Source organism: Lynx canadensis, chromosome B1 (assembly GCF_007474595.2).
Source record: "Lynx canadensis isolate LIC74 chromosome B1, mLynCan4.pri.v2, whole genome shotgun sequence".
Lineage (NCBI taxonomy): Eukaryota > Metazoa > Chordata > Mammalia > Carnivora > Felidae > Lynx > Lynx canadensis.
In genome coordinates, this window is record NC_044306.2 from 67531426 (window position 1) to 67675604 (window position 144179).

At 34.7% G+C, this 144179-nt stretch overlaps 1 pseudogene; it reads right to left on the reverse strand.

The window, feature by feature from the left end:
- Nucleotides 1-50972: 50972 nt before the first annotated feature.
- LOC115512980 lies at nt 50973-104728 on the reverse strand (annotated as a pseudogene).
- Between the last annotated feature and the right edge of the window lie 39451 nt (nt 104729-144179).

The following is a 144179-nucleotide window of genomic DNA, read 5'->3' on the forward strand; positions in this document are numbered from 1 at the left end:
AGTCTGCTAGAACTGATACAGGAATTCAGCAAAGTTGCAGGATACAAAATCAATGTACAGAAATCAGTTGCATTCTTATACACTAACAATGAAGCAACAGAAAGACAAATAAAGAAAATGATCCCATTCACAATTGCACCAAGAAGCATAAAATACCTAGGAATAAATCTAACCAAAGATGTAAAGGATCTGTATGCTGAAAACTATAGAAAGCTTATGAAGGTAATTGAAGAAGACTTAAAGAAATGGAAAGACATTCCCTGCTCATGGATTGGAAAAATAAATATTGTCAAAATGTCAATACTACCCAAAGCTATCTACACATTCAATGCAATCCCAATCAAAATTGCACCAGCATTCTTCTCGAAATTAGAACAAGCAATCCTAAAATTCATATGGAACCACAAAAGGCCCCGAATAGCCAAAGGAATTTTGAAGAAGAAGACCAAAGCAGGAGGCATCACAATCCCAGACTTTAGCCTCTATTACAAAGCTGTCATCATCAAGACAGCATGGTATTGGCACAAAAACAGACACACAGACCAATGGAATAGAATAGAAACCCAGAACTAGACCCACAAACGTATGGCCAACTCATCTTTGACAAAGCAGGAAAGAACATCCAATGGAAAAAAGACAGCCTCTTTAACAAATGGTGCTGGGAGAACTGGACAGCAACATGCAGAAGGTTGAAACTAGACCACTTTCTCACACCATTTACAAAAATAAACTCAAAATGGATAAAGGACCTAAATGTGAGACAGGAAACCATCAGAACCTGAGAGGAGAAAGCAGGAAAAGACCTCTCTGACCTCAGCCGTAGCAATCTCTTACTCGACACATCCCCAAAGGCAAGGGAATTAAAAGCAAAAGTGAATTACTGGGACCTTATGAAGATAAAAAGCTTCTGCACAGCAAAGGAAACAACCAACAAAACTAAAAGGCAACCAACGGAATGGGAAAAGATATTTGCAAATGACATATCGGACAAAGGGCTAGTATCTAAAATCTATAAAGAGCTCACCAAACTCCACACCCGAAAAACAAATAACCCAGTGAAGAAATGGGCAAAAAACATGAATAGACACTTCTCCAAAGAAGACATCCAGATGGCCAACAGGCACATGAAAAGATGCTCAGCGTCGCTCCTTATCAGGGAAATACAAATCAAAACCACACTCAGGTATCACCTCACGCCAGTCAGAGTGGCCAAAATGAACAAATCAGGAGACTATAGATGCTGGAGAGGATGTGGAGAAACGGGAACCCTCTTGCACTGTTGGTGGGAATGCAAATTGGTGCAGCCGCTCTGGAAAGCAGTGTGGAGGTTCCTCAGAAAATTAAAAATAGACCTACCCTATGATCCAGCAATAGCACTGCTAGGAATTTATCCAAGGGATACAGGAGTGCTGATGCATAGGGGCACTTGTACCCCAATGTTCATAGCAGCACTCTCAACAATAGCCAAATTATGGAAAGAGCCTAAATGTCCATCAAGTGATGAATGGATAAAGAAATTGTGGTATATATACACAATGGAATACTATGTGGCAATGAGAAAAAATGAAATATGGCCTTTTTTAGCAACGTGGATGGAACTGGAGAGTGTAATGCTAAGTGAAATAAGCCATACAGAGAAAGACAGATACCATATGGTTTCACTCTTATGTGGATCCTGAGAGACTTAACGGGAACCCATGGGGAAGGGGAAGGAAAAAAAAAAAAAAAGAGGTTAGAGTGGGAGAGAGCCAAAGCATAAGAGACTGTTAAAAACTGAGAACAAACTGAGGGTTGATGGGGGGTGGGAGGGAGGGGAGGGTGGGTGATGGGTATTGAAGAGGGCACCTTTTGGGATGAGCACTGGGTGTTGTATGGAAACCAATTTGTCAATAAATTTCATATATAAAAAAATAAATAAATAAATAAATAGCTGAAAAAAAAATTAAAAAAAATAAATAAATAAATTTCCAGTCTTAGGCGATGACCTGATTTGTTTATTCACACTTTCAAAAATTATTTTTATGTGCCATACAATAAAATAATAAAATAAGTTCTGGGGTTGAAGAAAATACTAACATATGCATAAAAATTAGTTCCATAATTGGGTTCACAATGTAATGGAAAAACAAACAAATGGAAAAACAATGTGGCAAACAAACAAACAAATAAGTGTATGAAGAAAATAAAATAGTATTATGAGAAAGAGAGTTTAAAGAAGTAATGAGACTTCAATGGAGGGGTCAGGAATTGCCTCCCAAAGAAGTGGCCACTTCCACTTGTTAATAAACTACCCTAAAAAAATCCTTGATTTATAAATCAGGGAGTATAATCAGTTAGACACTCAGAGGGAGCCTCCTGACCGAAGAACTTAGCACATAAAATATTTGACATAAAATGAAAATATAAAACAACAAAATGTTGCAGTAAATCATTACGCTGGTATATGTAATATATATGTTATACATAATACATATTATATACAATATATATACATATATATACCTCATATATTTGTTAAATATATAACATATAGATAAAATATGCATGCAGATATCACATATATATCACATATGCATATATATGTGTGTGTGTGTATATGTGTGTGTGTGTGTATATGTGTGTGTGTGTGTATATATATATATATATATGTATATATATGAACCATTCTTCAAAATAGAAGGAAACACTAGGAAGTATGCAAATATCAGAGTTAACTTTGATATAAACAATTCCATCTGAAACTTGGAAAATATACTTCCATGTTCTGTGGAATTCAGAGGATCAAATGATAAAGAACAAGCCATAACCAAATAGAAATCTAGTGATATAAACTTTCTAAATCTAGATCCTCATGGAGCTACACCTTTCTTGTAAGGACTAATGGGAAAAGAACTCCCCCACCCCCCCCCAGAATGAAGTTTCAACAGAACTGTTTCAAACTTGGCACTGGAAAGAGGGGAAAAATAAAAGAGCAGCCCCTGTCCCTCATAATTCATAGTCATGAACTGCCTCATGCTTAGATTTTAAGGATTCATTCATGGTCTCTGTGTGATTTGAAAAAGACAAAAAGAGAATCTAACCGAAAGTAGCCTCAGTATGATAATATTTTTTTTTTAATTTTTTTAACGTTTATTTATTTTTGAGGCAGAGAGAGACAGAGCATGAACAGGGGAGGGTCAGAGAGAGAGGGAGACACAGAATCTGAAACAGGCTCCAGGCTCTGAGCGGTCAGCACAGAACCCGAAGCGGGGCTTGAACTCACAGACCGTGAGATCATGACCTGAGCCGAAGTCGGGCGCTTAACCAACTGAGCCACCCAGGTGCCCCAGTATGATAATATTTAATAAATGTTTTATGAGCAAACTCTAGAAAATGGTTTGGCAGTACAAATGTGTGTATACATTCTTCAAACCACATACACAAGGATCTTCATTATCAGTGATATTCATAACAGTAACTAAAAAGATCGGTTCAAATATTCATCAAAAGCTGAATAGATAATTAAATTGCGGTAAATTAATGCATTGTCATATGGCATTGAGAATTTAGAAATCAAAATTTTAATAATACCCTGAATGAAGCTCACAAACAAAATGTTAACTAAAAGAAGCCAGATATTAAAACGTTCTGTCTGGGGGTGCCTGGGTGGCTCAGTTGGTTAAGCATTCTACTTTGGCTCAGGTCAGTATCTTGTGGTTCCTGGGTTCGACCCCTGCCTTGGGCTCTGTGCTGACAGCTCAGAGCCTGGAGCACACATCAGATTCTTTTTCTCCCTCTCTCTCTGTCCCTCCCCTTCTCGCTCTCTCTCAAAAATAAATAAACATTTAAAAATAAAATAAAATAAAATGTCCTGTCTGTATGATTTCTTTGTATATTCTTTTCAGGAGACAAAGATAATGCATCATTTTAGACACTAGGAAGGTGGTCACGTATACATAGGTGGTGATTAAGTAGAGGTAGGAGAGGGAGTTTGGAATGTGGGCAATGTTCTCATTCATGATCTAAGTGCTCATTACATGAATGTGTTCACTCTCAAAATGCACTATGTTGTATACACAATTATAATTTACGCACTTTAGTCTGTATGTGATAATTCAATAAAACGAAAAGGAATAGCTTTGCGTATTGTCATCTTCCTTCCTTTTAAAACTTTCTTAAGATGAAAATATTATTGATTATTGACTGTATATAAAGAACACTTATTCCAGTAATATTTCTAGATCTTTCTGTTAGATTACTGACAATATTTTATGAAACTTGGTAAAATGAATAGAGATTGTCAAATTGTGCTTAATTTTGTGTGTAAGTTTAGTAATGACAACTTTACAAAAACTCAAGGATTAATACTTTTTCATGTATTTCTAGAAAGATGTACATTAGAGAAAACCAGGCTTTCCCAAGTATACAGAAAATAATACTCATTTTTCATTGCTAACAGATGGAGAACATTTAAAAGTAAAATAGCAAAATATAGAGAATTACCATGAATAGCAGTTAAGCAGTTAAAATTTTTCAAAGTCCAGCAAAATATGAGACTGATTTCAAATGTATTAAAATGTTTTTCTTCGAATTTGAACAAAATTTTTTCAGAGATTCTGTACTTGGGTTATAGAGTTTACTAATAATACTTAAAGTCAAATGCTACATATGTATTTTTTCACAACCACTGAAACACTTTCATGAATGTAACTTAATTTTATAATCACAAGTATCTATAAATATATTCAGTAAATAGATATTTTATTCCTATTTTACTTTTGAGTAAATTAAGTCTTTTAAAACTAAAATGACTGAGACAAATGTAATTCTTTTGACTTTCTTCTTTGTGCCTCATTACAGAAACTGTTTCAAGTATTATTTTAGAAGCTGAATCTCTAATGAATCTGGATAAAATGCAGCACATTTTTATTGGTGTACCCTTACTATATTATCATGTTAATATAATACCATTTTAAATGTTTTTTTCTTTTAACGTATACTTATTTCTGACAGAGAAAGAGAGTGCAAGTGGGGCAGGAGCAGAGAGAGAGGGGGACAGAGGATCCAAAGCAGGCTCTGTGCTGAAGGCAGAGAGCCCGATGTGAGGCTCAAACTCATGAACCACAAGATCATGACCTGAGCCTAAACCAAGAATCAGATGTTTAACTGACTGAGCCCCTCAGGCACCCCACCTTTTCCATGCTTTTAATCTTTCACTTTTAATAACTGATATGAGTGAAATGAACAGGTTAAAGTAAATATAGGTATAATTTTTACTTAATTAATCAAAGAAGAGAAGTTTACATTGTTGAGTTGGTTTGCTTTTTTCCCCTCTCAATACTAATAATTGTATATGTATGGATAGAATCTAGTTTTACTAATATATTACATTAAAGAAATCATTTTATAGAGTATTTCATGTTACAACACTGGCGATAGGAGTTAATTTATAACATTCTTTTATCTTATCTTGGAGATGACCCAAGGAATAATTTCAAAAAAGGAGCCAGCATTGGAGCCTCAACTCAAATTTCTAATAAGGAGAATAAGAATTTTTATATGCAACATTTTTCTCACTTAGTAATTGCCATAAAAGTAGAATTGTCATGTTCAATTTTCTTTTCTGTTATCTCTTTCATGAAAAAATGTAGCATGAAACATCATTCCACACTATTAAAAAGAGTAATTGAACTGGATTCATCCTCGAATTTGATTTGCTAATTGTCCCATGTTTTTTTTTCTTTTTTTCTTTCCTGGAAGAGGTGCAGGAGAAAAGTACTGAATGAAATTTGCCTTTCATATTCCATCAAATTTAATGCTGAAATCTGATGACAATAATCTTCTAGGAATAGAGAATTTCACATGGTTATGTTGAGGATTGAAAATACAATGATTGGCGCAAATATATATATACTTTTTGTATATATATATATAAAGTAGATGTTGGGAGTTTATATATGGTCTCCTATGAAGCAAAAATTCTTTGACTGATTCCACTATAATGCTATGACAATTTAAAATTTTCATATATAATTATCAATATATTTTATGTGTGTGCCTGTATTTAAGGTACATAGATCATGAAGCAGGGGTTGCTTTCGACTAGGCAAGCTTGCAGTCAAGGCCAGATTTAACGATGTATGGTTACTCTTGATTTTCACTTTCATATATTTACCATATACATTAAGTACTTACTGTGTGTTAGACATTTATATATGAACTGATTATTCGTAGCAGGCAACGAATAATCTTCTAGGAATAGAGAATTTCACATGGTTATGTTGAGGATTGAAAATACAATGATTGGCGCAAATATATATATACTTTATATATATATATATATAAAGTAGATGTTGGGAGTTTATATATGGTCTCCTATGAAGCAAAAATTCTTTGACTGATTCCACTATAATGCTATGACAATTTAAAATTTTCATATATAATTATCAATATATTTTATGTGTGTGCCTGTATTTAAGGTACATAGATCATGAAGCAGGGGTTGCTTTCGACTAGGCAAGCTTGCAGTCAAGGCCAGATTTAACGATGTATGGTTACTCTTGATTTTCACTTTCATATATTTACCATATACATTAAGTACTTACTGTGTGTTAGACATTTGTATATGAACTGATTATTCGTAGCAGGCAACATTAACAAAAATTTACAAAAGGCCTTTATAGAACTTCTCTTCTAGCATTATAAATACTCAAGGAAACTAATACACCATTGAAGGTTAACATAACATTTACATTTTTTTGGAAATAAAATACATTTTGTTTTCAAGTAGCTGAAGACATATTCTGCTGTTGTACAGGTAATACAGATAACCTAGACTGTCCTTGTTATACAGGAAGCTGAATTCAGAGCCTTCCTCAGTGGTTGTCCTAGGACCTACATGAGTGTGTACGGTGATTACCAAGAGCACTCTTTTGTTGGGCTACATGCCTTCCTGCTTTTCCATGAACATCATTAAAAGCTGTTCTTCATGTAAGACATAGTACCCAGGCAATACACAGAATGCTAAACAGTAATACATTTTCCTTTTGGAATTTAAGAATTGCATTACCTCCATAAATTTAGTATTTATCAATATGTATTATTAAGTTACCTTTCAACTTTCTGCTAACTTTATCACTGTAGCTAAAAACAGCCATCATGAAGTTTCACTTCTGTTCATAGTGATATAAGAAATGGAATTAACCATTCACCGTCAACAATTATAAAACTGGACTAGTATATAAATGTATGTTTTTAGAATTTAGAAGAGAATCAGTGCAGGAATGTGATCCCTGGAAGGATAACAACCTAGGAGATCCCTACACTTACTATCACTATTTGCTAGAAGGCAACTTCTAAATCAAAGATGCAGGGAGGGGAACCGAAATAAGGCATGGGGGCCTCACTGAGTTTAGAAGATGGATACCAAGGGTTCCAAGAGAAAGGTTTGAATCACAGTCCAGAAAAGAAGAGAATAAGTAGAAAAGAACTTTAGAAACATGAAATATAATTGCTTAACACAAACATTAGAAACCAACAACAAAGTATTATGCAGTATATAACATTTGTACACTTGAATTGCATTCTATAACAGTGGCACAAAGAAAGGAAGGTATGTGAAAATATACTGCTATAAGAATTCATATCAGAGGTAATGGGATATAATATTACTTGTGGTAGACTGTGATACATTAAAGATGAATATTATATATCATAGAAAAAGGAGTAACTTTAAATTAGGTATAGTTAATGGTTAATAGTAGGGATTAAATAGAATCATAAGAATTTATAATAAAAATGGAGAAGAAAATTAGAAAAATATCTTGGACATGCAAAGAAACAAAAGGTAAAATGTTAGATTTAAATAAAGCTGTATTCAATATTATACTAAAATTAAGTTAACCAAAAATTCCAACTAAAAAAACAGAATTTGCCAGACTGGAAAAATAAAACATCTATCCACTTCATGCTCTCTATAAGAAGCCCACTTTAAATATAAAGATATAAATTGCTTAAAAATAAAGCAAAAATAATATGTATTACAGAGGGGGTAAACACAGGATGAAAAAGCTACAGTGGTATTAGATAATATGTATTCAGGAAAAAAAATATTACCAGAGATAAATAACGATATTTATAACAATAAACATTAATTCATTAGTAATAAACAGCAATTCTAAAAGTATTGCTCTAAATAAAGAGCTCAAAACACATGAAGCAAAGCCCACAAATTTGGAAAAAAAATAGACAAATTGGCAATTATGGTTGAGTATTGCAATACTCCTCTCCTCTCTCATTAATCCCTAGGACAAGTAGATAGAAAATCAGTAAGTATATAGAAGATTTAAACAAATTTATCAATTGACTTGAAATAATAGGTATTTAATGAACATTTCACACAACAGAACAGAACACACATTTTTATATAGCATATGGTATATCCGCCCTCATAGAAGGTATGTTTGGCCATTATGTGATATAAGTCTCAATTAATTAAAAGCATAGAGAATATGTCTTCTAAACACAATGGAATTAAATTAGAAATCAGCAACATAAATTTACCTGAAAATTCTCATAGATTTGGACATTAAACCACATACTTCTCATGGAACAAAGGAAATCCACAGCAAAAACTAGGAAATATTTTTAATTGAATGACAATAAGAACATAATATATCAAAATTTCTGGGATACAGCTATATGTGATCAGAGGAAAATTGATAGTTTTAAACTCTTGTGTTAGAGGAGAAGAGAGGCCTATCAATAGTCATATCATCTACTTTAGACAGTAGAAAAAGAAGAGCAAGGGGCGCCTGGGTGGCTTAGTTGGTTGAGTGTCTAGTTTCGGCTCAGGTCATGATCTTGGGGCTTATGGGTTCAAGCCCTGCATTGGGCTCTGTGCTGACAGCTCAGAGCCTGGAAGCTGTTTTGGATTCTGTGTCACCTGTCTCTCTCTGCCCCTCCCTCACTGTGCCCCCCTCTCTCTGTCTCAAAAGATAAACATTAAAAAAAAAAAAGAGAACAGTGAAATGTCCTTTCATTATGGAAAAAAGAAAAGTAAAAGAAGAGCAAAATTAAATTATCTCTAAGGATTTTTGAAAAAAATAGGTAATAAAACGATAATAAAACCAATAAGTGATATAGAAAATGAACAGCTAAAGAAAAATATCAATAATCTGAAGTTATTTTTCATAATTAATAAAATTTATAAACTATTAGCTAGTCTGATAAAGATAAAAAGAAACAAGATACAAATAAGCAATACCAATAATGAGAGTGACAATGTCACAATGGACTGGTATACTTTAATAGGATCATAAAAAACTATTATGAACAATTTTATTTCAATAAATCTGACAATTTATTTAGATAGGTTCCTTGAAATACACACTCAAAAAACCCAAACTGACTTAAAAAGAAATAAGAACTTTGAATAGCTGTTTTAAAAGAAATTATTCCTAATAAAATCTTTCCATGAAGAAAATTCTAGGCCGGGGTGCCTGGTTGGCTCAGTCGGCTAAGTGTCCGACTTTGGCTTAGGTCATGATCTCATGGTTCGTAGGTTCAAGCCCGTGTCAGGCTCTGTGCTGACAGCTCAGAGCTTGGAGCCTACTTCCGATTCTGTGTCTCCCTCTCTCTCTGTCCCTACCCGGCTCGCACTCTGCCTCTCTCTCTCTCAAAAATAAATAAACATTAAAAAAAAATTAAAAAAAAAAAAGAAAACACTAGGCCAAGATGGCTATGGCAGTAAATTCTATAAAAAAACTGAGGAAGAAAAAGTAATGTCATTCCTATGCAAACACTTTTAGAATAATCGAGAAAAAGGAAGTATTCTCTAAGTAATTTTATAAAGCTCATTACCATTATACCAAATGAAGATATTCCAAGAAATGAAAAAGATGTAGATGCAAATATCACCAAGAAAATATAAAAAAGAAAATAAGTTAAGATTTAACATTTGAAAATCCATTAATATAATCCATAATAATTACAGAATAAAAGAAAATAAAGACATATGACTACCTCAATGCATTCAGAAATACTATTTAAAAGTTTAACACCATTTTTTCATAAAATAAATGAAAAAAATAAACTCAAACACAAGAATAGAAGGAAACTTCCTTAAACAGGTTAAGTTCTTGTAGCTAGCATTACACATATTGGTGAAATACAGACATAAATAATATGCCTGATCCAGAATATAAAACAGGAAGAAATAGAAAACTTGAACAGAACGATAATCAGCAAAGAAATGGAATCAGTACTCCAAAATCTCCCCCCAAAAAACCCCACAAAAGTCTAGGACTAGATAGCTTCACTGGGGAATTCTACTAAACATTTAAAGAAGAGTTAATACCCATTCTCAAACTGTTCCAAAAAGTAGAAAGGGAAGAAAAACTTCTAAACTCATCTCTAAGCCAGCGTTACCTTGGTTCCAAAACCAGACAAAGACTCCACTAAACAAACAGAATTACAGGAAAAATTTCCCTAATGAACATGGATGCAAAAATTCTGAACAACATACTAGCAAATTGAAGCCAACAGTATATTAAAAAAATCATTCACCATGATCCAGTAGGATTTATTCTTGGGCTGCAAGGGTGGTTCAATATTCACAAATCAATCAGTGTGCTATCCCACATTAATAAAAGAAATGATAAGAACCATATGGTCCTCTCAACAGATGCAGAAAAATCATTTGACAGAGTACAACATCCATTCTTAATAAATACCTTCAACAAAGTAGGGATAGAGGTACATACCTCAACATCATAAAGGCCATATACGAACAACCCACAGCTCATGTCATCCTCAATGGGGAAAAACTGAGATCTTTTCCTCTACAATCAAGAACAAGGCAGGGATATCCACTCTCACCACCGAATAATACGGCACTTTTTTGTGTGATATCATCCTAAATATGACATGATCATATTCATTCCCATCAAGATAAGAGTCAAAAATAACTATATTATCACTTCTTTTTCACTTCCTATTGAAAGACCTATAAAGTAACTTTTTTTTTTTGAAAAAGCAAAACATTGGTTAGGAGGACATTAAAATACTTTTCAAAAAAACTGATACTATACAATTTTATGCTAAACAAAATTTAAAATATTATGGAAATTTTGGAATATGGCTAAATATATGTCAATTGTAAGGCACCTGGGTGGCTCAGTTGGTTAAGTGTCTGAGTCTTGATTTTGGCTCCGGTCATGATCTCACAATTTGTGAGTTTGAGCCCCACAGTCGGGATCCACGCTGATGGTGCGGAGCCTGCTTGAGATTGTCCTTCCCTCCCTCTCTGTCTGCCTCTTTAGCATTCTCTCTCTCTCTCTCAAAATAAATAAATAAACTTAAAAAAAAGAAATGTCAGTTGCAATTTTATACCTCTAAAATAAACTAATAAAAATACCATTTACAATAACACTAAATAGTATAAATTATTTCAATATATATAGAATAAAAATTTTTTAATGATTCTATTTAGAGAATTTTTAACATTTGGGGGGAAATTTAAAAAATAAAGAAGAGAAATTCTACATATATGAATAAGAAAATAAATATTGCAATGCAGTCAATTTATTTACAAGTTTTCTGTTAATTCAATGCAGTTGAAATTAAAATACTAACAGTTTGGGGGTGCCTGGGTGTCTCAGTAAGTTAAGCATATGACTTCGGCTCACAGTTCATGAGTTCAAGCCCTGACAGCACAGAACCTGGAGCCTACTTTGGATTCTCTGTCTCCCCCTCTCTCTGCCTTTCCCCCTTTCACATTCTGTCTCTCTTTCTCTCTCAAAATCTAAACATCAAAAACCATTTTTTTAAAATACTAACATTTTTTATATTTATATTTTATTTTTATATTTATAAATATTTATAAATATATAAATATTTATAAATATTTATAAGAGAGAGGAATAGGACAACAATAAGACACACCCCAGAAGTAAGGAGCAAGAAATTGCATTATGGGATATTTACATTTCTAAAACTACAATAATTAATATAGTTTGTAATTTGAAGATATTAATATACATGACTGAATAATTATACTTAACAGAGGAGAACAGAGAGCCAAACAGAGACAAGTTTCATATCTCTTTGAAATATGATGAATTAGCTTGGAAAATCAGGGAGGAAGGTAGGATTTTTTTTGAAATTGGGAAATTTTTAAAAAACTAAATAAAGCAGGAAAATAATTATTTATATGAAATAAATTAAGTTGGTTTCCTTTCTCACACCATTACCAAAGTAAAATGCATATGAAATAAAAACTTGAATATCAAAAATATTAATTTAAAAAATTGATATAAAATCAATTGGTTCTATTTCTGAGTTTGGAGTGGTGAAGTATGTCTTAAGTAAGGCAAAAATTGCCATTTATAAAGCAAAAGATTGACAAATGAGATTGCATTAAAATGAAAAAGTCTCTAAATCAAAAGCCACTTTGTAGAAATTGAAAATACAAGTTTCAAACTAGAGGAAGATATTTGCAATACATACAACCAATAAAGAAACATAAAGAACTCCTACAAATCAGTGTGAAAATGAAAAAACAACCCAATATAAAAAATAAAAAATACATGAGAAAGTACTTTACAGAATAGGTAATATATATGGTTAGTGAAGATGTGAAGGGGTATTCAATCACATTTATGATCAGATAAATGTAAATTGAAAACAGAGTGAGATTCAATTATACACATTTTCAAATAGCAAAAATCAAGTATGTCAATACCATGTACTTGAAAAAGTATGATTCATCACAATCTTTTATAAATTGTTGTTGGAACTTCTCAGGTATTGTGTATGGCTATTTTGTACATTAAAAAATAATCTGACATTATCCTGTAAATTTTAACATTTACCAACCTCTTTTATTATCCATGAATTTCACTTCTAAGTACATACAAAAGAAAAACAATACAAACATATTCTAGGATACAAGAATGTTAATAGTGCCACTGTTTAGAATAGCAAAAATGTGCCCATCAACAAGAGAATGGATAAAAAATGTATGGGATATTCAAACAATGGTGTTAACAGTAAATGATCTTCAGCTAATCTTGGTAATATAGGTGAATTCTATTAATGCATTTGGTCAAAAATCCCAAAAGACTGCATAAAGTCTGATACTATTTTTTATAAAGTCAATATATCTAAGACTATTACCAAGACAATATATATTAAGGCAATATATCTAAGGCAAGAAATGCCTTGAATGTGATCAAACCACATTTTTAACAAAGATAATGATAAAGATAAGATTAAGAGAATGACTATCTTAGGTGGTGGGAGATAGGAAAATTGAATAAGGTAGTATTACACAGGAGGAAATGAATTCTTGTCATTATTTTATTTTTAATGTAGGAGGAGCAGTTTATAGATATTTATATTCTTTTTTTTTTTTAATTTTTTTTTCAACGTTTATTTATTTTTGGGACAGAGAGAGACAGAGCATGAATGGGGGGGGGGGGCAGAGAGAGAGGGAGACACAGAATCGGAAACAGGCTCCAGGCTCTGAGCCATCAGCCCAGAGCCCGACGCGGGGCTCGAACTCACGGACCGCGAGATCGTGACCTGGCTGAAGTCGGACGCTTAACCGACTGCGCCACCCAGGCGCCCCTAGATATTTATATTCTTAAAAACAAGTATACACACACATACACACATTCACGCATGCAAGTGAACCATGTATTGGCTAATGATAAAATAATGTCCTGAATTAGATAAAGAGTAATTCAGTTCTGTGCACCTGAGATAGAGATTAAAAATCAACACACACACACACACACACACACACACACACAGCAAATTCTTGGATAGGTTTGAAGCTTCTCTTTGTATGGTGATAGCTGTCTTTTGCGGCCTTAATTTTTTTGCCATTTGGTGGATAATATTACATAACACAGAGCCATTTCTATTGTTTAGCTGAATAGTCTGATAGTCAACTGATATCTTCATGTCACATCTTCAGCACCTATGCATGTTATTTCCTTCTCTTAAGCTAGCTCATTTAATTTTTTCTTCATAGTTCACTTCAGCTTCTCCTTTTTTTTTAATGAAGGCTCTCCAATTCTTCCAATGCCCACAAAAGATACCCAACTCTGTGCTTCCATACCATATGTAGCTGTTACATGTGGAGAGTAGACCTGGAAATTTAAAGTCTAGAAACAAATTTGGTTAATCCACATGTTCCCAGACTAGGTACTATACCTGGAGCATAAGCAGATAATAAATATCTAATTAAATCAAGTGAACCAGCTAATTGAAATGTGTTGGATTATATCCATTCTAATTACTGCTCCACTAAAGGTGTACAATTAGAATACAGTTTTCAAAATTATAGGAATTATTTTTTCTCTGCATATTTATATAAATTTGATATAAAGTGGGTATAAAGTCGGGATAGCATTTATTTGTATCCAAGTTCAGCATTTACTTTTGGGGGACACATTTTGGCTTTTTAAAAATCATTATCTTATTATTTCTCTGTAATAAAATTATTGTATGGTGTATTGTTTTAATACATTTTAAGCAAATCAAATGTTCTTTTTGAGAACTGAATTATCATTAATCTTGGATATTTTGACATTTTTCTTAAAACTCTCCATTTATATTTCTATGAGTCTCTGTCTTGATATTTACTCTTCCTTTATTGGTCTGCATAATGTGTTTAAGTTTTCAATTGGCTGACTTTTTTTTCTTTAATTGTACGAAATTCCAATATGCATTTGAATTTGAAATGAAAAATAATGTGACTCAAGAAATTTAAGTTCCACCCTAATATTGAATACAATCTTCCTTAATAATATGTTTATGTGAATATACACATATGTAATATACATATGTATGTACACATACATGTATGTACATTTTTATGTGTACGTATTTATGTATAATACAAATATATATATGTATGTATATATATATATATATAACTTTATGCTTAGCTCTGTTTTGAGCTAAATATTTTACTTTTGAAGGTACTTATGACATTTAAGTTTGTGGTTTTGTTTTTCTTTTTAATCCTATAGTTAAAAGTAAAATGTTATTTTAATGATTTTATGAGACACAAATTACAAACACTTTGAGCATTTTCAAAACATTCATTTGCTTTTTTTTGTTCTGTTTTTTGCAACTAACTTGTCTATCTGAAATACCATATTCTTAATTCATTGTTGACAGTGAAATACCAATATTCTCTCCCAAGGCCTCAAATTGCCTATTGAAAAAAAAATAATGATTTTCTTTATTTTCTGAATGATAAAATTGTGTAAAATGGATGTCTTTCAGATTGATGTGAAAATTCACCCCATATATTTCTTTTGTTACTTTAGTCTTAAAGATCTGTATTGACTTATTAAAGTAGCATGTTACAAGACTGAAATATATCCAAAAACTACCACAGCATTTTTCAGGGAGTAAAAAGGCACTGGTGTGTTATTAGGAGTATGGTTTGGGCCACAATATTTACTTAATCTTACAGTTGTTTTACTTTGCCCCCTACCTTTCCCAAGAGGAGATTCTTTTTATGTGCGAAAGCCTCATTGTTTGGCAGGTTAACAGAAATAAGACTTTTTATTGCAATATCATCTGAAAGCCAGTATAATTGCTAGACAATGTACTTGAAGTAACATCATTAGAACATTTTGAAAAAAGAACAATCAGAAGAAGTAATGGACTTGATTTATAAAATCTAATTTTATGATGAAACAACTAGAGTCCAGTTTCTATTGGAGGCGTGGACAGTTTATTCTTTTATTCATTCAGTTAATAGTGTTAAGGACTCTATTACATTCTTGGTGCCTGGAAGGAAGGCAAAAAGGAGCTGAAGCAGTGAGGAGAAAATAACACCGTAGGATAACCTTAAGTTGTATGAGATAAATTTCAAGAAACTTATAAAGTGGTATTTCTATAGAAAAGCAAAATGCTATACATGAGGGGAAAAAATTACCATAACGTCTGGTTGTGTTGCCAAAAATCACAGACCCTAGATCTGGTCCTACTACAGAATTTGGGGTCCCTGGTTACTACTTTAATTGCTGATTTTTCAAATGGACTCTTGATGGAGAATTAAAATCCTTGCCAGATTTTGAAGTGCAACCATAGATCGAAAGGAGAATTATCAGATAAATGTATTATCTATACTAATCTTTTGGGAAAGTGACAGGAGTCTTCTAAAGAGAAGGGAAAGAGAAGAGCAACAGAGTTTAGGCAGTACAGTGTATCCATGATCCCTATCCTTCGTCTCCTACTCTGGAACTCCAGGATAGGTAAAGAGAGCCCCACAGAGGTACCACACCAACAGGAGAGAACTGTAAAGTGGTGTTGTAGTTGGTTAGGAAAAGCCCTAAGAAGACCACTCACCATTCACAACTTGATCCTCTGGCTTTCTTACCTACTTACTACAAGACATGGTGAACATCCATTAAGTTTACACATGTCTGAGTGGGGAAGCAACGGTATCTGAACTTGACAATCAGTATTCATGGTAGTAACTCCTTATGAAAATATAGAGAGATCTCATAGAAAAGAAAATGAGCTATAGCATAAATTGAAGTCTGATAGAGAAATTCACTTTGGAAATAGTGGTTTCAAAAAGGACTAAACTACATGCAAAATTTCCTAAGAAATACGGTTGATATATATTTTAGTAATACTGAGTAAATATAATCAGCATGGAAACACTGAGGAAGAATTGTTGAGTGAGAGTGGAAAATAATGATCAGAAAAATGACAAGATGAGAAGAGGAGAGAATGTTGTTGAAAACAGAAGAATGTTAATTCAACTTTTAAATATTACCAAATTATATAGTATCGCATTTGGGAAGAAAGCGTGGTCTAATTAGATTGATGGATTAAAAGAAATGCCCACAGGAGAATGTTGATTACCATTTTAATTGTCTTCAACTGGTAGAAATTACAAATACCATGTATTGGACTATACAAGAAAAGGATCAGTGAGGCAACCAGAAATTATAGTGACTGAGGCCGATGGAGACACAAGTAAAAAATTTACTGATAGTATTCTCACTTTGGGTTTTGATGGATGAGAGAATCAGAAATCAAGGATTTAGTCAAAACAGCTCCACATTGAATTTATCAAATCCATGAGTTGCTGTTTGAATTTGTAAAGATGATGAATCACTGAAAAACCCTCCTTTCTAGGAGGACGCTTCGAGGAATCATTGATTTGGATGCTACACATGTAGTAATAGGTTGGGAGTAGGAAAAGGTAAAGATAGGAAGCCTATTCCCCTGAAGCCAGATCTCCCTAGAATTCCTTAGCCTTGTCATCCTGCTGAGCCAGAGAGTCACCCAGGAGATCTGACCCACAGAGGCCCTGTGTACTTTACCAGTGAAGGGCCTTAAGGGAACTGGCTCCAATGACCTTTCCCACCTCACATTAGGAGTGCTGGAAGCCAGACTTCTGGTGGAGTCAGGGAGGGGTGCTATTCACACAGGCTGGGAAGTCTTGGATGCCTGACGCCATGTGCAGTGGGATGAGCCTTGGCAATCAGGCTCCATGAAATTGGCCCATATCTGGGCCTTGTAGACATACAATGGCCCCCAGAGGGAGGGAACTTCCAGGAACACACTGAGCTGTCAAGGTCTATCCTGCTGCTCCAAAACAGAGTTGCCAATCCCCCTGAAGGAAGATTTTGTGGGGTATCAGAAGCCATTCAGGACATGACCAGGGCTACAGAAGATGAAAGAGAGCTGAGAATCATAACTGCCAGACAGATCCCAAGTCTAGAGGGGACAAATGGGGTCTGACAGTAACAACCTTTCCAGGCAACTTGTCAATGGCACAGTGTGTGAAATTACTGGCTCCCAAGAATGAACCCAATTTGGTGTTGTACTTACCCTTCTCTGAGGAACAGCCACAGCCTCGTACTCTATCTTTATCCACACAAAGGAGAAGATAGGTTTATTTGAAATATAATATCAGCAGGACCACTAAATTTGGTGCACATCATCTACACAGACACACACATAGAGTTCCAGATTGTTGAGTACTCCCTTATAAGAGGAAACAGCCATCATCCCTCCCTCTGGATCCCCTTTTTCTTTAGTAATTCAGAAAAGAAGAGAAATAAAAACAAGGTTACCACCAGCTAATTCTGCTCCACACAATGTCACTTTGTAGATGGTGCCCACTGTCAAAGTTGAGCACCAACTTTTTACCATCTCCAAAGCATCCAAAGTGGTTTTTGTTTGTTTTTTTTTTTTTTCAATGGTGTGCTATAATTTCTCCTTCCAAAGTTAGATTTCTACAAACTCTTGTCCATGGGTTTTGGACCAAGTTAACACTCTCCAGGTCTTCTCTGACCAGGGCTGGGATGAGATGAGGCATGTTTTGCAGCCCATAACAAGGTCTATCTGCCTATTACCAAATGCATAGGTATCAAGACTCCTCCTGGGTTGCTTGATATATGGCACTGGGTCTCACAACTCCCTCATAGGCACTTTAGTTATGGATAGATGCCTAAGAGGCTAGTAATAAAGGCAGACAAAAAGAGGGACATCTTACACTGTAGTTATACTGATATCCCTTCTACCCATTTCATATTATTTATCTTTATCTCAGGTTTTCTGAAAGGAAAGCTAAGCTAAGCTACAAGGAGCTGCATATTCTCAAAACAGTATAATTTATTAAATACAGCTTTTCTTTTCTTTCATTTGTCTATGTATCTTTTTTTAATGTTTATTTTTGAGAGAAAGAGAGGCAGTGTGAGCAGCGGATGGGCGGAGAGAGAGGGAGACACAAAATCCAAAGTAGGCTCCAGGCTCTGAGCTGTCAGTACAGAGCCCGATGTGGGGCTCGAGCCCACAAACCGTGAGATCATGCCCTGAGCTGAAGTCAGAGGCTCAACCGACTGAGCCACCCAGGTGCCCCATTTGTCTGTGTGTCTTAAATACTAGATCTACTGCTATGAGACTCCCAGCACTTTTATAAGAATTTAGACATACATTTATTTACTCTTCTTATAATTGTTGCCTCTAAGGAAATATTACCTGCCTTAACAGGATATGCAAGTTTTTCAGACCCATTCCTTCTAAAGGATATCTTCTTACAAATGTAGAGTATATGAATAGTCAGCATTGTAATAATCAAGTGCACAGGATTAGTAAGGTATTCCAAACTCACCATTATTTGTGTCTCTTCAGCTGCACGATGCAGCAAAAATCAGAGACCCACATATATCATGATTCGGAAATAGTGATGGTAGTGAGGGCAAAACATAAACTGACTGGAATACATTTATGCTGAACCCCCAATTTCTTCTTGAGTGGTATGTAGCTATTCCACCTGATTTTATGCAAATACAAGAAACTGACTCGATAATCACACTTCAAATGGCATCCAATGTGCTCTGTATCTTGCTGAGCTATCCCAATAATGTTGCACTTGTAGTTTTCCAAACCATATTTTACCCAGTCAGACTTGAAATATTGCTCTAGTCTGCCTTTATTTCTCTGAAGTGACACCTTGAAAGTGATGCCTTGTGTGTTATAGAAGATGGACTAAAAGCAGATTCAATAAACTGTCTGTCTAATTTATACCACACACAACATCATCCTGGGGACAGTGTGCAATAAGGCAAAAAGGGAAGAAATAAATAGTGCTTCTGGCATTTCAGAGACTGTGCAAGGTTTTGAAGCCATAGGGACTGCATTTTGTTTGCTGTTTGTACCTCGATCCCAAGAACGTGTCAAATTTTAAGTCTCCCCCATCTCCTACAATGCGCACAACATCACAAACTCATCTAAGAAATATCAGCTATCAAATTTTAGTTTGTTTTATTTCCAATGATACAGAGGGGGTATTTTTTAAATACTTGATGCATTTGCAAAACAACATACAATCTTCTTTTAACATAAGCACTACCATTATGAAATCTCCTTTTTTTCCCCCAAGAAAAAACCCCACCCATTTGTCAATCCTTTCTCCCCATTGAAAGCATGTGCTTGATTCTAAATCAAAGGAAAATAATGGATTGGGAGGCCGTGATGAGCCAAGGTATATTACAATGCATTTTCATAAATAGCCAAAATGTGTTTTTTTTTTTAATGCATGTGTAAAACACATTGGAAAGCAATTATAGACATTCTGTTGGTTAATTAAGATAAAAATATGGTCAAGCATTGGCCTGATATTGGTGTTATTAAGTTTGTAATGCTAACCATACCTCATAATGCATTATCTCTGTTAGATACTCAATTACTGCTTATATTATCAAAGTAAAACTATTTTGATATACAAAATAATGTCTACATTAATTTCATAATATTTAGAGAAATAACTCAATACTATTCTGATATATTACACATCCAAATGCAACTTAAGGAGGTAGTGGTTTAGTATTTAGTAAACTTAAGTGGTTTAGTATTTAGTAAATACTAAATGATTTAGTATTTAGTAAAATTAAGTGGTTTAGTATTTCAGTCATTTGAAACCTTGAAAATGATTAATTACAACAGCATGCACAATAAAAATAATTAATAAAATTGAGTAATAAACTGATTCCAAAAATTTAAAAATGTTATTGATCACATGTGCTCTAAATAAACTCAAAAGTTATATTTTAAAGTTCACATAACCTCACCAAATGCTTTTGATCTTTTACTGTGTCTTGTTTTTCTATCTAGGTTAAAAAAAATGGCCCATGCGTAAGGAGTGTATTTCTTGGTATTTCCAATTGATTGAGGATTTACATTGGATCATAAATTTGACCTTTCTTTTTTGGATGAGAAATGCTTTATGATTCTCATATTCACCTTCTGACATGTAAGCTGTAGCTGTAAAATGGAATAGAACTATTGCCCTCAGGTAAATGTCACATTCTGTGACCACATTTTCAGAAAGTTATAAAGATGCTACAGGGGAACATTGCAGAAAGTTAAGGTATACATTTATTTATAGAATAAGCTTAAATAATGATATAATATAATATATTTTGTAATAGATATAACAATGAAGATAAACATACTCATATTTTATGTATTGTAAATTTTTAAATTTCTTAAATGTTGATCACCATCTTTGGAGAGAGGAAATGAATATTCTACAAGCATTCTCCAAATGAAATTCCTGTAGAAATTGTTTTGCTAAGTGTGAATTATAACTCATATTTATTCATTCTTTTTTAAGTTTAACAAATATTTGAAAGGTTTTTTTTTGAGGTTTATTTATTTTTGAGAGAGACAGAAACAGAATGCGAGTGGGTTGGGGCAGAGAGAGATGGAGGCACAGAATCTGAAGCAGGCTGCAGGCTCCGAGATGTCAGCACAGAGCCTGACTCGGGGCTTGAACTAAGGAGCTATGAGAACATGACCTGAGCTGAAGTTGGACGCTCAACTGACTGAGCAACCCAGGCGCCCCTATTTGAAAGTTTTTTATGGTTAGAAAGTTAAGAACTTATTACATTTCACAAATAATAACAAACTACTAACCTATTATTTTTAATAAACTACTTATGGTCAGAAGGAAGATTGATTTCTGAAACTATCAAAACTTTTTTTATAAGACTTTGTGCCCTATGGCAGTTTTATATATAGCAATTTGAAGGGAAGGTACAGAGATTTCCCATGTAGCCCTGCTCCCATACATATACAGCCCCCTCCATTTTCAACATCCACCATCAGTGGGGTACATTTGCTACGATTGATGAAGCTACATTAGCATATCATTATCATTCAAAGACCATAGTTTATATTAGGGTTCACTCTTGGTGCTATGCAATCTATTGGTTTGGGCAATGTATAATAATATGTACCTATCATTATAGTACATATAGAGTATTTTCACTACTCTAAAATTTATTTATAAATCTTCTAAAAGTTATTACTTGATAAATCTAAATATTTAAGTAAAAATTTGAGCAAGTTCTTAATCAATAGACATATGGCATTCGCTTATTTTTACAATATAATATTTGTACACCCTGATACAAATAAACCAGCTTTCCCTGAGTTTGCTGGTAAATCTGGACGCCAAGAATGTTCAACTAGAATAATTGATTGCTACAGAAGCCAGCATAAAAGCCTACCGAAACTTTTTGGCTCTTCATAGTTAGTTCTTCTTTGTGTTCTGGGGATCTGTCTCTCACCACCTCCAACCAAAAAAGCATAGTTGTTGCTGCTTCACTTTATCCCTTAAATCTACCTCATCTTTCTCTAACCTAGGAATATATGCAGAAGGTAATTCTGAGAAATTCTCAGTGTAACCAAAACGAAATAGAACAATCTGGCACAAATATATTAAGATATGAAAGTCACCATGGCACAAATACATTAAGATATGAAACTCACCAGTTAATACTCTCTTTGCCCTCAGTTTCTATTACTGGACAAGTTCCCTCTTCATGAAACAGAGCAAATCTTTCTACCCAGAAGCTCTGAACTTAGTGTCCAAGATTCCTTTAAAGAAGCAATGTGGGGCTATGAATCACCCACTAGCACTTTGAATCAGAACCCAAGAACGTGAAGAACTAAGAACGTGTTGAGTAATTTACTTATAGTTGAAGTTGGTAGGGGGGAGTATTGGGTATAACGGGCAACTGCATTAATTTTCTGGATGCAGCAATAGCAGTGATTGTATCAGCAGCTTTTATTGTCAACAGCGACTTATCTGTGGCAGTAGAAATACAATTTCTACTGGTAGTGTCTGTATATGGTGCATACTCTGCTCTCATTGAAAGATTAAAGTCCCGTTCTATGGACTTCGCATAGATAACAAGGGCAATACAGTATCTTTTCTTCTGTGATTATTTCTAACTTATTTATTTTTAAATTCTTTAACAAAATTTTTTAATGTTCATTTATTTTTGAGAGAGGGAGAGAGCACGCACAAGCGATGGAGGGACAGAGAGAAAGGGAGACAGAATCTGAATGAGGTTCCAGGGTCTGAGCTGTCAGCACAGAGCCCAACATGGGGCTCAAACTCAAAACCGTGAGATCATGACCTGAGCTGAAGTCGGACACTTTACTGACTGAGCCACTTAGGTGCCCCTTAAAGTTTTTAAATCCTGAACTCTAACATTGCTATTTTTAAATTTTTGATTAAAGTATAACAAGATCTCAAATTTTTTCCTCATTTGTCACTTGTACACAGATCCAGAAGATCAGAGGCCCATACAATGTTCCCTTTCGCGTCTCCCACTAAAGGATAATTGGTATCCAGTTTTTTCATAGCAGAGATTAGTTCTTCCAGTTTTTGTTATCTTTATGTCAATTAAATCATACAGTATATGAGCTTCAGTATCTGACTTATTTTGCTTAACATCATATTTGTAAGTTCTCCAAATTGTTGAGTGGCTGTAGTTAATTTATTTTCTTTACTGAGTCATAATTGATTAGGTAAACATATATTACAATCATTTATCCATACTCCTCTTGGTGAGCATTGGACAATTTCCAGGTTCTTGTATATTAACAAACATCTAGTTCATGTCTTTGGTGAAACAAGTTACATATTCTATATAGTATTTTCTTAGGAGTGGAATAGTGAGGTCTTGGGTGATTTGGCACTAATAACTACAGCATGTATATGCACTGAGCTGTAGGTATTAGTGCCAAATCACTTTCAAAATTGATTTGTAGTGTGTTTCATTTATGCAAGTTAGGTAAAGTTGGTTAATTATATTCTTCAAATGCACTGTACCCTTACTGATGTTTTGTCTTGTTCTATTAGCTATTAAGAAAGGTAGGTGGGTGGCAACCACTGTCTTTTAAGTTCTGTCAATTTTTGCTGTACATAGATTATATGCTTAAAGATGTAGAATAGTGATTTCTTCATAGAGAATTGGTTCTTTTATCATTATGACATTCCTTCATTATCTCTAGGATACCTCTCTTCTTAATGTATACTGTCATACAAGCTTAGCAAAATTCAAGACAGCTCAGCTACCAGATATTAGAGTGTCCCATTAAGACAACAAGCCAATATGAAAATAACCATCAAGCCTTTAATCATTTGCTTTGATAGTATGTATAAGCAAGAGGCTCAACCAAAGAAAGCAATGATTTCCTGTCCTTTCCATTCTCTTTCCACACTGAATGACACAGGTAGGGAATGTCTCATTTCAAGGAAAGTCCTGAACAGAAGGCTTCTGCAGTTTTATGAACCTGTGGACTGGGGGAAGGAGGAAGGTCTAGGAGAGAAAAAGTTCTGAGGTAGAGAAGTATCTTCAAGGTCACCGCTTCTCCAATAAAAATACCTCAGCAGAGGAACCTCATGTAAGCCCCAGCCAAAGGCCCCAAAGAGGCCCCCAAATGAAGACATTTGGCCTAGGAATGCAGCTATCTGTAAGAGCATGGCTGACCAGGGGAACTCAGTCTTGATTACAACTCACTTCAGAGATGGAGATGCACTCCCTATGCACCAAATTTGGTGTGGGGAGGGCAGGCTCCCGGGGGAGTCCTGCCAGGTAAAACCTTTGTAATTGCCTACCTAAAAACATCACATGTGGGGCTGAACTCCTCATGTACCCTTTGAGTCAATACAGGTCCACAATGTTTGCTTTTTTTTTTTTAGTTTATATTGCCATGTTATCTTTTTCCTTCCATTTACCTTTAAATTTTCTGTGTCCTTATACTTGAAATGTATCTCCTTTTCCATATTTTGCTTTATGAACCCAATCTGACATTATCATTCTATTACTTGTAGTATTTAATTGACTTATGCTTTCTATTATGTATATACACACATATGCATTTATGATTTGACTACCATCTCACAGTTAATTCTGTCTCTTATTTTATGCTCTCTTTTCTGTATAACTTTTTATTGTTACATATGCTATGTAACAATCTATAATTTAGCATTGTTCCATTTTTATCTCTCTATTAAATTGTAGGTTATACAATATGTTTAGTCTTCTTTTGAAATTATTCTAGAAATTATAGCATGCATCATTGACATATTATAACCTAATACAATAATTTGTATTAGTGATTATCTTCTGAAGAAAATGTATCTTTCCACACTTATTGCTTTTATTATTAGTTCCTTAGTATTTAACACTCTCACTGTGGTGTGTCTACGCATGGTATTTTTTGTACTTATTCTGTGAGGCATGTAGTATGCTTCTTGAATCTGTTTATATTGTACCCGTTAAAAAATGATTGATCATTATTGCTTTAAGTATTGTTTTTACAATTGTCGTACTTTCTTCTTTTATGTGGCTCCAATTCCAATATACAATAGTGTTTGAATTTTCCACTCTCTGATGCATCTTCTGTCCCCCTCTCTCTTCTCAGGAGGGGGCACTCTTTATCCCCACATCACAGTAATATTGATCTGTTCTCCAATACAGTTACGTATCTTCTGTGCCTAATGTGGTTTTAAACTGTTCAAAGAGGTTAGAGTGGGAGAGAGCCAAAGCATAAGAGACTGTTAAAAACTGAGAACAAACTGAGGGTTGATGGGGGGTGGGAGGGAGGGGAGGGTGGGTGATGGGTATTGAGGAGGGCACCTTTTGGGATGAGCACTGGGTGTTGTATGGAAACCAATTTGTCAATAAATTTCATAAAAAAAAAAACTGTTTCAATGGGACCCAATTTCAGATATTATAATTATAATATCTAGAACTTTTATTTTTGTTGGTTCCAATTTGTAGTGACTTCCTTCAATTTTTCTTGTATTTTTCTCTTTCTCTATACATTTTGAATGTTATTCACAGTTCTCTTAGAGTCCTGCCAGCTATCATCAATGTCTCAAACACCTGTGAATTCCTTTATATTGTCTGTTTAGACTCTTGATTAAAAAAAAAATCATACTCCACTGTTTTTTGATTTGTCTAGTGATTTTATTAGATGGAAATCATGTGTATAAAATTATATTCTTCAACTAGGTATTTAGTGTGATAAATATTGATTAAATTATGGATTTTGCTAAATTAAATCTATGCTGCATTCTTTGCTGAAATTCAGAAACTATCCTGAGATAAACATTAGTTAATCCTAGAAGCTTCCAAAATTTTTGTTCCAAACTCTGGTTTCTCTGTCCTCCCGCTTTGTTTATCTGTAGCTTTTTGCTCAGCCTCTCAGTCTCCTTCCCACACCCAAATTAGTATGTACCTCCAGGGTAAAATGGCTAGAAAAATCAGATTACCTCTGTGAGGTTCTCCCCTAGTTAGTTTTACAGCAACTTCTGTCCTCAGTGACAGCACTTTCAGATGACTCCAAGAAAATGAATTCTCTATTTTATTCAGCATTCCCAGACGGGACATTTGAAAGCCACAAACTTTGTCATCATCCCTGAAACTGAGGTTTTCAAGTAGGGAACTTCTGATGTCAAAGTTTGGAGGCTGACCTGCCCCCCACCCCCTCCAATTACAACCCACAATTTAAATGGCTGGTTCAAAGAAAAATGAAAATTATTACATTAAAAATAATAATCCCCATGGTCTCATCTCAGATGCAGTTGGTTGATAGACCACATTTTGATTTGCCATTAAAATCTACCTAAACTTTGAGTAGAACACATTAGATTTAGAAATCTTAAGGTAAGTTTTGTAGCAAGCAGTGAGATGAGATTAAAATAGAATGTAATTTTCAATCTCTTGTACCCATCTTGCCTCCCAGATCACAGTAAGTAAAATATATGACTGAGGAGCCAAAATTCAACTAAAATCTTTGCTTTTAAAAGATAAATTAATCTCATTATGTTTTATTTTCAAGCAGCAGCAACATGACTTTTAGTCTTATTTTCTGGGAAGATATTAGAGTATGAAAGGATGTTTCATTTCTCAATATATATATATATATATATATATGTTTTTGTTTTATTTTATGTTTGTAACTTCCTGATAAATCCACATGTTCTCATATATTTCTGCTTAAATAAACTTCTAAATCTATGTTTCAGCCTGAAAATTAAGAACCAAATCTATATTGGTTATAATAATAACAATATCTGAGAGCTATCCTTCCACAAACACACAAAAAAATGTTAATCTATAGGCTTTCATATCCATTATTGCAATATACCTGATCAGAGAATATACTACAATTCTAGGCTGTGATCTACCAGGGAAGGACTTGCTCTTAGTCTCCCTGTCTTAAGTTTAAAATATGACATTCTTTGAAACACACAATGTGTTTATGGTCATAAATAAAAATATTACTTTCTGCCAACTTAATGGGGTCATAGTGAGCCCTGCAGCTATTCTCTGGAATTAAAACCTGCCTGATTTCCAACCAGCTGGCATAGATACTGAAAGAATTCTGCATTGCTTTACCAGATTTTCTCTCTCCCTCTCTCTTTTCCTCTCTTTTGCACATAGTTACAGATGCAAGCTGCATTTTCCTCCAAACTGTATTAACCACTATATATATTCATATATATGCATATTATATATACATATATAGTGATATATATATATCACGATATATATCGTGATATATATAGTGATAGATATATAATGATAGATATATAGTGAGATATATAGTGAGATATGTAGTGATATATATGTGTGTATATATATATATATACATATATATAAACATATATATATATATATATAAAATGCAAAATCTGAGTGAATAATAGTCATTAATTGGAGATTATATCAGAGAGATGGTGGAATAGGAAGCCCAGACCCTCCTTCAACCACAAAGACACTGATTCAACAAACCAAGGATTGATGCCCTTTGTGGGGAATCCAGAAACCAGTTAAGAGGATCTTTCTTGCCAGGCAAGCATGAAATCAACTTCATCAAAGACAGTAGGACATTTGTGACAGTCTCTTGCCAGAGCCCCTCTTCTGGCTCGACACCTATAGAATTGAAAGGTACTATACCTTAGAATTTCTGCTATAAAAAGTGAACTAAAACAGGACAAAGGAAGGTCTGAGGTTTGCATAGATCCATATGATACGACAGTGAAAAAAATAAAAATGCATGCTACAGCTTTTGATATAAATTAAGTCCATAAACTGCCAGCAACATTCTTTGGAATCTTGAGTTTGAGAAGTTTTTGGAATATTGTAATCGCTTGACCTGGTCATACCTCTGCTTAGAAATATGATTAATGAAAAGTCTTTCAGAAATCTAATCAAGTAAATAAAATAAATGAATAAAATGAATCACTCGGTTAAGCATCTGACTCTTGATTTTGATTCAGATCATGGTCTCATGATTCATGGTTCATGAGATTGAGCCCCGTGTTGAGCTCAGCACTAGGCATGGAGCCTGCTTAAGATACTCTCTCTCCCTCTCCCTCTACCCCTCCTCTGCTCTCTCTCTCCAAAAATAAATGAATAAATAAATTAGAAAATATATATAAAAGAGTGAGAAATAGTATATAATTGACAATTATTTATGCTGTTTAATAATTAGTTATGCTGTTTTGATATATCAAAACAATAATTATATTAAATAATTTATATCAAAACAAATAATTTATATCAAAACAATAATTATTTATGCTGTTTAAAATTTTAATGAAATATTAATATTATAGCTACATAAAATAAATACAGACAAACCTCTGTTACTGACATATTCTGTGAATTTCCTAAGACTTTTTCTAAGTTTCATGGCCTTTGCAAATGTAAACCCTTCTGCTTTGAACTCTCTTCCTGCTACATTATCTGGCTAACTCCTTAATATCCTTATTGCCTCAGCTTACTTGTTTCTCATTCAATGAGATCTTCCAAGATTCCACCAAACAAGATTAGATTTTCCCTTCCTTATAAATATATAACTGAAATTACATGGTGTTTTTTTTGTTAATATCTCCCCCCACCCCAACCAAACTTGTGCTCTGTGGCTCTTGCTTACAGCATTTTCTCAGGGTCTTAAGAGAGTGGCTGGAATATAATTGGTAGTCACTCCATAATTGTCAAATTATTTTTTGTATGAATTGATTAATATTGAGATCAGTGGCAAATGTTAGTAAGTCATACTCAAGAATATATTGATCCCCAAACTCTCTCCTGTCATTACCAGAAAACCAATATAATGACAAGAATATTATTACATAGATAAATGATACATCATAGGTAGATAGTTGATGATTGATAGAGAAATGATAGATACAAAGATAGTTGATAGATGATATAAGAAAAAGAAGCAGAAAATAACTAACAAATTTTCATAAGACGGTGGTGGCATTTTATCCAATGATAATTTATAATTATGTAGGCGAAAAACAATGTTTGTTACATTTAGAACTACATATATTCAAAAGTACTATTAATCATAATATTGCAAATGTTCCTTAGGCTCTGTGTAAAACTCTTCAATATTATGTTAATTTTGAGTTCCTTCAGAACCACAAACAAAACATGAAGAGTTTTGCTTCATGGATGCAAATGGATGAAATGGATGTTTGCTACTGACAGAAAATATTACTTCTTTGCATTTCAATATCTGAGAGGAAGAGCTTTGAGAGTGGATTAATTTGTTTCTGCTCTTACTTACACACTTCTGCCATTCAAATGTCTCCTCACTCCAAAGCAGTGTTTGACTTTAATGTTGGCAGTTTCACAAACCACAAACTTTTATAGTGTTCAGAAATAGTCGTCTTTTGTTTGAAGCACTAATCTCTTTTAGTCATTATGGCTGATGTTTAGGGTTATGGGTTATGCTGTGCCATGAGTAAACACTAGGTTCTAAGTAACAAAGTTGTTATAGACTTTTCCAAAATATCATAATTTTTTTCTTGTGTTGGGGCTTTTAATATGTGGTGTTAGCTGCTTCTGCCTGGAAACAAGAGAGATACTCAGTGGAACAGCTTCCAAATCTCAGTGCACTACAACAATTGAGCATTTCTTTCTCTTTTTCCTGCTTTATGTGGCCTCTGCAGTCCAGCCTTTAAAGAACAGGCCCTATCTCAGATATTTACTTTCATAGCAATGGGGAAAAAAATAAAAGAACCATATGTCTCATGAAACTTTGATGGCACATGTCTGTTTCCCTTTCCATTCCCAAACAACTCACACATCCATGCCTGAGTTCAAGTGTGGAGTGCATGTGCTTTTCCCTCATAGAAAGGGTCAGTAGGTAATTGGGGGAAATAGCACAAAAAAAATATCCATTTAGTGTTCAAGGCCACTTGGATTGTTTCCATATTTTTGATCATGGATAATTATTCTATGTAGCATTAGAAGCTATTTTATGCTTTCTCTGTTGCATATCTACACAGCCTGAGGATGCAAATCTTCAGTTATAACAGTTGATGTCAGATTTGCAGAGTTGTAGCGAATCACTTCCTCACTGACAGTATGTATATTTCATAATTTTCCATTCTTTTTAAGACTCTTCAGAAGATGAGTCCATACACTTTAATGAGGTGAAAGAAAGTAACTCTTAATATGTACTCATATAAAGAATGAGATTATCTTTTAAAATGACAGTAAAATAAAAGCACTTTCAAGAAAGTAAAACAGTTTATCAACACACTCATGTAAAAATTTCTAAGTAGTTAGACTCAACTTAGTTGGAAGACAAGGAAATCTATGCCCCAATAAGAGCAGGGAAGGCAGAATATAAGGAATAAGAGGCAAATTATCAATAGAACTTGTAATAGCAACATGGAGGAATTTTTCTATGTTTTATACTTTCCCAATTAAATATATACCATGGTCATTATTGGGAATAAAAACAAGCAAGAAGAGAAAAAGTGAAATAATAATTTAGAAAAAGTGACACAGTGACTGTCCTTAGGAAAAATTGTATGATGCAGTACTGGGTTGAATAATGTCCCAGAGAAGTTCACAACCCCTAAAACCTGTGAACATGACCTTATTTGGAAATAGTTATTGTGTGTGTGTGTGTGTGTGTGTGTGTGTGTGTGTGTGTGTCTGTGTGTGTGTGTGTGTTTTGTCAGGTGCAATCAAGTTAAGATAAAGTCATGTTGGATTATGGTGGTCTCTAATACAATAAGACTATACTCCTTATAAGTACAGAGAAACTTGGACAAAGAAATACACAAAAAGACGAGCATCACATAATGATGGAGACAGAGAATGAATTCACGCTACCACAAGCCAAGGAATTCAAGAATTGCCAGCAACTACGAGAAGTCAGGAAATACATAATGGAACATATTCTTCCTCTGAGCCCCCAAAAGAAATCAACTCTGAAAATACCTTGATTTTGGAGTACCTGACTTCAAAATTGTGAAAGAATGAATTTTTGTTGTCTTAAGCCACCATGTCTGCCATAATTTGTTACAGTCACCCTAGGAAACCAACACACTTGCTCAGAAGCACTAATGGTATAATCAGCCATCATAATTGTGTGCTTTCTTACCACCACCTACAGCTAGACAGAGTAAGTGGAGAATTGAATTTAACAAGGGTTGGATTATGCCAATTTAGTTCAAAACAGAAAAATAAAGGGCAAATGAACTACTGAAATATGCAAGGTTGTGAATACTATGATTGACAATGGAATCTAATGGTGCCAAAGTAAAATTAGACATGCATAGGCTGAGAAAGAAATGGGTATTGTAGAATCATGGGACTTTAGGTAACAGATTTAAAATATTGCAATTTGGATTTTATAAAGAGTGAGATAGAAGAATACACAGTAAAATTATTTAAATTGAAATTATAGGATGTGGGGCATATTTATTCTCTTTGCCTCTCCTGATCTACTCTCTATCTTTCATGGTTATCTTTTCCCCAAGAGACTCACCTCTATGGACAATACTCACCACACTCTATGAATACAGATTGAGTCCAGCCAATGGGTAACCCAAATACAAAATCACTGTGGAAGAGAGAATAAGATCAGCATATCTCTTCTATGGACTATTTCTCTGTGAGATCCTTTTGACTGCTATATTTCTCAATTCAAGGACACTGTTCCTTTTTAGATAGTCTTCTCTGCATGACATCTTTTTAGTTAGCCTCATCCTTGGGACTTAAGAACAATAAAACTCTGTTGCTACTAACCACATACGTTTGCACTATGGTTAAGATTCCTCTATTCCCTTCCCATACTTTCTCAAATATCTATCTAATAAATAAATCTCCCATAAATTATGTAAAATTTAATGGGCCTTATGCCTGTCAGGGCCCTGAATGACTCAAAGAGTAGATTTTTATTGCCAAGGACAAAGTCTTAAGAGAAAAAAAAATAGGGTAAAGATCAATGGTGGGCAAAAGAAGTTTTAGGAACTAAGTAGACAGTATGTTGAAAAACAGCATCTATGTAGTTATTGAAGCACTAAGAAATATATCAGTGAAAAATATTAAGAATTTATGGGGAATGAAATGGATGCTGAGGATGTATATAGCAAGAAAACATGGCCACTGATATCATCTGAGGCAAAAATGTTAATGTCAGGAGCCAGCGATAAGAATCAAGGAGAGCACATAGCTGACCTTGTCATAGACCAGTGTGAGAGAAAATAGCCGTGCTTTATTTGTTGTTGTTGTTGTTGTTTAACCAAATCTTTATTTTTGAGCAGTTAAGATTATTTCTCATCTAAGAGTAAACATTCTCAAAATTACAATATTGTACTTACTTATTTGGTATAAATTCCCAGAAATGAGAATTGAAATTTCTGTGTCAAACAGAAACCATTTTTAAAAATATTTATTTATTTTTGAGAGAGAGAGAGAGAGAGGGAGAGAGCGCATGTACAAGTGGGGGAGGGGCAGAGAGAGAGGGAGACAGAATCTGAAGCAGATTGGCCACCAAAGGGCCAAGCAAAAAGGATTGTAGAGTATAAAGATGCACATGGATAAAGGCTATGATCTCTGTTAACTTGTATGACATTATATTAAAAGATATCTGTTTCTTAATAGAAGAGAAATAATATCGCAGTCTTAATTTGTACACACAAGTTGATTTTGTTTGTTTTTCTCTCAACTATTTGTGGTTTATTTTTGTACTCTAATCCCCCTCCCTTACTTCACCCATACCCCAACCCACCACTCCTCTGGTAACCACCAATTTATTCTCTATAGTTAAGAGTCTGTTTCTTGGTTTGTCTCTCTTTTTTTTTTTTCTTTGCTCATTTATTTTGTTTCTTAAATCCCACATCAGTGAGATCATACGGTACTTGTCTTTCTCTGACTGACTTATTTCACTCAGCATTATACTCTCTAACTCTATCCATGCTGTTATAAATGCAAATTTCATTCTTTTTTTTTCTCTTTTCAAGTTTTTTTCAACCAGATATTCTGAACTTTTTCACCGGATATCTGAAATTTTCCCCCCTTTCAAAGTTTTTATTTAAATTCCAGTTAGTTAACATGTAGTGTGATATTAGTTTGAGGTATAGAATTTAGTGATTCATCACTTACATGCAACACCTAGTGCTCATCACAAATGCCCTCCTTAATCCCCATCCCTTATTTCTCCCACCACCTCACCCACATCCCCTTTTGTAACCCTCAGTCTGTTCTCTGTAGTTAAGAGTTTATTTCTTGGTCTGCCTCTGTCTCTCTTTTTCCCCCCTCTTTTGCTCATTTATTTGTTCTTAAATTCCGCATATGAATGAAATCATATGGTATTTGTCTTTCTCTGACTGACTTATTTGGATTATAGTCTCTAGCTCCATCCATGTCATTGCAAATGGCAAGATTTTATTCTTTTTTATGGCTGAGTAATATTCCATTATATATATCTAACACACATCTTCTTTATGCATTTATCTATCGATCGACATTTAAGAAGCCTTGTTCTAGAAGGTTTCTGAGAAATATATTTCCTTGGAGAAATACAGGTTCAGAAAAAGTAATAACATTCCAGTATTACTTTACAGTTCAATGAAAGTATTTCAAACATTGTTATCATAGAACATGTACTCCTTTCTCTTATTTGAACAAATGTTTTATGAAAGGGTTAACAAAGTATGTCAAATATCTGGTAGAGTACCTGGCACAAATAAGCAAGAGATAATTAATTGTTCAATTTTGAATAAATTTCCAGAAAGTCTACTGAGAGCAATAAAACACATAGGGGTAATCTTAATCAGAAACATATTTGAGTCATCAGAAGAAAAGAATACAATTATTTGTAATCATAATGGGAAAGTTTTTAATAAATGGTAAAATATACTACTTTTAAGTGTAACAACTAAATCTACCTCAATCTATATGTTTGATGAAATACAAATCAAAACCTAAAACAGTTATTTTGAAATATAAGAAGTGCTTTATAGAGTTTACCTTTCAAAGAAAATCATAAATGGATAAGAAGAGCAAAGCAACTGAATATTTTTTAACAAAATAAAACAAGCCATATTTGAATATATAAGCTTCTCCAATTTATTCAGAAAAGAAAATCCAATGACACACTATTTTTAAGAACTATGAAAAGTTTAATAAGGGAATATAAAAACAAAACAAAGTGATAGATATAAACCAAGATTATTATTTCAATATAAGAGCAAGAAATTAAGATTTTATAGCTCTTTAAATTCTCAATTGACTAAAAATCTTTAATAAATACTTTATAAAATATAACATAGGCTTATAATAATCAGAATGACCACAAATTTGCAAAGAATGCCATTTCAAGGGTACAGCAATTACAGCCCCAAACAAAGAGCAAATGCCAAACTTCTTTTGGGCTAGGCCAATTTTTTTCACTATACATAGCAGGAATAATTTATTATCTCAATAAATATATTTTTTAACATACTTTACATGTTAAAATACGCACTGTTAAGAAGGTTAATAACAAATGATTTTGTAAATGTTATACATGCTTTTGAATGATTCCAAAATATTTTCACTATTCACCCTACATACATGCTTATAGCAAGCACTGAGTCTCAGATACAAAATTCTAACACTTGCACATCATGGATGAAGCACTAGGTGTTATAGAAAGAGTATTACTTAACAAAATACCTTGTAAATTAAGATTGTTTTCTGGAATATTTGTACTAGTTCAATTGTTAATCCAGAATATTTTCTACCAGATTATTTTCCTAGTATGTTTGCAGATAGTTGCTGTGTTTGTTAACCATTTTCACCATAGTGCTGTTTTCATCACCTCAGTGCTTATTTGCATAAGGCATAAGTGTTTATACTTTACAAGTATGTGGATTAAAAATAGATCTGCTTCAAAATACAAATCTGAGGGTACCTGGGTGACTCAGTCAGTTGAGTGTTTGACTCTTGATTTTGGCTCAGGTCATGATCTCATGGTTGTGAGATCAAGCCCTGCATTGGGCTCTGTGCTGAGTGTGTAGCCTGCTTAGGATTCTCTCTCCCCTTCTCTCCACTCCTCCCCTATCCATGCTTGAGTTCTCTCTCTCTCTCTCAAAATAAATATATCAACATTTAAAAAAATGCAGATGTGCAGATCAGTCAGAGGGATTTTCCTCTGCATGTCATACCCCAGTGTTCAGGCTGAAGGGGTAGCAACTCTAGAGAATGTTCTTTTGACAGAAAGAATCTCCCACGGAGATGAACATACACTTTTAGAGTCTTAACACCTAGTTTTAGAACAAGCACAGTGTCACTTCCATCTCTATTTTTTCAGCTAGTGCTATTCACATGGAAAAATCCCCAAATCAATGAGCTAGGAAAGTATTCTCTTACCCAGAGGGAGAGGGGGTGAGAAAAAATGAAATTTTGATTAAAAAAACATTACTGTCACAGTTGTCCATAAAATATAATTACTTGGGATTGACTGAAAATTAAGGTGAAACCAACTTATCTTTCTAAAGAAATAAGGGAGTTTTTCAGTGATCAAATTAAATGAATATAGATAATATCTGTGCTTAAATGAGATTTGTCTTAAGTCACACCAATGAAAATCTTATTGTTTTAAAGTAATATATCTCAGTAAATACACTTTGTATTTTTTTCTTGTTGTTGTTGGAAGTAGGACCAAGTAAAGATTTTAGGGGAAAATAATTTAGGAAAAAGAATTAGAAAAACCTCAATGAATATTGGAGAAATTCAAGTGATCAAACTAATCATACCTAACTATGAATGAGAAAAAGGGGCTCCCAGTACATAATGTTACTGACAGACCCTATAATAACTGCATACACACTTTTCAGAATTATTTCTACTTATTAAATATCTAACAAAAAGTGACAATTGTGATATTACTGGCTTTCATTTGGGGACCCAAATCTGATTCTATACTTTCAAGGTTATTTTCTGCAAATTTGTTCAACCATGAAAGACACCAGTTTACTGTTCATAACATATGCCTGTGGCTGCAACATCTCAGTCCTGACAGGTCTGAAAATATAAGGCCTTTGGCAGAAAATCTATATCATTAGCTTTTTCATTTGTATGAATATTGTTAAGTGTTTGGGTTATACTACTTTCATCATACAGATGGAATAACAATCAAATATTAGAATGTGGCCCTCTCTTTTCTGAAACATCCATTATATTATCATTAAACATTTCCTGTGGCATTCTTTGTCTAATTCAATATCATATCTTCTTCCTAGAACTCACTTGTCTTATGCTGCTTCCATTATAGTACAGATATTAAAAACAGATAACCCTTATCAACTCTAAATCCAAACAATTACAAATTCAGAGTTAATGACATTACGCCCCTTTCCAAAATATCAACTGTGTAGTCAGTCAATAGACCTAAAGGATTGAAAAGTAGAGGATAAGACTCAAGTGTTCCTTTCTTCATTCCTAAGTCTTAGTTCTTTACAAATTGTCTAAATGCAGATATTTTCAGCAAAATTATATAAAGACTGTCATTGCCTTATTATGCAGTTATGCTTGTTTGGTGTCTCCCACAGATTTTGAAAATGGTGCTGTTGCTTCTGAATTTGCTGACTCAATTCCCTTAATGCCATGTCCTCTACTAATGCAAAATATCATTCTTCTTAACTCTTTTTTAAGAATTAATTACATTAGGGGCACCAGGGTGGCTCAGTCAGTTAAGCATTTGACTTTGGCTCAGGTAATGATCTCATGGCTAGAGAGTTAGAGTCCCCATCAGGTGCTGTGCTGACAGCTCAGAGACTGGAGCCTGCTTCCAATTCTGTGTCTCCAGCCCCTCCCCTGCTCCCTCTCAAAAATAAATAAACATGAAAAAATGTTTAATTAATTATATCAATTCCAAAGAGGTAAAAATAATAATAGCTAACCATTGTGAAAGCTTACTATGTTGCAAGTATATTTCCAAAGACTTTAAATGTATTAATAATTAACAGATGCAAAACCCTAGTAGGTTACATGTGATAATTTTCTCCACTTTATTGAGGAAATTGAGGAATAGAATATCTGTAACTTTCTTGATGTGGCACAAGCTGGATTGCTATTTAATTTACTATTTTTTTTATACTTTGGCTAACTTCAAATGGAGAACATGGGTGAGTTTATGGAAGTTAAAGAGTCAGGGGTGATATGGGAGCATATATAAAATAATCAGTGTTTACATATTAAAATAATTGTTTATGTACGTGTGTTCATGTACATTAGTGTGTTTATATAGAAACAACCTATTTGGGGTGTTTGGAGATTTATAAAATCATATTAATAATGTGTTTCATGTTTTTAAAAATCTACAACAGAGTGGTTAATCTCAGATATAGAGTTTCTTTAGAGATTTATACATATTTCCCAGTGTCTGAAGGTCAGCAAGGTGTCATAGAGTACATGGTAGTAAAGTATTCAAACATTTTCATCTTCATAAACTGCCTTTCAGTTAGCAGTTCTGTTGAAATATGCTAGCATTTCTTGAGCATTCAGGAGTTTATTATCTTCTAAATATCAGTTCATTACATACTTTTGTAAATATTGTTGCTTCATAAAGAGTACACATTCCTGTCATATGATTAGATTATATAATGAAGGATGTTTAGTCCTCATGTATTGTTAAGCGTAGGGAAAAATACATTTTTCAGAGGAATAAGAAAGTAAAAATGCAACTCTCTACAACAATGTTAGATGGTTCAGAATATCTTATTGTTATGTCATAAAAAGCCTTGGAGAGAGATGACAATGTGAACATACTTTGTGAGCTAATATATTTAGCTCCTTTACTCTTTTTTTACCTCATTTTTTTATTATATGAAATTTATTGTCAAATTAGTTTCCATACAACACGCAGTGCTCATCCCAAAAGATGCACTCTTCAATGCCCATCACCTACCCTCCCCTCCCTCCCACCCCCATCAACCCTCAGTTTGTTCTCAGTTTTTAAGAGTCTCTTATGCTTTGGCTATCTCTCCCACTCCAAACTCTTTTTTTTCTTTTTTTTCCTTCCCCTCCCCCATGGGTTTCTGTAGTTTCTCAGGATCCACATAAGAGTGGATGGCTTATTTCACTTAGCATCACACTCTCCAGTTCCATCCACGTTGCTACAAAGATCCATATTTCATTCTTTCTCATTGCCACGTAGTACTCCTTTGTGTATATAAACCACAATTTTTCTATCCATTCATCAGTTGATGGACATTTAGGCTTTTTCCATAATTTGGCTATTGTTGAGAGTGTTGCTATAAACATTGGGGTACAAGTGCCCCTATGCATCAGTACACCTGTATCCCTTGGGTAAATTCATAGCAGTGCTACTGCTGGGTCATAGGGTAGGTTTATTTTTAATTTTTTTGAGGAACCTCCACACTGTTTTCCAGAGTGGCTGCACCAATTTGCATTCCCACCAACAGTACAAGAGGGTTCCCATTTCTCCACATCCTCACAGCATCTATAGTCTCCTGCTTTGTTCATTTTGGCCACTCTGACTGGCGTGAGGTGATATCTGGGTGTGGTTTTGATTTGTATTTCCCTGATGAGGAGTGACATTGAGCATCTTTCATGTGCCTGTTGGCCATCTGGATGTCTTCTTTGGAGAAGGGTCTATTCATGTTTTCTGCCCATTCTTCACCGGATTATTTGTTTTTTGGGTGTGGAGTTTGGTGAGCTCTTTATAGATTTTAGATACTAGCCCTTTGTCTGATATGTCATTTGCAAATATCTTTTCCCATTCCGTTGGTTTGCCTTTTAGTTTTCTCGATTGTTTCCTTTGCTGTGCAGAAGCTTTTTATCTTCATGAGGTCCCAATAGTTCATTTTTGCTTTTAATTCCCTTGCCTTTGGGGATGTGTCAAGTAAGAAATTGCTATGGCTGAGGTCAGAGAGGTCTTTTCCTGATTTCTCCTCTAGGGTTTTGATGGTTTCCTGTCTCGCATTCAAGTCCTTCATCCATTTTGAGTTAATTTTTGTGAATGGTGTAAGAAAGTGGTCTAGTTTCATTCTTCTGCATGTTGAAGTTCTCCCAGCACCATTTGTTAAAGAGACTGTCTTATTTCCATTGGATATTCTTTCCTGCTTTGTCAAAGATTAGTTGGCCATACGTTTGTGGGTCTAGTTCTAGGGTTTCTATTCTATTCCATTGGTCTATGTGTCTGTTTTTGTGCCAATACCATGCTGTCTTGCTGATGACAGCTTTGTAGTAGAGGCTAAAATCTGGGATTGTGGTGCCTCCTGCTTTGGTCTTCTTCTTCAAAATTACTTTGGCTATTCGGGGCCTTTTGTGGTTCTGTATGAATTTTAGGATTGCTTGTTCTAGCTTTGAGAAGAATGCTGGTGCAATTTTGATTGGGATTGCATTGAATGTGTAGATAGCTTTGGGTGGTATTGACATATTAACAATATTTATTCTTCCAACCCATGAGAACGGAATGTTTTTCCATTTCTTTATATCTTCTTCAATTACCTTCATAAGCTTTCTATAGTTTTCAGCATACAGATCTGTTACATCTTTGGTTAGATTTATCCCTAGGTATTTTATGATTCTTGGTGGAATTGTGAATGGGATCAGTTTCTCTATTTGTCTTTCTGTTGCTTCATTATTAGTGTATAAGAATGCAACTGATTTCTGTACACTGATTTTGTATCCTGCGGCTTTGCTGAATTCATGTGTCAGTTCTAGCAGACTTTTGGTGGAGTCTATCAGATTTTCCATGTATAATATCATGTCATCTGCAAAAAGTGAAAGCTTAACTTCATCTTTGCCAATTTTGATGCCTTTGATTTCCTTTTGTTGTCTGATGCTGATGCTAGAACTTCCAACACTACGTTGGAACAAAGGTGAGAGTGGACATCCCTGTCGTGTTCCTGATTTCAGGGGGAAAGCTCTCAGTTTTTACCCATTGAGGATGATATTAGCTGTGGGCTTTTCATAAATTGCTTTGATGATGTTTAAGTATGTTCCTTCTACCCCGACTTTCTCGAGGGTTTTTATTAAGAAGGATACTGAATTTTCTCAAATGCCTTTCCTGCATCGATTGACAGGATCATATGGTTCTTATCTTTTCTTTTATTAATGTGATGTATCACATTGATTGATTTGCAAATGTTGAACCAGCCCTGCATCCCAGGAATGAATCCCACTTGATCATGGTGAATAATTCTTTTTATATGCTGTTGAATTCGATTTGCTAGTATCTTATTGAGAATTTTTGTATCCATATTCATCAGGGATATTGGTCTGTAGTTCTCTTTTTTTACTGGGTCTCTGTCTGGTTTAGGAATCAAAGTAATACTGGCTTCATAGAATGAGTCTGGAAGTTTTCCCTCTCTTTCTATTTTTGGGAATAGCTTGAGAAGGATAGGTATTATCTCTGCTTTAATCATCTGGTAGAACTCCCCAGGGAAGCCATCTGGTCCTGGACTCTTATTTGTTGGGAGATTTTTGATAACCGATTCAATTTCTTCGCTGGTTATGGATCTATTCAAGCTTTCTATTTCCTCCTGATTGAGTTTGAAAGCGTGTGGATGTGTAGGAATTTGTCCATTCTTCCAGGTTGTCCAGTTTGTTGGCATATAATTTTTCATAGTATTCCCTTATGTTTGCTTGTATTTCTGAGGGATTGGTTGTAATCATTCCATTTTCATTCATGATTTTATCTATTTGGGTCATCTCCCTTTTCTTTTTGAGAAGCATGGCTAGAGGTTTATCAATTTTGTTTATTTTTTCAAAAACCAACTCTTGGTTTCGTTGATCTGCTGTACAGTTTTTTTAGATTCTATATTGTTTATTTCTGCTCTGATCTTTATTATTTCTCTTCTTCTGCTGGGTTTGGCGTGTCTTTGCTGCTCTGCTTCTATTTCCTTTAGGTGTGCTATTAGATTTTGTGTTTGGGATTTTTCTTGTTTCTTGAGATAGGCCTGGATTGCAATGTTATTTCCTCTCAGGACTGCCTTCCCTGCATCCCAAAGTGTTTGGATTGTTGTATTTTCATTTTCGTTTGTTTCTATATATTTTTAATTTCATCTCTAATTGCCTGGTTGACCCGTTCATTCTTTAGTAGGGTGTTCTTTAACCTCCATGCTTTTGGAGGTTTTCCAGACTTCTTCCTGTGGTTGATTTTCAAGCTTCATAGCATTGTGGTCTGAAAGTATGCATGGTATGATCTCAATTCTTGTATACTTATGAAGGGCTGTTTTGTGACCCAGTATGTGATCTATCTTGGAGAATGTTCCATGTGCACTCGAGAAGAAAGTATATTCTGTTGCTTTGGGATGCAGAGTTCTAAATATATCTGTCAAGTCCATCTGATCCAATGTATCCTTCAGGGCCCTTGTTTCTTTATTGACCATGTGTCTAGATAAGTGGGGTGGTAAAGTCCTCTGCAATTACTACATTCTTATCAATAAGGTTGCTTATGTTTGTGAGTAATTGTTTTATATATTTGGGGCTCACATATTCGGCACAGAGACATTTATAATTGTTAGTTCTTCTTGATGGATAGACCCTATGATTATTACATAATGCCCTTCTTCATCTCTTGTTACAGCCTTTAATTTAAAGTCTAGTTTGTCTGATATAAGTATGGCTACTCCAGCTTTCTTTTGACTTCCAGTAGCATGATAAATAGTTCTCCATCCCTTCACTCTCAATCTGAAGGTGTCCTCAGGTCTAAATGAGTCTCTTGTAGACAGCAAATAGATGGGTCTTGTTTTTTATCCATTCTGATACCCTATGTCTTTTGGTTGGTGCATTTAATCCATTTACTTTCAGTGTTATTATAGAAGGTATGGGTTTAGAGTCATTGTGATGTCTGTAGTTTTCATGCTTGTAGCAATTTCTCTGGTACTTTGTCTAACAGGATCCCCCTTAGGATCTCTTGTAGGGCTGGTTTAGTGGTGACGAATTCCTTTCAGTTTTTTTTTGTTTGGGAGACCTTTATCTCTCCTTCTATTCTAAATGACAGACTTGCTGGATAGAGGATTCTCGGCTGCATATTTTTTTTCTATTCATCACATTGAAGATCTCCTGCCATTCCTTTCTGGCTTGACAAGTTTCAGTGGAGAGATCGGTCACGAGTCTTATAGGTCTCCCTTTATATGTTAGAGCATGTTTATCTCTAGCTGCTTTCAGAATTTTCTCTTTATCCTTGATTTTGCCAGTTTCACTATGATATGTCGTACAGAAGATCGATTCAAGTTACGTCTGAAGGGAGTTCTCTGTGCCTCTTGGATTTCAATGCCTTTTTCCTTCCTCAGATCCGGGAAGTTCTCAGCTATTATTTTTTCAAGTACACCTTCAGCACCTTTCCCTCTCTCTTCCTCCTCTGGAATACCAATTATGCGTAGATTATTTCTCTTTAGTGCATCACTTAGTTCTCTAATTTTCCCCTCATACTCCTGGATTTTTTTATCTGTCTTTTTATCAGCTTCTTGTTTTTCCATAACTTTATCTTCTAGTTCACCTATTCTCTCCTCTGCCTCCTCAGTCCAAGCTGTGGTATTGTCCATTTTATTTTACAGCTCATTAATAGCATTTTTAGCTCCTCCTGGCTGTTCCTTAGTCCCTTGATGTCTGTAGCAAGAGATTCTCTGCTGTCCTTTATACTCTTTTCCAGCCCAGCGATTAACTTTATGACTATTATTCTAAATTCACTTTCTGTTATATTGTTTAAATTGTTTTTGATCAGTTCATTAGCTGTCATTATTTCCTGAAGGTTTTTTTTGAGGGGAATTCTACCGTTTGTTCATTTTGGATAGTCCCTGGAGTGGTGCGGAACTTCGGGGCACTTCACCTGTGCTGTCTTGAATAACTTGCGTTGGTGGGCGGGCCTCAGTCAGACCTGATGTCTGCCCCCAGCCCACTGCTGGGGCCACAGTCAGACTGGTGTGTACCTTCTTTTCCCCTCTCTTAGGGGCGGGATTCACTGTGGGGTGGTGTAGTCATCTGGGGTACTTGCACACTGCCAGGCTTGTGGTGCTGCGGATCTGGCGTATTAGCTGGGGTGGATCGGCAAGGTGCACAGGGGCGGGAGGTGCAGGCACAGCTCGCTTTTCCTTCTATGATATGCTTCGGGAGGGTCTTGTGGCACCGGGAGGGAGTCAGGACCCGCCAGAGGGATGGATCCACAGAAGCACAGTGTTCGGTGTTTGCATGGTGCAAGCCAGTTCCCTGGCAGGAACTGGTTCCCTTTGGGATTTTGGCTAGAGGATGGGCGAGGGAGATGGCGCTGGCGAGCACCTTTATTCCTGGCCAAACAGTGCTCTGTCATCGGGGGCTCAACAACTCTCCTTCCCGTTGTCCTCCAGCCCACCCGCTCTAAGAGTAGAGCTGTTAGCTTATAACCTTCCAGATGTCAAGTCCCGCTCCCTGTCAGAACACACTCTGTCTGGCCCCTCCGCTTTTGCAAGCCAGACTCGGCGGGCTCTGCTTTGCCAGCGGGCTGCCGCTCTGCCCTGGCTCCCTCCCGCCAGTCCGTGGAGTGCGCACTGCCTCGCCGCCCTTCCTACCCTCTTCCGTGGACCTGTCATCTACGCTTGGCTCTGGAGAATCCGTTCTGCTAGTCTTCTGGCGATTTTCTGGGTTATTTAGGCAGGTGTAAGTGGAATCTAAGTGATCCACAGGACGCGGTGCGCTCAGAGTCCTCCTACGCCGCCATCTTCCCAGAAGCCTCTAACTCCTTTACTATTAAAATAGCTTTCACTCTTACATACCCTTTCAAATAACCAGGTGGGACATAAAAATACAAAAACAAAGTATCCATTACTTCTGGGAACTTAGAAGAGAACTAGTTCAGAAATATCAAATACATTCTCCTTGATATAGAGGAAAGATGACCTAAATAATAGCCCAAAGTCCAATTCATAGCTGCTTTTTACTAAAAACTTGTAATGACTAAAAATAAAAGAGTAGAGGAGGTATGCTGAACCTAACCAATAAGAGGGTCCACACTGATATGGCATTTTTAGGGTGGAAAAAATAGCAGGTGTCTTCAATAGAAAATGTAATATATCCTTATGTACGTGTGTCTTTAGATCCATTTCATTATAGTTTGGGCAAAGAAAAAAGATTATTTTTGTGCCATGTTTCTGAAGATTTTTTCTTCTTATGAATTCAGAATATTTTTCAGTAATGCTTAGGATTTTTGAAGAATCTCTGATCAGTGTGGATGTAAAATTGGTTAAGTTTTATACCACTTTTGTACATTCTGTAGTATTAAACAGGGTTGGTTGTAGAGTTACTTGGTTCATCATTCTTATAGGTACTCACTATAAATGATTAGGGAGCAATGTTCATGCCCGTATGTTTCCTTGGTGCTAGAATAACAAGTTCAAATCCATCAGAATCCATAGTTATGTTACTTCTTACAAAAAAAACCAAAACCAAAAACAAACTTCCATTATCTTCCTATATCACTCAGACTTAAAATCCAACACCCTACATTGTCCTGCAAGGTTCTCACAATCAGGATTCTGCAATATGCATAATTACCTCTTGGGCATCATTTCTTTCTCCCTCTTACTCATTTCATCCAGTACCTCTTGCTCTCTTTCTGTTCTTCCTTCACGGTAAGCATAATGCTGATTCATTTACCTGGAAAAAGGATCCTCCTAGGTCCATCTGCCTATCTCTTGTCTTCCATCCCATTACATCTTTAAGTGTCCATTGGTCAGTGAGGCGTGTCTCAGACTACTTTTTTCTCTGACTACGTGTAAATTGCAAGTAGTCCCCAGCATGTCAATGGCTCCTCGTAGCTTAGTTTATTCTTGCATGCTATACGGTGAATAGACGGGAGAGGGAGAGGGAGTGAGAGGAGAGGGGGGGGAGGGGGAGAGAAGAGAGGAAGGAGAGGAGAGGAGAGGAGAGAGGGAGGAGAGAGGGAGGAGAGGAGGCAGGAGAGTAGAGGGAGGAGAGCAGAGGGAGGAGGAATAGAGAGGAGGGGGAGAGGGAGCAGAAGAGGAGAGAGGAAGGCGATATGAGTGAGGAAGAGGGAGACAAGAGGAGAGAGGAAAGGGAGACAAGGGAAGAGAGAGGAGAGGAGAGAGGACTTAAAATGTATAGTAGAGATATGATGTGATTATATATTATACATAACTGATATTTATATATATTATATATTATTGTATAATACTTATATATAAATATAGAAGAACAAAATATATATTCTATATAATAATATAACAGTATTAATTAGTATATTTCAATATTTTTATTTTATTTAATAGATAATATACTATACATAATATATTATAACATTATGTATTAATGTTGGCTACACTGCAATATAAGCACTATGAGGACCGAGTTTACTACTACAATTTAAATGTCTAGCACGAGTGCTGCCTGATGAAACTTGTTCAACAAATAGTTTCATTCCCCTAAAATGAAAAAAAATACATTTTTTGTACCAAAAATAACTATATACATTCGAGCACCTATAATATAAATTTACTTTAAGTTAATTGTTAGTATTTTTTTTCTTTATTTCACTAAGTAACCTATCAGTAACAGCATAAGAATGTGTGAATAAAACACACACACACACACACACACACACGAATTACTTTATTATTTAAACATATGTGAATTAACTCATTATTCAATTGAATCCCCAAAAATATATTTTAGGAAACCCTCAAGACTAGTTGCAGATGTAAAATGAGTATTGATGTGACCATTCTAACTATGTAAAAACTACTAACAAAATGCTATTTTTTAAGCACCAATATTTGTTACATAAAGATAGATTTTATGAAATAAAACATGTGAATTCTTGAACTATCTTTGGATTTTATATCAGACAGAGAAACTATGAAATAGAGTGGAAAGAATGCCATAAAGTGGTGTTGAAGTGAAACTAAACCAATCCATAAAAATACCAGATTCATCATTAAATCTCTATTAAAAAATAATGAAAAATATGAGATAAAATCTGAAGAATTGGAGGTCACATTCTCTTTGTATTAACTGGTTAATAGTTAATTTTCCTTATTCTCACTTCATTGATTGTTCCTTAAGGATATACTTTTAATAAGTTTTATAAACCATTATAACCCTTGTTATATGTTTGAAAAGTGACTTCCATAAATTTATCCTCATTTAAAAGTCATACACAGACATATTAGCACTTGTAATCATTTTTCACCTACATTACTCTTCATGAATTCTGTTCATAGGACATTCTACCTCTAACAATCATTGATCAAGAATGTCTCTTAATGTTGAACAACCAAACAATAATTTAATGCAGAGTTTAATAAGACTTCTCTAGAGTGATCACCATGGATTTTCCTTTCTTAAGTAAATTCCAAATATTGATATACAATTTTCTTTGCATTTTTTTAACCTTTCAACTTTTAGTAACATTTTTCTCTTAGGACTTGCTTGCCATTTATTTATTGTTTATGATTTTGTTATTATGTTCAAAATAGGAAATTATTTTTCTTTTAATAATAGCAATGAGAATGTATTTATATTTTATTGTCCCAAACTTCAAATACTTTTTTGAATTAGTAATTCCTAAATAAATTTAATATATTTTAATCACATTCTTTCCCTTAATTTTTAGTTTTAGGAGAAAATTATGTTTAATTATGGAGAAGTACGCCTCGTGTTTCTTTTCTATCCTTCATTAGCAATTAAATTCACAACACTAATCTTTGTTCCTAATTGGGGAAGAAAATTGAAGCAGCAATGGCAGAAATATGAAGATGCTTTTGATATGAATATTTTTCATTAGTAAATTAAAAATAAATAAAATATATAGTTTCTGTGGAAAAAATACAAACTAATTCAGACTAAGGCAAATTTCTAGTTATCTCGAGGGCTCTGTGCAGGTATTTGAGTAGAGGTAGCTGTTTTTAATTGGAATAAACCATACTAAATAACCCCCCTTATAATTGTTTATCTTTTAATCACACATGGTGACTTTTCAAAGCTAATTATTTTCCCTTATCCAGAATGAATTTTCTGTGGCATCTAGTAAATTCTGATCAGTTTGTCTTCTGAAATGTTGATGTGTATTTGATGTTAATTCAAAGCATTATTTGAATATTTCTTTATATTCATCTTTAAGGTTCAAAAGCTGCACATACATCAAATATCCTTTGAACAAAGAATGATGTGATAATGAGGGGGAAATATGCTTACCAATTGCATAGGATATAATAGCATTGGCTCCCTGACCTGCATCAAACAAAGAAACAAGACAAAGAAAGAATGAAAAGAAACTGCCAGGCATTGGATCAAATGAATTGGTTTCCTCACTAAATAAACAATTTTAGAGCTCCTCATCACTTCTCAGTGATGTTCACATGTCATCCCCTGGTAACAGCTCCAAGCTGATTTTGTGATGTCTCTGACTTGGTATCAGAGTTTCAGAAAATATCTTTTCTTCTTTTTTAAAGAACTTAGACTATGGATATAAATAGCCTGTTTAAACATAAACTATGCTGCACTTTTTGTATTTGTACTGTAAAAGTTGTATCAGACCTACACATCTCATGTACATGTCCCCAATGTGAAGTCTTCCAGAAGTACAGAACAAACATTCCCTCAATTTCAGTGCCAGATTCAATGACAAAGTAGATCTTCTAATTATTCTGGAAGTAGTTAAGCTATTTTCCTTTCAAGTCAGACACAGTGTACCAAGAAAATAGGATGGGGAAACAGATTGGTTGGAATTTGCATTCTTTTATATGTTTCATTCATGAATTTCTATTTGGTCTTATCCAGTACCACCCCATTTTTCTGAATTTTGTTGGTACAAATTTGTTGGTACAAAATTACTTTTTAATCCAAATAGAATGGCCTCAGCTTCCATCCCTGGTCCTATCAAAATCTCCTTCTCCCATTACATCACTTCTGATGATGCCTCAAAAGTTGGTTATGTTCTATGACTTCACACCCCTGATATTTTTTAAATTTTTTTTTTATTTATTTTTGAGACAGAGCGAGACAGAGCATAAGCAGGGGAGGGGCAGAGCAGAGAGACACAGAATCCGAAGCAGGCTCCAGGCTCTGAGCTGTCAACACAGAGCCTGACGCAGGGCTCGAACTCACGGACTGTGAGATCATGACCTGAGCTGAAGTCCTATGCTTAACCGCCTGAGCCACCCAGGCGCCCCTCACACCCCTGATACTTGTTTTCAGACCCAGTTTCAGCTGTCACCTCCTAGAGCTGTCCTCTTTTGTCCATGTGTATGCTTTATTTCAGCTTCAATTTCTCAAAAATAGAGACAAAAACAAAAAAATGCAAGTCTATATCAGTAATACTTTGAAAGTTTGAGGATAACAGGAATGTGGTGGGAAAGCAAAGATTAAAACCCATCTCTTTCCGCCATCTTGGAACCTGCCTGGTGGGAACAAGACTCCTGAAATGACAAATATGTCTGGAACGCTGTAGTCCAAAGTCATTTTTGCTGGCTGTAAGTGGGGTCTCTGGAACCAGAGGGAGCACACAGCTCTTCTTAAAATTGAAGGCGTTTATGCTCGAGATGAAACTGAATTCTATCTAGGCAAAAGATGTGCTTATGGTACAAAGCAAAGAGCAACACAGTGACTCCTGGTGGCAAACCGAGTAAAACCAGAGTAATCTGGGGAAAAGTAACTCATGCTCATGGCAACAGTGGCATGGTCATGCCAAATCTGAGGCAACATTCCTGCTAAAGCCATTGGTCACAGAATCCGTGTGATGCTGTACCCCTCAAGGATTTAAACTAACTGAAAAGTAAATAATAAAGGTGTAGATTTGAAAAAAAAAGATTAAAGCCCAAATCAGAACAAAAAACAAATTAAATACTAGTATTCTTCCAAGTTCCTTTTCATCTTTCACCCTTGCCAATTGATAATTCTTATCATTCCTGATTATCCCCAAATCCAACCTTTCCAACATTATGTGGATATTTCCCCCTCAATAGCCATTTCCAAATCCTAAAAATATCTTTTCTGCAGAGTTTGGAGAACCCAATTTCTGCATTTTTTTACTATGTTATATGAAGTGACGTAATTCTTAAATTGCTTTTCTGTTTTAATTTCAGTATATACCTTCTTCCCCATCCAAATAAATAACAACAAATACAAACAAACAAGCAAGCAAGTAAAAGCCATTGGTATGATACTTATAAGAAACACTTATAAGGTTTAAAATGGAGGGCCCTGGACATTTCTCAGACTTGTTTATTTGGAATTATTGAGCTATTGGCACTGTAACCTGTCTTTCAGTGAGTTGGCAAGGTGATGCACAAAACCACATTAAGGTTTGACGCACCTACATGAAAATAGAGCCTTCTCTCTTGAGAATTACAACATCCTCCTTAGATCACTTACTCAAATACTGAGATAGACATGTATTTTTATCTCTGGTTTCCACTCTTGTTTTCTTTTCTTTTTTTTTTCTTTTTTGGTTTCCACTCTTTTGAAACATAGAGTTTTAGAAAGTATGCTTCTTCTAATATTTCATTGAAAATAATGACATTAAATGATATAAAATGATTAAATTACATTTATAGACATGAAATTTTACAATAAAAGTTGTTGATACAACAATGATGTCTTCATTATTTGTAACTTATAACATAGTATGTATCTTTCATTTATGCCAAAGCATTTAAAGTGTTTACTCTATGCAAATCATGTACTAGACTCAGTGAGGATACAAAACTGCCTTCCTGAAACCTTACAGTCCATGGAGGAAGTCCTGAGATCTATACAAATTGGTATCAAGCCAAATACACCTTAATAATTATTATTGAATATTTATAAAGCGTACAAAGAGTAACTATAATAGTAACAATTTTATAAAGAGAAACTATAGCTTTAGATCACTTAATTATGCCTAAGTATTTTTAAGCAGTTGTTAAGCTGAGGGTGTTTGGATGTTTGTAGATGCTGATGAAAAACAAATGATAGAGGCAGGAAAAGAAGTGTGTCTGTAGGACAGTTTGTTGGGAAACATCGTCAGAGGATTAAATGAGAATATATATTAAAGAGTTTAATAAATTAAGAGATTCATTTTGCTTGTTCTACTATTGTATACTAGCACACTAACAAATGCAGATGTAAGTAGTGCACAACATATAATCAATCCACTGAGCAACTCCTATTTTATACCTTACAATTAACAGCTTAATGTAGTTTACTACAGGTTTTCACAAGTGATTCAAACCTCTCACCTTGGCACAGTAAAGTAGACTGGCATATAAATAAAATACATAACTACTCATTTCTTCTATGGTGTCTTATGGCCCTGTGTCCATTATATATATATATATATATATATATATATATATATACACACACACATATATACATACACATACATTATATGTATACGTGTATATATACACGTATACGTGTATATATATATATATATGTACTGTATACGTGTGTGTGTGTGTGTGTGTGTATATGGTGACAGTCTCTAAAACTGTTAAATATCAATGTGCCCTCCCAAGAAGGAAAAATAAATTCCATTTTTTTGAGCCAAAAATATGTAGTATTGGAAAGACTTTACATAAATGGCCCATGTGTATAACCTGCACAAAATGAAGCTATTTTAAATTTACAGACTACAAGCAACTGAACCCAAATGCTATTCTCTGTTCTACACTTCAGCTAATATTGCAGAAGTAATGACAGTTTTAAGAGTTGCATTATCAATTCTGTATAGTGTAGCAAGATACCTTAAGTTACAACAAATCTTAGGAAATAAATGAATAAAATCTGTTATAGAAATACCCTACTTTTTATCAACTCCCGCCCTCCCCCACCCCTTCAAAATCACAGTAGCTCTCTCTGACAAACAACATAAGAATTGTGAAAACCCAATTATGTAGCATATCTCTTGGTCCACTGTCTGGCCATTCTATCATGTTCTGCTCTGTTGGTCATATACTCAATGGCAAACACTATGCACCAAAGGGTCAGCAGGATTACAGTCTGTTAAGAAGGGAGAAGATAGAAAGGGGAACTTTAGAAAAGGTTAGTGCTGCACTCCAATTATCTTCTTAATATGTCCAAGCAAATAACTCCTTGACTGTTAATATTACAGTGAGAGATTATCGTCCAAAATGTAACCTTTGGAGGTTGAAAGGGGTATTCTGGTATAAAAGTGGTATAAAGGAGTAGTATACCGCCCTCAAATACAGATCCTAGAGGCCCCAGCATGGTGGATCTCCATTCATAGATGTTACCACCTTTGGGACCAACACTACAGTTAGGTGGAGGTCCTTCTGAATCCTCTTTGCGTTAGTATTGAGTTTAGAATTCTTGCTCACACTAATTTTACTCTCCTTCTTCTTGGGGGCGTTGTTTCTTTCTTGGTTTCTGGTTGGAGGACAAAGATGAGGAGGAGCTAGTGCTGTCCTTCCGAACGTCATCCAGCGAAGCGAACCCCACACCCCACCCAAGAAACAGCCCATCTCTTTGTGTCTGACTTTGTGCCCTGCCCTGGTGGGATGCTCCTGCCCTGGGGCTGGGTTTGGCCTGTCCTTCTGTTGGTGGGAGAGGAGCAGAAGGCAAACTGAGTGATGTTTGAGTAAATATCACTGCATAATATAAAGTAAGAAAATACTAGTTTAAATTACATGAGAGATAGTAAGGGGCTATCGCTAATGAGTGAGTTTTGACTGTGGTTTGAGGATCAGGAAATCTATACAATAAATATTTTATTTAATAAATCAAATACTAAAAATACAAAAATACTTACTATGAAAATTATTGAATTTTTTGCTAAGTTCCACAAACTGCAAGTCTTTTGATAAAAAAATTATACATTAGGAAAAAATATATTTTAAGACATGGAAACCAATAAATTATAAGTAAAATTATAATGTAATTTATAACAAAATGTAAATTTCCAATAAAAATTATGCCATTCTTTTTTTTTTTTTCAACGTTATTTATTTTTTGGGACAGAGAGAGACAGAGCATGAACGGGGGAATGCAGAGAGAGAGGGAGACACAGAATCGGAAACAGGCTCCAGGCTCTGAGCCATCAGCCCAGAGCCCGACGCGGGGCTCGAACTCACGGACGCGAGATCGTGACCTGGCTGAAGTTGGACGCTTAACCGACTGCGCCACCCAGGCGCCCCAAAATTATGCCAATTCTAAGTACTATCTTGAGATTTTCTTGTAAGAATAAATGTCTCAAAATGATAGTCATAAAAGATGAATATCTTCCAGTAAAGCTTTTTATTCAAGTTTTTTGAAAATGGTGGATGTATATAATTAGCTAAATTGATTTTATCACACTGGCGACTGTCATTGATAATACTGAAAGTGTTGCAATTATTTATGAATTGTAACTAACTATTATCAACTATAGGAAAAACTATAGACCCTAAAGTCTTTAGCACTTTAGTCCCTTTAGTCATTTATCACTGCATTATTTTTTGGATAAGTTCAGTGATGAATCTAGACTCACAGAGATGACAAACTGAGAATAAAAAAGACACCACCTAATTTCCCACATCTCAGAAAATCCCTAAAGAGCATCAGTTAAAATTGAGTGTTTTCTAAGCACTGTCACCAAATGTAGAATTTAGGAAGATGGAACTGAGAAACTGACCAGTCAATTAGAAGCTCAAGGACACTATGAAATGATACATCTGCTGATTATAGGGGGGGCTTAACACTAATGTGGAGTGAGTGATTGACTATCAAAGTGTGATGGAATGACAACTGTTAAATATTATCAAAGAAAGTGTCTCTTTTCAAAGAAGACTACACTGAAAAAAAAATCAGGCTTCAATTTTTGTCAGTACCTTTGGAAAAAAATACACTGGTAATTCTTTAAAGCATCGGGCTGTGTAGGACATGTATTAACTACATGATTGGGCAGAGAAGATAGAATTTGGTACATCTAATGATATCAGATCTATTTGCCCAAAGGAAATTTTACTCATAGTTTTTTTAAGTATTATAAAAGCTTAAAATTGAGCTGAATATGGTGCTGTCTCAAAAAAAAAAAAAAAAAAGAGAGGGAGAGAGAGAGTGAATGTTATGTTGGCTTATTTGAAGCTAGTAGAGGCTTTAGGGAAAAACAAAGTGCTGGTAATATTTTGACTATAATATCAGAGGAAAACAATAGTAGTCTCAGATAGTACAAGACATGTTTTTGGATGAGTGATTGAAACGGACTTAAAAAAAATAATGAAGAGGGGCTCCTGTATGGCTCAGTCAGTTAAAAATCTGACTCTTAGTTTCTGCTCAGGTCATGATCTCTCAGGTCATGAGCTCAAGCTCACGTAGGGCTCTGCACTAACAGCTGCAGAACCTGCTTGGGATTCTCTCTCTTCCACTCTCTCTATCCCTCCCCCACTCAGTCTCTATCTTTCTCTCTCAAATAAATTAATATATTTTTAAAAAAATGAGGGGCACCTGGGTGGCTCAGTAGATTGTCTGACTTTGACTCAGGTCATGATCCCACAGTTCGTGAGTTCAAGCCCCACATCAGGCTTGCTGCTGTCAACGTGGAGCCCACTTCAGAGCTTCTGTTCCTCTCTCTTTCTCTCTCTCTCTGCCTCTACCCTGCTCACACTTTCTCTCTCAAAAATAAGCATTAAAAAAATAACGACATAATCAATATTGCCTCAGTGATGGTGTTTACTCTGTAAGCTATTCATATTTTTTTTTGTTTCTATCTAATATGTTCCATCTTAGTTACAGGTGATAATACAGAACTGTCACTTGAGAAAAGGTGGACAGTCAACATATGATAACATGAATTTAGGGAATTCTAGGCAGAGGAAACAGCTTTTACAAAGACAAGGAGATATGGAATAAATGAGTATACTTGGAGTAGTTACAATATAGAATGAGAGAATCAGGGATCAAACTAAGGTCGAAATATACCTAAGTAGTCTAGGAACTCATGATAGTGGATTTTGTTTTCATATATCAGATATAATACATTTTCCTTACATAGTATCAAGAAAAATAAATTTTATGAGGTATTTAAATAATAATGATTTCAATATAGAAATATACTTCTAGAAGATTTGGATTGAAGAAACCCTGCAAATTAAAAGAGCAGTTAAAAAGAGATTATATCATCCATGTTATATTCAAGATATGCTAAGTGAACAGTATTATACTATAAACAGGAATAAGAATGCATTTATGAGACATTTGGGGTGACTCACTATCCACTTGGTGATATATTAAGGATAAAGACCTTGTAATTAAATAATTTTTCAAATGTGTATGATTTTTTTAAGTAATATGGCCGAAGAAAAAATATAAAATATAAAAATTTGGAAAAGGAGCAATGATTTCAGTATTGATAAGGCTTAAGTTGCCAGTGGATAGCCAGTTGGAGATAATAAATAAATAAAATTCATTGTGTCGTTAGTTTCGCCTTTCCCAGAAAATTCATGAGAAAAAAAGTTTTGATGGTCATTATTATATTTGTGTCTTTTGAAGTTTTTTGTTTTAGTTAACTTTTTGTTGTGTAACAAACTATTCTAAACTTTGTGGCTTAAATAAATTTAAGTAGTTATTTAGCTCATGTGTATTTGTAGGTTAGCAAAACATCTAGGTGGTTCTTACTGGATCATTCTTACTAGTCTCAGCTGGTCTTGCTTCATGTATTTCAGTCAGCTGGTAGATTGGCCATGGCTGGCTCTTTAAAAAAATGTCATTCACAAATGATACCTTGGAAAACTTGGGCTACAGCCCAATGGTCTCACCCTTCAGCATGCTAGCCTAAGTTCATTACATGATTTTAGATTTTTAACAGAAGGAGTAGGAATGTACAAAGCCTAAGCCTAAGAAGAAGCATACTACCACTTCTACTGCATTTTGTCAAACAAGGCCAGCCAACATTCAGAAAGACATAAAGGGACTCCATTTCTTGGTGGTTGAAACTATTGCAAAGAGGGCAGGGAACAATATGGGAAAATATTGAATAAATGTTCATAGAAAAGTGCAAGTTCAGTAATCTTTAAAAGAAAACAAGAAAAGGAACTTTTTTATGTCATGTAGAAGGTTAAAACAATGAAGGAGGTTGATTGAAATAGAAAAGGTCAGATGCGTAGTGGGAAGACGAGAGCTTTTTTAAAAAAATGCAAATAAAAATACTCTAGGTAATTTTGAAATTCTTACTTTAATGTTTATTTTGTTTCCATTATCTATATGTTAGTGGTGAGAAAAGTAAAAAATTTTGAGAAAAATAGACATGACATGTGAACACACTCTATGTACTGGAACTCATTCTTGTGCAATGCCCATGCTTCATATTGTCTCCTTTTTTCTTTCTTTCCTTTTTTTTCTATTTTAGTATTGTGATAAACTACTTCATTAAATTCTTGGCAGTTGTCTCATGAATATCAGTTTTTATTTCTGATTCATAACCTTCTTATTATATACCTTTTATCCATGACTTTAAATGCCTAATTGAATAGATTTTATATTTCAGAGACTTTTTAGGTTTACAGAAAAAAAATGATGTGAAAATAGAGATTTCTAATATACACTCTCTCCTTCTGTACACAGTTGCCTTTATTATTAATGTCTTGCATTAGTGTGATATACTTCTCACAACTGATGAGCCAGTATTGATACCTTATTATGACTGAAGTCCACATTTTACATTAAGGTTAACTCCTTGTGTTGCATATTATATATTTTTGACAGATGTGTAACATAAATCCACCATTACAGTATCTTCGAGGAACGTTTCCACGGCCCTACAAATCCACTGTGCTCCACTTAGTCATCCTTCTGTCTCTCCTTCTGAACTCCTGGTCAGCTACTGATCCTTTCATTGTCTCGTTAGTTTCGCCTTTCCCAGAAAATCATATCGTTGGAATTATAGAGTACATAGCCTTTTCAAATTGGCCGCTTTTACTTAGCAATATGCGTTTAAGGATCCTCCATATGTCTTTGTGACTTGATAGCTCATTTCTTTTAGTGCTGAATAGTATGGCATTGTCTGAATGCATCACAGCTTATTTATCTATTCACCTACTGAAACACCTATTTGGTTGCTTCCAAATATTGGGAATTATGAATAAGCTGCTACAAACGCTCACGTGAAGGTTTTTGTTTGGACAGACGTTTTCTGTTCATTTGGGTAAATATCATGGCTGGATCATAAAGGTGGTGTGTTTAGTTTGAAAGAAACTGCCAGGCTGTCTTTCACTGTGGCTTGTACCATTTTTCATTTCCTCCAGCAATAAACGAGCGTTCTTGTTGCTCCACACTCATAAGCATTTGGTGTTGTCAGTAGTTTGAAGTCTAGCTATTCTAATAGATGTGCTATAGCATCGGATTGTTAACATACAATGCCTTAATGGCATTAAACATGTTGTTTACATCTTTTCAAATGCTTATTTGCCATGTGTATATCTCTTTTTTGTAAGACATCTCTTCGGATCTTTCGCCTATTTATTACCTAAGCTGTTTGATTTCTTATTGCTGAGTTTTAACAGTTTTGGAAATTTTGAATATAAATCCTTTTGCCAATTGTGTTTTCTAAATGTTCTCCTCTTATGTGTTTTATCTCTTCATTCTCCTAACAGAACCTTTTACAAGACAGAAAATTTTAACTATAATGAAATCCAATTTATTAGTTTTGTGTTTCATGGGTTATGTTTTTAGTGTTTTATCTTAATTGTCACTGCCAAACCAAGAATGTCTACCTTGTTTTTCTTGTGTTATATTCTAAGAGTTTTATATCTTTGTGTTTTATATTTCAGTCTATGATCCATTTTGAGTTAATTCTTGTGAAAGGTGTAAAGCCTGTGTTTACATTCATTGTGTTGCATGTGGATGTTCAGTTGTCCCAAAGCCATTTCTTAAAAGACTACTTTCTTTTTCCCCTACTGAATATTTTCCTCCATTGTCAAATATCAGTCGGCTGTATTTGTGTAGGTGTATTTCTGGGCTTTCTATTCTGTTCCACTGATCATTTTTTCTGTATTTCACTAATACCACACTCTTGATTGCTGTAACTTGACAGGAGGTCTTGAAGCCAGGTAGTTTCAGTACTTCAGTACTCTCACTTTGTTCTTCTTTAATATTGTGCTGGCTATTCTGGATCTTATGCCATTTTATATAAACATTAGACTCTGTGGTATTCAGAAAATAACTTTCTAGAAGTTTGATTGGGATGGTATTGAATCTGTATATCAAACTGGGAAGAACTAACATCTTGAAGATATCTATTTTTTCTATTCATAAATGTGAATATTTTTAATTATTATCATTTGCATTTACTTACATCTTTGATTCTTTCATCAGAGTTTATAGTTTTCTTCATACAGATCTTGTACATGGTTTTTATTAGATTTATATTGTATTTCAGGTATTTTATGTGTATGTAACGGTATTGTGTTTTTAATTTTTTTGTTTAAAATTTTTTTTTCAACGTTTATTTATTTTTGGGACAGAGAGAGACAGAGCATGAACAGGGGAGGGCAGAGGGAGAGGGAGACACAGAATCGGAACAGCCTCCAGGCTCTGAGCTGTCAGCACAGAGCCTGACGCGGGGCTCGAACTCACGGACTGCAAGATCGTGACCTGGCTGAAGTCGGACGCTTAACCGACTGCGCCCCCCAGGCGCCCTGTTTTTAATTTTTTAATTCTAATTGTTCATTACTGGTATATAGGAAAGCAGTTGACTATTTTGTATTGACCTTGTATCCTTCAGCCTTTCTATAATGGCTTTATTTGTTTCAGAAGTTTTGGTTGTTGTTGTTGATACTGATTCTTAATGATTTACTTAATAAGGTGTATTCCTAATAATTAGGTCATTTCCAAAGAAAAAAAAAGCATTTTTTAACCAATCTGTATAGATTTGTATATTTTTCTTGCTCTATTGTACTAAGACTTCTATGATGTTGAATAGGAGTGCTCAAAGAGGAGAAGATGGGGGGCATCCTTGTCTTGCAGCTGATCTTAGGGGAAAGAATCTAGATTCTCACTTTTATTATAAAAGTCAGTTTATTCTGTATAGTTAAGACTCTGTTTCTTGGTTTACTTTCTCCCTTCTTTTTTCCCTTTTGCTCATTTGTTTTGTTTCTGAAGTTGCACATATGAGTGAAAGCATATGGTATTTGTCTTTCTCTCACTGACTTATGTCATTTAGCATAATACTCTCTAGTTCCATCCATGTTGTTGCAAATGGTAAGATTTCATTCTTTTTATGGTTGAGTAATATTCCATTGTGTGTGTGTGTGTGTGTGTGTGTGTGTGTACCTTTTTCCATTCATTAGTTGGTAAACACTTGGTCTCTTTCAATAATTTGGCTATTGTAGATAATGTTGCTATAAACTTCGAGGCACATGTAGCCCTTTGAATTAGTATTTCTGTATTCATAGACTAAATACCTAATAATACAGTTTCTGGATCATAGGATAGTTCTATTTTTATCTTTTTTGAGTATCCTCCTACTGTTTTCCAGAGTGTCTGCACCAGTTTGCATTCTCACCAACTGTGCAAAGAGGGTTCCCAGCACCTGTTGTTTATTGTGTTGATTTTAGCCATTCTGAAAGATTTGAGATGATATGATATTGTAGTGTTGATTTGTATTTTCCTGGTGATCAGTGATGTTGAGCATCTTTTTATGTGTTTGTTGACTATCCATATATCTTCTTTGGAAAAATGTCTATGTATGTCTTCTGCTCATTTTTAATCAAGTTATTCAGTTTTGGCTGTTGCATTTGATAAGTATTTATACATTTTGTATACTATTCTTGATAATGTCCCAATAGATTATTTTTGCTTTGCTTTTCCTTGCCTCAGGAGCTGTATCTCGTAAGAAGTTGCTATAACTAAGGTCAAAGAGGTTACTGTCTGTGTTCTCCTGTAGGATTTTGATGGTTTCCTGACTCACATTTTGGTCTTTCATGCATGTTCAATTTTTTTTGTGTGTGTATGGTGTAAGAAAGTGGTCCAGTTTCATCCCTTTGCATGCTGCCATTCAGTTTTTCCAACACCATTTGTTGAAGAGGCTGTCTTCTTCCCATTGTATGTTCTTCCTGTATTGTCAAAGATTAATTGGCCATGTAGTTATGGGTACATTTCTGGTTTTTCTATTCTGTTCCGTTGACCTATGTGTCTACTTTTGTGCCAGTACCATATTGTTCTGATCAGCACAGCTTTGTAATATACCTGAAATCTGGAATTGTGATGCCTCCAGCTTTGCTTTGCTTTTTCCCAGCCTGCTTTGGCTTTTTGGGACTTTTATTATTCCATGTAAATTTTGGACTGTTTATCCTAGCTCTGTGGAAAATGCTGTTGGCATTTTGATAGGACTTGCATTAAATGTGTAGATTGCTTTGGGCAGTATAGGCATTTTAACAGTGTTTGCTCATCCAACCCATGAGCGTGGAATATCCATTTCTTGTGTCTTCTTCAATTTCTGTCATTGAAGTTTTTATAGTTCTCAGAGTACAGGTCTTTCACCTCTTTGGTTAGGTTTATTCTAGGTATCTTATTGATTTTGGTGCAATTTTAAATTATATTCAAGTTGAAGAAGTTCCCTTCTTTCTTATTTTGCTAAGTGTTTTATCATAAAAGTGTGTTGGATGCTGTCAAAGTTTTTTCTGACTCTTTTGATATAATCATACAAAAATTTGTCTCTAGTCTGTTGATGTGATTTTGTTCACATTTTTTCATATGGTAAGAGCCTTAAGATGAGCTCTACGCTCTTAACAAAATTTGAAGTGTACAATCTAGAATTGTAGCTATAGACACTATGTTGTAACATAGGTGTCCATAACTTGTTCATATTATATATAATAGTATAAAATGTTATTCTACATTCCTTTACAGACTGACTGAATAATGAGCACTAAGAAATTAGAGAGATTAAGAAATTTAAGGGATCTAACTTAGGGGCAATTATAGCTTTGTCCCTAAGCTGCAGTGATTATTATGAAGAAAAGGTGATATAGAATGTTTTGGGACCTATTTTGGAGTTAGTATTGACAGGGATTACTGATTAATTTTATATGGATTTTAAGGGAAAAGGGAAAATAAGAAAGATTTTTTATAAATATTTTTGTCTGAAAAAAGTAAAAGGTTTTTTGTCTGAGCAATCAATGCCATCATGTGAAATGGGAGATTTGACAAGGAGCAATTTTGGAGAAAAGAGTGTAATTAATAGACCTGTTTATGGCATATATTGCATTTATAGCCATGAGACACCGAAGGAGTGAGTGACGGTAGAGATGGTAATAGCAATCTAGCATTGATTCTTAGATCTTATCTCATCTGGACAGTAAATAGAAGAGTGAGAGCAAGAAAAGGAGATTGGAAGAAGCAAGAAAAATTATGATTGGAGAGAAGTCTGAGGAAAATAAAATTCTTCAAGGAATTGAGTTTTAGTTATTTATGTTAAATATTATTAGAAAATTTGAGTTTCATACATTAGTTTATATATTATGAAAAAGTGGCATATTATGTTTGTATTTTTCCTTGTATTATACTCACTGCTAGCCTAGTAATAACAATAAAACAGGAGCACTGAATATGTTGGATGAATAATAAAATACATAATAAACAATAATAATTATAATAATAATAAAATATTGGCATTACATATTGTTTTGGACTTAATTGTATCCCATCAAAAAATTCATATGTATAGAAGCTCTAAAACCCCAGTACCCTCAGAATGCAACCATATTTGCAGACGAGGTCTTTAAAGAGGTCAGTAAGTTAAATAAAGCCATTAGAGCATTTCTAGAATCCAATACAACTGGTGTTCTTGTAAGAAGGTGAGACACCAGGACTGTATGTACACAGAGGATTGACCATGTGAAAAGGCAGCAAGGGGGCAGCCACCTACAAGCCTAGGAGAGAGGATTCAGAAGAAACCAAATTTTCTTGCATGTTGATCTTAGATTTCCAGGCTCCAGAAATGTGAGAACATAGATTTCTGTGATTTAAGCTTGAGAGTCTATTGCATTTTGCTGTGGCAGCTCTAGTAAACTGACACACGTAGATTTATTGACTTTAATGTAAATATCTCTATAATTATTTATTAATTATATTATTTCTGTCGCTAAGTAGTTGTGGCAAGTTAAACCATTAACCTCTCTGGGGCACAGTATAATAAAGAGCTTAGAAGACACAGAAGTGTACAGGGTCATATAACTGAGTTATACAGAGAGCAAAGAAAGTAACGTTAGAAAATTCCTAAGTCATGTGCAAAGTCCTTGACAATTAAGGACTTGGTCATCAAAATTGCGAAAAGGAGAAAATCAATAGGAATGATGGTATCATAAGTTCTTCAAAAGAGATTCAGTATCAATAGGGTGAATGAAAGAGGTCCTTGAGAAGTTTATTATAACTTCAAAGATTTGGAGTAAAATTAAATGTTTTATGGTCAGACTCTGAAAATTCGATTTGAAATGAAGGAAGATATATCTTACTGGTGTTAGGAAACTTCCAAATAAATTTACAGTTGATTTACCATTTGTTCATTTTAATAATTAGCATACTTTATATAACTTAAAATGCATTATACATAAAGTAAAATGTTGTTTATATAGTTTTTATTTTTCTAGATAAACCTCCATTGACATTTGCATTATAAAATATGCATTTGTTTTATGAACAAACTCATCCCAAATCACCTTTTCAAAGTTATAATTAGATTACATAACAAAATGTCCTCTACATCTGTTAATCTCCCTTACTTATGCTTCTCTCAAGATATATGCAAAATATTTTTTCCATGCAATAGCTGGAAATGCAGATCGATTTAGAATATTACCAAAAGAAATTGATAAGAAAATTATTACCTTAACTAATTATTATAATTTCACGTATGTGTTTAAGATGCTCATATCGGGTTTGTAAACTCTTTAAATAATATGTATTTTATTATAATGAATATTATTATGCCAACTATTTTGAAAATCATAGAGACTAGTTTGATATAGTACTAGAAAACCATTTGTTATATTTCTTATTACTATATCGGATACTATTTTCAGGTAAGTATTTTATGAAGTTTTTGTGTATTACATAGTGTGATCCACACTATGCCAATTTACATAATCTAATTAATTATTTTCCTGTTTACAAATACTGATTTGAGAGCTGATTTCTCTCTGCATTATAAGTAACTGCTCTAAAGAAAATAAATAACACAAATTTCATATAAATCAATTAAATTTAAATTATATTTTTAAAATATGTCAAGATAAAAGAATCAAGCTACCAAATATAGAACTTTTAAAAATCTAAGAGATACTTTTCCTTCTCTTATAATTACTTTTATCATCTATGCCATTTTTTCTTAATTAAAGAAATGTTTCATGTTTATATTTTGAGAGAAAGAGAGCTCAAGCAGGGGAGGGCAGACAGAGTGAGAGAAAATACCAAGCAGGCTCCACACTGTCAGTGCAGAGCCCAACACTGGGCTTGAACCTAGGAACTATGAAATCATGGTCTGAGCTGAAATCAAGAGTCGACACCCAACTGATTGAACCACCCAAGTGCCCCCATCCATGTCATTTTTAATGAAACTAAAAAATATAGATTACAAGAGACATCATTATTTTCTGTAACATGTAGAAAAAAATATTATAAAAAGCACCCAATGAAATTGTGACAAAGCTCCAATTATAAAAAGTGTTTTTGTTTTGTAAATATTAAAATGTGAGCGACTCCCAAACTCAATAAGTGTGTTATAATTTTATTCTGTTTGGTATAATAACAAATAATAATATTAGAAGATATATATCCAGAACTTTAGAGAAATATTTACTTAATTTCTCCAAGGGTATGCTATAATAATGTTCATGAAGTGATATAAACATCTGGACATTTACAAAAATGAAAATTATTTTAAAATCATTTGGATTTGGATAATATTCTGGTATCTGCTTGTTAACAGTCTTCATCTCTCATGGATAAATTTTGTATTTAATATATGCTTCGTATTTCATTTAGGGGCTCAAGAATGTAGAATTAGCTGCTGAATAGTAATTACCTGCATTTAGCATATACACAAATGGAAAACTTAATATCCTCAGCCTGATGTTTGATTTGACTGGATTTAACACCTGATTTTTCCATTTTGTTATACTCTGTTGAGAAAATGACACCAACTCGTTTTCTCCTCTCCTACTCACTTCCAATTTAATGAAGTAAAATATTTTTCAAAAAAAAAACAGAAGATCCTTGAATAATGATACTTTTTAATTTTAATTACTATAGACATGGAATCCCTTTGAAGTTGACAGCAAAAGATTGTATTTCTGATGTTCTTTTTAGTCTGGCAATTACTGTATTATTGAATAAATCTAGTTATACTGTTTGCTGAGAGAAAATGGAACTATAATGAGGAAATGGAACAAAATAGTATTTGATCATCCATCTGCATGTCAGCAGGCACTCTCGTACTGAAGACCCTCCTTAACATCTATATTGCAGCTAATATCTATTATAGAGATAAAAATACACAAAAGTTTACACCTCAGCCAGTTCTAGGAAAAAGATAAACAAGTGTTTGCTGCATGCCAACTTGTTTTTACATTCCTTGCTAAATCTATCATTTAGTAAGGTGACCCAATTAATGTTCCTGAATTAACTGTCTAAATAAACACATTTTTTTTCCTCCTAGAGGGAGAGTGAAGAAAAGCAAAGCAGATGAAATGTAAATTTTCCTTAGAGTTTTTTCCCCAAATTACAAGACTCCAAATGTATGAAAATCCCCTGAATTTATCCAATGGCTTAGAATCCTGCTGTACTAGGTTTAAATAACTTACTTTTTATATTTCCAGCTATCCATCAAAAAAAAATGTGCACCAAGAGAATTGTAATCACATTATTTGTTTCCTTTGGAGTCTTAGAGAATTCACTATTAACTGTTGGTATTCAGTTCCCTAGAAACAATTAGGTCTGCTATAGCATAATGCAGATAAATCAATAGATGATAGATAAATAGATGATAGATATAATAGAGATTATAGATAGATAGATGATAGATAGACAAAATAACTAACTGTAATGGGTGAAATGACAAATTAGATTATGTTAAAATTAAGAAAGAAAGAAAGAAAGATAGATAGATAGATGATAGATAGATAGGCAGATAGATAGATACATAGATACATATATACATAGATACATAGATGGACACAATTAAACATGGACACATAGATAGTGAAAGGTATCTATTCAAAGCACCCCCTCCACCCTCACCAATCAAGTTTACAGACAAAATTCACAGATATCTGCACTTGGCCCTAAGTCGTTGCTTTTCTAGGTCACAGGGCCCTACATTCTCAAAAATAGACCCCAACTACTAAACATATTTTCTAGCCTGACCACAGGCCCTATCCCAGATGAGCCGTGGACAGACCCTTTGAGACACCTGCCACCTCCTCCCCTACCCGGCCAAGTATCCACCTCCTCCCCACACCTTCTATGGGCACAGCAGTGCTCTCACATCCTTAAAAAAGCTAAAAGGAGCGGGGAAGGAAAAAAAAAAAAGAGGTTAGAGTGGGAGAGAGCCAAAGCATAAGAGACTGTTAAAAACTGAGAACAGAGGGTTGAGGGGGGGGGGGAGGGAGGGGAGGGTGGGTGATGGGTATTGAGGAGGGCACCTTTTGGGATGAGCACTGGGTGTTGTATGGAAACCAGTTTGTCAATAAATTTCATATATATATATATATATATATATATATATAAAGCTAAAAGGAAAACAAGAACAAACAAAAACTTGGCTGGCTATCCTCTCTCTTGAAGTCTGGCCTCTCTCTTCCCTTGGAGAGTGAATAAACTCTGTCCTACTTGTCGTTCTCTTCTTCTTCTTCTTCTTCTTCTTCTTCTTCTTCTTCTTTTAAATATGAAATTTATTGCCAAATTGGTTTCCATACAACAGCCAGTGCACACCCCAACAGGTGCCCTCCTCAATGCCTATCATCTACCCACCCCTCCCTCCCACCCCCCATCAACCCTCAGTTTATTCTCAGTTTTTAAGAGTCTCTTATGGTTTGGCTCTCTCCCTCTCTAACTTTTTTTTTCCTTCCCCTCTCCTATGGTCTTCTGTTAAGTTTCTCAGGATCCACATAAGAGTGAAAACATATGGTATTTGTCTTTCTCTGTATGACTTATTTCACTTAGCATCACACTCTCCAGTTCCATCCACGTTGCTACAAAAGGCCAGATTTCATTCTTTCTCATTGCCATGTAGTATTCCATTGTGTATATAAACCACAATGTCTTTATCCATTCATCAGTTGATGGACATTTACGCTCTTTCCATAATTTGGCTATTGTTGTAAGTGCTGCTATAAACATTGGGGTACAAGTGCCCCTATGCATCAGTACTCCTGTATCCCTTGGGTAAATTCCTAGTAGTGCTATTGCTGGGTCATAGGGTAGGTCTATTTTTAATTTTTTGAGGAACCTCCACACTGTTTTCCAGAGTGGCTGCACCAGTTTGCACTCCCACCAGCAGTGCAAGAGGTTCCCATTTCTCCACATCCTCGCCAGCATCTATAGTCTCCTGATATGTTCATTTTAGCCACTCTGACTGGCGTGAGTGTGGTTTTGATTTGTATTTCCCTGATGAGGAGCGACATTGAGCATCATTTCGTGTGCCTGTTGGCCATCTGGATGTCTTCTTTAGAGAAGTGTTTATTCATGTTTTCTGCCCATTTCTTCACTGGATTATTTGTTTTTTGGGTGTGGAATTTGATGAGTTCTTTATAGATTTTGGATGTTAGCCCTTTGTCTGATATGTCATTTGCAAATATCTTTTCCCATTCCATCGGTTGCCTTTTAGTTTTGTTGATTGTTTCCTTTGCAGTGCAAAAGCTTTTTATCTTCATGAGGTCCCAATAGTTCATTTTTGCTTTTAATTCCCTTGCCTTTGGAGATGTGTCAAATAAGAAATTGCTGCGTCTGAGGTCAGAGAGGTTTTTTCCTGCTTTCTCCTCTAGGGTTTTGATGGTTCCCTGTCTCAATTTCAGGTCCTTTATCCTGTTGTTCTCTTCTTTGTGCAGTTTTTTGCCACTCGTGTCACCAGCCACCTTAAAAGACAAATAAGCAAGTACAAAAACTATCATTAAACTATCATAAAACTCTCATGAAATATTCAAGCAGTTAGCATAGATCCTAAGTCCACTCTATTAAACAGTGTATTGGAACAGGAAGTAAAAGGAGCTTAGAGTTTACCAGTCGCCCTGAAGTAGGTAATGATCAAAGGCCATTCTTACCACATACCACAGCCAAATAATTATTTTTTTTATTGTTGCTAGATAAGAAGTTTAAAACAAAGTGTTTAATATAAAAGTGTAAGATTTACCCATTTTAATCATGTTTCTGCCTCATTCATTTCATCAATGTATAATATTTTACTTTGTGAATAAATCTAATTTTATGTTTCAATTTTTCTTAAAAAGTATAATATAAAAAGTGTTTAATATAAAAAATTCTATAACCTTCAGTTAAGTTGCTGACATAAATAAATACCTGTGAGAAAAACTGAAATGTGGTTTTAATGTTTAAAGGTCTTGGGGCCTGGGTGGCTCAGTCAGTTAAGTGTCCGACTTCAGATCGAGTTGTGATCTTGCAGTTTGTGAGTTCAGTTTGAGCCCCGTGTCCAGCTCTGTGCTGACAGCTCAGATCCTGGAGCCTGCTTTTGATTCTGTGACTCCCTCTCTCTCTGCCCCTCCCATGCTCATGCCCTGTCTCCCTCTGTCTCTCAATAATGAATAAACTTAAAAAAATTCTTTAAGATCTTAAGAAAAGAATGTTAGCTACTAGGAAACGTTTTCCCAATAAATCTATCACTTGAGGAGAGCAAATCTTGATCTTAACTGCATAGCAGTTCCTAAAACTATGACAAAGAAACATTGACAGGAAATATATCTCAAGTGTGTAACAATTAGCACACCTTTCTCTCTTATAAAAATGGTATAACATATTTTTTCTCCAGTTTCCTGGACAGGGATAAGCTCACTGGTTACTTATTTAAACACACATACACACATAGACACAACACAAATGCCACCTTTATTTGCCATTTTACTATAATAGCTAGGTATATTTATTTCCTACAAAAGGAAAAGTTTTGCTAACAATAATAAATACATGTATGCATAGTATTTTATGACATATATTATATACCATATATATATATCTATCTAGATATAGATATAGATATAGATATAGAATAGAATATCTCTGGGGAAGCCACTAAACATAACAGATGGTCCAAGAATTTGCCTTAGACAAATTCTTCCTTAGACAGGAAAGATATTTCTTCAATTTTTGTAACAGTACAAATGGAGAAAAATCTATGCAGATGGGTTAAATTATTAGTTGGATAAAAGGATATTTCATGGAGTTTCTCACAGGTTTTTGTCAGTTCATGATTCTTGCTGTCCAGTCCCATCTGATTCTTCATAGTCAGTTTCCGTAGGATGGATTTTGTGGGAGGTAGACAGCAGCATGTGCTACTTTGACATTAATAAAGTGTCACATTAATGAAAACATAGTGTTTTCCAAGCAAGTCCAGTTGTTCTGGAAGGCAATATTCCGTTTTATGATTAAGAATCACTGTGTATCCACCAACATATCTAAATTATAAGTATTGGAAACACCAAGCATATGCAAGAATGTGGAGTAACTAACTCGTATCTATCACTAGTGGTTATGTAAAATGCTACAACCTTTTCAGAAAAGATAAGGACATTTTTTATAAAGTTAAAAATACACTTACCACACCACAGAACGATTATACTCCTGGTTATGTATTCAACTATAATGAAAACATATGTCCATGTAAGAGCTTGTATATACAGAATGTTCATGGAAAATCTGTTCATCATAGCCAAACCTGGGCATGACACAATAAATTGTAAAGTGGACTAATCATATTTATGAACAGGACTGCTACTCAACATAAAAAGGATTGAGCTACTGGTATATACAATATGGATGATTTTTATTTCTCTTCCTTTGTGGAAAAAAAATCTGTACACAAAACAACAATATCCTGCTGGCCTCAGCATGACCAGGTTGTGGTTGTTGAATGAGAAATATCACAAGGGAGGGGTGCATAGGTGGTTCATTCGGTTAAGGATCAGAGTCCTGGTTTTGGCTCAGGTCATGATCTCATAGTTTCATAAGTTTGAGTCCCACATGGGTCTCTGGTAGTGTGGAGCCTGCTCAGGATTCTCTCTCTCTCTCTCTCTCTCTCTCTCTCCCTGTCTGCCTCTAACTCTCCCCCACTCATGCTATCTCTGTCTCTCTCAAATAAATAAAACTTAAAAAGAAAAAGAAAAGTATCACAAGGGAAAACTTTGGAGTCTTGTAATATAGTATGTTTCAATAGGGATGTAGGCTATGTGGGTGAATTTGCTTTTCAAACCTAACAAATTCTATGAGTAGAATTTATGCTTCCCACTATATATGCATTTTTCTTAAAATAAAGAACTGTAAACAAAAATTATCCAGGCTAATGCAGGTTTTCTCCCCACTCTTCTCAGTAGTTTAAGTAAAGGAGCATTAAAAGCAAAAACTGAAGTTAATTCAGAATTAGAGTTTGTCAAAGAGAACAAGAGAAGGAAGTTGAAATTATAAGAAAGGGCATGATTAAAACAAAAGACTATAGGGGTTGACTGTAGAGGGAAGGAACTAAACATTGGAGGGAAATCAATAGGCAAATATAGAAGGGTCAAGTCTGGTAAGAGCAAAGATTTAGAGGGAGTAGGCGAGCAAAATGCTGGAATTATAGGAAGCTGTAGTCAGAGTTAAAGTTCAAACTTAAGATTTCATATGGTTCAAGTGTATAAGTTTGATAAGGTCCAGGATCTTGAGTAGGTCCCTGCACTGGACCGACATACCATGGTATATTAGTTTCCTCAGGCTGCTGAAAAACAAATATCCCAAACTGAGTGGCTGACAAGAGTAGAAATTTATTATCACTAGGTTTTGGAGGATAGAAGTTCAAAATCAAGGTATCAGCAGGGCATTGCTCCCCTGAAGGCACTAGGGATGGATTTCTATCAGGCCTTCTAGCCTCTGGTAGGCTCAGGTATCTTTAGCTTGGGGATGGTATTGTCTCTGTGTCTTCACATTGTCTTCCTTCTGTGCCTGTCTCTCTCTTCACTTGACATTCTCCCAAAGTACATATTTCTGTGTCCAAGTTTCTCATTTTTATAGGGACACAGTCACATTGGATTAGGGCACAAACTAACAACTTCATCTTGTCTAGTTACAACTGCTATGACTCTGTTTCCAAATAAGATCACATTCAGAAGTTTGAGAGTTAGGATTTTAACATATAAATGGGGGTAGGCATGATTTAACATGAAACACAGGCTTAGGAAACTGGAATAGTAAAGGAAACCAGAATTTAGTGATGGATATTGAGACTGATAAAGTAGGGATAATAAGGTTAAACAACATGAGCTGGAGGGGAAAGTAGCAGTCTGGATATTGCCTGGGGGACACAGCAGATTGCCACTGAGGAGTTGATATGTGGATGGAAGAGTTATGCTTTTTGTGAGGGAAGATCATGTTGACCTTCTGTGCTGGCTTGGAGACCTTATGTGCAGGATACGAGAAGAATCAAATGGTTGTGAAGGTGGCACAATGAGGAGGCTGAGTGGAACAAGGTCAGAGGGAGCAGCCCTGAAATGGGATACAGGTGTGAGTGCTCCTGGCAATGAGGTGGGGTTAGTCCCTCCCTCTGAACTGGACACCTCCTCACTCATTGCCCTTACCACATTTACTTAAAAATGATATTACATTTTATGTTCTTTGGCGCTTAGGAGGAAAAAGACCAGCTTCTTTTCCCTAAAGGTTTTACAATAGCTATTTCTTCTGTTTAAAACATGATATTTGCATGGATGGGTCGTTAATATCATCCATTTTGTAGCTTAAATGTCACGAGCTGAGAGAAGCCTTCCCGACCTTTGACTCACAAATGGCTATATGGTGAATATCTATCACATCTTATCATATTGTAACTATTTGCATAGAAATCATCACTCTCTGACAAATTTCTAATTTATTTCACCTTTATCTATCTTTTACACCACATTGTAATGGAATGAGAGGGAAAAAAAAACCTTAATTCTCTTGATCACTTCTGTTTTCCCATCAACGGAGCAGAGATTGGCACAAAGAAGGTCTTGAGAAATATTTTTTGAATGAAACATGATGTCTGTTTGGTTTATCATTATGTTCCTAGCACATAGCACAGAACTTGCCATATAGTAAGTGCTTCATAAATCATTCTGAATGCATTAATTAATAAATAGATGAGTGACCAAATATATTAACCTGTCAACAATTACCAGAGATGACAATACATTGGGAGATATGATAAAATTTTGCAGCTGAAGGTTTTTAGAATGAATTACTTCCACCAAAATGCTGGGAGATGTAGCAAGTGTGGTGGGGTAGGCAGCAGGCCCAAGAGATATTCAATCCTCATCCTCAGAACTAGTGAATATGTTATACTCAAGTTCAGAAGGACTTTGCAAATGTGATTAAATTAAGGACCTTGCAATGGGAAGAATATTTCAAGGAAATCTGTGGTGGGCCCAATGCCACCACAAAGGTTATATTAGAAGGAAAGCAGAGCAATGGGTGTTAGAGAGAACGTGATGTAGTGATAGAAGAGAGGGAAGCAAGTCAGGAAGGAATTTTGAAATTCCTCATTGCTCACTCAAGATGGAGGAAGGGGCTGCAAACCAAAATTACAGGAAGCCTCTGATATGTGGAAAGCACAGGAAATAGACTCTCCCCCAATGTGTCCAGAAAGAATTCTGCCCAGGTGAGCCCATTTTAAATTTACAAACTCCAGAACTGTAAGAGAATAAATGTGTGCCTTTTAAACCACTAAATTTGTCATAATCGGTTACAGTAGCAGTAGGAACCTAATAAACTTAATAGTGTTAAATTTGTTAAATTTGTCATATAAATATTCTCCAGTATAATGTCATTCTTTAAGAATCGTGAGGAGGATCCTGGGAAGATGGTGGCCTAGGAGGACGCTGGGCTCACCGCGCATCCTGCTGATCACTTAGATTCCACCTACACCTGCCTAAATAACCCAGAAAACCACCAGAAGACTAGCAGAACAGAGTCTCCGGAGACAAGCGCAGACGAGAGGCCCACAGAAGAGGGTAGGAAGGGCGGCAAAGCGGTGCACGATACATGGGCTGGCGGGAGGGAGCCCGAGCAGAGGGGCAGCCCGGCGGCCAAGCAGAGCCCCCGAGTCTGGGTTGCAAAAGCGGAGGGGCCGGACAGAGTGTGTTCCGACAGCAAGCAGGACTTGACATCTGGAAGGTTATAAGCTAACAGCTCTGCTCGGAGAACTGGAGGGCTGGAGGACAATGGGAGGGAGAGTTGTTGAGCCCCGGATGACAGAGCTCAGCTTGGCGGGGAGCAAAAGTGCTTGCCGGCGCCATATCCCTCGCCCATCCCCCAGCCGAAATCCCAAAGGGAACCAGTTCCTGCCAGGGAACTTGCTTGCAACGCGCAAACGCCCAATGCTGTGCTTCAGCTGATCCATCCCTCTGGTGGGTCTGACTCCCTCCTGGTGCCACAGGGCCCCTCCCGAAGTGGATCTCTGAAGGTAAAAGGAGCTGAGTCTACCCCTCCCGCCCCTGTGCACCTTGCAAATCCACCCCACCTAATACCCCAGATCCCCAGCACCACAAGCCTGGCAGAGTGCAACTAGCCTAGACAGGCCATGCCACCCCACAGTGAATCCCTCCCCTAGGACAGGGGAAGAGAAGGTACACACCAGTCTGACTGTGGCCCCAGCAGTGGGCTGGGAGCAGACATCAGGTCTGACTGCGTTCCACCCACCAACGCGAGTTATTCAAGACAGCACAGGGGAAGTGCCCTGCAGTTCCGAACCACTCCAGGGACTATCCAAAATGAGGAAATGGAAGAATTCCCCTAAGAAAAACGTCCAGGAAATAACAACAGCTAACAAACTGATCAAAAATGATTTAAACAATATAACAGAAAGTGAAGTTAGGATAATAGTCATAAAATTAATCGCTGGGCTTGAAAACAGTATAAAGGACAGCAGAGAATCTCTTGCTACAGAGATCAAGAGACTAAGGAACAGCCAGGAGGAGCTAAAAAATGCTATCAATGAACTGCAAAATAAAATGGAGACAACTACGGCTCGGATTGAAGAAGCAGAGGAGAAAATAGGTGAGCTAGAAGATAAAATTATGGAAAAAGAAGAAGCTGAGAAAAATAGAGATAAAAAAATCCAGGAGTATGAGGGGAAAATTAGAGAACTAAGTGATGCACTAAAGAGAAATAATCTACGCATAATTGGTATTCCAGAGGAGGAAGAGAGAGGGAAAGGTGCTGAAGGTGTACTTGAAGAAATAATAGCTGAGAACTTCCTAGATCTGGGGAAGGAAAAAGGCATTGAAATCCAAGAGGCACAGAGAACACCCTTCAGATGTAACTTGAATCGATCTTCTGCACGACATATCATAGTGAAACTGGCAAAATACAAGGATAAAGAGAAAATTCTGAAATCAGCTAGAGATAAACATGCTCTAACATATAAAGGGAGACCTATAAGACTCGCGACCGATCTCTCCACTGAAACTTGGCAGGCCAGAAAGGAATGGCAGGAGATCTTCAATGTGATGAACAGAAAAATATGCAGCCAAGAATCCTTTATCCAGCAAGTCTGTCATTTAGAATAGAAGGAGAGATAAAGGTCTTCCCAAACAAACAAAAACTGAAGGAATTCATCACTAAACTAGCCCTACAAGAGATCCTAAAGGGGATCCTGTTAGACAAAGTACCAGAGACATCGCTACAAGCATGAAACCTACGGACATCACAATGACTCTAAACCCATATGTTTCTATAATAACACTGAATGTAAATTAACTAAATGCACCAACCAAAAGACATAGGGTATCAGAATGGATAAAAAAACAAGACCCATCTATTTGCTGTCTACAAGAGACTCATTTTAGACCTGAGGACACCTTCAGATTGAGAGTGAAGGGATGGAGAACTATTTATCATGCTACTGGAAGCCAAAAGAAAGCTGGAGTAGCCATACTTATATCAGACAAACTAGACTTTAAATTAAAGGCTGTAACAAGAGATGAAGAAGGGCATTATATAATAATCATATGGTCTATCCATCAAGAAGCACTAACAATTATAAATGTCTCTGTGCTGAATACGGGAGCCCTCAAATGTATAAAACAATTACTCACAAACATAAGCAACCTTATTGATAAGAATGTAGTAATTGCAGGGGACTTTAACAGTCCACTTACAGAAATGGATAGATCATCTAGACATACGGTCAATAAAGAAACAAGGGCCCTGAAGGATACATTGGATCAGATGGACTTGACAGATATATTTAGAACTCTGCATCCCAAAGCAACAGAATATACTTTCTTCTCTGGTGCACATGGAACATACTCCAAGATAGATCACATACTGGGTCACAAAACAGCCCTTCATAAGTATACAAGAATTGGGATCATACCATGAATACTTTCAGACCACAATGCTATGAAGCTTGAAATCAACCACAGGAAAAAGTCTGGATAACCTCCAAGAACATGGAGGTTAAAGAACACCCTACTAAAGAATGAATGGGTCAACCAGGCAATTAGAGAAGAAATTAAAAAATATATGGAAACAAATGAAAATGAAAATACAACAATCCAAATGCTTTGGGACGCAGTGAGGCAGTCCTGAGAGGAAAATACATTGCAATACAAGCCTATCTGAAGAAACAAGAAAAATCCCAAATACAAAATCTCATAGCACACCTAAAGGAAATAGAAGCACAACAGCGAAGACATTCCAAACCCAGCAGAAGAAGAGGAATAATAAAGATCAGAGCAGAAATAAACAATATAGAATCTAAAAAAAACTGTAGAGCAGATCAACGAAACCAAGAGTTGGTTTTTTGAAAAAATAAACAAAATTGACAAACCTCTAGCCATGCTTCTCAAAAAGAAAAGGGAGATGACCCAAATAGATAAAATCATGAATGAAAATGGAATGATTACAACCAATCCCTCAGAAATACAAGCAATTATCAGGGAATACCATGAAAAATTATATGCCAACAAACTGGACAACCTGGAAGAAATGGACAAATTCCATCCACACTCTTCCAAAAGTCAGTCAGGAGGAAATAGAAAGCTTGAACAGACCCATAACCAGCAAAGAAATTGAATCGGTCATCAAAAATCTCCCTACAAATAAGAGTCCAGGACCAGATGGCTTCCCTGGGGAGTTCTACCAGACATTTAAAGCAGAGATAATACCTATCCTTCTCAAGATATTCCAAAAAATAGAAAGAGAGGGAAAACTTCCAGACTCATTCTATGAAGCCAGTATTACTTTGATTCCTAAACCAGACAGAGACCCAGTAAAAAAAGAGAACTACAAGCCAATATCCCTGATAAATATGGATGCAAAAATTTTCAATAAGATTCTAACAAATCGAATTCAACAGCATATAAAAAGAATTATCCACCATGATCAAGTGGAATTCATTCCTGGGATGCAGGGCTGGTTCAACATTCGCAAATCAATCAATGTGATACATCACATTAATAAAAGAAAAGATAAGAACAATATGATCCTGTCAATCGATGCAGAAAAGGCCTTTGACAAAATTCAGCAAACTTTCTTAATAAAAACCCTCGAGAATGTCAGGATAGAAGGAACATACTTAAAGATCATCAAAGCCATTTATGAAAAGCCCACAGCTAAAATCATCCTCAATGCGGAAAAACTGAGAGCTTTTTCCTGAGATCAGGAGCACGACAGGGACGTCCATAATGGAAGTTCTAGCATCAGCAATCAGACAACAAAAGGAAATCAAAGGCATCAAAATTGGCAAAGATGAAGTTAAGCTTTCACTTTTTGCAGATGACATGATATTATACATGGAAAATCTGATAGACTCCACCAGAAGTCTGCTAGAACTGATACATTAGTGTAGCAAAGTTGCAGGATACAAAATCAATGTACAGAAATCAGTTGCATTCTTATACACCAATAATGAAGCAACAGAAAGACAAATAAACTGATCCCATTCACAATTGCACCAAGAAGCATAAAATACCTAGGAATACATGTAACCAAAGATGTAAAAGATATGTATGCTGAAAACTATAGAAAGCTTATGAAGGTAATTGAAGAAGATATAAAGAAATGGAAAAATATTCCGTGCTCATGGATTGGAAGAAAAAATATTGTCAAAATGTCAATACTACCCAAAGCTATCTACACATTCAATGCAATCCCAATCAAAATTGCACCAGCATTCTTCTCGAGACTAGAACAAGCAATCCTAAAATTCATATGGAACCACAAAAGGCCCCGAATAGCCAAAGTAATTTTGAAGAAGAAGACCAAAGCAGGAGGCACCACAATCCCAGACTTTAGCCTCTACTACAAAGCTGTCATCAGCAAGACAGCACGGTATTGGCACAAAAACAGACACATAGACCAATGGAATAGAATAGAAACCCCAGAACTAGACCCACAAACGTATGGCCAACTCATCTTTGACAAAGCAGGAAAGAATATCCAATGGAAAAAAGACAGTCTCTTTAACAAATGGTGCTGGGAGAACTGGACATCAACATGCAGGAGATTGAAACTAGACCACTTTCTTACACCATTCACAAAAATAAACTCAAAATGGATAAAGGACCTGAATGTGAGACAGGAAACCATCAAAATCCTAGAGGGGAAAGCAGGAAAAGACCTCTCTGACCTCAGACGCAGCAATTTCTTACTTGACACATCCCCAAAGACAAGGGAATTAAAAGCAAAAATGAAGTACTGGGACCTTATGAAGATAAAAAGCTTCTGCACAGCAAAGGAAACAATCGAGAAAACTAAAAGGCAACCAATGGAATGGGAATAGATATTTGCAAAAGACATATCAGACAAAGGGCTAGTATACAAAATCTATAAAGAGCTCACCAAACTCCACACCCAAAAAACAAATAACCCAGTGAAGAAATGGGCAGAAAACATGAATAGACACTTCTCTAAAGACATCCGGATGGCCAACAGGCACATGAAAAGATGCTCAACGTCGCTCCCCATCAGGGAAATACAAATCAAAACCACTCGGATATCACCTCACGCCAGTCAGAGTGGCCAAAATGAACATATCAGGAGACTATAGATGCTGGCGAGGATGTGGAGAAACGGGAACCCTCTTGCACTGTTGGTGGGAATGCAAACTGGTGCAGCCACTCTGGAAAACAGTGTGGAGGTTCCTCAAAAAATTAAAAATAGACCTACCCTATGAGCCAGCAATAGCCCTGCTAGGAATTTACCCAAGGGATACAGGAGTACTGATGCATAGGGGCACTTGTACCCCAATGTTTATAGGAGCACTTACAACAATAGCCAAATTATGGAAAGAGCCTAAATGTCCATCAACTGATGAATGGATAAAGACATTGTGGTTTATATACACAATGCAGTACTATGTGGCAATGAGAAAGAATGAAATAGGGCCTTTTGTAGCAAGGTGGATGGAACTGGAGAGTGTTATGCTAAGTGAAATAAGCCATACAGAGAAAGACAAATACCATATGGTTTCACTCTTATGTGGATCCTGAGAAACTTAACAGAAACCCATGGAGGAGGGGAAGGAAAAAAAAAAAAAAAGAGGTTAGAGTGGGAGAGAGCCAAAGCATAAGAGACTCTTAAAAACTGATAACAAACTGAGGGTTGATGGGGGGTGGGAGGGAGGGGAGGATGGGTGATGGGTATTGAGGAGGGCACCTTTTGGGATGAGCACTGGGTGTTGTATGGAAACCAATTTGACAATAAACTTCATATATTGAAAAAGAAAAAGAAAAAAAAAAGAATCACAATAAAAGGAATCACAATTTCAAGGTGTGAACATATTCAGGGATATTTCTTGTTTTTTTTAATTTTTTTAATGTTTATTTTTGAGAGAGAGAAACCGAGTAAGCAGGGGAGGGACAGAGAGAGAGAGGGAGATACAGAATCTGAAGCAGACTCCAGGCTCTGAGCTGTCACCACCACAGAGCCTGATGCGGGACTTGAACTCACAAACTGTGATATCATAACCTGAGCTGAAATCTGAAATTTAACCCACTGAACTACCCAGATGCCCACATTATCAGGGATATTTCATTATTTTCTTTATTGTTTAAGGTATTGGGGAGAAAAACATTACATTTAAAATTGAAATAATAAATAAAAAAATTGAAATAATAATGAGATACATCACAAATTAAGTGTGCTTGCTTTCCATAAAGTAAAACCAAAAGAAAAATGTTTAGATTGATTAGGAGAATTTGATTTTTCTACATTTAGCATGAGAAATGTAAAACAAATTATTAAAATCAGTAATGATGAGAGTAGTCCCATATGTTAAGCAATATTAATGTACACAAGATATAGACTGTTCATAGATAGATGATAGATAAACAGTCTTATGGGGAGAAAAATAAATGGATAGATGACTGACAGTTTTATGTAACATTCAGCAAATATATTGCAATTTTGAATAAAACTGTAATATAGATTATATAACATATATTAAGAATAGTAATAAACCCTATAAACCACGGTGCAGTGTGAGGTATAGTTGTTTATACCAAGAAAATGAACCTTGACTCCACGACTTAGTTGCTATGTAAATACACTGAAGTCATTGAACTTTCTAATGCCTTTGTTCCCTTCCCAGGTAAAAGGTGCATTTATGTATGTTCACCTCCAGGGATAAAATCGAATGAATCTACTAATACTTAAACAATGGTTGTATAAAACTAAGTATAGACATAATATGAAAATAATATGAGAACAAATGTGGGTAATATCTGCATTTCTTAGATATTTTCTACATAAGTATTACAAGGATATCAATATCACACATGTATAAAATATGCATATCTACATTTGATTCAAAGATAGCAACACCAAAATGTCAAATTAATCAATCTATCATGATTTTTTTCTCACCAAAATTTAATTCAATCATTGACCCTTTCATTCCTTTCTAAGAGCAACTAATATATCTAAAATGAGAGTTATCTACTCCTGAATTCAATATCGTAATACAAAAATATAATAAAATAGTTATTATAACTGTAATTATATAATTTGTAGATAATTATTAATTTATGATAATGATACAATTGTATAATGTAAAGGAATTTTCAGGTGCCTGTAAACATTACTTAGGCAAATAATATTCTACTGAGCATTAAAAATCAAAAATTAGATTTCCTTATTTTTATAATGATTCATCTTCTAACAGCTATAGAGAAAACAAGGATTCTTGAGCCTCTTGTCTGAACAAGTCTTGATTCAGATGCTTTCAGTGAGAAGAATTAAACATCATCATTCCCTCTACCCTTTGTCTGTATGAGTTACTTATGTGCGACCAAGGGCAGAATCTTTTTCTTTTTCAGCTTTATTGAGACATAACGGACATAATATTTTGTAAGTTTAAGGTGTACAACATGTTAATTTGATACACTTAGATATTACAACATGATTTCCCTGTAGCATTAGCTAACACCTCCATCACATCAGTGAATTATCTTTTCTTCTTTGTGGTGAGAATATTTAAGATCTACTTTCTTAGCAACTTGTAAGTGCATAATACAGAATTGTTAACTGTAATCACAATACTGTGCATCAGATTCCCAGAACTTAGTCTAACTGTATGTTTATACACTTTGATCACATTCTCCCCATTTCCCGCACCCCATTCAACCCTCCATTTTTATAAGTTCAGCCTTTTTAGATTTCAAATATAAGTGATATTAAACAGTACATGTCTTTCTCTGTCTGACTTATCTCACTTAGAATAATGCACTCAAGGCCCATCCATGTTGCCACAAATAGCAAGATTTCTTTCTTTTGGGTGCCTAAATCTTATTCCATTATAATATATATCTATATCTATATCTATATCTATATCTATATCTATATCTATATCTATATCACATCTTCTTGGTCCATTCTATCCATTGATGGACATGAGTTATTTTCCATAGGTAGTATAGTTTGAAATCAGGAAGTATGATGACTCCAGCTTTGTTCTTTCTCAGGATTCCTTTGGCTATTTGTGGCCTTTTGTGGTTCCACACAAATTTTGGGATTGTTTTTTTTTCCCCTATTTCTATGAAAAACACCATTGAAATTTTTAAAATATTTTTTAAAAGTTTATTTATTTTGAGAGAGAGTTAGAGAGGGTGAGTGCACAAGTGGGGGTGGGGCAGAGAAAAAGGGAGAGAATCCCAAGCAGAATCTCACTATCAGCACAGAGCCCAACCTGGTGCTCAGTCCCACAAACTGTGAGATCATGTCCTGAGCTGAAATCAAGAGTCAGATGCTCAACCGACTGAGCCACTCAGGCACCCTGCCATGGGAATTTAATGGGATTGAACTCAATCTATAAATGGTTTTGGGTAATATGGACAGTTAACATTAATTATTTTGATCCATGACCACAGGTTATCTTTCCAGTGTGTGTTTTCTTCAACTTTTTTCATCACTGTCTTGTTAGTATCAATTTTACAGATCCCTCAGTTCCTTGCTTAAATTCATCTCTAAGTGTTTTATTGTTTTGAATACTATTGTGAATGGGATTGTTTTATTTCTTTTTCAGATATATCATTGTCAGTGTTTAGAGACACAATTTCTGTATGTTGATTTTCTTTCCTGCAACTTTACTGAATTCATTGATTTGTTCTAACAGTTTTTGTTTTGGCTGGTGGTTGTTTTCAGTTTGATGACGCACCAAAAAAATACACGGAGTACTAAGGGAATGGAAACAAGTGGATGTCACCCGTCTGTGCCCCCATCTACAAGTCTGGATTTAGTCTTTATGGAGAAATGACAAAAACTGAGGTTGGAGAAGTTATGCTCAATATGAAGCTGAACAGAAGCAATGCCAGCGATAAAATATAAACAAGATTTGGGAACAGGGTCATTTATCACAAAAACCCATGTGCACACAAACAGATGCTCAGAAAGCTCCCAAGAAAAGCTCTGAGCTCACACAAGCAAGCTCTCCATTTTCACACAATGGTCAGGAACTTCCCTTAAGTAGTCTATTGGTGTTGCTTTTCTGTGAATGGCTTAGCATCGCAGAATGTGGAAAACCTGCTCCTCCTATAGATGGAAGATGCCACCTCTATTTGTTTTTTATTGCTATAAAACAAATTACACAAACTTAGGACCTTAGCACAGGACACATTTATGGCCTCATAGTTTCTATGGACCAGGGGTTAGGTATGCTTTGGATGGTTTTTCTGTTTCAGAGTCTCCCTAGGCTGCAATCCAGATGTCAGTTGAGGTTGAGGGCTCAACCATTGGCTTGACTGTAAAAGGAGCCACTTCCAACCTCCTCCTGCACATTGTTGACAAAATTTACTGAGGTTCCCATTATCTTTCTGGCTCTCAGCCAGCATATGCCCTTATGTCCTAGTCTGCTTGCATTGTCCTACCTTATAGGTGGTTACATGGCTATTTAAATCATGGCCATTTGCTTCTTCAACTGCAGCAGAGGAATCAGTCTGACCTAGGGAAGACCAGTTCCTCTTTAAGGGTTTTAATCTGATGAAGTGAGGCCCATACAGAATATTATCTCTTTTGAATAACTTAAAATCAACTGGTTAAGTATTATAAGTACATTTTAAAAATATTTTTACCTTTTTTATATTTTAAAGGCTAAAACCAAATCAAGATTCCACATGAATGCAAGGAGAGGGAATTGTACAAAAGTATAGCTCATTGGAGAAAAATTTGGGATGTGTCTGGTATACTGCCTTTTGGGAATTTCCTGAAAACCAGGTGTGTGGAATTGGGGGAAAAGACAAATATCTGGGATTAGCTTTGATGAGATACAATAGAATATATTCAGATGGAAAAACCCCAGGCATTATAATTGACTTGGGGCAATAAAATTTGTGTGTGTGTGTGTATGTGTGTGATGTGTGCGTGCATGTATCTGCATTGATATGTATGTATTGAAATATAAATTCCTCTGCACATTTTTTTTAATTTTTTTCAACGTTTTTTATTTATTTTTGGGACAGAGAGAGACAGAGCATGAACGGGGGAGGGGCAGAGAGAGAGGGAGACACAGAATCGGAAACAGGCTCCAGGCTCCGAGCCATCAGCCCAGAGCCTGACGCGGGGCTCGAACTCACGGACCGCGAGATCGTGACCTGGCTGATGTCGGATGCTTAACCGACTGCGCCACCCAGGCGCCCCATCCTCTGCACATTTTTACAATTTTGGAGACCACTCTTCTTTATCTTTTTTAAATTTATTTTAAATTTTTTTACATTTATTTATTTTTGAGAAGCAGAGAGAGACAGAACACAAGTGGTAGAGGGGCAGAGAGAGAGGGAGACACAGAATTCGAAGCAGGCTCCAGGCTCTGAGCTGTCAGCACAGAGCCCGACTTGGGGCTCGAACTCACAGACTGAGAGATCATGACTTGAGCCCAAGTCAGATGCTCAACTGATTGAGCCACCCAGGTGCCCCAAGGCTTCTTTTTTTAAGTCATCCTTAAATTAGTGTAAGATGGATAGATAAAATTCTACTTTTCTCACTTAACAGAACAATTGTAACCTGAACAAATTTAAGGAGCTTGATGCTGAGGCCAGTCATTTTGGATGGCTCCAGAGAGCAGACCTTTTGCTGGTAATTGCAGAAACCATCCTCAAGGGTGATATTGTATTTTTCACTCCATCAGCAAGAATTACCCACCAGTCACAATCTGGGGATACATACGACTAGTCTAGTTTTTATAATTGTTTGGGCTGGAAACTCCCAGGAAGGTATCTACTGAAAAAGATACAGGTTTAGAAAATCTAGATTAAATATTGGCATGAGTGTAACACAAAAGTTGAGAAATTCTTGGGTGTGTGATGTTTTAAACGATGGTTGGTATAGCTGAGTATAGTATCAACTAGTATACCAAAAAATAAATTCCCAGATTATTGTAGCAAAGACTTCAAACACAGTAATTCTCATTAGCTATCTTTTTTCTTCTTTATTCATAAATAGAATAGACAAGATTATAGAACAAAAATTAATTTTCAGAATAATTTTCCAATTAAGGACTTTATGTCCTGGCTACAGAATTAAATTTAGGGTCTCTCTTCATAGTTTATCTGAAATAAATAATAATAAGCATGTCTAAATATCCTAATTGCAGTCCTTGGAGAAAAGGCTTACACTATGTCTTCCTTTGCACAACAAATCATTTCACTGTTGAGGCGCTGTGGTTAAGTGACCAACTTCAGCTTAGGTCACAATCTCACGGTCAGTGAGTTCGAGCCCCACGTCGGGCTCTGTGCTGACAGCTCAGAGCTGGAGCCTGCTTTGGATTCTGTGCCTCCCTCTCTCTCTGACCCTCCCCCATTCATGCTGTCTCTTTCTGTCTCAAAAATAAATAAACGTTAAAAAAATTAAAAAAAAATCATTTCACTGTGGTCACAGCGTATTTTAGGATTGTATCTACCTAAGGTAAGAAAGGTCTTCTCATTTTATGGCTGAGGAAATACTGATCAAGTGATTTGTATCTGGTAGCACAATTATGAAGCCAACTAAGAGTATACCTTGTAGCTGTGCCTGAATGGTTGCTGAGAATTTAATCTAACTTATTTTCATATAATAGGTGGGAAAGCTGAGAGCCAGAAGGATCAAATTACTCACCTCCGCTTAATATATAATTGGAAGTTTTGAAGAGACTAGAATAAATGTGTGCTGATTTTATCATCTATTAACTTTCTATGGTCATTTTTGCAGTGTTGCTCTCTATTACTACCCTAAATCTCCTGGAGGGCAAGGACCATGATCCACATTATGGACATTTCAAGTAACGTGTAACAATGTTTCACATTATAGATTGTCAGCAGGTGATCATTGAAAAGGTGAATGAATGAGAAGGAAAAAGTCTAGTCTATAAAATAAAGACTTAACATAACCAACACTGAAAGACAAGCCTCATTCAAATTATTAAATTTATTTGTGATAAGGCAAGGAATGCAAATAATACTGCTGGATTTTCCTATTTGAAAGTAAAGCAAGGGCAGGTTTCTAAAATAAGGTCATCCAAACCCAGTGTAGACCACATACTTATTTCTAAAATATATTATTCGTGAAACTTTCGAATTTCTGAAAGCGCGTTATTATCAAAGCAGACACAGCACAGCTTGCCTAATACTTTGATGTCGTTCTGTTTTCTTTGTGGTTAAATCTTTGGTTGAAGGGTTGGCAAGTCTGCCAAAATACAATAAAAATAAAAATGAACATCGGATAGGGTTATACGTCTACATCGCTAATCACTAGACTGAAATAAAGAGAGATTGCAAAACTAGAGTGAAGTTCACATTTACCTTTTAATTTGAATAATGATGGTGGTATTTTTCTTTTAAGATGAGAATATTTATTTTATTCTGTAATTCTTGATTTATTCTCTAGTGACAACTTGGTCATGTTAAGTTAGCTAATGTGCATTTAACAAAGACAAACATAGTATAACATGCCCTTTAAACAGAATGAAAGAATTTGACAGAACAGAATATGCAATTGACTATTTTGTGTGTCAGTGTATTATGGTTAAGAATAAATCCATTGACACCAACTTAAGGATCATGAATGCATAGGCATTGATTGTTCCACCTCAGATCAGATCCCCATTTAAAATGATAGTCAGAACAAATACAGTTACACACAAATATGATTTAAGAAAATTTTAACTGTGTAAACTACATATGTAAAATGCAAAAAGCTATATTTTTTATAAATTCAACAAAGATTTCCTGACTGCCTACTGAAGTTTATCTATCATATTAAACAGTAGAAATATAGGAATGCAATCTTTTGCTTTTCAGTACAGTGATTTGTAACCATGGCTGTTTCATTATTACTTACAGAGCTATTAAAATTAAGACATCTAACCCTTCTTGCAGAGACTGTGATTCAGACCTCTGGGGTAGGTTCTAGTGAATTCTATTAAAATTCTGTGATTCAACTGAAGAAACATTTTTGAAAATCCCACTTTCTCTGTATGACTCACTGTGTGAAGACATAATTAAGCTAACTCTAAGAACCATGGCACCTGGGGGGCTCTGGTTAAGCCTCTGATTCTTGATATCTGCTCAAGTCATGATCTTCTGGTCTCAGGATTGAGCCATACTGAGCATGGGGCCTGTTTGGGATTCTCTCTCCTTCTCTCTCTGCTTCTCCCCTGCTTGTGCTCTCTCTCTCTCTCTCTCTCTCTCTCTCTCTCTCTCTCCTCTCTCTCTCTCTCTCTCTCCCTTTCAAAATAAATAAATAAACTTAAAAAATAGATAATTCTAAGAACACCATAAAAATATGCCATGGATACAAAATGATCATTGATGATTATATCTAGCCCAATATATTTTTCTCAAAAACTCACTTTTTGAGTCTTCAATTGTTTGATTTGTGTTTAACACAGAAAGGGTAAGAAAATATAATTTTTCCCCTTTCCGCAAGCATTTGTTATAGTATAGAGGAGGTTGGAGAGGCAACCACAGACAGATCATGAAATCTGTTGGTGTTTTGGATTCTTCCTTGGAGACAACAGGGACTCAATAAAGAATTTAAGTAAAAAAAAAAAAAATCTGTATTCTAGAAAGCAAAATCTGGTTGCAAAGTAAACATTCCAGAATCTTAATTCTTACAGGGTTGGGAACTACATCTCCCAGCATGTCCTGCAGCAGCCTTTGGAGTTAGACAAGGGTGGAAAAGTCAGAGCCACATAGTAAATATTGGGGGAGGGGGTAGTCACAGATGGAAGAATTAATAAATGAAGACTTTAAAATAACATAAAAATTTGAAGTGAACAGTGAAGATAATGAGGAAAGAAATGAAAGACATTTTTAAAAAGAAACATGGAACTTTTAGAACTTGGAAGCCATATATATATATGTCATTAAATTGACAACAGATTAAATGTAGAATAAAAGATCAGAGAAAATGACAGTAGAACAATAGAAGTTATCCAAACAGAAGTAGAGATAGAACAAAGTGGAAAAAAATAAACACAGCCTCACTGACCTGTGGAATAATATAAAATGGTCTACCATATGTATTAGAGTCCCAGAAGGTAAGAGGGAATAAGGGCAGAAAAATATGAACTAGCTAATAAGAGCCAAAGCAGGTAGTCTAGGACAGAAACAGTGTAGGCAATGGGGGTGGGCAGGTAGTTGTGTTAACATACAAAATAATGTGCCTGTTGTTGACGAATTTGGTGCGAATTGATCATGATCAAATTGGAAATTAAAGTCTATTGAATCATATGGAAGCTATTTATCAAATACTTTTTGTCAAAAGCTTGCCTAGGGGCTGAGTAGTAACTTTAACTCTAAGAAATGCATTGTAGGTTATCTTTAGAATGGATTATACCAAGAAGAGGATGAAGGCAAGGAAACTCTCTAGGAGACATCTACTCTTGCCTAGTAGTGGGAGACTATGAGGGCCTGAATTTGTGCAGTGACATGCTAAACAAGAGGGTGGATTTGAAAAGCCTTATTGAGGTAGGCTAGAATTTAGCCACTGACTGAATAAAAAATTAGGAATAATTCAGATTAAATTTTAAATTTTGAGCCACCAAGGAAACCAAAAAAAAAAAAACTTTGTAGAGAAAGAAGACATATATATACATATATATACACACACACACACACACACACATGTACATCTATATACATGTATGTACATATGTATACATATACATATATGCATACACATACATATATACATGTATGTGTATGTATATACATATATATACACATATATGTATATACGTATGTGTGTGTGTGTGTGTGTGTGTGTGTGTGTGTGTATATACACACACAGGACAAGAATTTAGAAATATCAAGAAAATAAATTGTAGATCTAAACCTTGTGAGGCCAGTTTTGTAAATTTAGATGAGGAAGTTATTTTAATTTTACTTAGTGTCTCCCTCAATGCCTAAAACTATACTTCATACTTAGTAAGTTTTTAAAAAAGGAAGTTTAATTAGTTGATTAGTATGTCTTGTGTACAGATGTTTGGAAAAGACTGCAAACTTTTGCATGGTGAAAAATAGAAGAGAGGAAGCCCTAGGTCCTTGGAAAGGCATACATAGAAGACTGAAGTCATACTCAAAAGTACCAATGGGAATGCACTGCAAGACCGCTTGTAGGGTAGAGTTCTTATAGAACATACTTTGTATATTATCAAAAAATTAAAGGATCACGGGCAGCTGCTTTTTCTAAGGAGTTTAGATGTGTAGAATTTAATGAGAGCTAAACAGACTGGCTGTTTTGGGGGGACAAGGTGAGACAGTGTATATTTAACCGGTTCACAAAGCAATGAGAATAACTAATTTGAGTTAATTTCTCAGAATAAACTTAAAATACAGCCAACATAAATACTTTCGAGTGTTACTGCCTTTAATGTATAAGGTAGCAATACGTGGCCATAAAGTATGCAGCACCAAAAACAGCATAATCATCTAATATTAAAAGCATTGATTAGGAAGAAGTAAGCAATTGTGGCAAAGTCCTTGGAACCATTAACAGTTCAAAGTATTAAGCTATATTGCAGTCTTTTCAATATGCTGCCTCAGGCAGCCTTTCCACTGCAAAATATTGGATGGTGTGTATGATGTGTGGCACTGCTACTATTTGCTCTCAAGGTTAATCCATCCAGATCAATCTTGGGCATCCAGAGGTTGTTTCCAGCCTGTTTGTAAAAATAGTACAACCAAATCAGCAGTGTTTCCTATCAGTTGCATAGAAGACTTATTTTATGTTGAGGTGTAGAGCAATTTCATATTTTTTCAACTTATTTCAGGATGAGTGAATTGTAAACATTTCAAAATATTTAAGTTTGTCTTCCTTAAAAACTCACAAAATTTCTCATTGTTTTCTATAATTGGTGGGACAGTTCTGCCAGTGAGGAAAATGTCTTATTCAACTCATTTTCTCTCAGTTTTTTAAAAGAGTCGTTGCTGATGTGATAAATGGATAGATAGAAAGATAGACACAAACACACATTCACACACATATGTATTGTGTTTTTCATGTACGTATACAATTTATAAAGAACTTTGACAGAAGAGATAAATAAGGCTTCTCATCAAAATCCTAAAAATTTTATCATAAAGTAATTGGTTTAGTAATTCAAGAGCTTTGTATTGATTATTTCATCTCCTTAGCTATGGAAGAAGACTTGAAAATAATATAGGTATTTTTATAGTTAGTAAATATATAGTGATGAATGTGCTCATGGACTGCTGTTATCTGCATAATTCGCTCTTCATTTACTGGACAGTTATTAGATGCATGATCTGCCACCAGCCTCTAAGAGTGTGATCAATTTATCTCCTAAACCAAATTGTGACTGTCAAATAATTGCCGTATAATGTAGTTTAATTATAAAATAATTAATATTTTATTTTAAAAGATGTCGTCTAAATACAAAAAAAATGTTTGCATCAGCAATATATTTAAGAAGAATGTTTATTTTCTAAGCTCATTACTGGAAACTATAATCATATAGCCACATGGGGAAAAGGAAGAAAGTACTATCACATGATGGAATGTAGCAATCCATTTAGTAGATATAGATTCAGTAGTAGACATTTAGGTTCCTGCTGGCATCCTTAGAAACTTGCTGCTACGTCTATAATCCTCTTTATCATAATTCAGTGAATTCAGAAACAGGAAAACCATGGCAGTGCCTAGTGTTTTATTTACACTGTCTCTTACTTTTTTGATGATTTGGGAAAATATGTTTGAAATACTACTACTACATCAACTACTACATCAACAAGGATCTTAAGATTTTGATTATCAAAGTCATACAACAACAACTTTGCAACAACAACTATGATCCGAGTGTTCAACAAACCAATTTTGTGGTAAACTGGGCACCACAATAGATTAGAAGTTTATCTGTAAAATAATCAAAACCAATTAACTGCATGAGAGAGTTCAACACATGTTGGAATCAGTTAATTAGAATTAATTTAGCTCATCATTATCAATAAATATTTTTCTTGCCTTGTAATTCTTTCAAGGATTTCACTACAATACATTATGTCTTACGACCATCTCAGATTTTCATACACTCACTAGTGAAGAGTAAGCTATCATGTGGTACTGTGCATTCTAGTCAATGGTTCATTTATGGTACTATGGCAATTGATGCTACTCAACAAGATTTAATAAATTGTTGTATATATTATATAACTTCACTCTATTTTTTCATACAATTAGGTACTGAAAAATAAAAATCACTAGTATTAGTAGCAAAGAGAAGTCCAGAATTCCTGTTCTTAATGCACTTATAATAACATGGAAATAATCAGGTTTTCCAATGCAGCACATTAAATTTTTTTTTAATGTTTCAAGTGTTTATTTAAATTCTACTTAGTTAACATATAGTGTAACATTAGTTTTAGGAGGAGAATTTAGTAATACATTATTTACGTATAACACCCAGGGCCCATCACAAGTGCCCTCCTTAATACCTATCACCCATTTAGCTCCCCCCCCATACCAAAGCAGCCACATTTTTAGTATCAATAAAAAATCACTAATTTTTAAGCATTGCCCCTACCTATCTCACACATATTGTGAAATAAAAATATAAAATTGAAAATACATTGAAAAGCTAGCAAAACATCAAAAATTTCATAATTATTTCACTCCTCAATGATAGATCTCCATAATTCTACTATTACTGGACTTTGGTAATTTGATTTGTCATTACATATTCACAAATCTTTCATATGGTAAAGAATGGATTTTAGGGTTTTTTTTTTAAATCAAGTATTATTTATGTCATTTATGCTTATGCATCTTCTGACTTGTCATAACAATTAAACTTGTTAACTAATTATTTGGCTCAGTCCCACTTTCAGTTTTAGAAAAGATGGAGGGAAAGACAAACTAAATAAAGCCAAGCAATTCAAACAATACACAAAAAGTTAATTAGCATGTTATACTCACAGTATTGCTATTTGTGGCCAGGATTTGGACCATGATTTTTCTTTGCTTAATTGTGATGACATTTTCTGATATAGGAGACTTTCAGGGGTGGGGGGGAGACTACCAAAACTCTGAGCCCTATTGGCTCTTTCAAACAGTTATGTTAGCATTTATCCATCTGTCCACACCAAATTATCGTCAGAACCCATATTTGGAGATTTTTAGTGCTACTGATAGCTTATAAAATAGCTTTTCAAAAAATTAAAATACAAAATGAAGACATATAATGAAAGATTCTAATTTTCTGGCAATATTTCTTGCATGTGCAGTAAACACTCTCCTATCATATTTACTTAGAATATGCATAAAATAACAAGTAATCTTAGTATTTAATAATTTTTACTATTTAACGCATAAAGAAGCTATGTATTGAAAATGCCCTAATACTAATGATACACAATTATAAGGAGTTGATTATGCCCAAATTCCAGTCTTTTAAAGGACTAAAGAACACTTAGATTATATTTTCCTGTCTTCAAATATTTGTGTAGTGTAATGGAGAAAATGGGGTCTATAAAATAGAATAATGAGTATTATATGTGGTGGTACGGGAACAAGTGCTATATTTGCTAAAACATTCATACAAGAAAGCTAGACCTAGAGGGGGACATTGTGAGATATAAACATTAAAGGAGGATATATTAAAGAGATAGTACTTAGATGTACTTTGTAGGACTTTTGGGTCTAAGATATCAGCTAAGTTCTCATTTTCTGTTTTCTGAAGCCATGCATTGCACTTTTTCCCTATCACTCCAAGAATAAATATCGGTCTCTCTTTGATTCTTCCCAAAAGAGTAACTAAAAAAATTAATTGGTTAATATAAATTTTACTAAAGTGTGTATGTAAAGGAAAATTATATTATTCATTTCTATAAAATAATTTAAACCAAACCCAAATCTCCTTAGTCATATCTGTATATTTCCAATATCCAATATCCTTATTCTGATTTCTTCTCACATATTTCTTATGCAGTGACAACCTTGGTAGAAAATTTTGTCTCTCCTGGATTTTCCAGAGACATTCAAAATCTCCTGTTTATTATGCAGAACATCTCAGCCCAAGCCCATGTCTAACCTTTAAGTTTGCATATTCCAGTTCAAACAAAAGTGCTTCCATTTTCCCGGATCCATCCTCCAGTGGGTACAGTTTTAGAGTACACTTTTGTGTCTTTGAACATACTCGTGGTTGTATTCTCACTTAAGCTAATTTATCACTAACAAATATAATCTTTTACAAATGAACTTAAGGAGATACATGTTCTTTTTTACTATAATATACAGATTGACTCTTAAAAGGAGAAGCCTGAATTGACAAGATCAAACAAAGCCCAGAATAAGAAATAAAAATGAATAGTGGACAGCAAAATAAAAAGTTGAAACTTTTGGAGTAAAGTTTCATATAGGGGAAGATAAATTTAAAATCATAATAGAAAGCCAGGTCATTCAAAAAAGTTTCTTAGTACTCTAGAATGTTTTGCTGAGAGATTAGAATCCAACTTAATAAGTATCAGCAGCACCTCAGCAATAGTGACAGTTACAAAGTACAAGAACTAAATTTAGAATAGAAATGTGGTGATGGGTCACAGACTGGGTCAAAGGTGAAAGACAGTGTGAGTAGACAGAAAGAAAGCATTGAAGCAAACCAAATATGAGATGACTGGGTTTCAAATCAAGGAGGGACAATGGGGAAAAAGAAGGAGAGCGCAGGTGAAGACTGAGAGGAATCAAATGGCATGCCATGCTAACACACGTGTTGGATCTACGTTTACGCATAAAATTTAGAGCATTAGAAAACATTTAAATTCCACACATGTTAACTCTGAAAGCAGTCAGGGGCAGATGAAAAAGTTTTGTAATAAACAGTAAATCCTGAAATCAGGTTTTACAAGCTTAAAATAAGCTTAATCTCTTGAAAAACAGAGAATCTACTGGACAGATTCATTCTTATCTGTTTTGTGAATTGAAGACATCCTATGATTTTCTCACAAAAATTAAATATATCCTTATATATTTTGTATATACTAGGATACCTGACTATAATTATGAATTAATTTAATATAATTCTGATAGTGGGTTTCTTAACCCACTGATAATATAATATCAATATATTATATTAATAATATTTAATATAATTCTGATTAATTCTGAAATATTGAAATATTATTGAATATCAATAATATTTAATATAATTCAGATTAATATATTGTATTAATATAATATCAATAATATTTAATATAATTCTGATAGTGGGCATATTTTGAGTGGTTTCTAAAACGGGGTGGCCATGTTCCAAAAAGCTTACTCAGGCACACTCTTTGTGGAAACTATTAGGACTCCTACCTATACACAATTTAAATTTGCTGTCAGAGTATCTATTTTTGTATATGTGCAAAACACATACAGTTGGGCCAATGTGCATTTTTTGATTTTTAAATACATATATTTGTATATAATAAATATATATGTATATGTATTTATTTATCTGTGCATGAGTATATATATATATATATGTGTGTGTGTGTGTGTGTGTGTGTTACCTCTTCATTCTTTTGCACAATGAAAAATATCTGAGATCTACTGTTAGAAGTTATGAACTAAATGTGACTGAAGTACCCACAGACAAATATTAAACCATGTTAAATCATCTATATATCATTCTTTTCGCAGCACTGTTGTACAGAGAAAAAGTACCATCTGAGCCCCTCTGAGTCCAGCCACAACCATACTCTACCACTTGAAAAAAGAGAAAGTTTCTTAGCTCCTACTGGAGGAACACTGGGTGCCATGGAGCAAGGTTATTGGATAAAAAGGCCTCAGTAGAACTAGTCACCTAAAGAAGCCATATCTGGAGCAGGCACTCAGTCACACTCATCATCATGGATACCACCCCCCCCCCCCAGGACTAAAATGAAAATGCTTTGAGGCTCCACACCATCCATATTAAAATGGTTGTTGTCTTTCCTCAACAGACTACCATGATGAACTTTATAAGTGTCATACATTCCTGTATACAATTAAAAATCTATACACCATAGACACCTCCTATATGTTATACACCATTAGAAACCCATGACTCCAGGCCCACATCCAATCATACATATGTATTAATCTGGCATAAATCCTTATGTTTAACCATCTCCAGGACCATCCTATGATATATTTTGACTGATAAGATCTATGATCAACAAATTTCCTCAAATTTTCAAACTACTCTGCATGTCCATCTACCTCTTTCTAACAGAAACTCAATCATATCCTGACAACACCACCTGTAAAGCCTTCTCAAATGAATGTGTTGGGTTTTTTTTTTGTTTGTTTTTCTTTAATCACTACATAAATTAGGACTCAAAGATAGGTGAAAAAAATGAAAGAAAACAAAAAGCACTCTCTGAACATGTTTCCTATCATTCTAATTCAGTTTCTTTTTTATTGATATTTTCACCTTATTGAAAACTCCAATTGATTTTTTTTCTATGAACTCCTCTTTCTCCAAACTATGTCTTCATTTTATTTCCTGTTCAGCTTAGAGTCAATGCTCCAGAATTGTAACAACACCCTAGCAAACACTTTTAACTCCCTTCCCCCTTCTCCATCTGTTTTACCTGATTCCTAATTAAACTCAATTGTCTGCCTTCTCCATGAATGCACACATCAGAACTGATTTGTCTCACCTTAAATTCAAGACTACAAATTTCAAATAATCACTTTACACCTAACTCAGAAATCTGACTATATTTTACATTAAAAAATTATACTACCCCTAATCTCTTGCTCATTTTCTATATCCCTTTTAATTTTCTTTTTGCTATTCTTTCTTCATTCTCAGCTAATAGCCTTGATCCATGCTTCACTGGGAAAACAGAACCAATCTGAATGGACTGATTTCACCTTATCAAGAGCAAATGCACATGCACGTGCATTCTCTGCCTTCTATCTTGCTACCATGGATAAAATGTCCCTGTAGTTATCACTCAAGTAAAGTCTCTTTACTAATACCCTGGGCTCTCTCCTCTCTTTATTTGAAGAAGTTATTTCTACTCTCTCCGGCACTATCAGTTTCTCCATTTCAATTGTCACTTCAACATGGGACTATAGGTTGGTGATTCTTAATTTTATATCTAAATTCTCTGAACCTCCCTCAGACTTCTTACTCAATAGGCTTATGTAGACTTCTTAGAGTGATCTCAAATTTAACATGTCAAATGTCTTGATTCCTGTTCTTGACACTCCTATGTTTCTTTCAGTCTTGCCCAACTCATTAAAGATCATTGGTTCCAATCAGTTGCTCAGTCAAAAGTTGAAGAATTGTCTTTGAGTACTACCTTCCCTCACCCCAGTACATCAGTAACTCATAATTTTCCCTATATAAAAAAAATCTATCTTAATGTCTAATGTCTCCACTTTGCACTATCTTTACTATCAGTGTATTAACCACAACTTCTTTTTGGATTAACTAATTGGCCTTCTATGTTCTCACATTTTACCCTTACCAACTATTCTCCACACAGGTGCATAAAACTCTTCCAAGAATCACGTTGACATTTGAGACAAATTCTAAACTTGTTTCTAGCTAAAACAGCTTTACATCATCTGCCTTCTTCACAAGGCCTGAAAGATGATCTCACCCTATAATACTCTTTCTCTTGCTTCTATGGTCCAGTCACATTGCCTTCCTGTGGTTTTTTTGAATGCATGGAGCCCATTCTTATTTTAGAAAAATTGTTTGGAATACCATTCCACTTGATTCTCACATGAATAGTTCTAAATTTGGCTATGTGTGTTACCCACTCAGACAGGCATTCTTTAACCACTCAACCTAATGGAGCCACACTGTCGTTATAGCATATCACACTGATTTACATTTTGTATAGCACTTGAACAGCTGGTCCAATTTCTCGTGTAAGTATTTATGTAGTTATTGAATTATAAGTTGTCTCCTTCAATGGTATGTAACTTCTCAGTTTAATGCTGCATTCTTAATTCCTAGAATAGGACTTGATCCATTGTAGGGAAAGTCTTAGGAAACATTTATTGAAAAAAAAATTTAAAACATTAATTGATTTTAATGTTGTCAAAAAGGAATCAGTAACCTTCAGAGTTATTAAGATCTATTTGGTTCCCATCTATGATAAAAAAAAAAAACAGAAAAAAAAAAAAAACCTTAGGAACTTGAGTATAAATCTTGCTTTGGAATCTCACAGCTAACACCTTGCAAATTCTAAAAAGCACTTTTTCACCTCATCATGAACAGGGCACTCGAGATATTATTTAACATCTCGACAGAGGTGGATGAGGCTACCTTCAACAATGTTCAGAAGAATAGAAAAATATTAATAACAACACAGTAATATTTGCAATTTTTCTACTTTCCCAACTTGTGCTATACTACAGAATAAATATTAAATCAGACCCAAGGGGAAATAATTTATTGTTAATTGGAATGCAATTTTTCTCCCCTCTTTTTTATTCTATAAGTTAAAAGAGCCCCCAGTAGATACTTTTTCACTGAAGAGACACAATGTAAGAAAATGAATGCAGGTAAAAATATACACTGTCATCCCATGTCCTACATTGATTTTGCACATATGACTATTTGTATGGCATAACTTAAACTGGCTGTATTCAAATATATATTTTATCTCCCAAATGATTTTCTATAATTTACAGCAGATGATAGGTTTACTAAATCCAACCTATATCACATAAGCAGAGTGAATCTAGATTATTAAAATATATCAAATTATTTCAGCTTAACGTTTTCTCCAGTTGTGTCAATATGTGCCGTTTTACTTGATTTTAATTAGATAATAATAATAGTAATACAAATATACTAGCTCTCTTAAATGCAAAAGGATTTTTCTGAGATTTTATAGTTATTCACCCTTGTTAAATGAGATACAGGCTTAAAAAGATCTCAAAGTAGATAAAAGTTTGCGAAGTAATCATTAGTAATATTAGAACACAAATACCTCTCTTTAAAAAAGCCTTCTGAAAGAACTTTAAAACTTAATTCTAGTGAAATAATTAGCATTACATAAAGTATTAGAATTACACGAACTAAAAAGGAATTATAAAAAGATCACTGGTTTGGATTTTTGGTCTAGAATAGACTTCACTAGCTGTTACAGTCCTAGACCAATTCTGTAGTCTTTCTCATCATTCAAGTTCTCATTTAGAGGAGAAATCTCCTGGGGCATCTGGGTGGCTCAGTCGGTTGAGTTTCCAGCTTCAGATCAGGTCATGATCTCACAATTTGTGGGTTCGAACCCCACATCGGGCTCTGTGCTGACAGCTTAGAGCCTGGAGACTGCTTCGGATTCTGTGTCTCCCTCTCTCTCTGCCCCTCCCCTGCTCATGCTCTGTCTCTCTCTCTCCTTCAAAAATAAATAAAAACGTTAAAAAAAAATAAAGGAGAAATCTCCCAGTGCCAGTTTTTCATAGGCAGCAGCTAGTCCTGTTACACTGAATCAGAAAATAGGTGTGAAAATGGGTGTGTAGTGCGGCAGGAAATAAAATATATAGCTCAGATATGGCTGGATAATATATGATACTTTATAAGTATTATCAAACTGGATTATGAGACTGGGGCAGTAAGAAATTATAAACCTCAGATGTAAATCCTGAGTTAGATAGACTGACATGTATCCTACCCCAAACTGGACATAAATGGGAAACAAGGCAGCAGGTAGCATGGATTTCTGGGCTCATCTGTCCCAGGAGGCATCTCTCTCCATGTTAGCTGCTGAGACCACTGAATTTCAAAAGCACCCACTGAAGAAATAAGGAAGTACTAAGGAACTGCCTTGCTTCCACCATCATGTATATTTGATCTTCTATGTTTATTTTTCATTACTTTGCTGTTAAAGTAAAAGTTTTTTTTTAAGTAAAAGTAATGTTGACCAAGCTATAAATTCATCTTTACATATTAGACTTAATGAAAAACTCAAATTTTATATCCAAAATCAGATGGACACAGAAACTATGCCTTTACCATTTTCAACTGAGTTATTCTCAGTTTTATTTGTTTTGAATTCATTTTTTCATGGCTAAAAAAAAGAGGGGAAGAGAGAGAGATGGCCACCTTTAGCACTATTTACTAAAAACAACATTCCCCCCCTTTTTTTTTTTAGCGAGATATACAAACACAACTACTTTCTCCTGAAAACTTTGATTATCTAGCTTTTATGTAGTAGTATCTTTTTAAAAATACGATAAGCTTTAATAGTACTGACCTTTAGGGGTATAATGAAGTAACTCTCTAGTGATATATGTGGAAGGTTGCCACATACATTAATATGCTGGTCAATATGTTTTTCTAACACACCAAACTCTAATTGAATTTGTAGATAATACGACATGGAAATACTAAAAGCTTGAATGGGCAAGAAGACGAATCAAAACCAACACAAATAAATATAATAAGAAAAGTAAAATCCTCAACAGAAGTTAAAGTAATTACAAATTTCAGAACCAGGAGATCTACCCATTTTGCACATATGACTATTTGTATGACATAAACTGTGAGTGCTTCACAGTTTACTGTTACTACAGCTTACCAAAACATGTGTGTGTGAGGGGGACAAGTCACATATTTCTTGATTAAACATGCAGTCACAATATAACATGTGTCTATAAAACACAAAGATTCAAATTTACAAAAATATATAAAGTATATGCATATAATAAATACATATGTACACATAATATGCACATACTTGAATACATTTAATATATGTATATTGATATGTGTATTTTATCTATTTCTTTGTGATAATTCTGGTTTTTCTGTGGTTTATTTTTAGTAATTGTATAATACTTTTAATGTTGAATTATTTGACCCCTGCACACATCCCGTCTAGGTAACATGATGGGGTTTTGCAAATCTTATTTTTCCCAGCTTTGTGCCCCTTCCCTTTTTGTTTTTGTTTCACTCAATTTTCAGCTTTCAGCTCTATCATCAGTCCTGGGAAAACTTTCTAAATCAGGCTAAATTCCCATGTTTTATTCTGTCAAGTCACCATGTGCTGCTCTTGTCCAAACTAAGGGCAGTTGTAATATTACACTTACTTTATCATTAATTGATTATAGTATACCTCCTTTTTTTTAGATTTTAGAATCAGGAATCCTATCCATTTTAATCATTATAATATCTTATTGTTTAAGTAATGTATTTTCACATATTTATTAAATGTATGAGTAAGTACATAAATGTAAATAAATAATAGTATGAATATTCTTATTTCATACTATAGCCTTCCTATGTTTGTTGATATTTGTAATTTATAGTCTGTTCTCTTTTGGCTGCAAAGATTCTGTTTGTTTTAATGTTCTGTATTGGCATAAAAGTAGAAATGTACCTGTCTTAAGTTTTTTTTTCTTATTATGTAATTTTATTTCTTTTTTATTGAAGTCATTCACATTCATTCATGCATCTTTGAATATAGCAAGAATGTGGCTTTTATATCTGCTGTTTATCTCAAAAAAATCTCAATTTAGATAGATGGTCTTTGGATTTTTAGGCAATGTTGCTGTTTCTTTATGATATAATTTTATTAGTTCTGTGGTATACTTTTTTACTTATTCTTTCTTATGTCTATCTTTGAATATAAAGGTGTATATTCAGTATTTCCATCTCTATTTTGCATTAGAATGCAAGTATGTTGTTCCTCAGGTTTGCCATTGGAATTGTGAATTTCTACAAGCAATAGCACTGTCTCAGGGATATTATGGAAAAGTGCGTGTGTGTGTGTGTGTGTGTGTGTGTGTGTCTGCGTATGTATGTAAGGGGATGTGTGGGAAAGAGAATATAGCAGTTTTTACGTTGTTTAGTAAAATGGTCTTTGGACACTTTTGTTTTTGTGCCTGCTAAAATTATTTTTAAATAACTACATTTCCTTGTTAGTAAATTGACATCTCAAATATATAAGCATGCAACTCCCAAAGAAACATATGTGTATAAAGTTAAACAATATTTTCCATTTGTCCACAGCACTTTGACTTTATTTTTTTCTGAATGAGTTGTAATCCCAAGTATTACTGGTATACAATTTAATACATTACAAATTAAATATATTGCATATTTTGGTAATTAAATATTAAACTAAATGAATACTTTTTTATTAGATGATTTTGGCTGTTTTCTTGGATGCTTATTACTGTTCTGATAAAAGCAAGGTTTACCGTCAATTCTTTTTCTACTTTGAATTCTTATAAATGATTATTTTGAAAAACTTTGCTTTCTTAAAGCAACATCACTCAATTTTTTCAACTCCCTGGTATGCACCAAAAATCGCAAAGTGAATTAGCAACATTGATGATTTTTAGTGATCTTTAAGCTGACATTTTGAATATGTTTACCATCAATTTTTGAAAGCAAAGATTGTAAGCCATAGGGATTCTAAAGTTTTTTTTTTTATCCAATATTAGAGCTGCTTTTGTAATTGCTGAGAAATGTAACCAAGGCTTTTATCAAGATTTGTAAAACAACAGTTAATTTTACCTGTTACTCTTTTACTTAGAGAAACTCAGAAAAAATTAGGAAATTAATTATTTCATTTTAATATATTTCTGCGAACAAAAAAATTGGTGGAGGAGATTTTTCTCAATTTTCCCATTTGAAAATTAATTGACATACATCCCTGTGTAAGTTGAAGGCATACAGCCTGATGGTTTGATTTACATACATGGTTACTGTGATAGGTTCAGCTTATCCATCTTCTCATATACATACAATAAAAAGAAAAGAAAGGAAAAAAGAAAAAGAAAAAAGTCTCCTTCTGAAGAGAACTCATAAGATTTATTTTTAACAACTATAGCAGCAGCAGCATTAGCTACAGTCATCATGGTGTACGTTGCGTCCCGAGTACTTATTTATAAATGGAAGTTTTTACCTTTTGACCCATCTTCCTCCATTTTCCTCTCCCTTCACCCTCTGCCTCTGGTAATCACAAATCTGATCTGATCTCTTTTCTTATAAGTTTGTTTTTCTTCTTAATTTTTTTAGATTCCATATATAAATACTTTCACCATACCTGTGCTTAGATCTACAGATTTGACATGCAGAAAATATTCATCACATAACATAAAAGAAAAAGCAGTCTGCATTTTCATTCAACCAGTAAGACTTACTTTCTGTTGAAATATAAACCTTACTACAGTTTTCTGCAGAAATGAACATATTAATGTGTTTTCAAGCATATTATAAGAACCACTATGTTATATAAGGGGGAAAAAAAACAACTTTGTTGAATGCACTATATAAAATGGACTAACATATATCTAGGTTCAAGGTAAAATGACATAGATCTAGTATAAGTTATTTATTATCATATAAGAGTAACCAAATTATGTCATATTTTATGAATTATTTTGTAATAATGAAGTATAACTAAAACATTATAATGATCATGATAAAATGCATATTATTTTTCAGTAATTGTATATATCGATCAGGTGCTTAGATTTTAAAACCATCTTTTAGAGGTCATAATTAAATAGTTATAATTCCACTTATTTAATTGTGAATAACTAACTCTTCCCAAACTGAATACTACATTTTTTTCAATGTCTACTTATTTTGAGAGAGACAAACAGAGAGTGCAGGCAGGGCAGAGATAGAGAGAGAGGGAGAAAGAATCCCAAGCAGGATCTATTGTTGCAGAGCCTGACTCAGGGCTCGATCCCAGGAACCGTAAGATGACCTGAGCAGAAATCAAGAGTCAAATGCTTAACAACAAAGCCACTAGGCTCCCTACTAAAATCTTTAATAAGTCTCTTGTGTATCTACAGAGGTATATTGTCCCTAGTTTACAGATTATTGCTCTGGTAGAAAATACTTAAGCTTGCATAGCAAATAGATTTTATTATGCATAATTATTTTTATTTTACCCATTTTGTATATAGTAGGTTATATTGTAAAAATTATGTATCTAGGTAAGTTATATTCCCTGTAGATATCATTTCAAGCTAATAAAAGGACATCATAAAATATTTGCTTTCTGTGTGATAGAGTTTAAAATCACAAAATTTGATGTAAAGCAACCTGGTTTAATTGGTGATATATAGCATGCACTAATCTCTCTGCTAACCTTAGGAACACCAGAATTCCCCTTCTTCTGATCATCAGATACGCTTTAAATGTAGCTTGGGTACTTTGGAATGTATTGCATGAAAAGTTACATCCCTTATGTATCGGTATCATCATTATATCTAACTCTGTTCAGAGTGTCAATATATTCTCCTCTGTGTCTAAGGATTTTAGGATGCTTTTCACACTTTCCTTTGACCTACATTCTCCTGGATTATGCATTTGTAGTTACGGCATCCTATGATGTAAAAATCAGAAAGCTGATGGCAGTGGAATGATGAATAAAGTATTAATTTCAGTCAGTACATTCAGCAAACGGCCCCCAGTTTATTTAGATTATTTTCTGTTCATCGCAGTACCTGTGTCCTTGAATGAAAGGTATATAATAGGGTTAGTTTGAAAAAATTCCTACTCTTCAGGGGTTATCAATCGACTTAGATTTCAACCTAAACGGTATTTTAGTCCAAAATTACGTTTTGTAATCCACCTACGTGAGTTGAATAATTCATACAGAATCCATACAGATTATGGGTCATGAATTTTTATTAATTAAGATTAGAAGACTGGGGTGCCTGGGTGGCTCAGTTGGTTAAGCGTCCAATTTCGGCTGGGGTCATTGTGGGTTCAAACCCCGCGTCAGGCTCTGTGCTGACAGCTCAGAGCCTGGAGCCTGCTTCAGATTCTATGTCTCCCTTTCTCTCTGCCCATCCCACTGGTGCTGTCTCTTAAAAATGAATAAATGTTAAAAAAATAAAAAGATTAGAAGACTGATGAAGGGCTATATATTGCTTGCCAGTACTTGGTTTGACTTGCAAATACTTCTGCTATTAAGAGGAACAAAATTATTCTTTGTTTTCAAAACCCTGTAGAGTTGTGGATGTGTTTTGTTTCTTTATAAATAGTCTCTTCTTATAGTGATTCTCTCATCTCTGTCCCCTCATCTTTTTTTAAACTCCAACCCACGCTACTCTGGCTCTAATCCTCTGAGGACTGCTTATAGGTACAGTCACTTTGTTTTATACAGTCTGTATTTCACAGTAGGACACATATTTCTGAACACTAGCTTAATTTCAAACTCTCTTTCCCAATAAATATGGAGCAAAATGTATATCAAAACTAATGCTTTCATCGTTTTTTAATATCTTCCAAATTATCTGGTGTTCCCCATCATATATGCCTTCCACTCATTTCAAAGTTTGAAACAATGAGTCAATTTGATTATTGTATTCTCTACATTTAATACCTAGTGTTCATTCTTCTAAAGTTTATTTTTTTTTATTTTTTTTCTAGTGTTTCTTTTTTTTTTTTTATGAAATTTATTGACAAATTGGTTTCCATACAACACCCAGTGCTCATCCCAAAAGCCGCTCTGGAAAGCAGTGTGGAGGTTCCTCAGAAAATTAAAAATAGACCTACCCTATGACCCAGCAATAGCACTGCTAGGAATTTACCCGAGGGATACAGGAGTACTGATGCATAGGGGCACTTGTACCCCAATGTTCATAGCAGCACTCTCAACAATAGCCAAATTATGGAAAGAGCCTAAATGTCCATCAACTGATGAATGGATAAAGAAATTGTGGTTTATATACACAATGGAATACTACGTGGCAATGAGAAAAAATGAAATATGGCCTTTTGTAGCAACGTGGATGGAACTGGAGAGTGTGATGCTAAGTGAAATAAGCCATACAGAGAAAGACAGATACCATATGGTTTCACTCTTATGTGGATCCTGAGAAACTTAACAGGAACCCATGGTGGAGGGGAAGGAAAAAAAAAAAAAAAAAAAAAAAGGACGTTAGAGTGGGAGAGAGCCAAAGCATAAGAGACTGTCATTCTTCTAAAGTTTAATGAAGACTCAAATGTCTTAGGACGTCTGATGTTAATCATTATCAAATAATTCCTAGCTCTTTGCTTGCTTAGGATCTAAATGTAGTATCATTTATTTAAATAACTATAAAGTTCTTTAAATGATGTCAGTTAAGTTATAAAATAATGCCATCTATTTGTAGATTATTTCATTAGTCTCATAATGGAACTGCAGCCATATTTATATGTCATCACATCTGGAATCCAAATTTGAGGATTAAAGAAGGATTTTAGTCATAGTAGAAAAATTCCTAAGTGAAATTGCTGATGTTAAAAACCTTAAAGGTATCACAGTCAGTTTTAGTTTCTTTATTGAATCTCAGTTATCATTGTTTTCCTTTCTGGTAGCCTCCAATTTACTCTTTCTCATAAAGTAATGTATATATCTCTTAAAATTTCAGACATATTTGTTTGTACTCAATGTGCTTATTTTTCTAAACTCAAAACATTTTTGTCTTAGTCACATGTTAAGTTTTATATCTGTAGTTGATTTCTAGATTAAAAAATTAGGTCTTAAAATATGCTTTAGATGTGTTTTTTTTATATTAATTTTCTTATGTCATGAATATATTTGTTGAGGAATATTTAAAAGTCAAACAAAATCAGATAACAGAGGAAGAAAATCTTTCATATGTACCTTTATTCTTTGTTTCAGTCATTCCCAAGATGCCTTTTATGCCCATGCCATTTCAATTACTGTTGGTCTCTTCTGATGTTTCTCACTTCAGTTTCTTGGCTTCAATTCAATACACTGAAGGAGGAAAAGGGAAGGTGTGTTTTGGAATACTTAGTGTACAATGCCTAAATTATTTTTAAGTGCTATGAATAGCGAATCATAAAAGGAAAAATTAAGGAGGCTTTCCAAAAGAAGCATCAGAAATCTTGCCTTTCACCTCTATTATTGTGAAGATTGCCGTGGTCCTGATGTTGGTGGGAGAAAGAACTTGGAAGGGATTGGAGGATTTAGTGATATTTTAAAATTTATATACATTCAGTTTCATAGAATTTCATAGAAACTCAGTGCAGTTTTATAGAATCAACTTTGGACATGGTCATTCCCTGAATTTCAGAGTAAAGTAGGTGTGCCTCTCAATCTTGTAATATTTTCTTAGTCTCCCAAAGGACCCAACCATCTAAACTGTGTGTAGAAGAGAGAAATAAGTAGAGTTAATAGTAGTGAAAATTGTGACTTTATTGTTAGTCCACTTTACCAGCATAGTTTCAGCATTAACTCTTAATTCCATGGTTCACCTAAGCATCTTATAAGATCTTCAGCTCCATCAAAAAAACAAAACAAAACAAAACACTCATTGTATGGAAGTGTTGAATCACTGTATTGTACACCTGAAACTAATATAGCACTGTATTTTAACTAACTTGAATTAAAATAAAAATTTAAAAGAAAAAGTCACCAGGAAAAAAAAAGCGTCAGCCATGTGAATGCTGGTGGAGAGAGGGGCATGCTATCAGAGAAGGGTCTGACAAATAGGAATTATTCATATCATCCTAAAGCTGACCATGATACAGTATAGCTGAAAATTTAATCCCTGTTGAAGGAGGCTGGTTTATTAATCTGTGCCTTTGACACTAGTTCATATAGTTATTTAACTCTTCAATTGGCTGAACTTAGAACCGTAGAATTACTCTTACCTTTAATTTTATTTTTTAAAACAACTAAAAAAAGCTTACAATTAAGCCACTCTTTCAGGTGTATTTATTTATTGCAATGCCTAAACTAAATAACTTTATGCATCATTGCCTGTGCTTCTGTATTTCGCCAGCAAGTAATCAAGATGATCGCCCACTACATCATGATAGCGGACTAGTAACAAGGTACAAATAGGCAAGTGTGTCTGAAAAAAAAAAAAAGAGCTTTTTACAATTCAACCAGATGATACCTACATAAGATAGATTTCAAATTCATAATTATTATTTTCCTAGAATCTGCTGTAAGTGTATTTACGATATAAAATTTAAAAGTTCCTCTCAAAAATGGTAGTGTTGAAACATACCCATATCTTCTTTTAAAAGGCCATCAACAAATATTTCCAGCAAATATGCTTTCCTGATGTGACTACATAAGACATCTTAAATTAAAGGCTTTTAATAACCATTATTTATGAAATATACTTTTGGGATATTAAGGTACTGCTGCCCATGACCATATGTACTGCTTTGTTTCCTGCCAAAATGATTGTGGTCATGTAGCTTCGACCTCTGTTGGGGCAAGATATTTATATTTCTTTGCTTTAATCTGTCCTAATTACTTTGGTTTCTTTACCACCATCACTCATGAAGAACCTAATTGCTTTCTTTGAGATGCCAGCCCTACTTGAAATCACCAATATGCTCTGTCACTAAGGGAGAAGCTAAACATCTGTTACCACATCATCACCTCCTCTTCTCATGAAAAAGCAGCTGCAGCTTTTTCTCGTTAAGATTTCTCGTTTCATGTGCAGGGATATGGAGAGTTGATGTCTTTTTATTCTATGAGATAGTCTACTGAAGGAGAGCCAGATTTCTGAGAAGCTTCCCCAGTATTCAATGCGACAATGAGGCACACTATGTTTTCCGCCATGGAGTCGCTCAGGGGATTTGTTTCTAGCCTTTCATGAAGTGATATGTAAGTTTCACTGACTGTTTCTGAATTAATCCTACTTATTTTTGTTATGCTGTATCATTCCTAACCGAAGCTATCTGCACAGATGAAGAAGACACTCCTATTAGAGGACTTTCCTGTCAATTATACGTGATACTATCGGTCCTTTTTAATTTATTTTTTTTAACTTATGTATTCATTTTGAGAGAGAGAGAGAGAGAGCGAGTGTGGAAGGGGCAGAGAGAGAGAGGGAGAGACAGAATCCCAAGCTGGCTCTGCAGTGTCAGCATGGAACCAGATGTGGGCTTCGAACACGTGGAACGCGAGATCTTGAGCTGAGCTGAAACCAAGCCAGACACTTAATCTACTGAGTTGCCCAGGTGCCCCTATATGTCCTTTTTAAAATAAACCATGATACTGAGGATTGATGGGGAGGGTGGAGGAGAGGGTAAAATGGTAATGGGCATTGAGGAGAACACTTGTGGGGACGAGCACTGGGTGTTATATGTAAGCGATGAATCACAGAAATCTACCCCCAAAACCAAGAGCACAGTATATAGACTGTATGTTAGCCAAGTTGACAATAAAGTATATAATAAATAAATAAATAAATAAATAAATAAATAAAATCATGATTTGGAAGAGTTCTCCCCTTATTTTCTATGTTCATCATAAAGAATTGCAGATAATGAGTTCTGAAGGCATCAAAAAATGAAAGTAAACAGATTTTGTGAAGGAAGATAACCCAATGTCTTTAATCATCACTTTACAGATGCTTTGAAAACTTACCTTGTATTCTCTTATCAATATAACAATTAAGTCACGAGTAGCAAACCCCTGCAAAGGTATAAGTTACTTGTTCTCAGACCACCCGGCTTGTCCCTACAAGCAATAGCAGCCAACATAATCTATTAGGGGACCTCCAAGGCCTATGCCCTCAACCTGCTTTGATCTTATCTTAGACACTCAATCTCTTCTTCTTTTTTTTTTTTTTTTTTATATGAAGTTTATTGACAAATTGGTTTCCATACAACACCCAGTGCTCATCCCAAAAGGTGCCCTCCTCAATACCCATCACCCACCCGCCCCTCCCTCCCACCCTCCATCAACCCTCAGTTTGTTCTCAGTTTTTAACAGTCTCTTATGCTTTGGCTCTCTCCCACTCTAACGTCCTTTTTTTTTTTTTTTTTTTTTTTTTTTTCCTTCCCCTCCCCCATGGGTTCCTGTTAAGTTTCTCAGGATCCACATAAGAGTGAAACCATATGGTATCTGTCTTTCTCTGTATGGCTTATTTCACTTAGCATCACACTCTCCAGTTCCATCCACGTTGCTACAAAAGGCCATATTTCATTTTTTCTCATTGCCACGTAGTATTCCATTGTGTATATAAACCACAATTTCTTTATCCATTCATCAGTTGATGGACATTTAGGCTCTTTCCATAATTTGGCTATTGTTGAGACACTCAATCTCTTTTACCCATTTTTCTACCATGAAATTAAAAGTTGGGATTATTTGAGGCAGAATAAAAGTTGTGAAATATTTTGGCCCCCTTTGAATTTTAATGCTAACCGAGGACACAGATGCTACCATTTTCACAGAGAATAGGCTAATATCACTGTGCATGATCACAGCTGGGACTGGACAATTTCCTCCTTCATTCTCCTCATGTGGAAGGAGCAGAAATTCCAGGGCGGAATCAGGAGATGGAAGCAGTGATCTTAAGCCCCTATTGACAACAGGAAAAACAAAAACAAAAACAAAACAGTTGTTTTTTAAAATTTTCTTTTGTAAAAATCCATCCCCACCTAATGAAGTTTCTGTATCTTTGCCACTCAATTTAAGTCCTATGACCCCACTACAGGTAACCTTTTTTTTTTCCACTTTAACTGGTAAAATTAAGATCACATGTATGAACTCTCAAACTTCTGTCCCCAACCTTTATTTACTATTAATTCTCCTGTGTCTACAAGTCTTATACCCTAAATATACCTCTTCTTCTTTTTCTTTTATATAAAATCTTTTTGAAAGAAGAGTGCACATTTGCTGTCTCTGCTTTTGGCTCTCAATCCACTGAAATATGACCCCTACTGAATCTGCTTATCATGAGAATCATTTGTGATTGAATTCTATATCCACTGTAACTTTATCAAACACTTCCATGGTGTTTACATTAAGTCACTGAAAAGTCACTGTTCTCGTAGTTTTGCAAATGTTGCTTAGTAGGGCAGTGTTGACAGGAAATCAGGTTTATAGGAAAATATCACTAACAAACATTTTTAGTCTGTATCCATAGGTACTGATGAATTTTGCTTTGCTGTACAAGCCACCTTCTGAAAAAAATTCTCTTATTTTCCTTGATAAAACTCCTACTAGGGTTTCTTTTAGTCAACCTCACCTTCTTTCTTAGTCTCCTTTATGGCTCCCTTTCCAATCCTGGTATCTTATTCCTCTACTCTTTTCCCTTTATATACTTGACCTTTGGTGATCCAATACACTGAGGGCCGCGATGCATCTCAAACCTAGTTTGTCTCCCCTTGTCCATAGTCCTCAAAACCTAAAAATTACAAACTAAAGAATATTAACCTCAAAACTGATCTTGCTCAAACTTCCCCATTTGTGAATGTGTTACTACCAATCTCATTTCAAGGGCCAAGTAGGAGTCTATCAAATTACTTCATAGGTATTTTGATTTTACACCTTTAATGTCTCTGAAACTTTGACTCAAATTTGCCAAAGTGTATACTATGTGACTATTTGCTTAGTTCTGCCCATCTTTACTGGGCAACATTAGCTTGGTGTGTTTTTTTTTCAAAGCTATTTTTAGTGTTTGAAAACTACACATTTTGAAACCTAGGTAATAGAAATTTAAATTTAGAAGGTATTCAACAAATAGCTTGCTTTATTAAATATGTGAAGCTTAGAACCACAGGAACAAATAAAACTAAAGATCAATCTACAAGGGGAAATCCATTCAGGTAGCACAATGGTTATTTAATTATATATCCATTTGGTTAAATATTTAAGATGTAAGTAATTTCCTTTATACCATTATATATGCAGCATTCTATAATACAGATCATAAAATGGTTGTTGAATTTTAAACAATACTAAAGTAAATAATTTATTGAAATGCTTTTAAGGTAGTCATTAAATATCATTATACATATTTTCTAAGAGGTATTTAAATTGAATGTCCATTACTACCATGTTCTAATTCATTTTAAATAGGAACAAAAAATATGTTCCTCAGCAATCAATTTCTCTATCAGGTAAATTAGATATACAAATTTTCTAACAAAATAATGTTAATTACCAAAATAATATAATGAACCACATAGAAGACCTCAGCATATATCCTGAAAGAGGATTTTTGTGTTTTTTGAAAGGCCGAAGGTATATGAAGCTAGAGTTTATAAAAGAGGAACACAATTAGAGGTGAAGTGAAATGAAGCAGTCATCTCTGAAAAAAATATTTTATCATAATACCTCCAATATTTTACCATGCTAAAAATTTTAAACTTTGTAAGGAAAATATTAGAAGGTCCCTCCCCATATCTATTTTCATTTGCAGTTTCTAGAGGTAATTGCAGTTTCTGGCTTTTTCTTTCAAAATGTTTATTTAAATTTTCAATCATTAACTTTATTTTTTATATTATTTACATACAGGTAGGATTTTACTAGAAACCCTGTTCTAAAATTTGCATATATCGTAAAAAGCTTTTTATGTTAACTGCATATGAATTGCCTTCATTCTTTTTTTAGGATTGTATGTTACTTCATCTTATGGGCGTCCCTTAATTTACCATGTATTGATGAATATTTATTTCATTCTCAACTCGATTTTCATTCTATTAGCAAGGATCCTACAAAGAATTAGTATATGTGTATGTTTCTACTATTTGTTATGCAACTGTACTGTGTACCTTAGGAGGTAGAACTTCCATGTTCTCTTTCACACTGCTCATCTTGTGTTTATGGCACACTCACCACATCTCAAGGCGATTTTTCTCCCACTGCTATGTGTATGCTCATAGAACAATTTCAGACTAAAAATACATTCAACATAGCTCAATCATGAAGTTCTCCCTCAATAGTCAGCTACATTTAATGTTATCTATCCAAACTATTTCTGGGCTTCTAAATTAGTGACAGTATCTCATAATTTAAATTCATGACAACTACAAAGAATTTCCTATGAGAAGTAGTTGCTGTATTTATTGCTTGTTTCACTTGTCAACATTTCTTTATTATTATTATTCTGAGAAACAAACTGCAGTACATATTTATTTCCAGACTCACATGTAAAATAATTAGGTGTCAATCCAAGTCTGAGTAAATATAAAATAAAACATCTGCTTTCTTTTAATATAAGCTGGATTTATTCCAGAGATCCTTTTAATTTAAGGAAAATCACCTGACAGGATATGTTGAGGATCTTTATTAAAAATACAGCTATGTTTTACTGCACAATTGCATATAGCTCAATTATGATGGGTGGTGCATTTTTTTGTGTGTGATGCTGTTTTAACTCTGTGGGCTTATGCTTTGAATGACAATGTAGTGACAAAGCTCACAGAGGGGTATATGGCAGTGCCCTCTCCATCTGTTTCCTTTCTGACCAGACTTAGTTCTTTAAGGTTGCATGAATGATAACTAGAAATCTTCAAGGCAATTAACTTTATAGTCATATGTCAATCTAAGAAGTGGTGGAAAACAAAATTTAAAGTCATACAAACACCCTTTCTTCCTCAGATCAATTAAGGACTAACATAGATTTTTCTTTCTCTATACCAATCTTTTATTTCCTTTCCACTTTATGCTCATTATCATTCTTTTACACTGCTACTGAATTCTGATGAGGAAGCAACGTCCAACCAATCTGTTCCGGCTTCAGGTAATTATTTTGTATACTTAAACTCTCATTCCATAGAAATAATATGAACAAAATTCCAGGATGCACAGTGACCATTTTAGCAGCAACCAGAGGTAATTGTCAGTCTTAACCTTTGCCAACCCAATTGATGTTGTTTGATAATGTAGGTGTCAAGGACATTTCTTCAATGGCATTCTAAGCTGGTTAGGCATTGTGTTTTCAAGGCTTAAGTTCTAATTATAATACACTTTTTATAATTAATTTTGACCTGTAAAGATTTCAAATTGGACAGCTCTGAATGGCTTGTAAGATTAGATAAATATTGAAACATTTTAAATCAGACAAAAATTACAAAAATAGGCAAATGCTTACTTCAAAGTCTAATTCAGTGGAAGTGTGCTGCAATAAAATAAAGCAGGAAATTAAATATTAAGTAAATTAGTGACTGTATTAAAAGAATGAAATTACAGAAATAAGTTATTATTTATTTTGATTAACCTGAAAATTGGTTAGGCACACACAGAACCTCACACAGAAATGTTTTGGTTTAATTCTCCCCACCCCAACACCAGAGAGCTAGGGCAATGTAGAAATACATTGTGTATAATTATTTTTAATTTAAAATAAGTCATGGGATGATCCAGGAAATCTTCTCAAAACAAAAATTAAATTTTGCTGTTGATTTAACTAATGCTGACTTACATTCTATAACACATAACTCAAAACCTAGGAAATTGAACTGTTTCATAATGAGACCAGTCTCTTTCAACCATCAAAGAGAATTTCAGTGTTACACATTCTCCCTCTGCTGATAAAAGTGTATGTCTGCCACTTACACTGGATACCAATGGAAGTTAGGCTTATTATGCAGACCTTCCACATTTATATAGTAACTTACCAAGTACATTTCATGTACTATCTCATTTAATCAATAATCTGGCAATCTCTAAAATTATTCCCATGTTTAAAACAAGCACACTGAGACTATAAAACAGATGTGCCTATTGTCAAATTAGTAAGTATTAGAGCCCAACCTGATTTGGAGTTTCTCTCTCCACAGGTGATCACTTTGACCCTGCTCCCCAGGAGACACACAGATCCATTGCTAACATCCTAGCATGCAATATCTTCAACAATTGAAAAATAATACATACATGACCTGTGGTTGACGCTATTGTTCTTAGTGTAATATACTACCAAGATTTTCCTCTTTTTCCTCTCCTGAGACTATGCTTTCACTTTATAACTCTAAAATATATAAATAAATTGTCTGTGTACCAAACTCTGACACTTACATGTAAATTAGAGGCTATTTTCTAATAATATATCGTCTGGAACTATCCCTCTGAGGATTTTTAACATTCTTATGGTGATTCCATCTTTGTAGAGAGTCAAGTAAAGTTTAAAAAAATAAAAAGAGTAGGTCTTGATTCAATTTTCATAATAGTGCCCTTGAGAATTTTAACCTAGTTCCTTCATGTCTTGAAAATGTAGAAGAAAGCATGTTATTACAGTTAAGTCCTCCCTATTGGATTTCCTTTTGACTTCTTATTTTGACAGTGGTGAAATAATTTTCACATTTTACTAGCCTCAAAAACTCAGTCATCCTTAATCTTTATTTCCTCCCACTCTTGCACAATTTAATCAGATACCACGACTCCCTATTTCCTACCTGAGAAAATTCACTTTGCCACTTTTTGTGTGACCTTGGGCAAGTCAAAACTCTGTGCTTCAGTTTTGTCAATGGTAAAATGGAGGTAATAGAAGTACCCATCTGACTCTTATAAGTGTAAAAAGCATTATTTCTTATGTGTACAGCCTTTCACGCAATGCTTGACATATATTAAGCAACACATAAGAATAGCAATCTTAGCCAAGTGCACAAAATTCTCTGAAGACCTCATTCCAAAATCCTACTAATTCCCAGCTGTTGCATTCACTATTTTCCAATTGCCAAACTGATCTTGTTAGTATCTTCTGGAATCACAAACTTACTACATAACTTATAAGTTTTGTGAGGATAGAATGATATGAGGAGCTTAGTCCAGTATCTGGTAAACATTAGCTATTCAATAACTTTCAAATACTATACATAGATATGTTGTTTATAAATATGACATATAGTATCATTTATTATAATTATGTACACTATTACTTGATTCCCATTCATTGTCTTATGACAGTCTGTTTTTCTGTGTTGCCCTTTAAAAATATATGGGGATATGTATCTTTCATACCCATGTTTACTTTGTTTTCTCAACTCAACTGCAGGTTATTCTAATTAGTTAAATATTATTGTCTTCAAAATTTATCAAAAATGTGACAAATTATGACAAAATGTCATAAAGGGACCCACCAAATTCACTTTAAAGTACAGAACAAACTTAATGTCTTAAATATAATAACACGGACTTTCAAATAGAATATAAAAACCATAGAATTTTGTGAGATAAACTTGTCCAGAGGAAATGAAAAGCCTTTGTATCCTTAAAACAAACATGGACGAGCTATCATTCAAAATATATCAATCATGTGTTGATTATTACCTGTCAGTGACTTGTCACAACTGTGTGGGTCAAGTTACAGTTGCTGGGATGTGACCAGGCTTAGTCCTATGGCCAAGGAACCATGAATTCTTTAGTTATGGTGTGTTTGGCATTGGTCTCTTTTCAAGCAGATCAATTGGATAAAAGAGAACATTAAAGCTAAATTTAAAACCATCAATAAAACTTTGGGGAGGAAAAAAACTAAATGAAGCCATAACTACCTGAATCTAACTATGTGTGTTGTGGAATAGATGTGTGTGTGTGTGTGTGTGTGTGTGTGTGTGTTCTTTAACTCACAGATTTATAGGCATAAAAAGGTTTAGCTTATAAGGAAGGGTCATTTGCTGAGAGAAGGCACTTCTTCCACACTAAATCAAATATATGTAAACCCCAAAATTGGTAAAAAAAATGTATTTATTTTATTCCTTGGTATTTGAAAGTTTTTCTTCATAGAATGATCTATAGAAAGAGACAACATTTCTGAGACCTTTTCTCTCCCATTAATTCTAGATGATGGCAGTGATAGCTCTCATTGACACGCATGGACACTTGAGGACAAAGCCCTTCCCTTCTTTCAACAGTGTTAATTGTAAAAAAACTATTAAAGGAATAGGACTATACTGAAACCATCTAAGACATCCATGCATAATTTGTTTTACTATTGTCTTTAATGCCTAAGGCTGACACTCGTTAATTTCTAATTCTTGGACTCCCTCACACAGTGAAAAAATTAAGTCAACATTAGTTTGTGATGACTCTTCCATGTTATTTTCTGCCCTCAGATTACAGGTCAATATTAAGCCCTCTTTTCTTTTGTAAGACCTCCTTCCACCTGTAAGGGGAAGATATATATTCCTGGGTATTAAACAATAATCACATTAAGGTGTATTTGTTTTCCGAGCCTCTCTTTGGGCTTTCTGCCACGTGGGATGATTTATTCTATGTGTAAACGAGGAACAGATTTGTGAAATACAATGCATGTTTCATACTTTTTAGAAACAGTAGTGATAAAATAGGACAATATTAGCTACAAGAACACTATAAGAAAATGTCAGAAATGTGCTTTACAAACTCATTTATGCTGGGTAACACTTTTAAAATCCTAATGAAAGTTAGTGATAGTAGAAGAGAAAGGAACAAAATTAAAGTACATATAAATGGAATTAAAGAAAAGTCAAATGCAATTAACTCTAGTTTATTCAAAGTGATGGAGATAAATATAGGCATGAATAAATTAAAAAAGTAGGTTGAATTAAAGTTGCATTAAAAAACATATTTTAAGTTGAATTAAAAATACATATAGAGATTTTTACAAGTATACATTCATAATGATACTTTGCCCAGCCATATTAAATTAATATGTGGATGGTTTATAGTAATCTAGAATTATATTGGTTGATGGGAGAAACTTGAATGTAAAGTATGCTTCATATTAAATGTCTATATATGATTCAGTCTTGACTGTGTTGCACACAATTCAGGCAAAAGCAAAAAATGTGACTTTACTTGAAGTACAGGGGGCAACAATAAGGTAGCTTACATATTTGAAATTAAAGTCCTCTTCTACAAATTTAATTTGGGGAAATGAAAAGAATGTGATCAATGATTTCTGGAGGTGATATCCCCCCCACACACAAATTATATATCAATGGATATCTGAGTAAACCTTAATAAACTTAAACTTAATAAGTGACTATAGCATATCCTTTAATAAATCAAGTCAATAAGGACCCAAGAAAAAGGAGCTGCAGATTTATCACTATGTTTCCAACATTAGCCAAGGTCCAGTTTGGTATTCTTAGTAGCTCTGTTCAAAAGAACAACTGGTCATTATAAGATGTTAACAGCATTACATTCTGTGATTATCTACTAAACTTTTTTTCTGAATATGTATCACCAGGGACCAGCTTAAGATAAAAGTTTCTTCCACTTAGGGAACAGTGACTTCTCTATACTGAGAGATTGCAGCAAAACCAATCTTGAGCCTACAGTGTGCCATTTGAACAAAGTATTACCACATTTTACTGGACTTAGTTGCTTTTGGGGTTAAGTGTTTGAAGGACAGCCTAGTTCATCTTCTTCTCTGTATCCACTCAACCTGGTAAAGACCCTGGTATCTACAAATCACTTACTAAGTGTTTGTTGAAATCCCCTTATCATCTCCTTTCCGTTGCAGAATTAAAGTATTTTACTTTTTGTATGCAAAAGAATATTCTCCTTCAGTAAAAATCAAGTTCAATTTGTGATTTTTTTAAGAATAGGAATTGTATATGTAGGGTCTAGATTTCTATATGATGTTATATTATCACCTTGTATTTTTTCACACTCTATTTTTTTTTAATTAAGAGTATATTCAATCACAATGTACTCTAGAGAAAGTGCTTAGCCCAACAGTTATTTAATCTTGAAGACTGTATATTCTTAAAACTGGAACTTGGCATGGGTACAGTGTGAGCAGATGTTTATGAGAATTCCAGAATAAGATAGACACTTAAAGATATTGAGTGATTCAGTGCACTGATTCTGCAAGCTGCTGTCAGAAAGCTGAAAGGCTCTATGGCTTTTCTGTGTATTGCTGTTTTCAGCAATAAAATTTGCATTTTAATCTGCAGGGATGTTCATCTCTTTCTGCCAGCTAGTATCAGCATCCTGTCCAGAATCATCAAACTAGAAGCATGATGGCCTTGACAAATATTTCCATTTCACTTAGCAAATATTTCTTCCATCACTGAAAAGTTAACGCCTCTATAACCAGAACTTATATTACTTTGGAGGGGTCTAAAACTTCATTTAAACAAACAAAAGTGATTTCATAAGGAATTATATTGCCATAACAAATCAACAGTTTGAATAAGGGAATAGTCATAGGAGTCTCCATAGCATCTGGAGCACATAGAATTCAAAGTGCTCAAAGGGGAAAACATTGTCCTTAGTTATGCTTGCTCACTTTAGTGGAAATTACACATGCATAACAGAGTAGAAGCTGTTCCTGCTCAACTTGCTGAAAATTCTAATTAGAGGGATCCACACAGTGCTCATCCAATTATACCTATGGACTTGCTAAAACCACTTATGTAAGCAGGAATATAAATTAACATGGGTAGTTCAAAAATATATACAGAAAGATACCACAACATTGAATTTAGAAAAAAAAATACCAACTATTAAATCACTAATACTTTGGGATGCTGGAAAAATATTTAAAGTGAGATTGAAAGGAGAATAAAACAGGTTCTCTCCTTCATGTTCTCAAAACAAAACAAAACAAAGTAAAACAAGTAAATGAGCAAACAAAGCAAGCCAAAAAAAAATTAGGTGTTTTCCCAAGAGTACTGCCAGTGATACTTAGCAAAATGTCCCCAAGGAAGCTGTTCTAAATTCCATAAACTTGTTGAAGTTATCCTTTTACTTTCTGATATTCAGATTAAAAGAAGGACAAATTGCACAAAATATAAACTTTATGTTGCATTATAGTATTGTATTATACGACTAAAATAGCGTCCCTTTCACTCTCATATCAGAGTCCTGTCCTGTTTCTTTCACTACATTTCTGAAATTCTCCAGTTACTTTCTACTTGTCTTCCTCTAATTTCATAGCATGTACAGGTTTGTAACATTTGAGCACAGCAGAGGCAGAATAGCACATTATTTGAGAGCCCAGCTCTCGAGTCAGAGACAACTGATGATTCATCTTGGCTATGCCTATTATTTTCTCTCCAATAGTGATCCAGAAAGTCAGGGTTAATAGATTGGTGTGAGAACACCAGTATTTGGATCTCAGCTATGGCTGTCTTCTTCCCAGCTTTGCAGATCCAAATCACTGACAGAAGACACCGCTACCCTACGGTATCCGTAGGACCGTCCCCTTTCACTGTTTACCCTTATTGGACCTAGCCAGACTGATAACAAGGGAGCATTGGCTAAGAATGTTCTGTTATGATTACTATAAACACTTTATTTTCTTTACTTTTTCTTTTTGTAGCTTATTTTATGAAAATACTGATCAGATATATCTTGTTTTATACTGTATGATCCTTGAAACTAGAATTGTGCATTTACTCATCTTTCTTTACATTATAAAATTTAGCTCAGCGTCATATAGGCAAAAGTGCTCATTGAATTATCGTTGCTTTAAAGAAAACATATGTAATTAGGGACTCCTGGGTAGTTCAGTCAGTTAAGTGTCTGACTTCAGCTCAGGTTATGATCTCACAGTTCATGAGTTTGAGCCCCACATGGGGCTCTGTACTGACAGCTCAGAATCTGGAGCCTGCTTCAGATTCTGCATCTCCCTCTCTCTCTGCCCCTCCCCTGCTCGTGCTCTGTTTCTCTCTCTCTCTCTCTGTCAAAAATAAATAAGCATTAAAATAAAAAAAAAACACATAATTAGTTACTTGACTTTGCTACTTATTAACTTATAAGTATAAATACATTGCACATACTTTTTTATATTATTAAATATTATGTGTTTAGAGATTCTTGAGGCTTTAGATCAAGACAGGGACAGTGAGAAAGAATGAAATATGGCCTTTTGTAGCAACGTGGGTGGAACTGGAGAGTGTTATGCTAAGTGAAATAAGTCATACAGAGAAAGACAGATACCATATGTTTTCACTCTTATGTGGATCCTGAGAAACTTAACAGAAGGCCATGGGGGAGGAGAAGGAAAAAAAAAGGTTAGAGAGGGAGGGAGCCAAGCCATAAGAGACTTTTAAAAAACTGAGAACAAACTGAGGGTTGATGGGGAGTGGGAGGGAGGGGAGGGTGGGTGATGGGTGTTGAAGAGGGTACCTATTGGGATGAGCACTGGGTGTTGTATGGAAACCAATTTGACCATAAATTTCACATTAAAAAAAAAAAGACAGGGACAGTATTCTCATAGTTTTTTCATAAGAAAAAAACATTAAAGCTATCTCATTTTAATTTGCAATTGATTACTCAGAATACAATATACTACATTCAAAGAATTCCTATATTTGCTTCTATTAAACAGTTCCTCAGCATTTTGAGACTATTTTACTATAAGCGATGTTTTGAATATTTCTGGACAGAATTTATGTTCAATCTTCTTCTAACAAGCTTTGTAGTGGCTACTATGTCTATAGAGTATTGTCCACTGATTTATAATAATTTTGAAAATGATTGGGACCTTATATTTTATTAACTAATGCTGTCTCTCATATTTTCCTAATATTCATGGTTTGTCAAAGCCTTGATTGAAAATAAAAATTCCCATTATCGAGTATACTGCAAAGTTGTGATTTCTACCACCTATTTTTGCCAACAAACTACTAAGACTTTCTTATTGACATAAGGATTTCATATGCTTCACTTTCTTCAACTTCTAGCTATGGTCACTCTACTTTATCATCTCAAAAGATGACTCTTGAATATGATATTGTTTACACTTCTGAAGCCTTTGCTGGCAATATGCTTTTCAGTTTTGAGTTATTTATTTACTTACATATACTTTTAAAACTGATTACTGTTTTAGGGGCACCTGGGTGGCTCAGTAGGTTAAGAGTCCGACTTCAGCTTAGGTCATGATCTCACGGTTCATGAGTTTGAGCCCCGCGTCAGACTCTGCTGACAACTCAAAGGTTGGAGCCTACTTCGGATTCTGTGTCTCCCTCTCTCTCTGCCTTTCCCCTCCTCGCACTCTGTCTCTGTCTCTCTATCTCAAAAATAAATAAATATTAAAAAAAATTTTTTAAAAACATTAAAAAATTATTCCTGCTTCAGAAACAGCAATCTATGTCCTAGGACCTATAGTTACCATATTTTAATAACACGAATGACAGAAATGTAGGTATGAGAGTTTAGGTATTTGAAATAGAACCATCTCCAACTACTGCATTTATTGTTGCTAAGCAAGTAATAAAAAAGTTACTATTCAATTTCAAATACATGTAGCATAAATACTTGTAAGTAGTTTTCTTCATAGTCTTAGTAGCAATAGTTCTACCTTCTACACTCCTAAACCAAAATGTCTTTTTTCTTTTTTCTTTTCTTTTCTTTTCTTTCCTTCTTTTTTCTTTTTTCTTTTCTGTTTTCTTTTCTTTCCCTTCCCTTCCCTTTTCTTTTTTCTTCCTTCCCTTTTTTCTTTCTTTCTTTCTTTCTTTCTTTCTTTCTTTCTTTCTTTCTTTCTTTCTTTCTTTTTCTTTCTTCCTGTATTCCTTAGCAAAATCTCCTCAATGTTTCCTTAGTGTCAGTCTACACTAGATGTCTGACTTTTCTTTTCTTTTCTATTCCAGCTCCCATTTTTTTTTATATCTGCTTTGTTTGTAAAACCTCTTGCAAAGTTTCTCTGGCTCTCTTGAAGAGAAAGCTTCATCTATGGTTATGATGTAATGCCTTCATACTCCCATAGCTTTATTTCCTCAGAGTCCAAGAGAGTAATAAGTGGTACGCAGAACTGAAGAGAAAGAATTCCTTCATAATTCTGTGATAGGGCTGATTACTGAGCCCTGATTTTCACCAGTATTCTCCATCTGCAGCTGTTGCTAACCTCTATTAGAATGAATCAAATCAAAACCAGGTAATTCTATGTGGAACAAAAGTCATTTCTTTATTTCTATCCTCCTCAAACACTTCCACATTTTTTTCTCACATTTATGTTTGCTCCAGGAATTTGATAAATAAATAATTCACACATATGTATAGAGTGTACAATTATGAAGGTGTATCTTTCTTAACAGAAGATATCCTGACTAAAACCTAGCCACTAGCCACGTTATACTATTGAAATATGTCATCTTAATTGAGTTGTGCTGTAAGTGTAAAATAAACTATATATTTAGAAGTCCTAGTAGTAAAAAAACCCAGGTATCTTAGAAATCTCAAATATTTATATTGATTACACTCTAAAACACATTTTGGGTATATTAAACTATATTACTAATTACTAAAACTATATTACTAATTACTAATACTAACATCTGATTTTATTTTATCTTCTTTTTGTGACTACCAGAAAGTTTAAAAATTATGTTTCCATTGGAGTGTCTTGATACGGAGAATACTACTGAATTAAGATTTATGTTTGCACTTACTTTAATAGTCACATTTATTTTCCATGATAGTGTTGATTTTCTAATAATCCGATGCACAAGGGTGACCACAAATAAGGCAAATGAACACTATGATAGGCATTTGCAAACACCTATGGTTCCATAATTTTTATATCTATTGTTCCTCCTCAGAATGGGGCTTCAAAGAGTTCTATCATTCCAGTTTGTAAGAGAAACTTAAGTCAAAGAGAAAACTTACCAGTTTGATACTTAATATCCAATACTAATAAAGTGTTGATTCTGTTACATAATTCATTATTAACTGAAATTGAGGGCAAGTCCATACAAACTATACTCCTTATGGTGAAAATATTACAAGTATCAGTAGAATAAACGTTTACTTTGCATGTCATCTGCTTCATCCAGCATATTTTAGGATAAATAAACTGAGTAATAGATTTAGTAGTATATACACTTTCTTATAAAGGTAATAAGAAAACTATAAAAATACAAGAAAATGAGGAGTCTTTTGAATACAAGTATATATGAATTACTTATCTAAAAGCAGTTTTAGGGGAACCTGGTTGTCTCAGTTGGTTGGGTCAGACTCTTGGTTTCTGCTCAGGTGATGATCTCAAGGCTTGGTGGTTTGGTGAGTTCAAACCCTGCATGGTGCTCTGTGCTGGCAGTCTGTCTCCTCCTTCTCTCTCTGCCCCTTCCCTGCTTGCATGTGGTCTCTCTCTTTCTCTCTCTCAAAAATAAATAAACATTTAAAAGCATTTTTACAAATTTCTTTCTATCGTGTGTTCTGGTATCACGGTATCTTGAACAGCTTTAATAGCATCATGGACTGACGGTAAAAGAAAATAGAAGTCAGGGGGCGCCTGGGTGGCTCAGTCGGTTAAGCGGCCGACTTCAGCCAGGTCACGATCTCGCGGTCCGTGAGTTCAAGCCCCGCGTCAGGCTCTGTGCTGATGGCTCAGAGCCTGAAGCCTGTTTCAGATTCTGTGTCTCCCTCTCTCTGACCCTCCCCCGTTCATGCTTTGTCTCTCGCTGTCTCAAAAATAAATAAACGTTAAAAAAAAAAAAAGAAAATAGAAGTCAGGTTTAATAAATATTATAAAAATCTAAATGAATTTCAGATTATTGTGTCTAGTGTATAAATGAAGTTTTCATAACATAACAATTCTAAATGATAAATATATGGCTTATATTTTGTAAGCACATGTAGGATCAAAGATGGTATGTTCTTTTGTAAATGGCTACACATTTTTCATTTATATAGCATCAAGTTATAAAACACTATTTTTTTACATTTAAATGTCAGTGAGAGTTATTACACACTATTGAAAACAGCATTTTCTATCATTTATGCTGGTGTTTAGTCATGTCAATTTTGTTTCTTTTCATATGGTAAGTTTGTTACCATTTTATAAGATTATAAATGTAGATTTTGTTATATAGTCTGATGACCATTGCAGGATTTTAATATTTTAAAATTATCTTATTTCAAAAGATATTTTGTTACGGGAGTAAATATATTACTAAATAATCTCAATTTGTCTTTATATTGCAACTAGAAATTCAGTGACTTGAAAGAAGAACAAAATGCTGATATTGGGTTATATGATTGCAAATCTAGCAATTATTCAAACTAATTTCATATGAAAATTGAATGTATTATGTGATATGCCATATGAAGAATATGAAGACTCTTTAGTCACCCTTGCAAATTGGATTATCAAAGATATTAGATGGTTAATACCATTATAATGAAAAGTATTGAAAAATAATGAAAAAATGAAAGTATTAATAAAAGACAACACAACTATAAATTTTAGTTTGGTATTATTTTCTGAATAGATGCTTGGCATCCAATAGAAATATAATGCAAGCCTTAAATAATAACCACATATTTAATTTTAAATTTTCTAGTAACCACATTAAAAAGAGTAAAAAGAAATAAATGAAGTTAATTTTAATACAATATTTTATTTATTTAAATGTATCTAAATATTTTGAATTTAGTGTGTAATCCATATAAATATTAAGGAGATAGATGACATTCTTTTTCAATACTAATTCTTTAAAAAATGGGTATATATTAATTTTAAAACACATCTCAGTTTGAACTAGATGCATTTCAAGTTCTCAATAGCATCATGTGATTAAGGCATCAGACAGCAGAGTTTTAATTTTATTTTAATATTTTTTAATGTTTTATTTTTATTTTTGAGAGAGAGACAGAGTGTGAGTGTGGGAGGGGCAGAGAGAGGGGGAGACACAGAATCTGAAGGCTCTGAGCTGTCAGCAGAGAATCCCATGCGAGACTCAAACTCACGAAATGGGAGGTCATGACCTGAGCTGAAGTCAGGTGCTTAACCAACTGAGCCACCCAGGAACCCCATAATTTTAGATATCTCAGTGAATAAAGTATCTAGTGTTCACAATATAAATGTTCCCATTGTGATCTATCATATTAATTTACTCTAGATTTTCTCTTTGTAATCCTACAGAGTCTGGGAAAATATTCCTTTACACAGCTTATCTTGATAGAATCTCAGGAATGTTTTCTTTTGGTTATCAACTTTTAGCCAGCAGCAAGCAGATAATACCAGGAAATGCACTGGACACTAGAACTACAAGTATGAATAAAGGGTTTTTTTTTGTTTGTTTTTCAGTTGAGATAAGTCATAAGGGGATATGTCTAATGCACCAAGAAAAGTGCTATGATGTTAAATACAAAATGTAAAGTAAACACAAATGCAGACGAAAAACAATTTCAGTAGGGGTGAAAACATAGATCAGATCATTTCTTACACAGAATATCTTATTTGAAATGGTCCTCAAAAGGTTAAAAAAGTTCAATAGCCTTAGTCTAACTCTGCATTCTCACTGAACTCTGAGAACCCTGCACTGATTATACCTGGGAAAAGTTATGTTACACTGAACATGGGACCAATTTAATCTGCAACTTCAAACAGATTCTCAACGATATCAAGAAATCCATTTATGTTTCTGCAATCAGCTCCCAGTTCTCCACACTCTTAATCTTTCAAGTCCCTGAAACCTCAAACTCATGCATTCACAACTCACAAAGAACACTACTTCCTTCTGAGACAAAATAGAAGCCACAAAACAGGAGGTTATTTCACAGAAATCTGCAAATATTCCTGGCAACACATACACACATCTATTTTGCTTTCTCCCCCTTCTCCTGTTGAAAATATGTCCCATTTCTTGTACAAGTCTTAGCACTCCAATTTTTCTATTCTGGATTGTTTAATCTCCCACTTTTCTAGGATCTTGTTCTATCAATTGTATGTTTTTTGTGTGCAAATCTCTTCTATGTTACTTTTTTTTCCTTTTCTTTCTTGCCTCCATGTACATTTAAACTTGTTAACATTTCTCATATCTTAAAAACAAATAAATACAAAATCTTTGCTTTGGTCCTACACCCTTTCTTGCATCCAACACTCTTGAACATTCAATATTTTACAAAGCAGTTGTATCTTCATCATCTTCAATTTCCATTCCCCAGTTACTCCTCATTTATTGACAGACTCTCTTCTACACTACTACACCATGTATGTTCTTCTTGCTGAGGTCATGAATTACTTCTGGTTCCCTATACTCAGTGAGGACCATTCATTATTTTCATTTCTTTCTTTCCTGAAACTTTTACAGAGGCCTTTCCATTGCACCTATAATTTTGGCCATTACGCCTCAGCTTTTTGGGCTGGCTTACTTTCTTCCTTACATCCCAAATACATTCCTACAGTTCAGATTTTTGCTCAGATTATTTTCCCTCTTCATGTCACTTCAGTCTTTATCAAGAATATATACAATTGTATGTATTCAATTACCATAATTCCTAAATGAATATTCCTAATGTAATTCTAATTCTGAAAATCTAGATTCTATAAAATGACCTAGGAGATCTCTCTTTGGATTTCCTGTAGTCAACTAAATTTTACTTTCCCCAAATTACTGGGGCTCCTGGATTCTTGATTTTACTTTGTAGAATCACAATTTAGTCAGTTATTCAAAATCAGAAAGACATTGCTTTCCTTTGACTTTTCACTCTCCATTTCAGTCCATGCTCCTCACCCCTCATTCCTAGCTAAGAAGTAAGTGCGTGCTTTTCTTTCTGCCTCCAAAATATCTAACATTATTATTTAGTTCGTTTTATTTGCAATGTCAGTTTCCTGGTTTATGTGGATAGAATCAGATTAATTATTTTAAAATACTCGGGACGTGGACAACACATGGAAGGAGTCTATGTTATAGGAAAGTTTGACTTCTATTAAGAATGAAGTGCCAGGGCGCCTGGGTGGCGCAGTCGGTTAAGCGACCGACTTCAGCCAGGTCGCGATCTCGCGGTCCGTGAGTTCGAGCCCCGCGTCAGGCTCTGGGCTGATGGCTCGGAGCCTGGACCCTGTTTCTGATTCTGTGTCTCCCTCTCTCTCTGCCCCTTCCCCATTCATGCTCTGTCTCTCTCTGTCCCAAAAATAAATAAAAACGTTGAAAAAAAAATTAAAAAGAATGAAGTGCCTTCCTACATTTTACTTTCCAGAAATATGTTGCACAGCCATCCCTAGCTAAAGGATGATTAAGGAAAAGAGGGCAGTTAATGTGAGTAGATCAGTCAGTTTCTGTCTGAGTTTCTGTCAGTTTGCATGTGTGTGTGTAGGGGTGTGTATTTTTGTTTGTGTATAGCTTATACAAAAGGGGTAGGGGACAGTACTGTAACATGAGGAAAAGTCTGGTTGATGACTTCACTCAGTTCAGTGGTAATATTATTTTAATGTGTTTTATATATGTTGAAACAGTACCAAATTTTAGAAAGAAAATTTTAGTATACTCATGTTTTATCTTCAAAGACTGAGAAAAAGTGGTGCAAAAATGGTAGATGATAGCTATATAGACAGATGATTTAGATAGATAGATAGATGATAGATAGACAATGGAGTGATAGAGGGGAGACAGATATAGACAGAGAGAGAGAGAAATGATCAATGTCTATTTTAGTAAATATAAATTATGTCCACCTTTACAATCCTTTCTCTAATTGAATTCTTTTTTTCTGTTTCAAAAAGGCTGTATACCTCACTCATGATCTCCTTTACACTGTTGTTTATTAACTTTCTTAAAAATATCAAATAATAATGATGATCACAATAGTGAAGGTAAAAATTGTAATATATTTTTTAATTTCCAAATTCCAGTATGCACTACAGTTTATACAGCACCCATAGTTTTTAGTATAAAATTTCATTTATATATATTCAAAATACATAAAACATAAAAATATACCAATTGAAATATACACATTAAAATTGTATATCAAGTATTTGTGCGTTGTCTTAAACTTTTAGAATTTTCAAGAGGAAGAATAAGAGATAAACAAAGTGTGAAATACAAGAATTCTTCCTCTAGTTTAAAGACTTTCTTAAGTTAAAAATTAATGTGGTGGTATTCAAAATGATATAATTAATTCTACTTGAAATACCCATCTATACACAATGAATCTGGGTATCTCAAAGCACCAAGAAAAAGATGAGATTATTTTAAGATGAAAAAGTCAAGGGGACGGTATTTGGAATTGGATTATAACAATTTTTCATCAAGTCTCATATAGAGTTAAAAAGAATTCTTTCGGTAGCTGGAAAATTAGTACAGAATATGCTCCAGGTCTGATTATGACATAAATGACAAATTTATATTGAAGGATCAAAATAAAGTTATATAACATTGTTTCATTTAACATTTTATGATTAATTAAATATTCTTCACTTATATTGTATTTACATTTTGTATATGCTGCTGTTAATAATTTATATATGAGAATGATAATGATTTTTAAAGTTTATATTTCATAGTTACAATTCTACTTTATGTTCTATGATATATTTACATGTTATTTTCAAAACATCTTTAATATTTAACAGTGCCTGGGCAGCTCAGTCGCTTGAGTGTCTGACTTTGGCTCAGGTCATGATCTCACAGTTTGTGGGATCAAGTTCCATGTCAGGCTTTGGGCTGACAGTGCAGAGCCTGTTTCAGATTTTCTGTCTCCCTTTCTTTCTTCCCCTCCCCTGCTCCCTCTCTCCCTCTCTCCCTCAAAAATAAATAGACACTACAGGGGCACCTGGGTGGCGCAGTCGGTTAAGCGTCCGACTTCAGCCAGGTCACGATCTCGCGGTCCGTGAGTTCGAGCCCCGCGTCGGGCTCTGGGCTGATGGCTCGGAGCCTGGAGCCTGTTTCCGATTCTGTGTCTCCCTCTCTCTCTGCCCCTCCCCCGTTCATGCTCTGTCTCTCTCTGTCCCAAAAATAAATAAACGTTGAAAAAAAAATTTTTTTTAAAAATAAAAAAAAATAAATAGACACTACAAAAATGAATAAAAACATCTTTAATATTTAGTAAATGTTAAACTAACACATAGCACACTGATATTAATATTGACAAATATTGGCATTGCTATTGTGTTCTGACAATACAATAATTAATGATAATGATAATCATATTGGAAAACAAAAGATAAAAACAGCAAACAGGAGAGAAGGGAAAGGAGATTAAATATTATTTTATACTTTATACCATTTTATAATTTATAAAACCTTTAAAAATTTTCTTGGTGATCCCCTCAAAATAAAATTATTCAATATTCAATCTATCTCAACAACTCTCTGCCAGTGTCATGCATTATTCTCCATTTCACAGGAAGTAACAGTTGTTAAAAGTCCTCAAGACCTGACTTCCTCCTGTCAGACTGACAATTCTTTTCCTGCAAACTCTCATTTTTTTTTCTTCGAAGTCATGTGTTTTCCTGCAAAATTCTTATATCTACTTGGTGATACCTATCTGGAATCAGAATAATAAACAACTTTTGCTTCCTTTGCCTCTATATGGATGAACAGCTCTGGAAGCGTGGATGACCAACGAATGTTGGTATCAATCCAGCCAACTACTAGGAAATCTGAATGGTAACAGTACACTACCTAAGAATGGGCCACAGAAGTGTCAAGTGGGATTCTTGAAGTAGACTCTCTATTATTTCTAAATGGTTAGTGATGGACACAGTAGGAATGCCTACTATAAGTACTACATACTGATCCTGGAGCCAAAAGTACTTCATTATCTCAAAAAGACACAGGGTTGGAGGAAAGTAGGTGACAGGGAAAGAGAGAGGGAGGGTAAGAGGAAAAGAAAAGAAAGAAACAGGAGAAGATGAAAGAACAAGGAGAAGAATTCAAACTGTCTAGAGGTCTCACTGGACCACAGGAATGAGAGAAAACAATTATTTTCACAAGGATACATTTTTGTTGGGAGAGCAGTAAGGCAAGTTATTAATGTAGGAATTACTTGATATCTTGTTTTCACATTAAAGGAATAGGAATCACAGACTGAGAAGAATAATAGTACTTTGAATTATTATCAATAATAAGTCAAACAGAAGAAAGATTTCACTCAAACCATTTTGTTTATAACTGGATGAGAGAGAAAAAAATTTCAATTTGCCATACTGTTCCCAAAATAAAAAGACTGAATTTTCCTACTAAAAGAGAAAACATTTCCGAATGAGCTTAAAAAATAACTTCAGCTATGACATTTGCACTAAACCTCTTGAATGCTGTAATAAAGAGAGTTCACGTGTGAAAAACATGGGCATTAGGTATCTCCAGTTTCACTCACCCCTTCCTGTCAATCTGTTCTCTCCTTGTATAGCAGGGACTGGAAGGGTAAAAACAAACTTCCTATCCTCACTTGCATTTCGAGTTCTGATGGAAAACAGCTTCTGTGAGTAAAGTGCAATGGCACAGAATTAGAAGTGAGGTAGGTGCCATCTCCCTGCAGCTGTGGAGTCTGGCAAACACAATTGCATAGCTGTGAGTATTTGTGGGTTCTGGGCTCCAATTCCAGGGTCTGTCCACCAGGATCATGAGCACGAAGTAGCAGTGGTGGAAGTGGAAGAAGCAGCGGTTTCCTAGATTGCAGATTGCCACCAGGGTCATGTAACCTTGGAAACCACGGTCTAGTGGTCAATTCCTTCACAGCTCCTCACCTAGCCTTTCCAATCATGCTTAATCACCAAAATCTCTTGAAATAACTATGGTGATTTTCTTCTTTGAACCATAATAGATACTGATGAGAAAAGAGAGACGAGGAAAATGCAAGTGAAAAGAAAGCGATAGATATAGAACTAAACAGGATAAAGAGCCATGTTATATAATGGAATTTTCAGATCATTATACAAATTATATAATGCAAGAATGCAAGAACATGATTTCTGCCTCACTTCCAAATTCTGTCCCTTTGTCCCAAATTACAGTAGCTGTTTCTAGCCACAAAGGAGATGAAGAAATGTGGTTTTACCTTTCCAGTCACTGCCACAGCTTGGAAGGACAGAATGAATGGGATTAAGTACAAAGAAAACAAACAGTATCTAATACACACTATGCTCCTTATATAAAGCCTTTTTCATCACTTAATTCTAAGGTATTTTTCATCAGTATCATATAGCTCAAGTTCATTTTGTACATATTTTACTTTATTAGAAAATTTTAGAATTTAGCAGCATATATTTACATATAGATACAAGCTTTGTATATACCTACACACTCATAGACACACAAGTAAAATATATACGTTTTATTTTTTATGATGTTTATGAAGCATTTACAATAATTTAAATATTTTATGTACTTTTTTACAATGAAATCTTTAAAAGATTTCCAAAATCAATGTTTATAAGGTACATTATCTTCTCATAAAACATTCCAATTAAAACCATAAAGACTCCACCAAAAACTACTAAGATTGATAAATGAATTCAGTAAGGTTGCAGAATACAAAATCAATGAACAGGAATCTGTTACATTTCTATACAATAATAATGAAGAAAATGAAAGAAAAAATTATCAAAACAATCCCATTGACAATTGCACCAAAATAATAAAATACCTAGGAATAACTTAACCAAGAGATGAAAGACCTATACACCGAAAGCTATAAAACATTTATGAAAGAAATTAAAGACAGCACAAAGAAATGAAAAAAAAAATTCCATAATTGAAGATCGGAAGAACAAATATTGTGAAAATATCCATACCCAAAAGAATCTACAGATTTAATGCATTCCCTATCAAAATATCAAAATATCAAAATTTAAAGAACTAGAACAAACAATCCTAAAATTTGTGTGGAATCACAAAAGACCCCAAATAGTCACAGCAATCTTGAAAAAGAAAAAGCTAGAGATATCACAATTCCAGATTTTGAGTTCTACAAAGTTGTAGTAATCAAAACAGTATGGTATTGGCACAAAAATAGACAGAAGATCAATAGAACAGGATAGAAAACCCAGAAACAAATTCATGATTATTACAGCAAATTAACCTCCAACAAAGAAGGCAAGAATATTCAATGAAAAAAGTCTCTTCAACAAATGGTTTTGGAAAACCTGGATAGCTATATGCAAAAGAATGCAACTGGACTACCTTTTTACACCACACCCAAAAATAAACTCAAATGGATTAAGGACCTAAATGTGAGACCTGCAACAATAAAAATCCTAGAAGAGAGCACAAGCAGTAATTCCGCTAACATTGGTCATAACGTTTTTTCTACATACATCAGTCATCTGAGGCAAGGGAAACAAAAGCAAAAACAAAAACAAAAACAAAAACAAAAACAAAACACTGTTGGGACTACATCAAAATAAAAAGTTTCTACAGAGCAAAGGAAGAAATCAACAAAACTAAAAGACAATCTACTGAATGGGAAAAGATATTTGCAAATGACATAACCAATAAAGGGTTAGCATTCAAAATGTATAAAGAACATAAACAACTCAATACACACCCACCAAATAATCCAATTAAAAAATAAGCCGAAGACATAAACAGACGATTCTCCAAAGAAGACATACAAATGGCCAACAGACATATGAAAAGATGCTCAACATCACTGATCATCAGAGAAATGCAAATCAAAAATACAATGAGACATCACCTCACACCTGTCCAAATGGCTGAAATTAAAAACACAAGAAACAAGAAGCATTGGCTACAATGTGGAGGAAAAGGAACCCTCTTGTTTTGTTGGTGGGAATGCAAACTGGTGCAGCCACTGTGAAGAACAGCATGGAGGTTCCTCCTCAAAATATTAAAAACAGAACTACCCTATGATCCAGTAGTTGCACTAGTGTGTATTGACCCAAAGAATACCAAAACACTAATTCAAAAGGATATATGCACCCCCATGTTTATTGCAGCATTATTGATAATAGCCAAATTATGGAATCAGCCCAAGTGTCCACCGATAGATGAACGGACAAAGATCATGTTGTATACACACACACACACACACACACACACACACACAGGAATATTATTTAGCCAAAAAAAAGAATGAAATATTGCCATTTTCAAGAACTAGGATGGAACTAGAGAGTATAATGTTGCAAAATAAGCCAGCCAGAGAAAGACAAACACCTATGATTTCACTCATGTGTGGAATTTAAGGAATAAAAAAAAGAACAAATGGGGAAAAAAGAGACAAACCAAAAAATAGACTCTTAAGTACAGATGGCTCCCAAAGAGGAGGTGGGGGATGATAGGTGAAATCAGTGAAGGAGATTAAGTGTGCACTTCTCCCGATGAGCACTGAGCAATATACAACATTAGTGAATCACTGTATTGTACACTTGAAACCAATATAACACTGTATGTTAACTATAATGGAATTAAAATAAAAATAAAAATTAAAAATGAATAAATAAGTTGTGAGATACAGAACTAAACTGAATGAAGACAAATGACTATTTAGTATATTGTTATATACTTGTTGCATGGAACAGTGCCTAGAAGGTGGTGGCACTCAGTAAGTCTTAACATTTTTCATTGTGTGGATCCACGTATATACAGGTTTTCGGGGTTTTTTTTCGCTTTAATGTTAAAAATATTTATTTTTCTAAAAGATCTGCATAAAAGTTGGAAGGAGAAAGAAGGATGTCAAGTGACCCACATCCAAATCCGGGCTGAGGAAGGATGAAGAGCTGCCTAAAAAATCCTGGTAGCTGGAGCAAGCTGCAGACATTGAAATGGCCACTGGCCAATGGAACCAGCAGCTTGGGTCAGCTGTATTCATGAGTACCACTGAGCTGCATCAAGGACCACAAAGTTGCTGACCTCAATCATTCCTCCTTTTTGGGAGGGCACAAGTAGTTGCTCACTCTTAAGACATGTCCATGATGGTTTTGTGCTCTTTCATGGCCTTGTCGCAGTCTCTGCCACTGAATTCTGCAACGACCACACTCCAGGGGGTCTCTTCATCTGGGTGGTAAGGGCCAAAGTGGAAGTCTTCAGGTTTTGAGCTGGCAAGCTGTCCAGCAGTAGCATGGTGGTACTCTCAAAGGTGAGCCTCTGCCATTTCTGGAATGTCTCCAGTGCTCCTGCTGGCCGCCCAGGTCCAGCCTGGCCAGAATCAGCAGTAGTGGTGGCAGCAGGAGCTGCACCAGCTCCACCAGCCATTGTCTGGGGCCCAGCTCCAGGCAGCGAGGACTCCCTCAGCCTTCGCTTAGCTGGGCACCAGGATCCCACCTGGCTGCCCACCTGGCCTCCCACCTGGCCTGGCCCTGGACCCTGTGGGGCCCTGCATGGCTGTTGCGGGATAAGGTGGCAGTCCCGGAGGTCCTGGGCCACTTCTGCCAGCTTGGCTTGGGGCTGCATTGCTCCTTGCTTAACACATGGCTCCATATACTGCATAATACAGTACTGCAAAAGTATCTTCTCTTCCTTGTGATTTTCTTAATAAGCATGTTCTTTTCTCTAGCTTACTTTATTATAAGAATATGTAACACATATAATGTAAATATATAATAAATTTATAATGAATATATAATACCAAGTAAAAAAAATGCGTTAACTGACTTTATGTTATCCGTAAAGCTTCTCATCAATAATAGGCTATTAGTGGTTAAGTTTTGCGGGAGTCTAAGTTATATGTGGATTTTTCACTGCAGGGGACGACATTCCTAACATCCCTCATGTTGTTTAAAGGTCAACTGTAATTAATGCAGAAAAAAACAGTAAAAAATGTTTAAATATTTAATAATATCCAAATAAAAACATCTGGTTCTAGCAACCTATTAATAGGCTGGAAATTCTTCCTTCGGCAAATATCTAGAAATGACGCATACAATTTTAACATTTCTTTAAAATCACAGCTTCAGGTAAGTGAAATGAGATTAAAAGCCTTGGTGCCAGGAATACAGAAGAACAAAAACCAGTTCAGTTAGCACATAGTTGACCGGATGTACTGGCTACTCTGGCACGGGTCACAGGGCTGCGCTAGTAACCAAAGGTCTGTGCTATAACACCTTCACAGGGGAAGGATATGAAACCTGAGCCCATGTGAGCCCAAGGTGAATTTGGACCTCGTCCAAAGCAGGTATCCTCAACTGGCTCTGTAATTAGTAAAAGGGTGAACTAGGCAAAACAAAGAATCTATCTATTAGGAAAGGAAGATGGCAAAGGCTTTCTATCACCACCCGGTTTTTAGGTTGAAGAAAAAAATCTCCCTAGATAATTGGTAACCCCTAAGCTATATACCACACACAGTTTTGAGGTTGGAATTTATGCCCTACTTACTGGTACAGAAAGCCCACGTTGAGAAACTATCATAAAAATCAATCCTTGAATACTGATATTCCCACTATACTCAGAAAAGCAAATGCAAAGCACTCTTCTGAGGCAAGTTTTCCACTAGGGTTGAACATAATCCATACAAAACTCCTCAGGTAAAATTGCTTGTGCTATAATGTTAAAAAGCACATGAGCAAAAATCATCATATTTAATACAGGGTCAACTTAGATTCATAAGTGTTTTAAAAAAAACTTGCAGTGGATAAAATATACCACATGTGTATATTTATGTGTTTACTTTTTTGTAATATAAATTAGAAAATGAACTTTCTAAATCTCCCAGAGAGTAAAGAACTTTTTGTATTTGTTTTTTTTTTTTTACATGTATTTATTTTTTGAGAGACATAGAGACAGAGCGCAAGTTGGGGAGGGGCAGAGAGAGAAGGAGACACTGAATCTGAAGCAGGCTCCAGGCTCTGAGCTGTCAGCACAGAGCACGATGTGGGGCTCAAACTCACAAACCGTGAGATCATGACCTGAGCTGCAGTCAGACGCTTAACTGAGCCACTCAGGCACTCCAAGAATTTTTTTAGAAGTTAGAATTTAATGAAATAAAAATTCATTTTTTTAAAAATGAAGAACGTTTTAACATTTCATTTGGATCCCAAAGGAATCAAAGCCAAAATCAAAGTGTGTCCTTTTTAACTAAAGCCCAAGGAAACTGAAAGCCCAGCATCAATCCTCATTCACTGCAGTTCTATTTCAGCTTGGTCTCTTCCCCAAGCACCTCACACAGATCCCCCAGGGAAATGAAATTGTTACCACACCTTAAGTCTGGGTTGTTCTTTTCAGGAATGGATATCGTGCCTTCAAGACTCTGAAAGTTGGGGTGCCTGGGTGACTCGGTTGGTTGAGCGACTGACTCTTGATTTCAGCTCGGGTCATGATCCCAGTGTCATGAGATGGAACCCTGAGTCAGCATGGAATGCCACTCTGCATGAAGTGTGGAGTCTGCTTAAGATTCTCTCTCTCCTTCTGCCCCTCTCTCCATATCATGTTCTCGTGTTTTCTTTCCCTCTCTCTAGAAAGATAAAACAAAACAAAACAAAAAGACATAACAAAAACAACAATAACAATAACAGACTGTGAAAGTTGAATGAGTTCATTGGTAAGTCTGTCATGTCTTTTTTTTTTTTTTTTAGAAAAAGAAAATCCGAAAAGTAAACAAAATCCATTAGACTATCAAATAACTAGTCTCACATTAACAAAATTTAGAAACACAAACAAAGCCATAGTTTTAGAGAAGTTATTGCTGGCCAACTTTTGTTCATCATATTTGGATTTGCCAAAAATCAGGGCAGAAGTAGACTTATGTAGTAAATCTTTCTTCTTGGAAGGAATGTGGTTGGAGAAAATCTTGGTTTCAGTTTAACCAGAATCACAGTATCCATTTGTTTTTATTCTTTTTGTCTTTTTGTCTTTCCTGGCTTACTGATTCTGAACCAATTTATATGCTGCCATCTGCTTTTCTCCTTTTACTTCTGGACAGCTAAGGGCTTCTGGAGAAATTCACCACACTGTACCAATAGTTTCTGTATTTTCATGATTTCCAACCTCTAGTGACTTACTATAGTTTCGTCTGCCAAATTTTTATTCACTTCTAATACTCTTTCTTCATGTCCCTCTAAACATTAATCCATCTGTTTTCTTTATATTTGAGCTTAAATTTTCATACTGTAACATTTTGTAAATTGCCCGACGTTGTATTTTATAAGAAATTATACAAATAAAACACTGCAGAAAATAAAATACCTGGGAATGATTTCATATATTTGCATTTTTTGTGAAAAGTTTTCAAATGGAATTTTCCCTTAGGGCCAATTTCTTTAAATATCATAAAAATTGCTAAGAAATTAGAGAAGGTAACTGATGTAGGTTTATATCATCACTTGCATATTAATAAATTAATAAATACCAAATTACACAAACAATTTCAAAATTGGAACTATAAACCCTCAAAAACATTCTTACCAGTTGAATTAAACAGGTATGAGGTTCACTTATACTAATCTTGTACCTTATTTATTTTTTAATTTATTGATTTATTTTGAAATAGAAAGAGCAAGCAAGCAGGGGAGGGGCAGAGAGAAAGGAAAAGAAAGAATCCCAAGCAGGCTCCATGCTACCAGCCTAGAGCCCCATATGGGGCTCAATTTCACAAAATGTGAGATCATAACCTGAGATGAAATCAAGAGTCAGACGCCTAACCTACTGAGCCACCCAGGCATCCCATAATCTTGTACTTTAATCCCATTTTGTAATCTTACAAATGGTACTTACACAGACATTGCTCTTTTGGCTACATAGTTTTAGTTTGTTCCTGTATTATTTTCCTCTTCTTCCTTTCTTTTTTTGAATTTTTTTATGTTTATTTATTTTTGAGAGATAGAGAGAGCATGAGTGAGGGAGGGATAGAGAGAGAGGGAGACACAGAATCCAAAGCAGGCTCCAGGATCTGAGCTGTCAGCACAGAGCCTGACGTGGGGTTCAAACTCATGAACTGTGAGATCAGGACCTGAGCCGAAGTCAGATGCTTAACTGACTGATCCATTGAACACACACACACACACACACACACACACACACACACACTTTCTGATGTCTATTTACTGAAGAACAAGGCAATAATAAGAAATTCGGCCTAAATACATGAAAGTCTTCTCTGATCTTACCAGTTGGTTCATATACTGTGAATCTCTATCATACCCTAGATTTTAAAACTACCAGGATCAAGGGGCGCCTGGGTGGCACAGTCGGTTAAGCGTCCGACTTCAGCCAGGTCACGATCTCACGGTCCGTGAGTTCGAGCCCCGCGTCAGGCTCTGGGCTGATGGCTCGGAGCCTGGAGCCTGTTTCCGATTCTGTGTCTCCCTCTCTCTCTCTGCCCCTCCCCCGTTCATGCTCTGTCTCTCTCTGTCCCAGAAATAAAAAAAAAAAAAAAAACTACCAGGATCAATATCCATAATATCCCTGTGGTACCAAGTGTATCCATCTGTAAAACAAGCTTACAAAGAATGAGCAGCAACTTCCAGATAATCAAATTGGTCAGCAACCTTCTTAGGAAAGAAAAACCAGTAACTTCTATTATTCTATTTATAATTGCTCAGGTTTCTATAGTAAAAGAAAGCAACTAGAAAGATATCTGAATGAATGACTTTATCTCTAATGTCAGTTATAGAGGTAAACACTAAAACTTAACCAAAAGGTGTCTCTTGCAATATTTCCTTCTTGTCCAAAAACACATGCAAATCCTAGGTATTTTTCTGTTTTCTTTCTTCCATAAACAATTTCTTATTCCCTCTCTATATTTTTGCACTCATGGGAGAGAGACAGGAGGAAATGTCTATTGCCCTCTTGATGGTGAATTCAACACCTTTTGTAAACATTTTCCAAAATCTTACAGTTCTACTTCTTTCAACATTATAAACTAGATACATTTCTATTATAGCTCTTTAGCTTCTATTATTTATGAGAAATTTTTCTGAGGGGATTGATTGAATGTGGTAAGGCACAGGATCTAAAATTACTACACTTATTTACACGTCATTTTCTTTAACATGTGACGTTTTATTTTTATAATTGATGGACATATTGTTTTAACCATTTAAGTATGTTCAAAATAGAGCCTATCTGTATCTTAAAAATATCTTGAATCTACTCAATAGATATTTGTTTTACTGTGTTGACTTTGATTTTGTTGGTTAACTATTTTGTGAAAAAGTCATCAAATTAATTCCTAAGTATCTGGTTAATTATAACTATTGGACATTAATACAGGTTATCAATGATATTCTAAATTTTTATCCATATCAAGCCATCTTATATTTGTGATTTTTTTATGATGTGACTATTTTATTAATATAATAAAACTTCAGGGACCATACAGTTTAGCGTGGAAAGAGCACTGAGAGATCATGACAAAAACCACCGTTCATAGTTAAAGAAGCTAAAACAAATAAGAAACTAATTAAAGACAAAATTCAGTTTCCTGATACTTTACCAAATGTTCTTTCCATATATTGTTACTTTAAACTTAGATTTTTTGTCATCTCCTTACTCCACAATTGCCACCATATAAATATGTATGTGCTTATAATAAAAGTAACATTCCAGTAAAATATCAGCATCTTTTGTTATAATGAGTCCAAATAGATACATTTTAAATTTCTAATTAAGTTAGGGGTGCCTGGGTGGCTCAGTCGGTTAAGCGTCTGACTTCGGCTCAGGTCATGATCTCGTGGTCCGTGAGTTTGACCCCCGCCTCTGGCTCTGTGTTAACAGCTCAGAGCCTGGAGCCTGCTTTGGATTCTGTGTCTCCCTCTCTCTCTGCCCCTCACCTGCTCGTGCTCTGTCTCTCTCTGTCTCAAAAATAAATAAAAACATTTAAAAAGCTTTTTAAAAAAATTCCAATTAAGTTAATCAAAGATTCGTTTATCACCTAATCACATTCATTGTTTAATGTTTCTCAAGTTACCCATAAAGACGCAATCAGATGAGCATGAAGGATCTAATTCATGGTCTAAAGTGTGTTTTCAAGGTCTGGCATTGCTAGTGGCTCTGAACTGTAGGCTAAATTTTAGACAAAGCCTATTTTGGGAGAGAAACAGCCCATTTCAAAGGGCAAATATTCATATTGCTGTGCTACAATATGATCAGCGATCGTCACTGCTTGCAGATGAGTTCAATGTATTCATTGCCCTCCTCTTTAAGGCTATTACTATCTTCTGACAATATCTTTGAGTATACTATTGTCGTCTGCATGTGTAAATTATCTAGCCCATCAGGGTTGCTTTACAACAATCATTACTCTAATAATATTGAACTCCTTGTTGACCATTTCTTCCACAGAATATGGAATAGTAAGAGATCTCTCCCCTAAGAGTTTAAAATGGGATTTTAAATCCTTAGTGGCTGTAAACTAGCTTTATGTGCTTGAAAGTAATTTACTTCCTTTAAGTTTATAAAATGAGGAATTGAACACTAGCAAGGTATTATCAAAAGCCATTCATCAGCTAGTTTTCCTAGGCTGTGAGAAAAGAAAACTTTAACAAAACTGGGTTACATGATAAAAAAAATACACATGTACTCTTGATTTAACTAATCTTTCACTATTTCTTTGTTGAATGAGGTTATACTCATGTTTTCCAATATCCAGAAACAAGGTAGGAATTTTGTTTGCCTCTTTAACTTGGTGATCAATGTTCCATAAGCTAGTGTGCTTAACAACTAGAAAAGACTCATTGATAAAAAGTTAAGTTTATATTACTATTTAAACTTTGTGTTTTCATGGTGAAGACTAACTCATAATCTAAGCATTCTTTAGCATTGCCAGAGCTCTAGTTAATGATCATTTTGGAAGCTGTTTTTAAGGACCCAATGGTCCTTAAATGCTGTAAGTGGCTGGTTCTTTATTGAATGTATCCATGATATTTGATAGTATCTCTGCTCTATTCTTTTTAAAGACTGGCTACAATATACAAAACCATTTCAGAGGTAATAATCTGATACTGTTTTGGAACACAGTAAATTTCTGTAATATAAAAAACTCTGCTCTCACACACGTGTGTTTTTTCATAGACATAGTACTAGTATACAAAGGTGACTGGAATCAAAATAGACATTAAATAAGAAACTCAAGGATAATGTCTGAAAAACTGATGAAATATATACTCAGGGAAATGATTGATAAAGTAATATGTTACATTAATCTTACGTAGACCAGAGAATTTAATTGTAAATCTCAATTGACATCTGAACGTAGTGGCAGAATATTAGGATTTAAGAGAAACAATAAATACTAAACTAAAAATATGGAAAATAAAGCACAGTGTTGGTGATTTACTTGGGCTGAAATTCAAAAAACTTAACATAACCTTACACAAGTGTCTTGAATAAAAATGTAAAACCATGTTGATTATTGTCTTGAAGTCAGTTTCCACTAGAAGCATTTGGAAATCTTAAAAGTTGTTGTGTATTTAAGAAATATTATTTTATAAATAGATGCTAACTTTGAAGAAAGAGATTGAAATTAGGAGAGATAGACAAAAAGACAGAAAGTAAAAATGACAAAGAAAAATTAGAGGAATTCAACTATAAGGGGGCCGTAGTTGTCAACATTTGCTCAGTTAAAAATATTTACTCTAAAATAAGGGTAATGTAAAAAATCAGATAAGGGTAATTATTCTAAGGAATAGAAATACAATGTAAGTAATAAATTGTCTCTCAAATATACTTAAAGATCATATTAGGTAAGTAGTTTCTAAAATTATATATATTATATAGTAAATACAGCAATCAATAATGGAAAAAAATAAGTAGAAAATAAATCGTCATAGTTAATAGCTACTAAATTTCACAACTTGTTCACTCAAAGCTATCAAACATCTACCTGCACCATATTTAGGACATAATTTTAGTGATCTGGTATTTCTACAATAAATTTGCTATTCATCATGTCTTATTCATATTAATGATAGAGAAGAACATGCAGGGCTCTGGGTTTTGCATTCATTATAAACTCCAGTATATGAGGATAATGAAACATTTTTGGCAATATAACCCATGGTCAATTCATTTCTTTTCTATTCTTAAAGTCACTTGGCCTATAGAAATAGAGCTTATTATATCTTGCTTGAATGGTGATTGCAAGAGCATACATATTCCCCTGGGTCATGTCTTTGAAACTCTATTGTATTCAATTATGCTGTATTATATAAACCCTAGTTGCCCTTATATACCTCATTATTGTACATGTGGCACAAGAAAATAGCTCAAAATTTAATTTGATACATTATGTTGATAGCTCACTTATACACATGCGCATTATATACACACACATCCCAAAATTGTGTGTATTATTTAAATAGAAGCAAATTGCAATATTATCTATAATATTATCTATAGAATGACCTTTTTTCACTGTATGTGTATTATACCCCATACTAAACCTAATCATTATGATTTTTTCACAAAAATAAAAATTATTAAATTGTTATAGTAAAATTCATCTACGATATCTATTTTTACTACAATTTTTCTTTAAATAGAAACAAGAGCAAAAATCAACTACATAGTACTTGGTATCCCATACCAAATTATTTTCACTAAAGTAGAGACAAGAAAAGAAAGAAAAGAAGAAGAAATATACACTCTCAGTGCTTTGTGTTGTCCTCCTTTATTAAAAAAAAAAAAAAAAAAAAAAACAGACAACAAGCATTTGCTAAGTACCTACCTAATTGCATTGCCTCATTTAATTCTCAGGACAATAGTGTGATACTAATGGCAGCCTTAGTACAAGGAATGGGGTGGTGGTTAAACCATTGGACAAATAAGCAACATATCCAAATTATTTAGCTGTAGAGAAACAGACATAGATATAAAACCAGAATATTATCTGGCTCAAAAGTCCCAGGTTTTTTATTATAATGTAGCACAACCACAAAAATGAAAAGAGACAGAAAGAAAAACAAAAAGAAAGAAGGAAAGAAAGAAAAACATCTCTAGTGTGAAAAATTCTTTTAATCTACTATTTTAAGAAAAAAATGCTATTTACTATCTGATTATTTGATTTTCTACTGCTGGAAATATGTTCCATATGTAATGTATTCTGTATTTAAAAGCAGACAAACTCTAAATGGTGTATTTTAACATAAAGTATTGACACTAAAGATAAAAATGAGGCAATTTCATTATATTAAGAAACAGAGAATGTGTAACAGTGCCTGACCTCCAGTATATTGGAGTCATGGAGATCTTGATGAAAATTCTAGCATTTAGTGGATGTGAGACTTTGGCCAAGTCAATTTACTCCACTAAGTCATAATTTTCTCATCTATAAAATGGGGTTAATAAAAGCAATTTCTCAAAGCTACAGAGTCCATGATTTAATACATACAAAGCACCTACCATGCCAATTTTCCTTATCATTGCTATTGTTACTAGCAGATGAATAAAAAAAAGAATTAAAAAATCTTTAAAGTTACAAGTGCATGCAGTCAATATGATAAATGTAACCATTTAAATGTAAATAATATACAAATAATTAAAATTTGATAGATTTCTTCTAGAATTTACTCTGCATTAGTAATTTAAAACTAATTTTAAAAATATATTAAAGAACCCCAAATATATATGTTCAAAAGAATATATTAACTTAAAAACTTTCCAAACATTTGGAATTTTATCTCAAGAAACTCTTTGGACTTTTATTTTTATTAATATTTTATTGTATTTCTGAAACTATAGGGTTTTATTTGTAGAAAATATTCTGTAGTATCCTCTCATGCCAAAGATGTATTATACAATATTGAGGAACTAAAGGAACTTATTTCTTTAGACAATGGAAGTTTATGTGTGGAATTAATCTGTATTAAAATATTATATATGAGATACTATAAATGCATATTACTTTATTGAGTGATTTTAATTTTCCAAACCCTCACCAAAATATATATTTATTTATGTTTAGTGGAGAGAAAATTATTTTCTTTAGCTCAAATACCCTTAACATTTTGGGTACCTGGGTGGCTCAGTCTGTCAATCATCCGACTCTTGATTTCAGTTCAGGTCATAATCTCATGGATGGTGGGATTGAGCCCCAAATTGGGCTCTGTGCTGACAGCATGGAGCCTGCTTAGCATTCTCTCTCTCCCTCTTTCTCTGCCCCTCCTCCACTCACTCACTAAATAAATAAATAAATAAATAAACTTAAAAAAATTTAGACTATCACCAACATTTAATGCTGAATTAACTCAGAAGCTTTTCAGTATGTAGAGTCTTCTTAATATGTTGCTTCATATATGATATACTTAAAACCCTCTAAATCAAAATAAATTTAAACCATGAAAAGCATAATGTAACTGCATTATTTTTAGGGATATGAATACTTGATATATTTATATTTCTTATATATATGGTGCACTGAAATGAGAACAATGATCAAATTATTCAATTTCTGTTAAACAGTCCATAGACAGGAGACATTGCAAATAAATGAAAGACAAAATATAATCACAACAGATGGTGATGCAATCATCAAAGAATAAACAAAAAGCTTCAAATCTAAGCAGTAAATATAGAGATTCACTTTTTTGGTCAAAGTAGAGGGACTTATATGACAAATTCTCAAGCTTTCTTTGTAGCATGAACACTTTGAATGGATTGTGAAAGTTTCTAAATTGATAAGTAGAAGAGGCTTTAGGTAAACTGTACCAATCACAAAATTCACTTCTTTTGTCATCCTGCTTTGAGCTACTGATTTAAGAAAAGAAAGATTCTATATTAGTTAAATGTGGCTCCTCATATGGCTGCCTATGAACATTTGTCAGGTGTAGACATAAGCTCTCAAGTTCTATCTGCTATGTTAGTGATACAATATATGATCATAATTGTGAAAGCTGTAGACTGAGAGTAGAGTTTCAATCATAGCCAGATCGTGAGTTGATAAAAGTAAAAAAAAAAAATGGATTTTATAATTTCCAGTTCAAGCTTGGACATATAAAGAGCTTAAACACTGTCATTTTTGTACTTAACAATAGGAAAAAAATCTGAGCCAAGTGAAATCCAATGCGTCTCCTTGAATTATCATGGAATTTAAGTCATAAGACAAACCAGCATCTCCAAAATCTGGAGAGGAAGATGAATATAGAGAGTCATATCTGAGATGTGCTTACCTGGAATAGAAGACTGGTAGAACCATAAACCAGAAGGAGTACATAAGGGTAAATGGGACTAGTTGCTGGAGGCAGAATATAGACTACCATGAAAATGATAATCTCCTGGGATCCTGTGTCTTAGGACCCCCCCCAACGCATACACTTCATGGACTTTTACCTCCAGGACCCTACCAGTTCCTCAAGGTACAAGAAAACCCTCAGGAAAATTACCTATTTTGAAATACACTCAGAGAGTCTCCAGAACAAAAGCCTACTCAACAAGAACAAAGATGTTATAGGAGCTTTACCCAATAACAACCACTGTAGCCTTTGTTTCTCAGCTATACGGGAGGAAAAAGCTGAAAAATAGTTGTGAAGATCACTGCCTAAAGTCACAGGCTGACATAAGTCTGATTTGTCATAGGATTGTGGCACCTGGGTGGCTCAGCTGGTTGAGCATTCGACTCTTGATTTTGTCTCAGGTCATGATCTCACAGTTCATGAGTTCGAGCCCCACATCAGGCTCTGAATTGATGGTGCAGAGTCTGCTTGGGATTCTCTTTCCCTCTCTCTCTGTCCCTCCCCTACTCTCTCTCTCTCTCAAAAATAAGTAAATAAAGTTTAAAAAAAAGATTTATCATAGGATTAGAGAATGCATCTGCTAACCCCAAAACTTATCACTGCCACTACATACCTTCAAGATGATAGCAGAGAAATATAGCTGAAGAACTACAGAATGCAATCTCTATTTTTAAAGGAGTCTCTAAGGAAACTCATAGTAGAGACAAAAAAGAGAAAGTTGAAGCCTCTGACACCTACAGCTAGAGCAAATATTAAACACAGCCTAGCTCCTAACCAGATTAATATAAAATTTCACATTGAAGACCTATTTAACTCAGTTCATATTACCAGATACATAATATATCTGAAGAATTGGGAATAGTGTCTTAGAAGGTACCTCCACTGCCCACAATAGTAGAATGAGATTAATTATATATGTGTATTGTTAACTCTAGGTCAAGTACTAAAATTTTTAAATAATATATTTACATACAAAAAGAGAAAATAAAATGGAATCATATAAAATGCACAGTTAAACCAGAAAAGCCAGAAAAAGGAAGAATAAAAAGCACAAGTGTAATGAATAAAAAATTACACTGTAAATATTAGGTCAACTATAGCAACAGTCAAGTTATGTAAAAGAGCCTGAAAGACTAGATTAAATAAATGTAAATACATGTTTCTATCAGAAATAGGCTTTAAATATAAAGGAAGAGATTGGTCAAGGGTAAAGGAATAAAGAAAGACATGCCATGCTGACACTGATTAAAAGGAAGCTGGAGTAGCTATATTAATTTCAGAGAAAACAGACTTCAGAACAGGAAAACTATCAAGAAGAGGAGTACTACAATAATTAAAAGGTGGTCAATTCTCCAAAAGACATGACAATTATTAACCAACAAAGCATTAAATATGTGAGCAAAAACTAATAGAATTACAATGGACATAGACAAATCCATTATTATACTTTGAAGCTTCAGCAATTCATTTTCAGTAATTGATAGATGAAGCAGGCAGAAAATCAGTAAGTATATAGTTAACCTGAATTGTCCTTTCAATCTACTTGGTCTAATTGATATTTATGGAATACTTCATCCAACAAGAGCAGACTACACATTTTTCTAAAGATCACATGGAACATTCACCAAGAAAGACCACATTCTGGGCCAGAAAACACACCATAAAAAAAATTAAAGGAATAGAAATCATACAAATGTGTCATCAGACAAAAATGGAATTAAACTAGAAATCAGTAATAAAATAACAGCTGAAAAATTCCCAAATATTTGGAATTTAAACAACATATAAAAAAAACATACAAATCGAAGAAGCCTCAGGAGATATTTTAAAATATTGCACTACAAATGAAAATACAACTTATCAAATGTTGTGGGATACAATGAAATCGGTGTTTAGAGAATGATTAAAGCATTGAATGCATGTATGAATGGTTTTTATTAAATAAGCAATATATGGGGCGCCTGCGTGGCGCAGTCGGTTAAGCGTCCGACTTCAGCCAGGTCACGATCTCGCGGTCCGTGAGTTCGAGCCCTGCCTCAGGCTCTGGGCTGATGGCTCGGAGCCTGGAGCCTGTTTCCGATTCTGTGTCTGCCTCTCTCTCTGCCCCTCCCCCGTTCATGCTCTGTCTCTCTCTGTCCCAAAAGTAAATAAAAACGTTGAAAAAAAATTTTAAATAAGCAATATGTCATATGGGGGGGGGGGTTGAAGGAGAAAAATAACTCAGTAAAGCATTCCAAGGTCAAAATACAAGAAATAGATTTGAAATCTTATTCCCAAATATTTTCTCTAATAATTGGATTTGTTTAGGAAATCAAGAAATAACTAGATTCATTTTCAAAATTAAGCTAATACAAAAATAAAACAAACTAAAAGAAAACAAAAATTATGTATAATTAGGTATGTAGTTAAGCTGATTTAGCTGCAGAAATCTTTAGTGACATGCTGGAAAAGTATGAAACATAAAATTAGGTTTTTCTTTTACTTTTTTCCAGCTTTAGTGAGCTATAATTGACATACAACATTGTGTAAATTGAAGTGTAAAATATGTTGATTTGA